General features: G+C 32.5%; 3 protein-coding genes and 3 long non-coding RNA genes across 9 annotated transcripts; 1 reads left to right on the top strand and 5 right to left on the bottom strand.

The window, feature by feature from the left end:
- Positions 1–539: 539 nt before the first annotated feature.
- On the bottom strand, positions 540–89,203 carry LOC126890040 (zinc finger protein 235-like). Of its 4 annotated transcripts, none has more exons than XM_050658868.1 (2): positions 86,916–89,203; positions 540–1,563 (listed from the first exon to the last, which is right to left on the bottom strand). In XM_050658868.1, the coding sequence occupies exons 1-2, from the start codon at positions 87,232–87,234 to the stop codon at positions 695–697; spliced, it is 1,188 nt and encodes a 395-aa protein (XP_050514825.1). In that variant the 5' UTR covers positions 87,235–89,203; the 3' UTR covers positions 540–694. The 4 variants fall into 4 exon arrangements, with proteins under 4 accessions (XP_050514825.1, XP_050514824.1, XP_050514828.1 ...); XM_050658867.1 differs by lacking the exon at positions 540–1,563 and adding an exon at positions 27,406–28,812; XM_050658871.1 differs by lacking the exon at positions 540–1,563 and adding an exon at positions 56,631–57,081.
- LOC126890045 (uncharacterized) lies at positions 9,245–10,292 on the bottom strand. Its single transcript, XM_050658876.1, has 2 exons — positions 9,959–10,292; positions 9,245–9,906 (listed from the first exon to the last, which is right to left on the bottom strand). The coding sequence occupies exons 1-2, from the start codon at positions 10,086–10,088 to the stop codon at positions 9,377–9,379; spliced, it is 660 nt and encodes a 219-aa protein (XP_050514833.1). The 5' UTR covers positions 10,089–10,292; the 3' UTR covers positions 9,245–9,376.
- Positions 72,463–81,673, bottom strand: LOC126890048 (uncharacterized). Its single transcript, XR_007700262.1, has 3 exons — positions 73,995–81,673; positions 73,740–73,886; positions 72,463–72,749 (listed from the first exon to the last, which is right to left on the bottom strand). It is a non-coding gene; the product is annotated as an uncharacterized LOC126890048 (long non-coding RNA).
- A 19,169-nt stretch (positions 89,204–108,372) lies between the features above and the next one.
- LOC126890046 (uncharacterized) lies at positions 108,373–110,583 on the top strand. The gene is made up of 3 exons (XR_007700260.1): positions 108,373–108,988; positions 109,051–109,145; positions 110,322–110,583. It is a non-coding gene; the product is annotated as an uncharacterized LOC126890046 (long non-coding RNA).
- A 1,883-nt stretch (positions 110,584–112,466) lies between these two features.
- LOC126890047 (uncharacterized) lies at positions 112,467–112,778 on the bottom strand. The gene is made up of 2 exons (XR_007700261.1): positions 112,679–112,778; positions 112,467–112,602 (listed from the first exon to the last, which is right to left on the bottom strand). It is a non-coding gene; the product is annotated as an uncharacterized LOC126890047 (long non-coding RNA).
- Positions 112,779–120,301: 7,523 nt separating this feature from the next.
- On the bottom strand, positions 120,302–121,830 carry LOC126890042 (uncharacterized). The gene is made up of 2 exons (XM_050658873.1): positions 121,782–121,830; positions 120,302–121,728 (listed from the first exon to the last, which is right to left on the bottom strand). The coding sequence occupies exon 2, from the start codon at positions 121,663–121,665 to the stop codon at positions 120,616–120,618; it is 1,050 nt and encodes a 349-aa protein (XP_050514830.1). The 5' UTR covers positions 121,666–121,728; positions 121,782–121,830; the 3' UTR covers positions 120,302–120,615.
- Positions 121,831–121,896: the final 66 nt, after the last annotated feature.

The following is a 121,896-nucleotide window of genomic DNA, read 5'->3' as shown; positions in this document are numbered from 1 at the left end:
GGCTCACAGCGAATAAGTACTTCTTATCTACGGTTTCTGCGTCGTCCAAGTGGAAAACTTACCGCTAAAATTTACCGGCTTTACTAAACCAAATAGACTATCGTGTGCGCGCGCGTGTGTTTTTAAATAGTTCCCGCACATTTTCTTTCGTGCGCCTAGTAGCACCTTCACAGATGAATTCTGGATATCTGGCTAGATGAAAGAACAAAGAAGCAGAACAAAATACAGAACAGGGTAAAATTGTTTTTCTATCAGTATTTATCATTCAACGTGTACAAACTTTAACCGGGAGAAAAAGACCGCTTATTGCATAGTGCGCGCTTATACAAACTTTCCTTTTTTTGAACTAGTTGAGCCTAGGAAATACTTTTCCGAGACTAATTTCATTATTTTCTCTAATTAACTGTGTGGTATTTCAACAGGAGCGAAAATTAGAATATTATTTTTATTTTGTTATTTTGATTTTATTTTGGACTGGGATAAAAGAATATATTTTTAAATTAAATAAACTTATATTTTATTAAGTCTGTTGTCCGAAATAACTATTCATTGCAATCTCATCCTTTCCCCTACAAAGGTGTTTCCCTAGTGTGTACTCTCACATGCCTTTTCAAATGACCTCGTTCTTTAAACTGCTTAAAACAAATTTCACACTTATAAGGTTTTTCTCCAGTGTGCACTCTCAAATGTCTTTTCAAATGACATGTTTGACTGAATTGCTTAAAACAAATTTCACACTTATAAGGCTGTTCTCCAGTGTGTGCATTCTCAAATGTGTTTTCAAATTACCTATTTGACTAAACTGTTTAAAACAAATTTCACACTTTGTAAGTTTTTCTCCAGTATGCGTTCTCAAATGATTTTTCAAAGGACTTGAAGTATTAAACTTCTTTAAACAAATTTCACATGTATAAGGTTTTTCTCCGGTATGCACTCTCAAATGACTTTTCAAAGAACCTTTGAAAGCAAACTGCTTTAAACAAGTTTCACACTTGTATGGTTTTTCTCCAGTGTGTAATCTCAAATGTATTTTTAAACTACCTGCTTCACTAAACTGTTTAAAACAAATTTCACACTTATGAGGTTTTTCTCCAGTGTGCATCATCAAATGCCTTTTCAAATTACCTCGTTCTTTAAACTGCTTAAAACAAATTTCACACTTGTACGGTTTTTCTCCAGTGTGTAATCTCAAATGTATTTTTAAATTACCTGCGTCACTAAACTGTTTAAAACAAATTTCACACTTATTAGGTTTTTCTCCAGTGTGCATCATCAAATGCCTTTTCAAATGACCTCGTGCTTTAAACTGCTTAAAACAAATTTCACATTTGTAGGGTCTTTCACCAGTGTGCACTCTCAAATGTAGTTTCAAATTAGATGCTTGAGTAAACTTTTTAAAACAAATTTCACATTTATAAGATCTTCGCCCAGTTACTACTTCCGTATTTTTATTCAATGGTTTTCCTTCAGCATGACTCAGACTACTTGTATAGCTTCCTGTATGAGATGAATGTGCAGTTAATGTTTCCATACTTTTCATTTTGTTCTCCTCCTGGGAACAACCTAAAATATTTAAAAATTTAAACTAAAAGGGAAGTCCGAGAACTAAGCAATAAATCTGCACCACTTTCTGGTAACATCCTTAATCTCTGCCTTTTACAATTTATAAGACAAAACGACGAATAAAGAAGACGAAAGGGACTCTACAATATGCAGTCACATTCCGCCTATTCGTCTAGGAAAAATTCCAACGAAAGTTGATTGCGTGTATTTAAAATACGAGTAAAATGAAAAATTCAAAAAACAGCTTATGTTTCATTTCGGTTCAGAGATGATTCACCATCCCCATACTTACGTCTCTGTCTCTTCAGACGTCTTCAGTGGGGTTACATGAACACCTCTCATGTAGTCCCACTAAAGATGCCTGGAGAGACAGAAACGTACGTGGTGCATCATCTCTCAACCGAAATGAAACATCGGGTACTGACATCTGGGTATTTCACTTAGTTTAGGTACCTGTTTGGTTATAGCGTATTGTTTTATTCTGTAATACTAAAAATAACGAAAGTAATGAGAATTGCTAATACCGAGGAATCGGTACTTTGGGTATTGGACAAATACTTACTCTGTAACGAGTAGATACTAAATTCTTTGGGTATTGGACAAATACTCGCTACTTTGTAACGAGTAGGTACTAAATTTACATCACTAATAGAAACTTACTGGTCACCGGCCGGGTTCCAATCAATTTAGTTGCAACCAACCGCAGTTTTACGACTCACCGGTTTAAGCTAGCGAACTGTGCTAGTGGAAGACCAATGGAGCTGATGACGAACTAAGTCGAAGCCAGCCGCGAATTATATATTTGACGTTCGAGAAGGTGTTTTTAAAAAAGTATTTTATTATTTAAACATAAATTATAACTATTTTCAAAATGTGAAACAACAGAAGTGTTAAACAAAACTGAACAAAGTTACCAAAGTTAAATACAAGTAGCAAAAGTTAAGCAAAAGTTAGAATGATCTGAAAGTCCCTCTATTTATAAGGTATTATTGCGTAGTTTCTAGTATCCTAGAATCTGCAGAATCCAGTGGCGTAACTCCTCCCTCACTGAGTCCGAAAAATAATGGAGTTATTTTTGGGATGCTGGTTGCTGGATCTTCTTCTTCAAAGCCGGAATCTTCTTGTAATTCTATTTCATTCTCGTTCCGTTGCTTTGGTCTTCTTTGTTTAGTAATATATAGAATTATCAGGATTAGGATAACTGCTATGACTGAGGTTGTCACTAATGGAGTTGTATGAAATGTAGTACTTGTTTCTCTTATTGGTACTAATTGTTTTGCCATATTATTAATTGCGTAAAGATTTTCAAAATGAATTTTGGTAATATTATGGTTTTGGAATTTTCGTAGATTTTCTGTAGAAAAATATTTTATTTTTGGTAAAATTAGAGCTTTCCCTCTGTGTATTTTGATATCATTATTGAATTTCAATTGATTGATTGTCACTTCACAATTTTCTGGTATACTGATGACGAGATGGACTGTGGACTTCGAAAATTTGGTCTCTCTTGCACTTTGATTGGACTCGTTCAGATGTGGATGGCATTATCAATACTTCATTATTGGTTACTTGTTCGATAATGGATTCTTGAAGAGTGACTTCTGTGGTAAAACAATGGGTTGAACTTTAACCATTGAGGAAACGTAAGGTACAATTGTCTTGTAGTATGGTGTCTTTTTACAATAATATATTTCTTCTAAAATTGGGCATTCGTCTTTTTGTAGGTGCATTTCGTCGGAGGTTCGTGTTAAATAAGGGTATGTGGGAGTGTACATTTTGTTCTTTTGGATTATTGGGTATATATGATAAAATCAAGGACTTTTGGTTTTAGGATAGGAATGTGAGTAGCAAAGATCCGTTTTGAACTTGAAAAAGTTACTTGTGTCCCTAATAGCATGTAATAAGTTAAAATATTTGTAAATTTTGGGATTTGAGAAGGTTGATAAATACTGTGCAAATATTCAATCATGTCTTGAATTTCCTTACTTGAAATAATTGAACTATGCAATGAGTTTAATTTGGAGAACATAATTCCGTTTGCGATATTCTCAATAAAATCTATCATATTTTGGCAATCTAAATTTATCTGACTTATGGTACCTTGAAAAGTAATATAGTTTCCTAAACTATTTATAGTGTTTTGGCTTTCTAATTGGAATTTCTGTAAGTTACGTTGCAGTTTTTCTTGGTTTTGCCAAAGTGTGGCTAAAGATTTGTTGTAATGATCGATTAGTTTTTTATACAAAGATATTTGTAAGTTCGTCTCATGGTTAATATGTTTCTGATTATTTTTCAGGACTTCTATCGCTTTATCATATCTATCTCCGTCATCTGAAGAGATTCTACTTGCCTAACTATTTCGTTTAAGTTAATATAATGGATAAATGTATGTTTACTATAGATTAATCTACATGTGCCTAATTTAATTGGGAGTAAAAGGTTTTCAAGGGGCGTTATATTGATATCGATGCCATCTCCTTTAACCTGGTGAGACGTCCGGTATATCACTTGTATCAGAGTCAACACGATTATCGTCTTCATTTTGTTGAACCTGCAAAAAGTTTTTTTCTATTAGATCTTGGTTTGCGAGCTGTGCTTTTGTGATAAACCCCTTTATCAGTCTGTAATGTCAGCTTATCGTCTTTAAGAATAGTTGTTTGTTTAAACTTAGGAAGTGCCTTACTGCGGTTTCCTGTCTTAATATAGGCTTTGTCTTCATTTGTGTATTCATCAGGTTCTGACCTCGATAAATTGCGTTTATCTATCTGCTGAGTTTTCACGTTGGCATTCCTTTCGTGTATTTTCCCGTATATCTTGCATTGAATGGATCTGGGTTATTTATATGCCCTTTTATAATTTCGAACGGCGTAAATTTAGTTACAGAATGAATGGAATTATTATATGATAATATACAATGTTTCATTAATTGTTCAACTGACATGTCTTTATTTGTTTCTTTAAGGCATCTAAAATGTTCTATTAAGGAAGAATGAAAACGTTCTACCGGAGAATTCGAATTACTACTCTTAGGAGTGGTAAAATGTAATTCTATTTTATGTAATTTGCAAAAATCTTCTAAGTCATAGTTTTTGAATTCAGTGCCGGAGTCAGTTGTTATTTTATAGGGTGATCCATGATGTGTGATGTAGTTTAATAAACCATCGACTATTGAAATTCCACTAATGCTGGGAATTTGATATGCTTGTCCGTATCGAGAAAATGTGTCGATTATTGTAAGAAATTGTGTATTGGATATTCTAAATACATCCATGTGAATATGATCAAATGGCTTAGAAGCCGTTGGCGTAAGATTAAATTTAATGACTGGTGGGTTTCTATCATATTTATTTTTTAAACAAACATCACAATTATTGACATATTGGGCCAGTAGTATCGTGAACTTAATGCCATTTTTAGCTCATTCATGCCACGATGTCCATTTATAAACATGATAATAATTAAGTTTTTCTTTTTGTTCGTCGGTAGTCTCAATATAATATAATAATAATAATATAATAATAATAATAGAGTTTATTTGTAGCAACCTAGTACATAATAAATAAACCCAGTTTCTCACTGAAGTTGTTAGTCACATGGACTACAACTTGTGCGTGAGGGTTAAATTTAGATTATAAAACAACATGAATTTATCTTAAAGTTTACAAAAAGGAATCGAATATAATCTTGTTCATTCTTGTTCTCTCATATGTCTTTAAATTTGGGCTCCTCTTCTAACTAATTCAGTTAACGTTAAATTTTGTTTATCGGATCTACAAAAATTTCTAATAAAATTCAACACAAGATTGCAAAAACTTCCGACGGGATTCTTCTGGCGGGACTTCGTTTTCTATAAGAATTTTAATGATATTTTGAAGGTGTTTTATCCATTTTCACCATAATTTTTACAATTTAAATATTTAGAAGTGACATACGAAATAAATCATTTTTGACATTTTTATATCATATATATATCATCTAATATTTTTGTACAGTGTACAAATTTAAATGCAGAATTTTTAAAATAATTTTGTAATGAAACTACAAATGTTTCAGGTGATAGCGGTGCTCTAAAATACAAGGCGTATAATTTTCTTGGGTCTATATAATCTTTTACAAAATTTATTATTCCTTTTTGCAGATCTCTTTGAGGTAAAATAACAAATAGTCTTGTATTGTCGAATATCTTTTCTCTTTTAGTTTTTATTTCGTTAATTTCTCCATAAGTTAGTAAAATTTGGTTCTTGTATAAGTTCAAGGCTCGATCTGTTATTGGTATGCTAAGAATTGGATTTTCGGCTGAAGTATGTACTGTATTTCCTTCGCTATCTTCGTTTCCACTTTGATTAATATCTGGAGGTCTAATTTGTACATCAGATATTACGTTTATCCTTTTTTCTTGTTCATATTTGTCTTTTAATGTTTTAGAAATGTCTTCATTACTTAGCTCAGGTAAATAAAGTTCTACTTTCTTGATTTGGAATTGATAAGTTTTCTAAACTCTGGATGCCATTTTCAGATAACTTTATTTGCAACTCAGGACTGCAAAACCAATTGTCATAAAATAGCAAAAAGTTTTGGTTTTTTGGTATGCGTTCAGCTAAGCGAATAACAACATTACTGCTGGCACTTCCCAAGTAGCAATTTGTCGACGCGACAACGTTGTCTACTGCGTGGCAACGTTTTCTTACAACGTTGTTATTGCCTAAAAGACGACCCTATTCTGCACTGATTTGGTGGACGATTTTTGAGTTGTCTTGACGTTGCCTAGGCAACCTCCTGTTTAAGCAACATCGTTTCGTAACCGTTGCATAAGACAACTGAAGCGACTATAAAAATCACCTACGCGTGCAATGGTTGCTCAAGGAGTCAGACTAGTTAGGTTTTTTTACCTATATTTTTAACACCTGTATGGTGAATGCGAAAACCAAAAAGTAAACTGTTTTGACATCGTATTGGATATTTAAATTTATATGATATAAATACATAAAGGACTTATTACCTGATGTGAAATTTATAAACGCATCTCAGATTACCGTCAAATATGGATATTTCACCTTTAAAAAACAAAAGCGCTGCTTTTTTTATGACATTTTTGACAAAAAATATGCAAATTTAAAAAATCAAATTTTAATATAAAAGTCAAAATTTATGTTAAAGATGTTCTGTATAAATTTAATGTATTGATGGTGCTTTTAAAGTTATCAGAAAATGCCTGCCTGCATTTTTTATATTCTGTGTTTTCATTTTCTTTACATCCCAAAAATCTCAAGTAAAACCAAAATGGCGCATTAAACAATATTACCAATATTACTAAACAATACCTAATTACCAACCTTAGACGGATAAGACAACTTAGAAGTCCAATCGCCAACCAAACCCGGCCGCGCCGACTATGAAAACCATTTTAGAACGCACCCTCTTATTGGGTGACAGAGGTCATGTGACCAGTGTCAAAAGTGTATCATTCTCATTAACAGCGTTGCCACATTTAGTAGATTTCTACTTTTTTGGTAGATTTTTGATATTTTTTAAAAAATTCTAGTAGGCAATATTTTTTAGTAGATTTTTGGTATATTTCAACAGAATTTGATCCATTTTTTTTCGAATCATGAGGAAACTATAATAAGTCTTTTTGAAAAATTTAAACGCAGAATGAAAGACTGCATTATTTAGAAAAACCAAAACGTTTCTTTTGAACGAGATATTTGGAATTAAAAGTCACTAATTTTTTTCTTTTTTTCACCCCTGTAACGTATTAAAATAAACATTATAGAAGTTTTCAGGGACTTTCGGTCCTCGGTAATAACGTAATCTTTCTTTGTGCGTTTAAATTTTTCAAAAATACTTATTAGTTTTCTAAGGATTCGCAAAAAACGAAAACATTTAAAATACATTAAACATTTTAACAGACGACATTTTGCGCCTATCCCGTTAAGTTAGCTGTTGTTTTTATTATAAAAAATCCCAAATATATCCCAAAAATACTTAAGTATATTTTAGTTTTTGATTTAGTAGATTTTAGCTAAAAAATGATAATTACCAGTTGCCCAGGCAACCAAGTGACGTCATATAACGTTGAGGAAACGTCAGTTTTTGGTTGAATATAACACGTGTTTGAACACTACGTCATATAGACGTCTTTTGTAGGTGATTTTAAATACGTAAGATTATAGACGTTAAAATTACGTTTAAAAAACGTTTTAATTTCAGAAAGCCTAAGTCTGACGTCACAAAATTGGGAGGAGCTTGCTTGTTTGTATTGACTCCAAACAATTTCGTTTAGATATAGATAACGCTAAATGTTCATGATAAATTTCTCATTTATTGTTTACGTGGTTTGTGCCTTGTGTGATAAAATAAGACTTTTCATTTCGATATTTATAGTTGAAGAAACGTGTAAATTAAGCGATTTTTATGTGTTTTGCTCAGTGAGTTAGTTTAATGCAGTAATTCTTCTTGACAACTATTTGAGGTTATGTTTATTTGTTTTTAATTAAGCGTTAAATGAAGATATTAAGACAGCGTTAAATTAAGATATTAGTATGCTGGATAACTTGTTAATAAATTATTTATTAGTTTCATATATATGTTGTTTCAGTTTTGACACAGTAAGTAGGTATATATAACTAGTGAAAATTCTAAAATGTGAGGGCTGGTACAATCATGCAAAATCAATGATGCTTCTAGCCTAGCGCACAAGCGATCTTAAACAAGTGGTAGTACTTATATCTTCGACACATGGTACGTAGGCCTATAGGTTTCATGTTATGTACCTATTTTTATACTATTTTGAAACATCTGAAAGAGGTCACTTTTTGAAAGTATTAAAGACGTGATTTTACCGACGTGAAAAAAACGTAGATACGATTACGTTTTAAAATCGTCACAATTATGACGTCAAATCGATGAGACAAATACACGTGATTTTCAACGTCAGTTCTACGTCATAGAAACACGTTAATTGGTCATTTTTATGACGTGTTATCTACGTTATAAAAACCTCGTTTGGTTGCCTGGGTGGTGGTTTGGAATAATTAGGTTTCCAATTTTGTGGAATTGCTCTTGGGACATTTAGGACGGATATGCATATCACTGTATTACTGTATATTTACATGGCCTAAAAGGAATCTACTGATTTTGTGAAAACAAAACTACTGAAAGAGTTAAAACTGACCTGGCAACCCTGTCTACCAAAGTAGATACAAAGATGGTTATCAAATCTACTGATAAAACAATGGAATGGAAACCAGCTATTAAAAAAACAAATAAACAGGTTGTTAAATAAATCGAAAATTTCCATCAAAATAAAATATATAATAATTAGTTTAGCATTATAACATTTTTAAGTCGTTGCGATTGTTGAAAAAACTGAAGTGTGATATGTAGTTGTCAAAATGGTAATAAATTAGTTGCCCGTATAACTACAGGTTGTAACATCGTAATGTCAGTCGGGGTAGGGGACGTTGGCCGAAACAACTGAAAATGTTCTCGGGCAACGTTGTACACAGTGCATTTGTTTGTACTGACAACCAATGCGTCGAAAAATTGCTACTTGGGTTATATCTGGTAAATCGTCTGGTTGCTTATGAGCTCCACAATAAACCTCAAAATCATATACTATGCCGCTCGCACCTGCAAGACAAAATAATTTGTAACCCCATTTCTTTGGCTTTTTGGGATTATATTGCTTTAGCCCGCTTATAGGGAATAATTTGCTCGTCAACAGATAAATGTTGCTCTATTGGTATGGACTTCATATTGTGCCTTATGGTTTCAATCACATTTCTTATTTTGAACAAACGATCTGGCGGATTCAATGGTAGTTGGTGATTATCAGCAAAATGTAAATTTTTTTTATTTGCTCAAATCTTCGTAACGGCATTACATCAGCGACTTGAGAAATTCTACACGCATTACTCCAATACCTACTAGTACCTGGTACCGATATCAGTGACATATAGAAACATGCTCCTAAAAACTGTTCCAGATCTTTTGAATCCATAGAAAAGTTTCCAGATATATCTGTTTGTGTAGCATACAAATTTGATTGCTCCATTATATAATCTAACAAAGCTTTATCAACTAATTTATAAAAATATTGGACGGGAGTTTTCACTTCAGTTTCATCCTGTAGATGGGCACCCCAAAGAGGCGTTTGAGCTGCCTCATTCTTTGAATTTGTCCATTTCAAATCTATTTTCTTTTTTCCATAATTTGAACAAATGGGAATTTGATTATTTGTTAGGTCTGATAGAGGTGGCGGTAGGTCTTCATCATCAGAAGAATCCGCTTGCTGACCCAATTGGTCACCTTCGACTATTTGATCATCACTACTAGATGAATCTAGAAACAGGAATTTACTAAAAAAAGTTGCAATATGTAGGAAAAAACTTACCTTGCAACATATCTGGTAGATAAGTTTCATCTGTTATGCTATCATCGCTGCTATAATCAAGATCACTGTCAATATCTGGTAAAAGTATATGTGTTTCCTTTTGTTTGCCATAAAAACGTGTTGGATCCATAATCAAAATAAAAATACCGAAAGTACAGAAAAATTCAGTCACTACTGCACAGTGTATATTTGAATATACAGTTGTAAAATATGCACTACTACTTCTCACGAGTCAAAGATTGAAACACAAAACACACCTTGCTATTCAAAAGACTTTACAAGACTAAATACTAAATTTCATTTCTATTTTTACCTGCGTAAAACCCCACAAATAATTCACTTTAGACAACCCCCTCGATGTTGCCATTTTTTTTATCGCTGTTATTTGGAATTTCTATAGAGAACCTACATAATACAGTTGCTTAGACATGTATTTTAGAATATACAATGACCAATTTTGTTTTAAGATCGATATAAACCAATATAGACCAGAGATAATATTTGTATATTTAAATATACGTGGTACCATAGAGGGTTATTATTTAAACATAAATTATAACTATTTTCAAAATGTGAAACAACAGAAGTGTTAAACAAAACTGAACAAAGTTACCAAAGTTAAATACAAGTAGCAAAAGTTAGAATGATCTGAAAGTCCCTCTATTTATAAGGTATTATTGCGTAGTTTCTAGTATCCTAGAATCTGCAGAATCCAGTGGCGTAACTCGCGGAACGATTCAGAATTGATGAATCGATCGCGACGTTTGTAATCGCGTACTTCCAACTCCAGTCGACGTATGTGTGTGTAGATATTAATAACTTGATTCAGAATTGAGAAATCGCGTGCAGTCATGTACTGAATGATTGCTTCTTGTATTATAGTAACATTGTTACCGTATTTTGATATTAGTAAATACAATTTTGTTTTTCTTTTACAGATAAGTGTCAAGGGGGCTTCCTTCGAAACGGAGCTGTTAAAATACATATTTTAACCGTCGCGTCGTCCAAAATAATAATTTCGGACGCTCTCTCATAAAACAACCCAAAGTACTTAAGCTAGAGACCCTACCGGCGTGAATAAGAACTATTTTTTGCGGGAAGCGGTCCTTCCTTCCGATAAGAGCGGCTTTCTTTCACTTCCGCGTACAACCTTGACGAGTCAACAACTATTGGCTGTCAGTTTCGACGGTAGCGCGGTTTGAAACTTGTACTTTCTTGATAAAATTGGTGTATGTGAAATATACAAAACGAGAAAAATAGATATTTATCTATAAAAGCACACATTATGAATTGAAATATTATTGTATCCTGATTACTGAACGAATACACAGCATTAATAGTAAAAGCAATAATTATTATGTTTTTTTTATTTTATTCATTATAATTTTAATATTTAATATATAAATTCGTGCGACTGGATAACTGCTTATGCAAGAGGCCATTGAGAAAAAGAAGTTTATGTGAAATTGAGAGGTTAGCTCTGTTTTTATTGGCTGTGAGTTTCGTCGGTAGCGCTCTATCGAGGTTTTAAACTTGTACTTAATCTGATAAAATTGTTCAAATTCAATGCACAAAACTGCCACTAACATCTCCGGCGAAAAGTGTCAAATCCCCTTTACTCATCGGCTCACAGCGAATAAGTACTTCTCATCTACGGTTTCTGTGTCTTCCACGTGGAAAATTTACCGTTAAAATTTACCGGCTTTACTAAACCAAATAGACTAGCGTGTGCGCGCAGGTGTGTGTTTTTAAATAGTTCCCGCACAGCGCATATTTTCTGTCATGCGCCTAGTAGCACCTTCACAAGGATATCTGGCCAGATGGAAGAACAAAATACAGAACAGGGTGAAATTGTTTTTCTATCAGTATTTATCATTCAACGTGTACAAACTTTAACCGGGAGAAAAAGACCGCTTATTGCATAGTACGCGCGTATACAAACTTTACTTTTTTGAACTAGTTAAGCCTAGGAAATACTTTTTCGAGACTAATTTCATTATTTTCTCTAATTAATTGTGTGGTATTTCAACAGGAGCGAAAATTAGAATATTATTTTTATTTTGTTATTTTGATTTTATTTTAGACTGGGATAAAAGAATATATCTTTACAATTAAATAAACTTACATTTTATTAAGTCTGTTGTCCGAAATAACTATTCATTGCAATCTCATCCTTTCCCCTACAAAGGTGTTTCCCTAGTGTGCACTCTCAAATGTCTTTTTAAAGTACGTGCGTCACTAAACTGTTTAAAACAAATTTCACACTTATAAGGTTTTTCTCCAGTGTGCACTCTCAAATGTCTTTTCAAATGACATGTTTGACTGCATTGCTTAAAACAAATTTCACACTTATAAGGCTGTTCTCCAGTGTGCATTCTCAAATGTGTTTTCAAATTACCTATATCACTAAACTCTTTAAAACAAATTTCAAATTTTCTCCAGTATGCGTTCTCAAATGTCTTTTCAAAGGACTCGAAGTAGTAAACTTCTTTAAACAAATTTAACACTTAAAAGGTTTTTCTCCAGTGTGCATTCTCAAATGTGTTTTCAAATTACCTATTTGACTAAACTCTTTAAAACAAATTTCACACTTATAAGGGTGTTCTCCAGTGTGCACTCTCAAATGTGTTTTCAAATTACCTATATCACTAAACTGTTTAAAACAAATTTCACACTTTGTAAGTTTTTCTCCAGTGTGCACTCTCAAATGTTTTTTTGAAGAACTTAAATCAGCAAACTGTTTAAAACAAACTTCACACTTATAAGGCTGTTCTCCGGTGTGTATTCTCCAATGACTTTTCAAATGACTAACAAAGTAGTAAACTTTTTTAAACAAATTTCACACTTATAAGGTGTTTCTCCGGTATGCACTCTCAAATGTTTTTTTAAAGAACCTGCTTCACTAAAATGTTTAAAACAAACTTCACACTTGTATGGCTTTATCCCAGTATGTACTCTCAAATGTATTTTCAAATAAGATGCAAGAGTAAACTTTTTAAAACAAATTTCACATTTGCCAGGTCTTCGTGCAGTTACTGCTTTCATATTTTTATTCAATGGTTTTCCTTCAGCGTGACGACCTGTATACAGTGGCGGCTCGTACCGCTTTAAGAAGGTAGTGCCACAACTCGGGCAGCCGCCAAAATTTTTAGTGACGGATTCACGATATTGTCAAAAAAAAGGTATACTGCCAACAAAAACTAAAAAAAAAATATGCGCGGATACTTTTATCTTATGTACATATCTTAAGTTTATTGATCTGAGGTGCCAAGCAATTGTCCAACATTGATCAAAACAGTTCCGTAAATTAATTAATAATAAAAACCTCTTAACCTACCACCAGCATTTACTGCTGATAGTACTTGAAAATTGTTATTACGATTTAGTCTCTATTTACCAATTTATAAAAATAATACTATTTCATTACTCACACACATGCACAAATTTTTGTAATGTCACTTTTAAAGTTTACGATATATGAAGTTCATTCTTCTATTTTTTGGTTGCAAAGTTTTCAATGACTTTATAATTAAAATTATCAATACAATTTACAAAATGCTTTTCTGCAGATAGCATACCTAAAGCACTAGGTTTCGATGTAAACATCGAAAAACAGCGTTCTGCTTCAGATGTTGATATAGGAATGGTAACTAAAATACTTAAAAGTTTAATAGTTTCTTCAAATGTGCTTTCTGAACCTTCCCTCTACAATAAAACCGATAGCGAAACAGCCCCAGAGGTAGTACTTAATTCGTCTCGCTAATACAGTAGGTACCTACTTCTAATTCAGTTTTAAACCGAGTTTTGCTTAAAAATTAAAATTGTCTCCATGGTTCATTAAGAAATGATTCGGAGAACTGATGCTTATAAGCAGAAAACTTCTCTGACATAAATAAATTAGAAGCAACTAAATGTCCGGAGAAGGTAGACCTTTGAAAGATCTGGTACTTTGAATAATATGAACCTTTAAGTCGTTGTCTAATTCGGCGCTAAAATTGACCAGCTCCTTAAATATGCCTCTATTTTCTGAATTTTCTTTTTCGTCGTGACCTCTTAAAGCTAACTCGAAAGCTCCACGTTTATAGTGTCCACTTATAACATTTGTAGTTTTTTTTTCTGGCGAAAAACCACCAAAAAAATTTTTAAAATACTAATCTTTATTGTCAATTAATAAATTAAACTTAAGAAATAATCAAAATATTATCAAAATACCCACGATCATGATGCACCAAAAGTTTAATTATAAATACAAAAACTTTTTAACAGAAAATATACATAATAAAAGCGACAAACCAGCACGTAAAGAAACTCAAAATAAATAGACCTGGCTTCATACCCTCGTGCCTGGCACAGAGATTCTAATGTTAAGGTATACTAATAGTCCAATATAGCTCTTTCTCTGTCACTTACATATAATGCTCGTAAAATCTTTCTCTCTTTACTCGTGCCAGTACTGACTTCGGCGCGAAGGAGATTCTCCTGTCGAATACTCTCCGCTGTCGGCAGGGATTGTATTGCGCCCATAGTTGCAATATTTTATGAAGATCAAAAGAAATACACACAAAAAAATTATTAGGAATTAAAAAGTTTTGAAGATAAAAAATATGTTTATGTATAGTTAGCAAGGTAGTGCCATGGCTCTATGGCACTACCTCACGGGCCGCCACTGCCTGTATAGCTTCCTGTATGAGTATGAGATGAATGTGCAGTTATTGTTTCCATACTTTTCATTTTGTTCTGCTCCTGGGAACAACCTAAAATATTTAAAAGTTTATGTTTGTTTAAAATAACATTTTGAATAACGGGTTTAGTCTGTTAATAAGATAGTAAAAAATTCCGGCAGCGATATTCCAAAAATAAGGATACTATTCCGTTTTAAGAATATTTTATATGAACATTTCGATATTGCATTAACGTTTAAAAAAGGTGATTTGCTAGTATTATTAATTTATTATTATTTAGAGAAATGACAAGTCCCAGAGCTAAACCATAAATCTGAAAATTCTCTTGGAGCCACTTTTTGGCAACATCCTTAATCTCTGCCTTTTACAATTTTTAAGGCAAGGAGACGACGAATAAAGAAGACGAAAGCATTGATTAAAAAAACCCATAGATAGCTCACCTCTTGGTAACCGAAAGACGTATCAACAACTAGATGGCGCTACTCGAAAACCGTATCGAGATTTCTCATTCTCTCTCTGACATGCGAGGAGGTAGGAGTAGTGTCAGGGCCGAACTTACCCTATAGGTGTATTATCTGTGACAGGCAGGTGTTGTGACAAATTAGAGCGGAATTTTATAAAAAAAGGACTCATATTTTAGACAAAATGGCCTCTGTAACTCATAAGTGTGTTTACGCGGGATGTTTTGAAAGAAACGATGGAACAAATAATAATATATCTTTCAAAACTGTGAGGAATAAACTGTGTTTCAGTTTATCAAAAAAACTGCGGGAACATTGATATTTTATTGATGGATATCACTGACATTATACAGAGGGTAATTTGCCAGCATCATTTTGCAGTGGAACATATTTACCAAAGTGGCCAAAGAAAGTTATTAAGGAAAAATGCTGTTCCTCTAAAATTTACACAGTTAACAACTGATTTAGGTGAGTACTCAATTTTATAAATATTTTTATGTTTGCCTAATGCGCTTTGTCAATGAGAATACTACTATTAAAATATATTTTATATAAAATCAGTGGATATTGAATGATTTAAATATTTTTATACAATTAAATCAAAAGAGATTTTTTTTAAATATGAATGCGTTGTTACTATCACTCCAGAAATAATGATGATGCTTGTTTTGCTTTAATTAAAATTACACATACATTTCAATGATTACACCTATTTTAGGTGATATCCCACCAGTATGCTCTACATACGTTTATTGCGGTACGAAACGTAAAAGATCTACAAGTGACGATTGTATGGTTAGGTCAACTCCATCGCCTAAGAGATCAAGTAGTAGTCTCAGTGATATTTCCAGTTTTGAAATTAATTTGCCCACAAAACTTGAAACTGAATTGACGGAGAAGGTAAAAAAATTGGAGTATCAAGTAAATGCTTTAAAGAAGAAGTGCCGTCAGAAGAACAGTCAGCGTTGTAGAAGAACAACAAAAAACAAAAAATCTGCAACCAAATTCATGTTACAGGTACTGTTAGAAAATAAAAGCAAATACGTGCACACATTTGTTAATATGCAGTTTTCACACAAAACTCGTTCACAATGGAGTCACAATGAAAAGGATTTAGCTCTGGCCATTTATTATAAGTCTCCTAGTTGTTACAAATTTTTAATTAGATCTCTTAACTTTATATTACCTTCAGTAAAAACAATTCAAACTTGGTTGCGTGTCATAAAATTAAGAACTGGTTTAAACACTTCCTTAATTGACAAGTTGAAGAAAAAAGCAGAGACAATGGATGAGTTGGAAAAAATTTGTGTGTTAATGTTTGATGAAATTTCTTTGAAAAAAAAATTGGAGTACAATAAATTAGATGACATTATAGAAGGGTTTTAAGATTTAGGTGCTTTAGGAAGAACAAACAAACTTGCCAACACAGGTCTGGTTTTCATGATGCGCGGCTTGCTACATAACTGGAAGATTCCGATTTGCTATTTTGTTACAGGTGGTCCAATACATAGCGACAACTTAAAAAACATTGTAGTTGAAGTTGTTTCAAAATTACAAAATATTGGGTATATACCAAAAGTGTTAGTGTGTGATCAAGCATCTAATAATAGAGCTTTATTTAAGCTGTTAGGCGCATGTAAGGATCAGCCTGCAATAGAAATAGGAAATCAGAGGATTTTCACTGTTTTTGATACACCCCACTTATTTAAAAGTCTAAGAAATAATTTTCTTAACAAAAAGTTGACGTTTTTTGCAGATTCTAACCAGATATCGTGGCAAGATATTGAATACACATACAACATCGATAGAACCAATGTGAGAGCACGATGCATGGTGAAAATAACAGACGTTCACATAAACCCTAATAATTTCCAAAAAATGCGTGTAAAATTAGCAGCCCAAATTTTTTCCAACTCAGTTGCCTCAGCAATATCAACAGCAAAATCTGTAGGCCAGTTACACACCAAAACGGCTCCTCATACTGCCGAATTTTTAAAAATTATAAATAATATTTTTGATGGTCTTAACAGCAAATATTGTAGTGATAGTAACCCAAACAGAAAGCCAATGTCAACTTTAAGCAAGTCAACTGAAAACTTAAAAGCAGGTTTAGAATATTTTAAAAAAATTAAAGTTTTTGAAAATCAGAAAGAGAGAAATAATATTCACTGTCTACACGGCTTTCAGTGGACAATTTTGTCAGTTTTATGTTTGTGGGAGGAACTTCAAAAATATAATGTGCCATATCTTTTAACATCTTTTCTGAACCAAGATCCTCTAGAAAATTTTTTCTCTATTGTGCGCAATCGGGGTGGTTACAATCCAACACCTAGTGTTAGTCAGTTAAGAATTGTCATTAAGCATAACACAAATATTAAACTAAAAATTGCTTTAGACAATGGAAATTGTGAAATAGCACAAACTGATAATTTAGATTTAACCCACGAAGTAACCAGCGTCGAAATATCTGACGAGTCCATTGAAACCCAAACAGTTCATGTAGAACAATCTTTAGACATGCAAAAGGAAAATAATGACAACCAAATTTTAAGCACGGCACATTCCAGCAAATGTAGCATAACAAATTTAGAAACGTGTGCTGTTACATATCGTTCATTTGGAAGAAGAGGGTTACATCTCAAAATGTTAAAGTTTTTTTTTATTGCATCAATAGCTTCCAAATAATGTCTTCTGCTATAGAAAAAATGGTTGCATGTGTAAGTACGCTAGTTTCCGAGAGATGGCAGATGCAACTCTTTGTCGTTCCCCGAATTTAACGAGTTGACTATGAAAAATACAGTTACATTTCAGTATGTACTTGACCTAGTTTTACTGAACGGTATTTGTTTTAGAGAATATAGTTATATCTTGAAATATAATTGACAAAAGATAAGTTAATATAATTAAAAGGGTGATATTTGTGTTTGGACCCATTTTTCTTAAAGGTAATATTATTTTTATACATTTATTTTTGGTATATAGAGTTATAAGTAAAGATATACCCATTTTTTTTTAAGTATAACGTTAAAAGTGACTAGTATGTTCTGATAGAAGGTTACTTTCTTAGTTGTAACTTTCTTTTAAATAATATATCATAAAAAGTAGTAGTGCATAAAAAGTAGTTTTGCGAAATGTAACCTTATTGCTTAAAATTATTTTGTTATATTTGAATTATTTTTTTTTGCATTGGGTAAATTATTATAACTTTATCGTATTATTACATATAAAAAATAACTATATTATATATTTTTACAGTATATATTTATAGTAGTATTATTTTAGGATTAATTTAATTAGACAATAATGCTTAATAACAGCCGTACGAATCGCATTTTTGCAAATCTTGAAAATGTTGAAGATAGTCAAGGCAATTATACTAAAGATAATTCGGAAAATTCTTTTAAAGATGCACAAAACATAATGTATGATAAATGTAATACAGTAAATACTACGGAAACGACACCAACAACAAAGTGGGTGATTGAACATTTTGCCAAGGAAAATTTAGAAAATTGTCCTGTTGGTAAGTTCTTATTTAGATCGAAAAAATACGGATTTTTTGTATAAGTATTATTATTTTAGATATTATTAATAATGCAGACCCATCTGAAAAAATCTTAAGCAACCCTATTATGACAAATGATGACACATGTGGTAGTGGAAATAATAATTTTTTGGGTAATATTAAATACAAAGATACACTGCTTTAAAGTTCCTAAAAATGTGGATATTATTATAAGTGGTGTTATTTTTATTTTTAGAAACTCAATTACCTAAAAAAGCTATGGATAAAGGTACTTCATCTTCAAGCAGTGACTCATCTTCAAGCAGTAACTCATCATCAAGCAGTAAGTCATCATCTAGCAGTAACACATCTTCTGATACAGACAACAGTTCACAACATTCTAAAACCGATACCGATCCTTATGGATCAGATGACAGCATCGCAGATCCTCCTTTTAATCCACCTGTCATTAAAAGGCAAGTTAAAATAACAACAGGTAATGCAATTAAAAAAAGAAAAGTTAAAGATCCGTCAAACAATGAAAAGGTGGGTAGGAAGAAACTTCGGCAGCCTGCAACTTGGAAACAGGCAGACACAAAGAGATTGCGAAATGGCGGAGAAGCCTATTTATCTACCAGAATTGTTCAAAATGCAGACGGCACAAAAACCAAATCCAAAATATTGCGGCCAGCTAAAACCCTTTTACCACCCTGCGGGAATAAATGCAAGTTAAAGTGTTCCGAAAAATTAGACGAAGCACAGAGAAACAAAATATTTAAAGAATACTGGAATCTGAATGACCTTGACAAACAAAGAGAATATATTTCGTCTAATTTGAAAGCTGTTGCACCACGGTACAGATATTCAAATAAAAAAGCACCCAGAAAACCAAATAATGCATACTATTTTTTAATTGATGGACAGCAAGTAAGGGTGTGCAAATATTTTTTTATGGCAACGCTATCAATTAATCACAAAATTATAACAACGGTCCTGCGAAAACAAACTGTATGCGAAACCGGAAAGGTTATAGAAAAGGACAAGAGAGGGAAGCATGGAAAACATCAAAAAATAAGTGAGAGCATAAAAAATTCAATTAGAGCTCACATTAACTCTATCCCCAGGAAAGAAAGCCATTATTGTCGGTCGCATTCCTCTAAAGAGTACATTGAAGGAAGTAAAACCATAACCTTTTACACAGGGACTACCTTGAATTATGTAAGGAACAAAATGTTTCTTCGGGAAACTACCTTATGTACTTTAAGATCTTCAACGAAGAATTTAATCTAGCATTTCATGTCCCTAAAAAAGACCAATGCGAAGAGTGCTTGCGATACAGGTCTTCGTCAGAGGAAGAGAAGGCATCTTTACAAGAAAAGTTCGATAAACATTTAACAGAGAAAGACTTATCCAGAACAGAAAAAGATATTGACAAACATAGTGATGGTACAACAAAAGTCGTAGTGTATGATCTTCAAGCAGTTTTGCCTTGCCCAACTGGAGAAGCATCATCATTTTATTATGTTTCAAAACTAAATGTTTTTAATTTTACACTGTATGATATTAAGTCTCACGAAGGCACTTGCTTTTTATGGCACGAGGGTGAAGCTTTGAGGGGGTCAAACGAAATAGGATCTTGCATTCTAAAGTTTCTTCAAAATATTTGTAATGACGAAAATTTAAATATAATCTTCTATTCTGATAATTGTGCAGGGCAAAATAAAAACAAATTTATAATTGCCCTGTACTTGTACGCTATAAATAATTTGCCCATAAAATCAATAACTCATAAATTTTTTGTCCCAGGACATGGACAGAGTGAAGGGGATAGTGTCCACGCTATGATAGAAAAACAGATAAAAAAATATAAAAAATCAAGTCCAATATACGTACCTGACCAATATGGGTGCATTATTCGAACAGCGAAAAAAACTGGAAGTCCATATAAAGTACATGAAATGGGTTTTAATGACGTGTTTGATCTTAAAGCTTTGTGTGCAGACTTACACCTTACTATTCCCAAAAATTTTAAAATATCTGATGTGAGGATCTTGATGTTAGATCGCAACAATCCTACTATTCTTAATTATAAATCATCTTTTAATCAACCAGAATATGATCAAGTGGAAATTGTGCGTTCTAGGCGTGAAATTAATGTCCATAATATTGCTTTAAAGAAAGCTTTTACAAAAAAAGTGGGAATCACTGAAGCCAAGAAAAATGGACTGTTGTCTTTAATAGAAAAAAAGCGATGTGTTCCTGACTACTACTTAAGTTTTTATAAAAATTTGTGAAGAAAAACAATCGTTATTATTGTTGCTTTATATTTCATATTGTGTTGTGTAATGGATACGAACTAGTTTTTTTATGTTTTATTAATCAGTTTTATTAAATAATATTGATCTAATGGCATTTTTAATAATACTTTATCAATACAATTTCTAAAATGTAACTTTATGAGCAAAACCAATTTCTTAAAAAGATAATATTTCTTTATTGAAGAGGGTTATATCTAAGTTTTTTTTCTAAACCTGATATCTAAAAAAAAAAAAAAAAATTTGTCAGAGCGATTAAAAGATCAGAAATCTATCATACTCAATCATTAAATCCTATAATATCAATAAACACTGCACAATATAAATGAAATAAATTGATAAGAATTTTAAAACCTCTCTACTGAAAAAGTGAAAATTCTTAGTTGTAACCCTCTTCTTCCAAATGAACGATATGTCGCTGGTTATATTTACTATAAGATTATAAAGAACTTGAATTGTGGTAAATGCCAGGAAGACTTGCTAAAAGACAACAAAATTCTATTACAGAAACACGAATTAATGTTACTTTTCAGAGATTATGGCGCAAATGAAGAAATAAAGTTTCTTCAGAGACCATCAGATTTGTTTGTTACTATTACTACAATATTGTTAGAAAAGTTTCACGAGGCTTTTAATTTATTTAAAGTAGATAATGCAGTTTTCGAAAAAATTGAAACCTATGTGACTAACCATATTTTATTAACTACTAATTGGCTTAAAAGCTGCGAAGACCATAAAAGGAAAATTATAAAATTTTTGGTAAAAATCAAACTTTTTAAAACTTGTCAGTGGTATAACGTTAATGAAAGCAAACAGAAAACTAAAAGGGAAAAGATTCACAGAAAATTACTTATTTTCGATAAAAGTAAAGGTAAACAAACATCAAAATGCAAAAATTCGACAAATAAACAGCAAAAAATTCAACAGACTGACAGCCACAAAAGTAAACAAACCAGAAACGTCACAAATTGTATTTAAAATATGAAAACGTCTTTTTTTCTACCTAGATCTTTTCAATGTACTGAGTTTAGTGCGTTCATAAAAATAACATGTGTTTTTACTTAATAACAGGCGGTAGCTGGTTTGTCTTTAGTTTCATGCGTGGAAGAGAATGATGCTAGATAAAAAGTATATGTTTTATCTCGCCGGGTATGAATGACGCACGGGTAAATAACCGTGGACTTAACTGTATGTTAAACTACACTATTAGCTTTAGTCTCTATATACAGTAGATATTAACAAGTATTTTATAATATCAGGAAAACAATATCAGTATGTCTTAAAACCTTGGAATCATATAGAAAACTTTTTTATTAAGTTTAGGGAAAAATGTATTATTGATAAAAACTTGCATGTCTCAAAACTAAAAATAAAAGAATCAGATGTCAGATATTATGAGTCGTATACCAAGTTTGTTAAAAAATATTAATTCTTCTCAAGAGTCATATACCTTCATTTTTAAAGCACTTTCATATAAATATTAACGTGGTTTTTAATTGTTCTCGACTTTTAATAATAATAAAATGTTTCAATATTGTCAACAATGAAAGTACTTCTTCAGAAAAAGAAATAATAAATATATATCTTCTTTTCCCAATATTTTAATTTTACAATCTTATCACAGTATATAGAGGTTCCCTCTTTATACTGTGATCTTAGTTTGAAAAGAATTAACATTCAAATATACTTATTTACTTTGTTTTTAAATATGATCTCATTAGTGATGTTTTAAACTTTCTAATCCTGTCTGTTTAATCCAGCTTTTACCTATTGTTCCTAGGCAAATGGCCTTCAACTATTTATATGTTGGAAATTCCCTGTCACTTTATCAAGATATGTATGTACTTACATTATTCATTTTGAACGTTGGGAATTTGTGGTATTTTTTCAAAGAAAGATAATAATCTATTGTATTTGGTACTCACCACTACTTTTTTTTAAAACATCGATGTCTTAATTCTAGAAAGTCCTTAGATAATTTTTAAATGTAAAAAGTATGCGATCGAACAGTAAATCATATTGATTTTAGTTCACCTCTGTACAATTTCTTATTTTGCACAGACTTCTATATTGCCTTTTCTAGATAAATTGTCAATTTTTTGTAGTACAATGTTACTATCAGAACAACATTTATATCCTCTTCTTCTTGTCGAAGTTCCTTCTCATATTGAAGGTTGGCCATCACTACAGCTATCCGTACCTTATTGGCGCCTGCTTTGAAAATATCTATTGAGCTGCAACTATACCACTCTCTTAAGTCTCTCAGTCAGGAAATTCTTCTTCTACCTATGGATCTTTTACCCTTAATTTTACCTTGCATTATGAGCCTAATATCTCATATTTCGCTCCTCTGGTAATTTGGCCTAAATCCAGCTTTCTTGTATTGATGTTCTTTATCACCTCGCAATCCTTTTGTAACATTGTAACCTTCTTAATACTTTTGCATTTGTAACTCGTTAGATCTAGGTATTTTCAAAATCCCTCTATAGCACTACATCTCAAATGCTTTAAACTTATTTATATTGTCTACTTTTAGTGTCTAGCTTTCCATTCCATGTAACAAAGTCGAGAACATGTAGCATCCTAAGGCTCTTATCCTCAGCTACAGAGGAAGATCTCGATTAACAAACATTTTTTTCATTTTTATAAATGCTTGTCTTGCAATTTCAATGCGTGTCCTGATTTCTCTAATAGATACATTTTGGTCATCGTTTTTATTTACCCAGGTTCCTAGATATTTGCAGTTATTTTGTAAAAATTTATAGCTATATATTAGGTTTTATTTTCGGTAAATTAATAATGTAGATATTTGAATACTTCAACTACTGCGATTAATTTAGCTGTAGTTATAGTAGTATTATTGTCTAGTTTTATAACATTTTTATTTATTTATTTAATTGGAATTGGTAAATGCCATACAGCCAGTCACAACATGATACAATTTTCTAAATATAATCTTAACTATTATAAAACTATAGCTAAAACTACAGTAGAAAACTATAATAGAAACCAGTAATACCATTGAATCACGGTTTTTACTCCAAATTTTAAATAACCGCTTGGGTTGACACGAAATTTTGGAATACATATAGGAAAGAAGAAAAGTAATTCTAAGCAAGTTAATACTTTTCGAGGTATTTGCGAGTAAATATGTTCATTTTTCAACAAAAAAAAAAACACTTTTTAGGTGGGTTTTTGCAAATAACTGAAAAAGTAAATATGTATTTTACCGAAAAAAAGGTTTCCAGTAAAAATATAGCTTCTAAAAAGAGAAAAAAATGGTGTATGTATGAACTCTCTAGACCCAGTAGAAGCAAAGTTGTAACTAATGAAAAATAGTTTCATATCTGTCAAATTTCAAAGCAAATATTTCAACGTGAAATAACCAAAAAGTTTACACTTTTTGGGGAAAACTCAGTACGACTTTTTTAAAGTGTTCAAAAAAATATTCATTTTTGTTTTTTAATAAGTTTCTAGCATAAAAAGTAAGTTACGCTCAAAATAAAGTTGGTCAAAAAAACTCGGGAAAATCAGCCCCCAATTAGCATTTTAAATCAAATTAATCGTTACCGCTTCCCAAGTTACTTTACTTATGTATTATTTATACTGATCTGTAAGTTTCATTTGTTCAAAGGGCTTATTTTTTAACAATTTTTTTTTATTTTGAAAAAAATGTTTTTTTTAAAATAACTTAAAATTTATTAGTGACACCAAAAATCACAAAGAGTAAAAAAAATGTAGGTTTTGCTTTTCTGAATATTTTGGATTTTTTGTTTTTCTGTAAGGCAAAAATTGGTTAAGATGTGGCTGTTCAAAATTTGCATACACTCGTGATTTTTGACTAGTTCAAGCCCTTTCAACTAGAGCTCCTTCAAAAATTTCCACTTTGAACCGATGAAACAATACATACACGAGTAAAGCAAGTTGTGATCTTGTGAAGTTGTAACGATTAATTTCATTTAGGATGCTAATTAGGGGGTGATTTTCACGATTTTTTAACAAAAAAATAAGAACCAAATATATTTTGATCATAACTTGCTTACTTTTGACGCTAGAAACTTAACAAAAATAATATAAATAAACCTTTTTTAAACACTTTAAAAAAAGTTGTAATGAGTTTTCGTCGAAAAGTGCTTCATTTTTTTTATTATTTCACGTTGAAATATTCAACATGGAATTTGACGAAAAAGAACTTATTTTTCAATAACTCGAAATACGTATTGACGTAGTGAAAAAAACTCTATAGAACAAAAGTTGCTTAGAATTAGTGATTTTAGGCACTTCTGAACTTATCTTGAACATATATTTTTTCACTCCCGAGAAGGGGTGATACTGAACCATAGGGCCAAAGCACACATCGGTACATCATTTGTTTTTCTTTGACATCTTAGCTAGGCGTAAGCCAAATTTCATGTCAATCCAAGCGAATCTTTAAAATTAGGAGGTTTTTTGCAATATTTTACCGTGAGTGAATGGACTAAATCTGGAAATAAATTATGTATCTTAGCTTGAAATATTTTAGTTTGCATCAATTCTGGAAATTAATTTGTTTGAAAAGTTACAAAAAAGTAATTTACATGACATGTAATTTATCACTGCTAATTTTATTATGTATTTTATATTTTGTTATTCCTTTGTAGTGCATTGATAAATAAATAATTTTTAAAAATCCTCTACTGTTTTCATTAATCAATTTTTAGCGTTTTTTCTGAAGTAAAATCGGAATTCCATAATATAGATTACAAGCACGTTAAAATTATTTGTGAAAATGCTGAATGCCACCCTTATATTGTCGTCTATTGCACTGGACAATGGCTGGAGCAGGTAACTCAAATTTATTTTTCAATCTTGGCAAAGATTTCAATTAATGTCGCCACCATACAGTCAGGTAGTACTTAGGCTTGAGGGGTAAAGAGGTGTAAGTAGGCGGAGTTTAACACTGAATTCGTTTTTACCTTTGAGTGAGGTATCTATGTGTGTGTTTATAATCAATGACGAAAGGGATATATATCTACAATATGCAATCACATTCCGCCTATTCGTTTATAAAAAATTCAATTAAAAACAGCTTATGTTTCATTTCGGTTCAGAGATGATTCACCATCCCCTTACTTCCGTTTCTGTCTCTTCAGAGGGGCTACATGAACACTTCTCATGTAGCCCCACTGAAGATGTCTGGAGAGACAGAAACCTACGTATGGGGATGGTGCATCATCTCTGAACCAAAATGGAACATCGGGTACTGACATCTGGGTATTTCGCTTAGTTTAGGTACCTGTTTGGTTATAGCGTATTGTTTTATTCTGTAATACTAAAAATAACGAAAGAAATGTGAATTGCTAATACTGAGGAATCGGTACTTTGGGTATTGGACAAATACTCGCTACTTTGTAACGAGTAGGTACTAAATTTACACCACTAATAGGAACTCACTGGTCACGAGTCGGGTTCGAATCAATTTAGTTGGAACCAAACGGAGTTTTACGACTCACCGGTTAAAGCTAGCGAACTGAACTAGTGGAAGACCAATGTAGCTGATGACGAACTGATTCGAAGAAAGCCGCGGAACGATTCAGAATTTATGAATCGATCGCGACTTTTGTAATCGCGTACTTCCAACTCCAGTTTGGAGACAAGTCGACGTATGTGTGTGTAGATATTAATAACTTAATTCAGAATTGAGTAATCGCGTGCAGTCATGTACTGAATGATTGCTTCTTGTATTATAGTAACATTGTAACCGTATTTTGATATTAGTAAATAAAATTTTGTTTTTCTTTTACAGATAAATGTCAAGGGGGCTTCCTTCGAAACGGAGCTGTTAAAATACATATTTTAACGGTCGTCCAAAATAATCATTTCGGACGCTCTCTCATAAAACAACCCCAAGTACTTAAGCTACAGACCCTATCGACGTGTATAAGAACTATTTTTTTTTGCGGGAAGCGTTCCTTCCTTCCGATAAGAGTGGTTTTCTTTCACTTCCGTCTTCAACCTTGACGAGTCAACAACTATAAGTACTTCTCATCTACGGTTTCCGCGTCGTTCACGTGGAAAATTTACCGCTAAAATTCACCGGCTTTACTAAGCCAAATAGACTATCGTGTGTGTAAACAGTGCGCGCGTATGTGTTTTTAAATAGTTCCCGCACACCGCATATTTTCTTTCATGCGCCTAGTAGCAGCTTCACAAAGATATCTGGCAAGATAGAAGAACAAAGAACCAGAACAAAATATGAAACAGGGCGAGTTTGTTTTTCTACCAGTATTTATCATTCAACGTGTAAAAACTTTAGCCGGGAGAAAAAGACCGCTTATTGCATAGTGTGCGCGTCTACAAACTTTCCTTTTTTTTAAGCAGTAAGCTTAGGAAATATTTTCATTATTTTCTCTAATTAATTGTGTAGTATTTCAACAGGAGCGAAAATTAGAATATTATTTTTATTTTATTTTGATTTTATTTTGGACTGGGATAAAAGAATATGTTTTTAAATTAAATAAACCTAGGTTTTATTTTAAGTATGTTGTCCGAAACCACTATGCATTACAATATCATCCTTTCCCCTACAAAGGTGTTTCCTTAGTGTGTAATCTTAAATGTCTTTTTAAAGTACCTGCTTCACTAAATTGTTTAAAACAAATTTCACACTTATAAGGTTTTTCTCCAGTGTGCACTCTCAAATGTCTTTTCAAATTACATGTTTGATTAAACTGTTTAAAACAAATTTCACACTTATACGGCTGTTTTACAGTGTGCACTCTCAAATGTGTTTTTAAATGACCTATATGACTAAACTGTTTAAAACCAATTTCACACTTTGTAAGTTTTTCTCCAGTGTGCACTCTCAAATGCTTTTTTAAAGAACTTGAATCAGTAAACTCCTTTAAACAAATTTCACACTTATAAGGTTTTTCTCCAGTGTGCACTCTCAAATGTCTTTTTAAATTACATGTTTGTTTAAACTGTTTAAAACAAATTTCACACTTATACGGCTGTTCTCCAGTGTGGATTCTCAAATGTCTTTTCAAATTACCTATTTCACTAAACTCTTTAAAACAAATTTCACACTTTGTAAGTTTTTCTCCAGTATGCGTTCTCAAATGTATTTTCAAAGGACTTGAAGTAGTAAACTTCTTTAAACAAATTTCACACTTATAAGGTTTTTCTCCAGTGTGCACTCTCAAATGTTTTTTTAAATTACATGTTTCATTAAACTGTTTAAAACAAATTTCACACTTATACGGCTGTTCTCCAGTGTGCATTCTCAAATGTATTTTCAAATTACCTATTTGACTAAACTCTTTAAAACAAATTTTACATTTGTAGGGTCTTTCACCAGTGTGCACTCTCAAATGTAGTTTCAAATAACATGCTTGACTAAACTGTTTAAAACAAATTTCACACTTTGTAAGTTTTTCTCCAGTGTGCACTCTCAAATGTTTTTTTAAAGAACTTGAATCAGCAAACTGTTTAAAACAAACTTGACACTTATAAGACTGTTCTCCAGTGTGTATTCTCCAATGACTTTTCAAATGACTTGAAGTAGTAAACTTTTTTAAACAAATTTCACACTTATAAGGTTTTTCTCCGGTATGCACACTCAAATGTTTTTTTAAAGAACCTGCTTCACTAAACTGTTTAAAACAAACTTCACACTTGTATGGCTTTACTCCAGTATGTACTCTCAAATGTATTTTCAATTTATATGTTTGGCTAAACTTTTTAAAACAAATTTCACATTTATAAGATCTTCTTCCAGTTTCTACTTCCATATTTTTATTCAATGGTTTTCCTTCAGCGTGACGACCTGTATAGCTTCCTGTATGAGTATGAGATGAATGTGCAGTTATTGTTTCCATACTTTTCATTTTGTTCTGCTCCTGGGAACAACCTAAAATATTTAAAAGTTTATGTTTAAAATTACATTTTGAATAAGGGGTTTAGTCTATTAAGATAGTGAAAAATTCCCCCAGCGACATTCCAAAAATAAGGATACCATTCAGTTTTAAGAATATTTTATATGAACATTTCGATATTGCATTAACGTTAAAAAAGGTGATTTGCTAGTATTATTAATTTATTATTATTGAGAGAAATGTCCCAGAGCTAAACAATAAATCTGAAAATTCTCTTGGAGCCACTTTTTGGTAACATCCTTAATCTCTGCCTTTTACAATTTTTAAGGCAAGGAGACGACGAATAAAGAAGACGAAAGGGACTCTACAATATGCAATCACATTCCGCCTATTCGTTTATAAAAAATTCAATTAAAAACAGCTTATGTTTCATTTCATCTCTTTACTTCCGTTTCTGTCTCTTCAGAGGGGCTACATGAACACCTCTCATGTAGCCCCACTGAAGATGTCTGGAGAGACAGAAACATACGTATGAGGATGGTGCATCATCTCTGAATCGAAATGAAACATCGAGTACTGACATCTGGGTATTTCGCTTAGTTTAGGTACCTGTTTGGTTATAGCGTATTGTTTTATTCTGTAATACTAAAAATAACGAAAGTAATGAGAATTGCTAATACCGAGGAATCGGTACTTTGGGTATTGGACAAATACTCGCTGTTTTGTAACGAGTAGGTACTAAATACGAATGGAACGAAAATCTTACAATTCCGCTATTTAAAAAAGGCGACAGAAAGGACCTAAAAAATTACAGACCCATCTCACTGCTGTCGCAAACGTATAAACTATTCATGAGGATTATCAACAACAGACTAACACACAAATTGGACTCATATCAACCAGTAGAGCAGGCAGGATCCGAAAGGGATATAGCACCACTGACCATCTTCTAACAATTAGGACACTAATAGAGAAAGCTAACGAATACCATATACATCTGCACTTAGCGTTCGTTGACTATGAAAAACCATTTGAGAGTGTGGAAATGTGGGCAATAGAAAAAGCTATAAACAACTGTAGAATAGATTCCAGATACAGAATGCTAATACATTTTATATATATATATATATATATATATATATATATATATATATATATATATATATATATATATATATATATATATATACATATAAAATAAATATGCAAAATCATTGGCTAATACTCGTAAAGTGAATGTGAATTTAGTTGGAAATATATAAAATGATGAAGGGTCATCATTCCATACATTTCTGTGCAACTATATACACCGGTGTTTCGGCCTATTTGGGCTTCGTCAGTATAGTGTAGCAAGTTAAAAAAGTTGTTTGTTAACTTGTAAAAGGATTACTACAGGAGCAAGGTTACCAATTTTGGTCAGGTTGTTAGAAGACCCGCAGTCGCAAGGCTACAACTAACATTGCCAAGGAGGTAAAGCTACCTGAGGAAATGAAAAGCCATAACATTATTAAATAAAATGATGTTGGATAATCGAGTACAAATATAAAAATAAATATGCAAAATCATTGGCTAATACTCGTAAAGTGAATGTGAATTTAGTTGGAAATATATAAAATGATGAAGGGTCATCATTCCATACATTTCTGTGCAACTATATACACCGGTGTTTCGGCCTATTTGGGCTTCGTCAGTATAGTGTAGCAAGTTAAAAAAGTTGTTTGTTAACTTGTAAAAGGATTACTACAGGAGAAAGGTTACCAATTTTGGTCAGGTTGTTAGAAGACCCGCAGTCGCAAGGCTACAACTAACATTGTAATATTCTTCTAACAACCTGACCAAAATTGGTAACCTTGCTCCTGTAGTAATCCTTTTACAAGTTAACAAACAACTTTTTTAACTTGCTACACTATACTGACGAAGCCCAAATAGGCCGAAACACCGGTGTATATAGTTGCACAGAAATGTATGGAATGATGACCCTTCATCATTTTATATATTTCCAACTAAATTCACATTCACTTTACGAGTATTAGCCAATGATTTGGCATATTTATTTTTATATTTGTACTCGATTATCCAACATCATTTTATTTAATAATGTTATGGCTTTTCATTTCCTCAGGTAGCTTTACCTCCTTGGCAATGTTAGTTGTAGCCTTGCGACTGCGGGTCTTCTAACAACCTGACCAAAATTGGTAACCTTGCTCCTGTAGTAATCCTTTTACAAGTTAACAAACAACTTTTTTAACTTGCTACACTATACTGACGAAGCTTAAATAGGCCGAAACACCGGTGTATATAGTTGCACAGAAATGTATGGAATGATGACCCTTCATCATTTTATATATTTCCAACTAAATTCACATTCACTTTACGAGTATTAGCCAATGATTTTGCATATTTATTTTTATATTTGTACTCGATTATCCAACATCATTTTATTTAATAATGTTATGGCTTTTCATTTCCTCAGGTAGCTTTACCTCCTTGGCAATGTTAGTTGTAGCCTTGCGACTGCGGGTCTTCTAACAACCTGACCAAAATTGGTAACCTTGCTCCTGTAGTAATCCTTTTACAAGTTAACAAACAACTTTTTTAACTTGCTACACTATACTGACGAAGCCCAAATAGGCCGAAACACCGGTGTATATAGTTGCACAGAAATGTATGGAATGATGACCCTTCATCATTTTATATATTTCCAACTAAATTCACATTCACTTTACGAGTATTAGCCAATGATTTTGCATATTTATTTTTATATTTGTACTCGATTATCCAACATCATTTTATATATATATATATATATATATATATATATATATATATATATATATATATACCCATATGACCCAGAATCTCTCATAATCAGAATGACCCATATATATATATATATATATATATATATATATATATATATATATATATGTTTAAAAACATGAGATGTAGATCCTTGAAACACACTCAGTGATCAAAAGATCCAAGGTTAATAGTTTGACGATATAATTATATAATCTATATTTATATATATAATTATATAAATATATAATCTATATATATATATATATATGGGTCATTCTGCTACTTTTCGACCAAAGTCGTGCGGGGGGGTCCTCCGATTGTCTTCAAATTTTAGTATGTTATAGTAGGTTATAACAAAAACACTGTTGCCAAATTTTCAGATTTTTCCCCCTCTCCAAATCGGAGAACGAGCCATTTTTAGCTGAAAAAACGACCTTTTTTCATCATTTTTTTACCTATTTTTAAAAATCTCTCAAAATTCGAGTTTTCAACATTTTCTTATTCTGCAAGTTGCATTGTGTACGTTAAGTCGTCAGATTTCAAACAAAAGTTATCAAATTCATATACAGTGTGTCTATAAAAAGTTAGCCTATTGTCGAAAATGTGACCTTTTTTGCAATTTTCGTGTCCATTAAAATAATCGTGAAACCTGCTTCTCTTATCTTTGACAAATTTTAACAATGCCATTTGATTCTAATAGATACACCATTAATACTGGCCTTTTAGAAGTTTAAAAACCTTAAGGTGTGACAAAACTACAGCCCATTTAAAATTGCAAAAAATCGAAAAAACGCGTTTTTGCTCATTTTGACCCCCATTACAACTTCTGTGCAGAAAAATATTTTGCTTTCAGATTTTCAACATTTTTTGCTCAAGGCACCAATTAAAAGATTTTGACTATCTCGTTCATGGCATTTGATATTATGATATAATTTAAGGCAATGAAATTTTAATAAATCGAAAAAACGCGTTTTTGCTAATGTTGACCCCTATTACAACTTTTTTGTAGAAACATATTTTCCTTTCAAACTTTCAGTATTTTTTGCTTTGTAACGTTTAAAAAAACTCCAACATTAATTTAATATCCCAATTCCCAAAAAGAATGTCCATTTTTTTAAATTTATTTTGTGAAGTTCAATATCATTATAAGATCCCAAGCCGTCCCTGTACACAGCCATGAAGTATTGCATAACATTTCAATTTGTTACAATTTGTAAGAAGTGAGATGCGTAGATGAACTTTCTAGAAGAAATCTTGAACTGAAAGTTGAGTTCTTGTCAACTAAGCATCCCTAAGGATCAAAATCGCTCGGTACTTCCGTCGTATTTTTCCCCTGTAGTAGCTTCAGAGCGAAGCGCAAATTAGTCCAGCTTTATGTCCCGAGGTGAGAGCGTCTTCTCCTCGGCTGGTACTCGCTTGAATTAGGGCGTAGTCCCTTTTGTTCCTCGCCGGTAATAAGCATAGAATGGTCGTATGAAGATCTAGTGTGAGTGCACGACGATTTTTCTACCCCATAAGGGATTTGTATGGTAGAATTTTGTGCTCTCATACTCTGGTTGAGTTGTGACGCAGTTCTATAAGCCGGCATTGTGTAGAAGTCTTTGTTTGTTCCTGTCCCTATGCAAGTTCCAGTTGATTGCCCTGAAAAGTTCCAATTTCCCAGAAGAGCCCCCTTTGTGATTTGTGTATGGAATGTCTACCCCACACCCCACCCTCCAGTGATTGCCCTGAAATTGAAGAAAGAAGCCATGTCCTGCCCCCTGCCTCAGTTCGATGACCCTGTTTGTTGATGAACCCCTCCCCTGTAGTTTGTGACTGTGACGAAGTTTTTTTTGTTTTTAAGGTATGATACGTTTTTTTAATTTTACTAAATTTCAAGTGGATAAATTGCTGGTAAATAATTGTATAAAGAAATTTGCTTTCATAATGGTAAAAAAAAAGGCAGTGACTTATGACATTTGACAGCTACGTCAAATCTTGTGTTGAAATAAATAGGTCAAATTTTATTTGACATATACTGCCCAACAAGTTCATTTGTAATTGTTTTGTTTGTAATCATTGTAATCATTGTTTTTGTAGTAAAATTTTGAATAAACCTGGTAAGAGTTTAAAGTTTTGAATAAACGTTTTGTAAGTGTATCTACCATTTTATTTCTGTAACCTTGTTTTGGAAAAATTTTAACTAAATTCTAATGCAACTGTGTGTAAGTTTTAGTACAGAAGAAAGAATATGGCATAGAAGCCAGTAAAAGAAAAGATGTTGCCCAGTCTAACCCCAAAGAGGAATCAATGATGAATGTCCCCCCATTTGGTACCCCGTAAGTGAGAAAAAAGTCTTAGTAAGTACCCATATATGAACCAGAGGATTTGTTTCGAACGGCGTCCTGTTTTTTAAATAGTAGAAAGATCCTCTAGTCTGAGTAAGTACCCTTTGTATTTGGTTATGGTAGTTTAGTCATCTTAACACCCTCCCCTTCCCTAACGAATCTACGACCTAGCTCCCGCACAACAAATGAGCTGCCGTCTTGCAAAGAAGGTTTGCATGTCTGTTTCTTCTAAAGCCCAATTCTTACCCCCCAATATTTTTATAGTTAGTTCTTTCCTTGTCCCCATAATGAGCAGACATGTAAAACGCTTCAAATGCCGCCCAACGTGTGTGGCTCGACTCATTTTTGGCCTCCTTCCGGCTCCAGTTGTTCGCAAAACGCTTCAAATGCCGCCCAACGTGTGTGGCTCGACTCATTTTTAGCCTCCTTCCGGCTCCAGTTGTACGCAAAACGCTTCAACTGGCACCCAACGTGGGGCCGATTCATTTTTCTGCCTCCTTCAGTATCCAGTTGTTGTCTTGTCCAGTTGAATGCTTCAAATGGCCCCGACAACGTGGGGCATGTCTTTTTTGGCCTCCCTCAGACCCCATTAGCATGTGCCCACTACCATGTCCTTTTAGCCTCCTTTCGGTCTCATTTGTACTACAACTGTTAGGCAGTGCCCGTCCCCTTGGGCAGCCGATCTCAGTTTGTGGTGCAGGTGTTTCCGATAACATGGAAGCTTGACTCGTGTCATGTTTTGTATGCCCATTGTTACAAGTCTAGCTTGTAGACATGTTCAACTAGTAGTTAGCCTATCTACTAGTCCCCAATGTCTTTAGCCACCCCCCGCTTAGTGTTACATTTGTAACGTACACCCTGAAGTTTGACCTGAGTAAATATCGCCCCAGTCTTCCCATGTAGTTTAGCCCAGATTCCTCTTGTCTTGCCCCCAGAAACTGTTTCATGTCTGTTAGTGCCCCCGAAACTGTTTCAGTCTGTTAGTCCCCATGAAAGAGCCCATTTTTGTAGTTTTTGTTGCAGAAGTTAATAATTTTTCCAAAGAGGTGTAAGTATGTACACATTTTGTTGTGATGTTGATTTGGTCATGCTGTTGATTGTATAGGCATGTACCATTTCATACATCATAGTGTATTTAACTTGTAACCCCATATGTATACTGGTATTGTATTGTATTGTATGTATCGTAGAACAGAATTGTATGTTATTGTAGCGTACTAACTGTATTGTATTGATATTGTACCCATGATGAAAGCATTGATTTGAATTTTTTTGAAAATATTGATGAAATATATAGACAAACAGTTGAATAAAAAAGTAACGTAAAATTTTTTTGAAAATTTTGGTAAAAAGTAACGTTAAATATTTTGAATATTGAATCCACTTATGAAGTATAACAGTATGTTGTATTTTTTGCATGTATTCCTATAGATCAACAGTTTTTTACAGAATAATCGTTTTTTGTGATTTATTGATTTGGTCATTTGAGTAGATGTGTAATGTTGTTGGTATGGTCCGTGTATGAGCTTAGTCCCGTATTGTCTGTGAAAGTTTTGTCATCCCATTGAGAAGTCATCCCATTGAGAAGTGGCCCCGTGAAGAAGTGAAGAGGGAAACCGTGGAGAGGCCCCCCACTTATTCAGGAAGTCACCCCTTGAGAAGTGGCCCCATGAAGAAGTGAAGAGGGAAACCGTGGAGAGGCCCCCCACTTATTCATGAAGAAGTGAAGAGGGAAACCGTCGAGAGGCCCCCCACTTATTCAAGAAAAAGCCCCCCCCTTGTCTGTGTTGCCCCTTGTTTTTTTTGACTAATCTATCTTTGTAGGTGTCAAAAGGATGCCAGAGGTTGGTTGAAAAGAGCCCGTGAAGTGAAGTAGTAGAAGTCCCCCCGTGAATGAAGTATGTCTTTTTGTATCTGACATGTCACAAGTGTAATACTCGTGATGAAGGAAGTGTTGTTCAGCTATCTGTGAACACTTCCATTAGTAGTCGGAGCAAGAAATGTCTTATCCCGTGTGAGCTCATATAGGAACCAAATTTCAATATTGTTTGTGTTTGTAAGCCCCTGAGTATCTAGAAGTCATTGAGTATGTTGTTGCCTGTTTGTTTGTCTATCCCTGTTTTGTCTGGAAGTTTTAGAGCCCATTGTCTGTTGTCCCGTGTTGTCTATTAGCCCGTGTTGTCTATTAGCCCGTGTTGTCTATTAGCCCGTGTTGTTTGTTAGCCCGTGTCCGTGCTGGAGTTTGATTTTTTTGGCGAATAGTTAGTTGACCTCTCTTCTGTTTGTTGAATGAAAGTAGGCCAAGAGCAGAAGCTGTGACAAGGCTGGTGAGGTTAGGATCTGGCCGCGTTGAGTACAGGTGAAGCTTGCTTTCGGTCGATAAATGGAAGTGGTTGTTCGTCAGAACTGTCATACTTTCCAATGTCCCTTTGGTCTTCCCCTTGCGTGTTGCTTTCATCCCCTGTTTTGAAAAAGTAACCCCCCATATTGAAAAATAAAGTCCACCCCCAGTCTTGAGAAATGAAGTCTATCCCCTGTTTCGAAAAGTGAAGTGTAGCCCTGTTTTGAAAATGAAGTCTTTCCCCAGCTTGTGATTTGAAAATGAGAGAGTTGTCTTGTGAACTTTCATGAAAGGTTCTTATGTCCTAGATTGGACTGTTGAGTTAAAACGTAATGATGTAGTGTTCTAGTGATGTCTGTTTCTTCTAAAGCCCAATTCTTACCCCCAATATTTTTATAGTTAGTTCTTTCCTTGTCCCCATAATGAGCAGACATGTAAAACGCTTCAGCTTTAAGTACCAATTTAAAGATTTTGCATATCCCGTTAATAGTATTTGATAATGAGATAGAAATTTAATGCATTAAATTTAAAAAAAATCGAAAAATTTCGTTTTTGCTAATATTGATCCCTATTACAACTTTTTTGTGGAAAAATATTTTGCGTTCAAACTTTCAGTATTTTCCGCTTAACCTTCCGATGACCAACCTTTTTTTGTTACACCGATAACCAACGGGGGTAAAAAATGACCCCAAGTAAAAAATGACAATTGACAAAAAAATGAAGTTGTTTTAAGAAATGTAATAATGTATTCGTAATTTTATATTACTATTCTATCAATAAATTACAAATAAACATTAGTAAAGCATACTTTTAATTACAACTGAACAAAAACAGGAATCATCATTCTGAACTTAGAACTAAAGAAATTTTAAAATATACACTAATTACTGTTGTTCTGAAGCTATTTCCTTGTGGCATTTTTATGATTAACTATTTATATGGGAAATAAGCCACAATTAAATTGAAAACATAATTTTATTAACGTTTCGACGCCCAAATCGGGTGTCGTTGTCAAAATACAAAATACTACTAAAATAAACAAAAATGTTGTTGCTAAGTAAAAAATTCTTTTAATAATTTATTTAATCTGACTCATGTATATTGGCAATTCAGACATATATTATACATTTTAAAGTAGAAGACTTTAAAATGATATTGCCAATATTTATGACTTGCGTTCCTGGGACGACTTTACAAAAGATAGTTCATTCGATTACATAAAATCAACCCCAACGACAGAATATCCGTCACAAAAAAAATCATAGCATGTGATCTGTCTTTAAAAAGACAACCAAATACAACGATGACAGTAAAATTCTCGCGTTAGAGATTCCATAGTAAATCACAAGGGAAAACCAAGAAAAAAATATATACGAGTTAGTACATATTTTATATTTTAGTATTACTTATATATCTATGTATTATTAATATTATTTAAAATTTAAACATGTTAAAGTCAGAATTTGGTATTCATTTTTTTGAGAGTAAATTAAATGTAAGACCAAATACTTACGATGTCGGGATAGGATCACGAGGTTTTTTCTTGGTTTTCCCTTGTGATTTACTATGGAATCTCTAACGCGAGAATTTTACTGTCATCGTTGCATTTGGTTGTCTTTTTAAAGACAGATCACATGCTATGTTTCTTAAGCTGGGGTTGATTTCATGTAATCGAATGAACTATCTTTTAGTAAAGTCGTCCCAGGAACGCAACTCATAAATATTGGCAATATCATTTTAAAGTCTTCTAATTTAAAATGTATAATATATGTCTGAATTGCCAATATAAATGAGTCAGATTAAATAAATTATTAGAAGAATTTTTTACTAAGCTACAACATTTTTGTTTATGTTAGTAGTATTTTGTATTTTGACAACGACACCCGATTTGGGCGTCGAAACGTTAATAAAATTATGTTTTCAATTTAATTGTGGCTTATTTCCCATATAAATAGTTAATCATAAAAATGCCACAAGGAAATAGCTTCAGAACAACAGTAATTAGTTAGTGTATATTTTAAAATTTCTTTAGTTCTAAGTTCAGAATGATGATTCCTGTTTTTGTTCAGTTGTAAGTAGTGTTGCCAGGTGCGATTTGTTTTTAATCGGTACATAAACAAAAACAAATCGGGATTTAGGGTTGTAGATCGGGACAAATAAATCCGAATTGCATGAAAATCTGGTTTTAGGTTCTACTTACTGTCTACTTCAAAGTTGAACTTGTACCGTTAGTTGCTTTTACTTGGGAGATGACTGTTACAGTTAACCCTTCTCGGGGGTAAAAAAACGCGCGTTTAAAATAAGTACCAAAATGAAAATGGATCAACTGACTAACTCTAAAAAACTTTTTTACTGTATAATTTTTAAACTAAGTCAATACTTTTCGAGTAATTTTATCAAAAAAAATATTCTTAGCAGAAATGTAGCTTTTAAAAAAGCAAAAAAAATTGTATGTTCAGAAAGTCTATAAAACCAGTAAAAGCAAAGTTGTAGCTAATCAAAAATACGTTCTTATTCGTCAAATTCCAAATCGAATGTTTTAACTTGACATAACCAAAAAATTAAACAATTTTCGAGCAAAATTTTTTTTAAATTTTTTAAAGTGCCTAAAAAAATCTTTATTTTTGTTTTATATAAAAGTCTCTAGCATTAAAACTAAGTGCTACCGCTTTACCATTTGCTTTATATGTGTATTGTTTATACGATCTGTAAGGTTTACCGGTTGGAAGTGCTTAGTTTTGAAAAAAATTGGTTTTATAGTAAAAAAATTTTTCCTAAAATATTGGAAAATGCCCTTTTTTCAAAATAACTTAAAAAGTATTAGGGATACTAAAAATCTCACGGAGTAAAAAGTAGGTAGGTTTTGCTTTTATAAATATGATAGATTCATTTTGTTTTTCTGTTAGACAAAAATTGGTTCAAATATGGCTGTTCATATTTTGCATACTCGTGATTAGTGACTCGTTCAGGCCCTTTCAATCATGTAAAAAATACATAAGTAAATTGTTTGTAAAGCGGTAACGATTAATTTCATTTTGGGTGCTAAGTAGGGGGAGATTTTCACGATTTTTTTACCAAAAAAAAAGGAGTCAACTTGATTTTGAGAATAACTCTCTTAGTTTTGATGCTAGAAAGTTTTTAAAAACAAAAATGAAGCTTTATTAAAAAAAATTTAAATGGTTTTTCCCGAAAAGTCCTTCATTTCTTGGTTATTTCACGTTGAAATATTTGATTTGGAATTTGACGAATAAGAACGTATTTTTCATGAGCTACACCTTTGCTTTTGCTGGGTCTATAGACTTGACGAGTTCACAATTTTTTTATATTATGCTACATTGTTGCTAAGAATATTTTTTTCGATCAAATACTTACTTTTTGAGTTATTTCTGAAAATCGCCTAAAAACGTGAATCTTTTGTCGAAAAATAAACATTTTCAATCGTAAATAACTCGAAAAGTATTAAATAAGTTAAAATTCTATAGAAATAAAATTGCTTAGAATTAGTCAATTTATCCATCTCCGGACTTATTTTAAACGCGCGGTTTTTCACCCCAAAGTAGGGGTGACTGTCACCCCCCGATTTAAAGCAACCAACGGCACAAGCCGTCCAAATTTTTATGCAATTCGGAGTTGATCCTGAAAATTACACGGTATCGCCGTATTTACAGTTCATGTACTGGACTACAAGGTGTTTCTATAATCTGTATTTAATCTTACATAATAATAATAATCAGACAAAATTGCAAAAAAAAAATCGTAGATTAAATAAATTATTTCGTGGGTGAAAATCGGGACATTTAGTGTCCCGATCAGGTACAAATCGGTACGCGTCCCCAGACCCCTGAAAATCGGGACGTCCCGCGCAAATCGGGACACCTGGTAACGCTAGTTGTAAGTAAAAGTATGCTTTACTAATGTTTATTTGTAATTTATTGATAAAATAGTAATATAAAATTACGAATACATTATTACATTTCTTAAAACAACTTCATTTTTTTGTCAATTGTCATTTTTTACTTGGGGTCATTTTTTACTCCCGTTGGTCATCTGTGTAACAAAAAAAGGTTGGTCATCGGAAGGTTAAGCGGAAAATACTGAAAGTTTGAACGCAAAATATTTTTCCACAGAAAAGTTGTAATAGGGATCAATATAAGCAAAAACGAAATTTTTCGATTTTTTAAAATTTTAATGCCTTAAATTTCTATCTCATTATCAAATACCATTAACGCGATATGCAAAATCTTTAAATTGGTACTTAAAGCAAAAAATACTGAAAGTTTGAAAGGAAAATATGTTTCTACAAAAAAGTTGTAATAGGGGTCTACATTAGCAAAAACGCGTTTTTTCGATTTTTTAAAATTTCATTGCCTTAAATTTCAATCATAATATCAAATGCCATGAACGAGATAGTCAAAATCTTTAAATTGATGCCTTGAGCAAAAAATGTTGAAAATCTGAAACCAAAATATTTTTCTGCACAGAAGTTGTAATGGGGGTCAAAATGAGCAAAAACGCGTTTTTTCGATTTTTTGCAATTTTAAATGGGCTGTAGTTTTGTCAGACCTTAAGGTTTTTAAACTTCTAAAAGGCCAATATTAATGGTGTTTCTATTAAAATCAAATGGCATTGTTAAAACTTGTCAAAAATAAGAGAAGCAGGTTTCACGATTATTTTAATGGACACGAAAATTGCAAAAAAGGTCACATTTTCGACAATAGGCTAACTTTTTATAGACACACTGTATATGAATTTGATAAATCTTGTTTGAAATCTGACGACTTAACGTACACAATGCAACTTGCAGAATAAGAAAATGTTGAAAACTCGAATTTTGAGAGATTTTTAAAAATATGTAAAAAAACGATGAAAAAAGGTCGTTTTTTCAGCTAAAAATGGCTCGTTCTCCGATTTGGAGAGGGGGAAAAATCTGAAAATTTGGCAACAGTGTTTTTGTTATAACCTACTATAACATACTAAAATTTGAAGACAATCGGAGGACCCCCCCGCACGACTTTGGTCGAAAAGTAGCAGAATGACCCATATATATATACAAGTAGTATTTTGATTGACTTGATTGGAAATACGAATTTCACAAATTTTTTGGGTATTGAAGTCAAATAGGGGCTTTAAAGTATACTATTGTCTAATATTCGAGCTTTCGGAAATGTTTATTTCCTTTTTCAAGAATGTCTAAAATGCAATAAGATAAAAAAAATATTAGAATATTTATCAAAGAACAAATAGTAATGAGTAACCTACCAGAATTTAGATTATAAAAAAATGTTGGTTACTATACATAAGATTAAAAATATCAATGGTAAACGGCTGTTGTACATTTTGAATAACATAAAAAACAATAAAAATTCTTAGCAAAAACACTTAACAAAGGATAAAAATTGGTTAAATTTTGAAGTAATGATCTAAATTTGATTGACTTTTAAAAAGTTTAGTTTATCATAAATACATGGCTGACAAAAACTAAATGTAACTATGGTAATAGTATATAGGTGTTTATAAGAAATCGAATAAAAATCTATGATAAGAAAATAAGGAAATTTATGTTTTCAAAAAGCAGAAAAGTTAATATTAAATATTAGTGATATTAATTAATTATATATATATATATATATATATATATATATATATATATATATATATATATATATATATATATATATATATATATATATATATAAACAAATGAAATAGAGAATGCGGAAAAATCCCCTTACGAACAATTCACACATCCACTACTTCGGGCTGGGAAAATTTTTTTGAATAGAATCGAAGATCCAAACACCAGCTCTTAGAAATGTGTTTCGCCCTCTTCAACCTCTATGGGCTCATCGGTGAAGATGAGAGGTTGAATATCTTCAGACACATTCCAATCAAAAAACAACATTCGAGACCTAGACATAGTAGGAACGTAAATCTACGCCCAACCTGACAATGCCATTCTCAAGTTTTAATTCCCTAATTACTTTAGAGTAAGTAAGATAATGTTTATGAAAAAACAAAAGATGTAGATCTTTGAAACACACTCAGTGATCAAAAGATCCACAGGTACTGGTTTGGACGACCACTCGTACGAAAACAAACAAATGAAATAGAGAATGCGGAAAAATCCCCTTACGAAAGGCGAAACACATTTCTAAGAGCTGGTGTTTGGATCTTCGATTCTATTCAAAAAATTTTTCCCAGCCCGAAGTAGTGGATGTGTGAATTGTTCGTAAGGGGATTTTTCCGCATTCTCTATTTCATTTGTTTGTTTTCGTACGAGTGGTCGTCCAAACCAGTACCTGTGGATCTTTTGATCACTGAGTGTGTTTCAAAGATCTACATCTTTTGTTTTTTCATAAACATTATCTTACTTACTCTAAAGTAATAAGGGAATTAAAACTTGAGAATGGCATTGTCAGGTTGGGCGTAGATTTACGTTCCTGCTATGTCTAGGTCTCGAATGTTGTTTTTTGATTGGAATGTGTCTGAAGATATTCAACCTCTCATCTTCACCGATGAGCCCATAGAGGTTGAAGAGGGCGAAACACATTTCTAAGAGCTGGTGTTTGGATCTTCGATTCTATTCAAAAAATTTTTCCCAGCCCGAAGTAGTGGATGTGTGAATTGTTCGTAAGGGGATTTTTCCGCATTCTCTATTTCATTTGTTTGTTTTCGTACGAGTGGTCGTCCAAACCAGTACCTGTGGATCTTTTGATCACTGAGTGTGTTTCAAAGATCTACATCTTTTGTTTTTTCATATATATATATATATATATATATATATATATATATATATATATATATATATATATATATATATATTGATAAGGGGTACCTTGTCGCCTCAGAATATATATATATATATATATATTGATAAGGGGTACCTTGTCGCCTCAGAAACGGTGAATCGGTAGACTTTGTCGCCTCATATATGACGTTGTCGCCTCACTTTGGTGAGGCGACAACGTTTTGGGCTGAAAATTTCAGGACAGCTTCCCAACCACCTTATGAGTCGATGTGCAAAAAATAGTTTTGAGGTGACAACGTACCCCTTTTCACTATTTCTTGGTTCGTTAGTTCGGCAGTATATCACTGGCGCTAATATCGGCATTGCAGCAGTGACTGGCTGTATGTTGTCGCCTCAGCATATAAATTCTACTTTTTGTTTAACAACCGGTACCTTGTTGCCTCAGATTTTGGCAACGTCGCTTTCAGTTTGCATTGGGTATTAGGTCGTGAAATATAGAAATATGCGCCGTCGGTACCGTAACAAGGCAGCTAAAAACTTTATGATATAAGTTGCAGCTTACAATTTAAAATTGTTGTCCAGAAACTCTACCGACAAACGAAAAAAGGAGATTCCTCAGATAATTGTAAGATAATTTAACCCAATTCACTTAGTCCGAAAATGCTTCCTAAGGGAGCTAGAGCTCTTTGAAGATGGTGTCTTGTAATAATTAGTTTTTCTTAAATAGCGCCAGAACGCTTCTATTTAGAAAAACGAAAATTATTACGCATATGTATCATCCAGATATAAATCCATTCCATAATTGTGGATTTCCAGTACCGGTCATAGGCGCCCGTTTTGGGTACGGCAACGGTTATTTTATCCCATACCTTTTTTATTTAATTTTTAAGCATTTTTGACTATGGATTATTAAATTGTGAATTATTCTAGTACTAATAGGTACTCTTGCTTTAAGTCCATAGAATATACCATTTTCTAGAAAAATCGATTTGAAAATTTTTCGTTTCTTGAATTAAAAAGAAAATAAAAAAACACTATTTAGAAAACGAAAACTGGTACGTTTGTTTATATCCCAGAGATGAATCGGTTTCATTAATTGCAAATTTTTAGTACCGGTCATATGTGTCCGTTTTGGGTAGGTCAACGGTTATTTTATCGCATAACTTTTTGTCTTTCATTTTTAAGCATTTTTGACACTAGATTATTAAATTATGAGGTATTCTGGTACTAGAAGTTACTCTTGCTTCAAGTTGGTAAAATTCAAAAAACCAAAAATTTTCAAATAAATTTTTTGCTAGAAATCGATGTGTCCTACCGACTTAAAGCAAGAGTACCTTTTAATTCTAGAATACCTCACAATTTAAAAATCCAGAGTCAAAAATACTTAAACGCTAAAAACAAAAAAGTTATGCTATAAAATAACCGTTGCCCTACCCAAAATGGACGCCTATGACCGGTACTAAAAATTCACAATGGATGGAATCGATTTATCCCTGGAAGATGACTAGGCTTACCAAATTTCGTTTTTCTAAATAGAAGCGTTTTGGAGGTATTTAAGAAAAACTAGTTACTAGATGCCATCTTCCAAGAGCTCTAGCTCCCTTAGGAAACATTTTCGGACTAGGTGAATTGGGCTAAATTGTCTTAGGAAAATATCTGAGGAATCGCCTGTCTTCGTTTTTAGGTAGAGTTTCTGGACACCCTGTATAAACAAGTTCTATAAGAGAGAGAGCATGCCGGAATAAAAATATATTAGCTGGTCGCATAGGAATTAATAAAAATTACAAACGGAATATTAGTAATCATGGAGCGTATGTAATACTTAAGCAAGTAGTTATTATAATATGGAACTGAACAAGTCTATGCCCCAAAAGATCATGAAGACGAAAGGATAGGAAAATTCTAACCAGTCATTAATTTAATCCTAAAAAATAAAAAATTCAATATATTATGTGACTTTATTACAAAAGTAAGAACATAAATGATTTTTTCTGTAACAGCAGTAGGAAAAAAAATAACAGTTATGACAAAGGATAAACACTGATATACCTACTATCCAAATTACAGAAAGTTGAAAAACACTAAAATGAACCTGAATGGCTTAACTCAAATAAAAAAACTATGTAAAACCAAAATAAATATCTTTATGTGGGTGACATGCAAACGGGAGTCAATCTAAGTAAATTTCGTATAGGAATTTATCATTGAGCAGTAATAGCAACAGTTTCAAAAATCTCAAAAATGAAACAACAAAACACTATCCAACATCAGAAGTTTACTACTTCTGCTCTGAAAGAAAAACCCGTATTCTGACATTAAAATGTTTGAATAGAAATGACAACAGTAATATTTCAAGCAAAAAAATATAGGACGATAAAATGAGAAACTAACAAAAATAAATTGAGAAGACATGAAACGAACAAAATAACTGAAAATAAGATCTTGATAGATGGCGATATAAAGAAAACACGGGAAATACATATCATGGAAGTACCCTTATTTTATTATTTATTTTATTTACCATTGATATTGCTCACCAGATTAATATCCTTATAGGTAATTTGCATGTTTGTGCTTATTTGTTTACGATTTTTTCTAGCCCTTCAACTGATGCGTTATCTTTCCTGATCCTCATATATTTAGTCCAGAAAGCCACTGCGCATCCGCTAGGAAAAATATTCTAATTCGGATTTTTTGCACAATCTTACTCAAAAAGGACTCCTTTTAACAAATTTGCATGTTGCCACAACCAAAAGGTGGTCAAAAATTTTTTAAACGTTTTTTTTTTTCGTTTTTTTCCTAAAATTATTTTTTTTGCACGGAAAAAAGTTTTTTTAGGTTTTTTGGATCATTCCAAATAGAAAAGGTCTTTAGTGACTTTTCTCTAAAAATGATAGTTTTTGACAAATAAGCGATTAAAAATTGAAAAATTGCGAAATCGGCTATTTTTAACCCTCAAAAACTATGTGAAACACTGAAAATTTGAATGTTGCCAAGGCAGGTTGATATTCTTTAAACATTGATTGATGAAATCCCGAAGAGTTTTTTGCAATACAATATTCAAAACTCCTTTGTTTTTTAATTGCTAATCAAGCGTGCGCGACACTATTTTCCACGCGACAGTATGGTGCAAATGAAAGGAATAAATTCGTTATTTCATAAACCGGCGACTTTAAGGATAAATCTCGAAACAGGTCGATTTTTATTTTTAAGTTATGATATTGTGGCATATATGGTATAATAGTGACGTCATCCGTCAAGGCGTGATGACGTAATCGATGATTTTTTTAAATGAGAATAGGGGTCGTGTGGTAGCTCATTTGAAAGGTTCTTCAATTCTCTATTCAGTAATGTAAACATTTACATAATTATTTATACAGGGTGTCCTTCTACTTCTTTTTTTGTCAAATAATTTAATTTAATAAAAAATTTTTGGACACCCTGTATAAATAATTATGTAAATGTTTATATTACTGAATAGATAATTAAAGAACCTTTCAAATGAGCTGGCACACGACCCCTAGTCTTATTTAAAAAAATCATAGATTACGTCATCACGTCCAGATGGATGACGTCACTAGTATACCATATATGCCACAATATCATAACTTAAAAATAAAAATCGACCTATTTCGGGATTTTTCCTTAAAGTTGCCGGTTTACGAAATAACGAATTTATTCCTTTCATTTGCACCATACTGTCGGTGGAAAATAGTGTCGCGCACTCTTGATTAGCAATTAAAAAACAAAGGAGTTTTGAATGTTATATTGCAAAAAACCCTTCGGGATTTCATCAATCAATGTTAAAAGAATATCCACCTACCTTGGTAACATTCAAATTTTCAGTTTTTTACATAGTTTTTGAGGGTAAAAGATGGCTGATTTCGCAATTTTTCAATTTTTAATCGCTTATTTGTCAAAAACTATCATTTTTAGAGAAAAGTCACTAAAGACCTTTTCTATTTGGAATGATCCAAAAAACCTAAAAAACTTTTTTCCATGCAAAAAAAATAATTTTAGGAAAAAAACAAAAAAAAAAACGTTTAAAACATTTTTGACCACATTTTGGTCCTGGCAACATGCAAATTTGTTAAAAGCAGTCCCTTTTGAGTAAGATTTTGCAAAAAATCCGAATTAGAATATTTTTCCTAGCGGATGCGCAGTGGCTTTCTGGACTAATTTAGGTTTCTTAATATTAGGATTCAGTCCATAACGCTGACTCACTTCTGTAACTTTATTGATTATGTCTTGTAAGCCTTCTAGCTAGACTATTAGCAAATGACGGTATCATTATAAACGACATAACAGAATTTGCAAGCAAAAAACCGTGGTGGTTCCAGTAATAATTACGTTTCTGAATCGCAAACCCTTACAGCATGTGTAATGGATCCAAAAAACGTTGTCCCCAAATTAAATGTTAAGAAACAAGAGTCTTCTACAAAACGAAAGATGTATAGCATTTACATTTACGTTAATTTTGGTAATTCTTACTTAAAAAACCATAAGAGAGAGGGTATAAACTATGCATGTAGTGGAAGAATGCGAACCCTCTCTATATTTATTATTAAGTATAGAACGATGGTAAATAATAATACGATTGCTTTAAAGCATATTTTAAGACCCAAAAATTTTGACGATCTCAAGTGCTCCAAGAGTTTTATATGTCAAAAATGAATAACCATTTTCAATTTCGTTGCAACGCGAAACTACAGGCGCATCATATTCTAGTCCAATCAGAGAGCGCTGCAAGCGCCTCTACAGGTTTCGAAACTTATTAGTCTCTCATCAGGAGGCACAAATGCTGCTCTCTCTGACCCAACTAGGACAAACCCCGGCGTGCAGTCACGAATTGCAACGAACGAAATGGTAGGGATGCCCTAGCGGCAACTGCTAGCAAAAGACTAAGTTTTCAAACTAATAGCAAATAAAACAACACCAAAAATGTTGCTCGACATCCTACCAGATTTAAAACAATGGGAACCTTCTCTGGTTATACCTTTGAGGCTTCTAAAATTTGCAAGCCATAACGGATGCTGAAACTAAGGAAGATGAGGGAATTTTTACAATTTATAATTCACGTCTCATCTTCTCAGCGAGGTAAAGTTCCAACGAGAATGTTCCCTTCGTTCTCCAATCAGAGTAAACATGTAAATCAAAAATTAATAAGCATTTTCAATTTCGTTGCAACACGAAACTACTTAGTCTTTAGTTTTATATGTATACAATGGTTTCAAAAAGACCTTCAGTTCTCCTACTCGTATTATCGCGTTGCACTTGGGTACGTACCTAAAACTATGTTGCTATGAACACCTCCATTTAATACTAAAAGAATCAGCTGATTTTACGTGTACAACAGAAAGACAAATACAGGAATTGGCCAAGGGCTATAAATACATAATTTGAAAACGTTGCTGACAAATCGTTGGAGTTTGGAAATTGCTTCTCTCGCTAACAAATATATTCAAGAACAAACATTGCCAAAGCTAGTACCACTAAGTGATATTAAAATATTTTGAGAAGAAAGTATTAAAATTGGTGTGAAGTGTCAGAAGACGTTTGAGAGCAATATTGATAATGTTGAAACATAAAAATTTAGTTAAATATGCTCTAGCATTAGCCATTATTTTTAACAGAAGACGAATAGGTGATGTTCAGTATTTAAAAATTCAGCAATCTAGTAACGAAAGATAAACGGATTTCAGTGATTTTGAAAATGTTTTAACTGAAGGAGAGAAGGCAATTACGAGAGGACAAAAAATTCCAGTGTGTTCTGGTAAAGGTTCTTGAGCTGTTGTTATTTTACTTCCAAAAAGGTTGCAAGGTTTCATAGAAACTTTAATAAAACATAGACATAAATACATGTCTGACGTCGTCCGACGTTAATAACTATATGTTTGCAGTTCCAGGCAGTAAGCTAAAATGGGACAAAGGGGATGTTTCAATCCGTAAATTGACAAGCAAAATGATTTTAACAAACTCTGAAGCTATATCAAGCAACAAATTACGCAAAAATATTGCAACAGTAGCACAAATTTTAAGTATGTCCAAAAATTAAACCTAAAGAATTTGTCAAGTTTATGGGGCATGACGAAAAAATGCATGATGAATGTTATGAATTACCTGCTGACATTTATCAAACGGTAAAATTGTCAAAACTTTTAATAGCAATGGAAAGGGATTCTCTTCCTTTAGAATATAAAGGAAAATCGCTTGAAGAACTAGATTTTCACCACGATTTAGAAATGCGGAAAAAAATAAAAAAATCAATCTTTAAAATACGAATATTAATTTTCCAAGTATTGCAGGTATGCAAAAAGTTAAAAAAAGTAAAGCGTTGGTTGCAAAAGATAACGTTCTGGCTCAAACAAGTAAAGAATTTAAAACGGACAGTGACAATAAGTACTATCCAAATAAAAAAACTACTCAAAGCATCAAAAAACCAAGCAAGGGAACATTCCGAATGCCATTCATATGTGCCTCCACAAAGAAGAAATATTAAAAACAAACCTTTTAAGAGAACACTTTTCAAATTATATTCAAGATGGCGTATATCCATCTAGATAAAAAGGTGAATTCCAATATTATAAAATCAAGAATTCAACATCTTATAAAAATAAAATATGTATGGCATATATAAGTTTTTATATGATGCTAAGTGAAAATATCGGAATATTTTTTTTTACTTTTTGTTACTATTTTTATAATTTTTTTTTATTCTTAGATATAATAAACATCTAACCAACGCCTCAATTAAAGGGTTTGACATTTAAACAAAACATAATGAAATCATTTTTGTAGACGAAAAATTTAAATAGGTACCTAAAAACCTAGTTTTGAGTTTTTCTCAAAATTTTTTGAGATCAGGATAAAAAGACCACTACACAAATTGTAGATTTTTTTATGCCCACATCTTTTGCGTTGAATTTTTTTAAACGATGCAATGTTTAGCCAGAAATTTCAGAAAACCATTTTCGCTCTTAAAACCACCCCACCTTCACCACCTTATGGATTATTTTCGTACACTTTGCTGTAAGAATACGTTTTGTTGGAACATTTTTACAGCTATGTATACTAGTTCACTGGTTTTTAATTAAAATTTTTAAATAAACCGTTGACACTTTTTTCTGTGAGATAGGTAATATGCTTACTGCAAATAATAAATTATATAGTTAAGAGCCTTTATAATTTTACTGTATAAGAGCAATAATTCACACAAAATAACTTGTCTTAGCTTAATTTATTGCAAAATACTAGCTTTGGAATATCTACTAATAAAAATTTTTTAAACATATAATCCAAACAAACCATGTTCATATCTTAAGCTTATTTAAAATATCAAAAATAACCATCCTTTATTTTTAATGTAAACAACAATAGAACACACAAATTCCCACTATTTCTTTACCTATATCCGTAATAAATACCTATACTACCTCTCGCTGTGCAGCAAAGTTCGACCCACTCAATCCTTTATTCATTTTCGAATATTTGGCAACGCCGTCTGAGGCAACAACGTACCGGTTTTCATTCTTAGTCATATATAGTTGTGAGGCGACAGCGCATTGGATTTAATCGTAAATTTATATATAAAATAAACATTTAAAATCGTTTCCCCTCTTTAGAGATTCTTAATTAGAAAGTTCCCCTCATTGTATATATGCATATATTTTTTGAAAAAAAGAACTACAAAAGGGTGAGGCGAGGTCGTCATAGTTTTCACCGCGAGGCGACAACGTACCTTTTATCGATATATATATATATATATATATATATATATATATATATATATATATATATATATATATATATATATATATATATATTAGAAAGCAACAATGACAGTACAATTGGAAGAAACCACAAAACCCATACCAATTAACAGATGAGTGCGACAGGGAGATTATTTCTCCTAAACTATTTACATTAGCACTGGAAGATGTTTTCAGAACAATGGAATGGACAAACATGGGAATAAACATAAATGGAAAGAAACTAAACCATCTAAGATATGCAGACGATGTAGTAGTAATAGCATCAAGTTTTGAAGGACTACAAACCATGCTAACTGAACTAGCAAATGAATCCGAACAAATAGGTCTAAAAATGAATTTTGCCAAAACAAAAACAATGACAAACACACAAGATAAGAGAAACGAAATACTAAACGACACCACAATAGAAGCGGTTAATGATTATATATATTTGGGACAGATAATAAAAATAAATAAGGAAAACCAAACAGCGGAGGTAAAAAGAAGGGTCAGATTAGCCTGGGCAGGATTTGGGAAATTAAAATGGGTCCTAAAGAATAAAAAAATACAACAATACTTAAAAACAAGAGTGTTCGACCAGTGCATACTCCCAATTCTCACATACGCATGCCAAACATGGACCTTGACCAAGGCAAACATGGATAAAATAATGAAGACACAAACAGCCATGGAGAGAGCAATGTTAGGAGTAAAATTAACAGACAAAAAGCAACATAACTGGGTAAGAAATAAAACAAAAGTCAAAGACGCAGGACAACATATAGCCAGGCTAAAATGGAGCTTCGCAGGTCATAACGCTAGGCAAACGGACAATAGGTGGAATACCACGATACATCAATGGAGACCATGGACAGGAAAGAGAGCAAGAGGACGACCCCGGATGAGGTGGGGAGACGACATTAAAAAGATAGGAGGAACGCACTGGAAACAGAAAGCGCAAAACATAAGCGAATGGAGGAAACTGGGGGAAGCCTATGTTCAAAATTGGACGAATTAAAGGGCAAAAGAAGAAGAAGAAGGTACTAAATTTACATGACTAATATGAACTCACTGGTCACGAGCCGGGTTCCAATCAATTTAGTTGGAACCATTGATTAATCGATCGCGACGTTTGTAATCGCGTACTAAGAGGTTACTTCCAACCAGTGGCGGCTCGTATAACTTTAGGAAGGTAGTGCCAGAATCCGGGCAGCTGCCTAAATTTTTTGTGGCGGTTTTACGATATGGTCAAAAAGGATATAAAATATAAATAGAGTATCACGATAAGCTGAATTTAATTGGGTTTTTATATTTAACTTACCAAGCATTGAAAAGCTAAAAACGTTATTCATGTGCACTTTAGATTTTTCATGGGATTTCAATTTCTCCCATATATGTACAAGATCATCGGTGCCTTTGTTTGACCAAGTCTCGTCACCTCCAAACAAAACGCATACAAAACAGAAGAGTTTATTAGTTTGTTCGCAACCACACAACCAGCTATTTTTATCATAAATAATTTTATTAAACTTACGACAGCGAAGTTTTTTTCCATTTCCACTTTGTTTTTCAATTTTTAAATCGGGTAAAGGCCGACCGAGTTCTTTAATTTGTAGTTTTTTTTTCTAACGAAAAACCACCAAAAGAGATTTTTAATATACTAATTTGATTCATTGTCAATAAATAAATTAAACGTAGAAAATAATCAAAATATTATTTTTATACCTACGACACCCACGATCACAACGCACTAACTAATAATTACAAATTAAAAAATATAGTAGAGTATAAACACAAATATACAATACAGTAGTAGACAATAAACACAATAGCGTCAAGCGAACGCGTAAAGAAACTAGAAATATGTAGATCTAAAACATTGTATCTTAAGATCCACTAACTTCCTTTTCGAGATTTCGAGCCTGGCACGGAGACTCCAATTTAAACGTATGTTAAAAGTGCAATACCGCTCTATCTCTGTCACTTACACAGGATGCTCATACAATCTTTCTCTTTTCTCACGAGCCACTATGCCGTTCGGCACTGGGATTTTTATGATTTTCATCCTTTATCCGGTCAGCTGTGGGTGGCCAGAGTCGGTAGATTTGCATTGCGCTACACAGTTGCCAGATTTGATATAATTTATAAAAATAAAGAAAAATATTCACAAAAAAAATAAACAGGCATTAAAATGTTTTTAAGATAAAAAATATGTTTCTGCATAGTTAGCAAGGTAGTGCCATGGCTCTATGGCACTACCTCACGGGCCGCCACTGCTTCCAACTCCAGTTTGGAGACCAGTCGACGTATGTGTGTGTAGATATTAATAACTTGATTCAGAATAATATTTATAATAATAATTCAGAATTGAGAAATCGCGTGCAGTCATGTACTGAATGATTGCTTCTTGTATTATAGTAACATTGTTGCCGTATTTTGATATTAGATACAATTTTGTTTTTCTTTTACAGATAAATGTCAAGGGGGCTTCCTTCGAAACGGAGCTGTTAAAATACATATTTTAACCGTCGTCCAAAATAATAATTTCGGACGCTCTCTCACAAAACAACCCCAAGTAATTAAGCTACAGACCCTATCGGCGTGTATAAGAACTATTTTTTTGCGGGAATCGTTCTTTCCTTCCGATAAGAGTGGTTTTCTTTAACTTCCGTCTTCAACCTTGACGAGTCAACAACTATAAGTACTTCTCATCTACGGTTTCCACGTCGTCCACGTGGAAAATTTACCGCTAAAATTCACCGGCTTTACTAAGCCAAGTAGACTATCGTGTGTGTAAACAGTGCGCGCTCGTGTGTTTTTAAAAAGTTCCCACACACCGCATATTTTCTTTCATGCGCCTAGTAGCACCTTTACAAAGATATCTGGTCAGATAGAAGAACAAAGAACCAGAACAAAATACAGAACAGGGCGAGTTTGTTTTTCTACCAGTATTTATCAATCAACGTGTACAAACTTTAGCCGGGAGAAGACCGCTTATTGCATAGTGTGCGCGTCTACAAACTTTCCTTTTTTTGAACCAGTTAAGCCTAGGAAATACTTTTCCGAGACTAAATTTCATTATTCTCTCTAATTAATTGTGTGGTATTTCAACTGGAGCGAACATTAGAATATTATTTTTATTTTGATTTTATTTTAGACTGGGATAACAGAATATATTTTTATTTTAAATAAACCTACGTTTTACTGAGTCTGTTCAGTGCTGCGCCAGCACGTGTTAGCGCATGTGTGCAAAGCATTTAATGGCGCCCAAAAATAAGCATTTTTTAAAAATCGTCTCGTTAAAATAATTTGAAAATGAACAATTATTTATTGTAATCAAACAAAAATACCTAAAAATTCTCATATATGCAACAGGAAAATAAACTAAGTTAAAATAATTAAGAAAAAATAAATCTTTGGCGTAACAACTTAAATAACTAAAGATACAGGTAGACTTAAAAATAAATATCTATTTCAGAAAAAAGTCACTTTTCGCGCCTTCCAGCATTTACCGGAATCAGACTGTAAATCTCAGACTTGAAGGTGAACACACCGAATAAGTGAACATCATGCGTGGAGTGAGGAAGGCTGTATTTTGTACAATCTAATTTTCAATCTCTACTCTGAAAGAATATTTATCGAAGCTTTGAACGAAACTGAAAAAGAAATTCCACTAAACGGGTACCTGTTAAATAACGTCAGGTATGCAGATGACACCATAAAATTTTCGGACAACCTAGAAGATCTACAAGAAGTCCTTATGAACACAATCACATATTACAGTCGATAATATGAACTCAATATAAAGGTAATGAACACACAGCTTATGATCATTAGCAAGAAAAAGGTAACACAAGGGCAACTCTAAATCAACAAAACCCTTCTAGAAAGAGTGACGCACACAATTACCTCGGCACTATAATAAATGAAGAATGGACTAACAACCAAAAAATAAGAGCGCGGCATTGGAAAAGCTAAATCCACCTTCAACCGTATGGCGGCCTTCAAGAGTCACAACCTCACTTTTTGTATAAAAGTAAGAATGCTGCGATGCTAGGTCTTCTCTGTCATTTTTTAAGGTGTTGAATCGTGAACGTTGAACAAAGATATGTGCACAAAATTGGATGTGTGATGTGGCTATACCGTAAAATTCTTAAAATCCCGTGGACTGACCAGGTCACAAATCAGAAGGTTTGCAGAGAAATGAAGAAGAACCGAGAGGTACTGACCAGTGACCACCATCAAAATGTCGAAGTTAGAATACTTTGTACACATTATGCCAAATTAATCCAGATATGTCCCACTACAAGCCATCGTGCAAGGAAAAATATTTGGAAAGCGGGGTCCACAAGCAAAAAACATTCTGGTTAAAATATCGCAGAACCTGGTTGAACACAACATCTGTGCAGTTTTTTCGCTCTGCATAGCGCGGATATAGCTAAGATAAATATTGCTATGATGATCGCCAACATTCGTCACTGATAGGCACATCAATAAGAAGAAATAGTTAATTTCTTTAAAAATATATATTTTAGAATTTTACAACCATCATTATTTAATTCTTTTAACAAAGGCTGAAGCTGTATAATTATTCATATACATAATTCTTTAAACAAATCATCTCCCTCTATAATATAGATGATCATTAAATCTGTTTTTTTTTCCAAATTTCTACACAACAGTTTTAATTGTGAGTTTTCTTTAGAGATTGTTGTTTTCTGAGAATTAACGTGACTTTCCAATCTGAAAATCTTTTATTTACTGAAATTAATGCTTGCTCGAGAACACAATGAAAGAAATTAACTTTGCATGACATCTTAGGATCCAAAATCGGTTCGTCTTTATGTTCGTAATGGCTAACTAACTGTGTGGCTGGTTGATAACTGGACTTTACATCCAGTTTCTCTGCAATTTCATTTGCTGTAGCAATAAGATCATTAAATTTGATATCTGTCCGAAACTCTAGCAACAACTGTTTTATCTCTTGTAAAGTTTTTAAGGCCAGCTGTATATTCATTGTTTTAAAGTTTTGCTAACGAAGTTAACTTTCATCAGAACTTGAGCATATGCATGTAAATGTTGATATTTTATCTCCTAAACATCTAGTTTGATAATTTCAATCACGATCTTTATCCTAATGCGTTATATCACATGAAGCATAATAAATTTCTGACAAATTTTTGTATAATGGCTTTAAACTTTAAAGCATCAATTCTGCTGGACCAGCGTGTATTAGATTAATGCATTAAAGCCAGACTTGCAAAGTGTTGTTTTATAATATCCCAACGTTTGGTAGAAGCTGAAAAAAATGTGTAGGTGTTATTTTGATTTGCCTAAAATTTTTGAGAAAACTCTAGTGGCGCCCCTTAATTGCTGCCGCCTGTGTGCGCCGCACACATTGCACACGTGGACGGCGCGGCCCTGAGTCTGTTGCCCGAAATAAGAAATAACTACCTATTACAATCTCATCCTTTCCCCTACAAAGGTGTTTCCCTATTGTGTAATCTCAAATGTCTTTTTAAAGTACCATAAGGTTTTTCTCGAGTGTGCACTCTCAAATGTCTTTTTAAAGAAGTTGCTTCACTAAACTGTTTAAAACAAATTTCACATTTGTATGGCTTTTCTCCACTATGTATTCTCAAATGGCCTTTCAAACAACATTTGAAAGTAAACTGCTTTAAACAAGTTTCACACTTGTATGGTTTTTCTCCAGTGTGTATTCTCGAATGTTTTTTAAACTCCCTGCTGTGTTTAAAACAAATTTCACACTTATGAGGTTTTTCTCCGGTGTGCATCGTCAAATGCCTTTTCAAATGACCTCGTTAAGCAAATGACCTCGTTTCAAATGACCCTTAAAACAAATTTCACATTTGTGGGGTCTTTCACCAGTGTGCACTCTCAAATGTAGTTTCAAATTACATTAAAACAGGTTTCACACGTGTACGGTTTTTCTCCGGCATGCACTCTCAAATGTCTTTTTAAACTATCTGCTTCACTAAACTGTTTAAAATAAATTTCACACTTATGAGGTTTTTCTTCGGTGTGCATCATCCAATGCCTTTTCAAATGACCTCGTTCTTTAAACTGCTTAAAACAAATTTCACATGTGTAGGGTCTGTCACCAATGTGCACTCTCAAATGTAGTTTCAAATTACATGCTTGACTAAACCTTTTAAAACAAATTTCACATTTGCCAGGTCTTCGTGCAGTTACTGCTTTCATATTTTTATTCAATGGTTTTCCTTCAGCGTGACGACCTGTATAGCTTCCTGTATGAGATGAATGTGCAGTTAATGTTTCCATACTTTTCATTTTGTTCTCCTCGTAGGAACAACCTAAAATATTTAAAAATTTACATTTTGAATAAGGGGTCTAGCCGGTTAAGTAGTGAAAAATGCCCCCAGCGATATTCCAAAAATAAAAATACCATCTTTTCTATGTAAAAATTATTCGACCAAAAATGTTTTAAGGCCCCTAGCCCCACCCATAACCTAAAAAAAATTCAAAAGGGGGTTTTCGGCAATATCTTCGGTTTGAATCGTCGCACAAACTGCTTTTTTCTTTCATTTTGTAGGGTTTTTTACTGCCTGCAGCATAGTACTTTTCAAAAATACCGAGTTTTCTCATGAATCGAAAAAAAAAAATGCATTTAAAAAGAATTGGACCGAAATTTTGGGCCTTCCCTCTTAATATGGAAGAAATCAACAGTTTTTTATGCCAATTGTTCGCAAATGACGGCCAGGTATATTATAATGTTGCCCGATATATACCTATTGTTCTACATCGCAGTTATTTAGTTTTAAGAATATAGAAAGTGAGTTCCATCTAGCGAATTGAGCTAATAGGAACTCACTGGTCACTAGCCAGTGGCCAACCGGGTTCCAACTAGTTGACTTGACACCAACCGGAGTTTTACGAGCTAGTGGTTTAAGCTAGCGAACTAAGCTAGTGGAAAGTCAATGGGGCTGATGACGAACTGAGTCGAAGCAGTGCCGTAACTACGATGTTAGGGGCCCCGAGGCAAATGTGATCTGGGGGCTCCCTGTCGGGGGGTCTGGGGGTTTACCCCTCAGCAGAAGGCGGGGTCCGGAAAAATCTTTTGATATTTAACCCCTTTTTTCTGATATTTAACCCCTTTACTTGATTTAAAACGCATTTTAATGCATTCTATGACTGAAGTTTCTGGTACATACCTACATATTGCTATTTTAGTTGACTAACACAAAAAAATGTTGAAATCACCTTATCTTTTATTCGTTTTAAAAAATTTAAAAGAAAAACAACAAAATAAACAGATAGTAAAACAAATGAAATGCGGTAAAATTTGATAAGGAAAAAATGGAAGAAAAATTGAAGGAGATCGGAAAATGTTAAAAAGGAGGAGACCGTCGGGAAGTAATTGAATACAGCTCCAATGAGAGCAGAATCCTATTTGACGAGGATATTAGAAAACGATATCCGGTACCTTCAGCAGTGACACTGCTGCGGCCACTGCTGCTGCTGCTGCCACTGAGCGGCCGTGGAGTAACGGCATAATCGCTGGCCTCATACGCCAGTGCACGTGGGTTCGAGCCCTGCCAAAGACAAACCATTTTCATTTCCAATAATGACACGAGCAATCTCACCGTGCCTCGGAGAGCACGTAAAGCCGTCGGTCCCTCTGGGCTAGTGTACATCGGCACTAGTTACTTGAAACAGGGTTAAAGATGTAAATGGCGCCGGAACAATCCGAAAGGATCTCCCCGGCAAAAATGCCATACGATATTATTATTATTAGCAGTGACACTCTTGAAGGAGAGTACCGTCACCACTGCTGTTAGATTTATTATGCTGTGGTACTGGTGGGGCTTATTCCAATTTGCTCATTCCATCTTACCCTTACTTTTCTTTTCATTATGTGGTACTGTTGTGTTTTTTGTATTCCATAGGGTACTTGATTGGATGATGATTATAGATTTGGTTTTTGTATGTTTATTTATTTACACACATGGATACATGATTTTAATGAATTTTTAGGTTATATCTGTCATGTCAAATTTCTTCTTCGCTTTCATGTCAAAATTCAGTTCTACCAACTACTGAGTATAAAACAAAACTAGTTACTAAAACATTAAAAAATAAAAATCCTAACATGGCCCCCCTTTGAAGGGAAACTTCAAAATACACAATGTAAAGTTCACAACATACAGTCACAGTTGTCTTTACTAATTTTCACTTGAAGAGGCTTCATCTTGAAGAGGTAGTGGATGTAGATGTCTCACAGATCGTTTTAAGACACCTTTTGTAGTGGACACAAGGGATACTCGGTGAATACCATCTGGACCAGGAATCAGCTGCAAAATTCGTCCTAGTTGCCATTTTTGTGGTGGTAAGTGGTCATTACGGATTAATCCCAGACCCCCAACTGAAAGTTTTGACTGTGGAGATTTCCATTTATATAATTGGTGGAGCTGGCTGATGTATTCTTTTGAAAATCGATTCCAAAATTGTTGTTGCAAACGTTGAACAGCTTGGAGTCTTGTGATTCTGTTTTCTGCTACTTCCAGTAAGTCTAAGGAAGGAAGAGAAGTAATAGGATGGCCCAAAAGGAAGTGGGACGGAGTCAGAGGCTCGTAATCATTTGGGTCATCTGAAATTGCATAGAGCGGTCTTGAATTTAAAATCCCTTCAATTTGAGTTATGAGAGTTAAAAACTCTTCATAGGTTAAAATAGAATTAAATAGAGTTCGTTTAAGATGATGTTTCATTGATTTAACTGACCGAAGTTAGGACTGTAAGGAGGAGAGAAATGCCAACTTATATTATTGCTAGTTGCATAATCTATTAATATATTATGATTATTTTGAATAAATGTGTACGATTCATTGAGTTCATTATATGCACCTTGAAATGTTTTACCATTATCAGAATAAATGTGGTTGGGTATTCCCCGACGTGAGACAAATCTTCGCAGACATGCTATAAAACATTCTGTTGTCATATCTGAGATGAGTTCAGGGTGAAGAGCTTTAGTTACAAAACATACAAACACACAAATGTAACCTTTTGTAGTTTTTGCACCTCTTCCCTTTCTGTCTTTTACGTTATATGGACATGCATAATCTATCCCAGTGACTTGAAATGGAAAAGATGGTGAAATTCTATTATTACGTAAGCTACCAATAGGGGCAATGGATGCAACTGGCTTGTGTCTAAAACACTGAATACAATTCTTGACAATTTTCTTGGCAAGAATTTTCCCCCAATAGGCCAATATTTTTGTCTGACTGTTGCCAAAAGTAATTGTGGCCCTGGATGTAATAAATAGTTATGTTTATGAATAAAAATTAGTTTAGTAAATGGATGATTTGAAGATATAAGGATAGGATGTTTAATATCTCTTTGTAAGTTAGTACATTTTAATCGTCCCCCTACACGAAGGATACCTTGCTCATCCAAAAATGGACACAAAGAAGATAATTTATGGTTATGGGGTAATGATTTATGAGATAAAAGAGTAAGTGTGTCATTAAATGAATCCTTTTGAGCTAGTTTGATTAATGTTAGCAGTGCTTGATCAACTTTCATTGCTTGTAATGGACCTAAGTGTCGATCATCCTTATTTTTTGAATTATAAATAAATCTTTTACAATATGCAATTTTTCTGACTAACTTTAAATAACTAGAAAACTTTGTAAATATTTCTAATGAATTGACAGAAATGTTTGAAAGAATTGTTGTAGAAATTCTTTTTAATTCTGGTAAGTTTGATTTGGATATGTTAAATGAATATTCAGGCCATTGACTGTTTGGTTCACATAAAAACTCTGGCCCTGTCCACCATATATGGTGGTATTTTAATTTGTTTGGTAGTATGCCTCTGGAGGCAACATCGGCAGGATTTGATTTTGTATTAATATAACTCCAATTTGAGATAGAGGTTAAATTTTGAATTTTTGCAACTCTATTGCCCACAAAAATTTCTAGAGAGTTTGGATCTTTTTTGAACCAACAGAGACCTGTGAATCAGACCAATAGTAAAATGGTATATCATTAGGAAGGTTGAATAGTGATGTTTTTACTTGGATAGATAATTGTGCCAGTAATAAGGCTGCAGATAATTCCAATCTTGGAATTGTTAATAACTTACGTGGTGCTACCTTGGTTTTTGAGCATAATAATTGTACATGAAATTCTCCTTGCGAATTTGAAATGCGTGCAAAAATGCATGCAGCATATGCATCACAAAAACCATGGATCTCTATCAATTTATACTCATTTTTTATAACATATCTAGGAATGGATAATTGATTTAATTCTGACAATTCAGTTCTAAACTGTTGCCATTGTAGAGATAGATCTTCTGGAATGGGTTTATCCCATTCCATGTTTAGTGACCATAATTTTTGGATCATTATTTTTCCTAGAATTATATAAGGGCTGATTAAACCTAATGGATCATAAATTTGTACTATATCTGAGAGTACTTGTCTTTTTGTAAGTGAACTTGTTAATGGATTAATATTATTATTAATTGAATACTTTAAAACATCTAATTGACTGTACCAGTAAATACCTAATGTTTTTGAAGCATCATTTTGTCCTAATTTTAATATGGCTAAGGAATCATCGTTACTGGAAATAGTTTGAAGAATATTTGGATTGTTAGCAGTCCATTTTCTAAGAGGAAATCCAGCAGAGTTTAGGATGAATGAAACTTCTTGACATGTTTGAATTAATTCAGACATACTATTAGAATCAGTGAGTAGATCATCTACATAAAAGTCTTTTAGAATTGTTTGTGATGCTAATAGAAATGAATTTATATGTTCTTGAGCTAATGTTTGTAAACATTTTATTGCTAAATATGGAGCTGAAGTTGTTCCATAAGTCACTGTATTTAGCTCATAAATGTAAAGGTCTTGTTCTGGATTATCTCTCCAAACAATTCTTTGCAATGACTTATGATCATTGTGAATTAAAATTTGTTTATACATTTTTGTAATGTCTGCAGAAACTACATATCTAAACATTCTAAATCTTAATAAAATACTGGTGATGTCATTTTGGTCTTTTAGACCAATGTATTGTAAAATCGTTTAATGAATAGCCTGTAGAAGAAGCACAGCTACCATCAAAAACTACACGTAGTTTTGTTGTGATACTTTCTTCTTTGAGAACACCATGATGTGGTAAATAATAGTATGTTTTATTGGGATCGTCTTGTGACATATCTATCTTAGTCATATGATCTAATGAAATATATTCTTTAATAAATTGTGAATATTAAATTTGAAAATTGTTGTTTTGATTAAATATTTTCTCTAGATTTATAAACCTGGTACATGCTGCATTGAATGAATCCCCTAATAGACCAGGAGATAGTTTTAACGATAACTTTACTATGAAACGACCTTCTTCATTTCTAGTAGTATTTCTGTGAAAATGATTTTCACAATCGGATTCATCTTTTGGCAAGACCGAATTTACAGGTACTTCTTCTAGTTCCCAAAATCTTTTTAATTGAGCATCTTCTAAATAAATTGTGTTTGCAAAATTGCATCTGGATAACGAAGTTGATACAGGACTTTTTCTTGAAACAACCCAGCCTAGTTTAGTATTTTGTAAAATAGGTAATCCGTTACCAAGATATATTTTTCCTTCTGTTAGAAGGTCCCAAAAAAGGTCTGCACCTATAAGCATATCAATATCTCCAGGTTCAAAAAATTGTTCATCTGATAATTGAATATTTTTAGGGATAATTAAGGATGGGTGGATTAGTTTTTCTGCAGGCATTTCACTGCATATGTTGGAAATTACGTAACATGAAATTGTTGTTTAATAATTATCAACTCTAGAAACAATAGTTAAATTGCATTTTTTTGATAGATGTGAAGTTACTTGATTAATTCCAACTATAGATAGTTTTGAATCTATTAAAGGTATGCCAATTTTGTTGCAAAACCCTTGTGATTAAATTATTTTGCGAACCACTGTCTAATAGAGTTCGACAGTAATGCTGGTTGCCTATAGTATCTTTCACATAAAAGCCTACAGTGGATAACAGAATTTGTGTATTTGAATCTTGAGGTTGTATGAATAAATTAGTAGATATTGGATTAATGGATTGTTCATGAATCAATGAATTATGTTTTCCATTGCATTTTTTACAAGGCCCTAAATAGCATGATTCAACCTTATGTCCTGTCCTCAGACAGTTTTCACACAACTGTAGTTGTGAAATTGATTCTTTTTTTTGAGTGACGTTTAGTTTTAAGAAGCCAGAGCAACTGTATATTGTATGGTTATTCTTTTTACAAAAGTTACATTTTTTGTAATTATTATTTGAATTGCTGGAAACTGCTAAATTAAAATGTGAATGATTTTTTGTTTTGTTTGGTTTTATATTAGAACTAGAATTAATGTTTACATTTGTAGTGTTGTGTATGATTTCTAATAAGTCTGCTTTTGCTTTAAGAAAGTCTAATGCCTGATTTCACCAACGATACCTAAACAGTTGCCTTATTAAGTAATTCTTATCGATAGGAACTTCCTAAGTCAATACCTAAAAACAATAGCGTTTCATAACTAAAAGAACTGCTTATCTAGGAAATTCTTTCCTAGGTATTAATTCGGGTACGTTTGAACTATTTTTGATAAATAAAAAGAAGAATAAGATGACATTTCCTTACTTTTTCGATTATTTGTCATTATTGTTTGTTTGCCAATTTGGTTTTATTCAGTTTTGTACTGTTATAATTATTTTATTTAGTACTTGGTTATTTGTGAATTAAGTTTGTATATAATAAATATAGTCTTGTATGTTATTTGTATATGTACAGTGAAATGGAGGAAAATAAAAGAGTTGTAAATTTCACATAGGACGAAAAATTAAAGTTAGTAGAATTGTCATTAACGAAATAATTTTAAAAAAATAATATGTTGAAAATTGCTTTTTATTATTAATTTTTAATGACACACTTTTAGTGATATCATGAATGGGTTTTTGAAACACAACACTAGTTTGTTAGGTAGTATGTAGACTATATAATTTTGTCAATAGACCTGTAAAAAACTCCCAAATGATTTTCTATATTTTCCATCACATATTATATTATTAATAAAAAAGATAATACAAAATTACAACTAATATACCTAATATTACAGAATAACAGAAAAATTAAGGTAAGAAGCAAATTATTGACAAACGTCACAAGTACATTAGTCAAAATTGTAAAAATATAACCTGACTGTCAACGATAAGTAATACCTAAAGTTTAGGGAGATCAAAAACCGTATCCTAACGTAAGGTAATGCTTAAGCGGTTTAGGCAATTCTTATCGTATGGTGAAATCCGTTTTAGAGTTAGGAAGTACCTAAACCCACTTAGGTAATTCTTAAATATTTAGTTATCGTTGGTGAAATCGGGCATAAGAATTCTTCCATGTTAGGAAGTTCACCTCTAAATTTTGTCTCTTTCCACTCTCAAAAGTATTTTTATCTAATTTGGATGAAACTAAATGTATGATCAGAAAATCCCACAACTGGTCTTTGCTAATACCTATGTTTTGCAAAGATACAAGATTTTTTGATACATTGTCTAATAGTCTACGAAAACTTGTTGAAGATTCTTTCGAACAAGGCTCTATGTTAAGAATTGAATTTAAATGACTATCTACTAAAAATACTTTTTGTCAAACCTGTCTAGTAATGTTTTCCAAGCTTCTTGATACAAATTATCAGTGAATGGAATTTGATCGATTAAACTTTTTGCGTAACCTTCTAGCGATGAAGGTTTTGAGAATCTGTCAACACTGCATTCTCATGTATTGTTGAAAGGTAATTACTTTTAACCTCCAACCACATGTCATATTCACCTTTAAACATTTGAAGTTTAGCTTTAGGTATGATAATGTTTTGTAATGGATCTTTATTATAACTATTACAACTTAACGAATTGTTACTCGTTGGATTAGCAGAAATACTTTCTATGTATGTCTTAAGAAAACTTAGAGTATCATAATAACGCTTTTTAAATTGTTCTCTCTCCTCATAGTTTTCCTCCAGCTGTTGTTCAGGGCAATTTACCTCTATTTCTAATTGAATGATTTCAAAATCTTTATCTATTAATTCTAATTCATTAATCCTAATTGTAGCATCAGTTATTGAAGGTTTGTTATTTGGTTCTGATGTTTTTATAAGGTATATAAACCTTTCTAAAAAAGTTAACCGCTTTTTAACTGAACCCCTAGTTCGAATACATTTTGCTAAATCAGACATGATTATTGATTAAAGCCTCTAAATTGTGAATAATAGGATTTAATCAGTAAGGTTTAAAATAGGAAATAGAATGAATGACTTACTGGATGACCTCCTGCGTGTATATGTAGAAGACTTCAATCTGAATTTCTTGTGGATATTTTTTGAAAATAGCTGTTTCAGAATTTATCACGCTCGAAGGGTCAACAAATGTTGTGTTTTTTGTATTCCATAGGGTACTTGATAGGATGACTATTATAGATTTGGTTTTTGTATGTTTATTTATTTACAGACACGGATACATGATTTTAATGAATTTTTAGGTTATATCTGTCATGTCAAATTTCTTCTTCGCTTTCATGTCAAAATTCAGTTCTACCAACTACTGAGTACAAAACAAAACTAGTTACTAAAACATTAAAAAATAAAAATCCTAACAGGTACCATGTGGCTCCGTTCACGTGCCAAGATGTGGTCTGGGGTAAATTGGTTAAGACAAAGTAGCTGGGACCGAGGGCCCCTATTCTGGTTGCATTTTAGTTTTTATTTCGTCAAAATAACTAATTTCCTCAGTAACAATTTATATCTTTACGAAAGGTCTCGGGGGCCCCAGCTTAGTTCCGGCTCAGGGGCCCCTTCTGAGGGTTCTGTTCCAATTGCATTTTAGTCGAAAATACTAATTTCGTCTTGTAATACTAATTACATAAAACATTATGTTGAGGTCTAGCTTGCCCCTGTAAGGTCTTTTTAAAATTGTGTCATTTGCAAATATTTTGTTGGGTCGGCTTTTAAAATACATATTTTTATTTTCCTCCTTAAAATCTATGCACGGTCAAAAAAGGGTCACCTGCAGGGCCCCCTTGGCTGGGGGCCCCGGGGCACTGCCCCGGTTGCCATAATGGTAGTTACGGCCCTGAGTCGAAGCCAGCCGCGGAATGATTCAGAATTGATGAATCGATCGCGACGTTTGTAATCGTGTACTAAGAGATTACTTCTCCAGTTTGGAGACAAGTCGATGTATATGTGGGTAGATATTAATAACTTGATTCCGAATTGAGGAATCGCGCGAAATCATATACGGAATGGTTGCTTCTTGTAAATACATTTAATAAACACATTTTTATATACATTACAAATACATATGTATACATTTTTTTCTTTTATAGATAACCGGCAAGAGGGCTTCCTTCGAAACGGAGCGAAGATTAGAATATTATTTTTATTTTATTTTGAACTGGGATAAAAGATTATATTTTTATGTTAAACAAACCTACATTTTATTGAGTCTGTTGTCTGAAAGAACTACCCATTACAATTTCATCCTTTCCCCTACAAAGGTGTTTCCCTAGTGTGTAATCTCAAATGTTTTTTTAAACTACCTACTTCACTAAACTGTTTAAAACAACATTCACACTTGTGAGGTTTTTCTCCAGTGTGCACTCTCAAATGCCTTTTTAAAGAAGCTGCTTCACTAAACTGCTTAACACAAATTTCACACTTATAAGGTTTTTCTCCGGTGTGCACTCTCAAATGACTTTTCAAATGACTTGAAGTAGTAAACATCTTTAAACAAATTTCACACTTATAAGGTTTTTCTCGAGTGTGCATTCTCAAATGTTTTTTTTTAAATTACATGTTTGATTAAACTGTTTAAAACAAATTTCACACTTGTATGGCTTTTCTCCAGTATGTATTCTCAAATGTTTTTTTAAAGAAGTTGCTTCACTAAACTGCTTTAAACAAATTTCACTTATGAGGTTTTTCTCCAGTGTGCACTCTCAAATGTTTTTTTAAATAACTTACTTCACTAAACAGTTTAAAACAAATTTCACACTTTGTAAGATTTTCTCCAGTATGCATTCTCAAATGGCTTTTCAAATGACCTCTTTGACTAAACTGTTTAAAACAAGTTTCACACTTGTACGGTTTTTCTCCGGCATGCACTCTCAAATGTCTTTTTAAACTATCTACTTCAATAAACTGTTTAAAACAAATTTCACACTTATGAGGTTTTTCTCCAGTGTGCATCATCAAATGCCTTTTCAAATGACCTCGTTCTTTAAACGGTTTAAAACAAATTTCACATTTATAAGATCTTCGTCCAGTTACTACTTCCATATTTTTATTCAATGGTTTTCCTTCAGCATGACTCAGACTACTTGTATTGGGACCGTGCCAGTTCGGCAAAGCGACCTCTATTTCTACGCTCTGTACTTTTATTCGCACTTTTAATTATATTGGCCAATTATATTAGTCCTGGTTGCTGGATAATTGTCAAGACCATAGTCCAAAAAAATAATAAGAAGAAAAAATAAGATGCAGGTTATGTTTAGCAAACGTAAACAATTGTATGTAGTAAATAAAATCAGTTATTAAAATGCAGTACTGCAAGCAAAATACAATTGATTAAATTTACCTTTATATAATAATTGCATATCATATCAATCTTGTGGAGCAATATATAATTTTTCTGCGCCAATGACAGAAGGTATGAAATATACGTCAATTTGACAATTTCAATTGACAATATGAATTATTTAAGATAGTTGCAATATTTCTACGCAACTCGCGCACGGTCGTTTCTCGTTTCCCTTTCCAAGTACTTGCACACCGCGAATAGTTTCCTGTATGGGATGAATGTGCAGTTAATGTTTCCACACTTTTCATTTTGTTCTGCTCCTGGGAACAACCTAAAATATTTACAAGTTTATGTTTCCTTAAAATTAACATTATGAATAAATAGTCTAGCCGGTTAACCCTTTCGTTCACGGTGTACAATATACTGTACATCACTTCGAATTGAATACTGATTTCGAAATGACGTGACCCGATGTTTCTATCCGCTTTATTCACAATGTACATTGCAGTGTACACATATTAGTTTTAATTTCAAACCGTTGCTTCCATCTAGCGTTGATTAGTTTTAAACCTCTTTAACCCAATGTATCTCACAAGATACATGACTTTATAATTGATTTTTTATATATTGCGGGCTTTTTCAATAGTTCAAACCTGGGCTGTCACATTCAGATGCACTTTCTCTATACAGTTGTAAAGCTCTGTTTGATTTAAAAGGTGTCAAAGTATTAGGTTTTGTTGATTTATTTTCTTGTTCTGTAAGTACGCGCCAGGCACGTAGCCACGAAATGTGCTTGAGGGGGGTCCAAACACAACTCAAATTTTGGAGCTCTCTGAACTAACTAAAATATGGCTACTCTTCTATTCTTTTATTCCGAGTATTGGGAACTAATCTTTGTTGGAATTTTGCCGTGCTGGACAGGCGGGTAGTGAGATGTAACTTGATAGATCTCCCTCTTTACTCCGGCGATTCGTTGGCTTGCAAATTTTAGAAGCCACGAATGGTGTAATCAGGAGATTAGCTCTGATAAAGTTTTATTTTTAATACTGTTAATATTAAAAGTAAAAATTTCGTTCGTCTTTAGCAGATGCCACCACGGCATCCATATTATCATAATCTTTCCTTTGTGGGTAGAGGCCGACAGCCAGAATTTTAGTGGTTCAGAGAGAATCAAATATGTATGTGCTCTCTGAAGAGACTCTAACAAGGGTCGAAACTAGTTAGAGCACTTTTGGCGCTCTCTGAACTAACTAAAATAAGATTGCTCTTGTTTCGATTTACAACGAAATGATTATTTATTACAACTCAAATTTTTTGTTAGATTAGACGGTAAAATTTTTCAAATTTCTCTATTGTATCTTTAATATATATCATTTTAGCGTCTCTGATGATGTTAGTCATCACATATAACAGGGTTAAAGTGGAGATTTGCGGGTCACAATGCGAGACCGGAAGATAAAAGATGGAATGCTACAATACAAAACTGGAGGCCGTGATAGGAAGAAGAGGAAGAGGAAGACCTCAGATACGATGAAAGGACGATATTGTATAAGCTACAGGAACTCACTGGAAAAGCGCAGCCAAGGACAGATTATATGGAAAGATTTTGGGAAGACCTATGTCCAAAGCTGGAAAGAAATGGGCAAAAGAAAAGAAGAAGATGATGATGATGATGTTAGAGTCTACTATAACAAAATATAGGATTCCATAGAAAAGAGTACATCTGGTCTTCTATTCAGTTGTCGACCCAGTAATTTTTGGTTATTTGATAAAAAATATACTTGGCTTTAACTCAACATTTCAATGAACGGACAAAAGAGCCAATAAAATGAGTCTTTTCGTTTCCCATCTTGTTTCCGGGTGAAGTTTTTACTCGATTCAGGCCCGGTCTTTTCACCTCCGAATAAATAGTTAACGGGAAGTTTGTTTGACAGATAAAAAAAGTAGCGTCTTTTCACTCTGGAATAAAGTTATCCGGCAGATAAATTGATGTTAAATATCAAATATTTAACTGCCGAATAAAGTACCGAATAAGAAGTTATCTGGAAGATAAACTTTGCTTTTTGTATATTTCATGGTTTCTGGTTACCGCGAAACTAAAAATATAACCTAAAATCTTATAGGTCTGATTGAATTTATTGCAAAAGTAAAATTTTGTTCTTTCTAAAATTTCTCAATCACAAATTTTATGTTATTTTGTTTTTATACATACCTACTGTAATTTTTTGAGCAGAGTTATTAGATATTAAATTATTAAAGATGGGTTATAATTTGAGAAAATTATAATAGGTATGTATTATTGTATACCTACCCAACTTTATTCATTTACAAAGGAAAACAAGTTGTAAAAAATAAAAATAGAATAGTTTTTTTATCCCATCTTGAATAAGTATCTATCTTAAAGTTACCCACCAGAATAATCTGTGAAACATGAAATTGGTAAAAGTTTTACCTCTATTTTTGTTAAAAAATTGTTTAGTTTTCTCATTTTTAAAATATCTAATGATTTCTTTGAATTGCCAAATATTTTACGATTCCAAAATGAAAAGTATTGATATAGTAACTAGAATTAAGTATGCACATAAGTATGCTCCAAAACAGTAGATACCTACCTTGAAAAAAAAAAGCTGCAGAGTTAAGTATCCAAAACATACTGGGTGTATCATGAAATTCTCAAAATTTTCAATAAATCTATAGAATATAGGAAGACTGATTTTATATTCTGACAATTTCGTAATACTCCCTGGATATGTTTTAAATAGGTACCTTCTTACTAATCGCTACTTACATTCTAATGCCACGTATGAGGATTTTTAGGTGAAACGAGTTAGAGGTTGATTCTGAGTGTATTGCGCAGGCTCTACTGAATGATTCTAATCCCAAGTACGAGAAAACATTATTTCTCGTACTTGTGATTAGAATCATTCAGTAGTGTGCGCAGTATACTAAGAATCAACCTCTAACTCGTTTCGCCTAAAAATCCTCATACGTGGTATTGAATGTAGGTAGCGTAATATTTTTTGTGATAAATATAAATAATTCTGTATTATTGCTGTTTAAATACATATCATAGCAATGGGTTGTTGCTTGGAGATTCTGATTGTCCACTGAAGCCATTTTTAATGAGTCCAGAAATACATCCCTTTTTGTATATGGCAGAAAACAAAACAATTAAATTGATTCAATTGTCCTATCTTACACTGAAGCAATATATTTATAACATAAGAGAGAGAGAGAGAGATGAAAATGAAGACAATTTTGAAAACGAATTGCTAAGTACAGACCAGGAATAAGCTAAATTATTGAATTTACTGAAGATGTTTGATAACCTTATAAAAATTTTTGTGTTAAGCTTGTCATGCACGGGGAGCTATACTAAAATATATCTCATATCACTCACTATAGTAATGAGTGAGGCTGCATACATGGAACTACACACACCGGCAAAATTAGCCGAACACCTAAAAAATGGGACATGTTTGATATCTCGAATCTCCTAATCCTGTTGTCCGATTTGAGTGATTCTTTTAGTATGTTATAGCCTTATTAGTTAAGATTATAGGTGTAATAATATTGTTGCTAGACAGGTAAATGTCATTTTATACCGGGTGTTACAATCATACTGTGTTTTTTTCCTAAAGTTGGGAACACCCTGTGGAATATTCTAGCATATATAAAATATTAAAATTAAAACTCGATTGTAGACTTGGCGTTATTAACATTTTCTTTTTTGATTCATTTGCTTATGTTGGAAAATAAAAAAGTTATGTGCTTTAACAACTAGCCATGCTTTTTATCAATAAATCCTCATAGTAGGGGAGGAAAGTATGCTAAATTTGCAGTTACTCGAGCGTTATGGGGATCTATTGGATTGTGAAGAGTGGGTGCTAAAACCGAAAAAAGTTGAGTTAAGTTTTCCATAAAGTGTAAGACTCTCCATTTTTTAATTTAATTTTCCATTTCCACCAATCGTTTTTTCCAATTATAGGAAATATAGGCTATATCTATCCATAATTGGAAAAAATGTTGCGAATAAAAGTTGCTTATTTTTACGTCAAGGATCCAAATATGCAATAAAAATTGGGGGATCCTATTTAAGATTTTAAAGTAACCCCCCACTCCACCTCCGTGGGGAGTCGTGTTTGGTGCCATTCGGTAGATTGTTGAAAAATATTGAATAGGTGTATTTTGCAGTTTTACGATCTGATGTTCATTTCGCGAAATATCGCAGGGTTCGTATTTAAAATTTTTAATTTACCCCCCACCCCTCTCCGTGGGGTGTCACAAGTCCCCACAGAGGTGGGGTGGGGGATTTATTTAAAATCTTAAATAGGAATCCCAATTTTTATTTCAGATTTGGATTCTTTATGTAAAAATAAGCAACTTTTATTCCACAAATTTTTTCGAATTATGGATAGATAGCGCTATAATCGGAGAAAAATGATTGTTTCAAATGGAAAATTAAATTAAAAAATGAAAAGTCCCCCACTTTATGGAAAACTTAACTTTCTTCTGATTTTAGCACATACTCTTCACAATACAATAGGTCCCCATAACGCTTGAGTTACTGCAAATTTAGTATACTTTCCTCCCATACTATGAGGATTTATTGATGAAAAACATGGATAGTTGTTAACGCACATAACTTTTTTATTATCTTACATACGTAAATGAATCAAAAAGGAAAATGTTAAGAAAGCCTAAGTCTACAATCGAGTATTAATTTTAATATTTTACATATGCTAGAATATTCGACAGGGTGTTCCAAACTTTAAGAAAAAATCACAGTATGCTTGGTACACCCGGTATAAAATGATATTTACCTGTCTAGCAACAATATTATTACAACGATATTCTTAAATAATAAGGCTATAACATACTAAAAGAATCACTCAAATCGGACCAGTGGTTTAGAAAATTCAAGACATCAAACATGTCCCATTTTTAAGGTGTTCGGCTAATTTTGCCGGTGTGTGTATAATGTATATTATGGTTCCCTTTATGCAGGCTCACTCATTATTATAGTGAGCAATATGAGATGTAATATACCTATTATAGTATACCTACTGGTCAGTAACAAGCTTTATGGGGAAATAGAGGGATCATTAATATACATGTATCATTTTTTATTCTTTATTTAATTGTCCTTTGTATAATTTAATTTTTAAATTTAATAAATCAATGAATTTTTGTGTCTCTCTTCTACCCTTTCATTTTCTCTAGCACGCTTGTGTTGTACCCTTTCCTCCTCTTTTTCTATCTGAAGAAATTGAGCTATGTTGAGTATTAGCGTTGTTCTTTATTGTAATACATTCTCTAGTTTATTATTGGTAGCTTACTTCTTGAACTAGCTTTTTTCTTTAGGAACGCAGGACTCTATCTTCTAGATGTTTGTCATATCTGTAACTAATTTTTTTATTGAGAAAAGTGAAAGGTATCTACTAACAAATATTAAAACTAGGTTTTATTCTTGTTATTGGGATTCTTCAAGTTACTATGTAAATTATCCAATCTTTAAAAATATTGTGTTTTGATATACTTAGTTGGTTATTTCCCTAGTTTACTATTCAATATACCAGTTGGATGGATTATAAATCTAGCGTTTTGACAATGATTGATATGTCCATCTAGCCTAATTTTTCAGGAGAGCATTTTAAAAGTTTGAATCATGTTTTGCCAACCCAAAAACGAAAAGTAATCAACATAAGAAATCAAGTAATATATCAAGTTCTGACCTACCTAATACAGTAGAACCTCGATTATCCTTGCTCCTCAGGACCGAAGGTGGCACTGATAATTGAAAAGCACGCATAATCCGAACATGTATTTCATATGTATAATACGTAAGTATACACATACATAATATGTATGTGTATACATATATATTATTATGTACCTACTATAAAGAGATAACAGAAAAATAAATCTTTCATTATGAGTCTCTCTTTCGTCATATAGAGTCAAGTGATTTACGATGCCGCTATTTTGATAAAACCTCAAAAATGCAACTTCGAGTAATAGAAAGCCCACCCAGATAATCGGGGTTCTACTGTAAGTTAAAAGGGGACATATCTTTTATATAAATATATAGGTACATATATTTTATATAAAAGACATATCTTTTATATAAAAGATATGTAGAACAAAGGGGGTTTTACCTTCATCATACACATACCAAACTCTACCACCTTGAAGAAATGTTACTAAATAGCATATTAAGCAAATAATCTCATATTCTGGCTAAAATCAGACATAATATCACGTTTTGCCTTACCACTACAGAAATATAGTATTGAATTTAAATAAAGGTTTCCCCACATTAACAAATTTTTACATCATTAAACAGTTAATAGATATTAATAATATAATATGTTATAATTATGTAAACAAAATTACCACTGTATCTGTTTCATTAGCTAGCTTGTCTTTATTTAAACTTGTCTTCTTTACATACAAATCAACAGTTTTCCACTAATTTAAAATTGATTTACCTCTTGTTCAAGTTATCCAGTAAACTTTTTCACCATAATCAATGTTTTCTTTCTAAAACAATATTGTTGTCTGATTAAAATATGGAAATGTATTTCTAAACCTTATGACTATGACTTTATATACTTATTTTTTTAAGTTGTAATTTTTTGATTTACTTACATTTCCTTCTTCCAAAATGGATATAAAATCGATAAAATCATCTGATCTTGATTATGTGAATCTAATTATGTTAGGTTAAGTTAAAGCTGAAATTATAAATATAAACGCAAAAATCAGGTGTGTTCCGAATCCAAACTTACTTTTAAGCTTATCTACCGGATAACTCACTGGAACATAAATTGACGTGAAAAGACGGGTACATTTTATCTGGCGAAAAAATATTTATCCTCCAGATAGCTAACTGCCAGATAAGGGAATATTTATTCGGAGGTGAAAAGACCGGGCCTCATTGTTGAGAACGAACGTTTTACATTGGCCGTTGTGACAGGGATAGTTGCCAAAATTGTAAGGCATTTTAGGTCTGGATACCGCGTATGAAAAAAAGTTGATTATTAGCAAGCTGAAAATTTGTTAATAGCTTAAGGGTGTCTAGTCGGATAAACTTTGATATATGGGAACACTGGAACAGGGGCAGTTTTAATTGTGGAACAGGTTAAAAATTTGGAACGGTCAGTCCACGAAAACGGCACATTTATTTTGTCCGACAGAACAGACTTAAACTCTCCGAACAGAGATTAAACTCTCATGCAAAAATCAGACTGCTATTTATCACCTGTCATAATTCCTGTCATTTGACATATTCTACATGTTCGACTCATTAAAACGCCCATTTGGTGATAAATAGCAGTCTGATTTTTGCATGAGAGTTTAATCTCTGTTCGGAGAGTTTAAGTCTGTTCTGTCGGACAAAATACATGTGCCGTTTTCATGGTCTGAAAGTTCCAAATTTTTAACCTGTTCCACAATTAAAACCTGTTCCAGTGTTCCCATATATCAAAGTTTGTCCGACTAGGCACCCTTATGTTATTAACAAATTTTCAGCTTGCTATTAATCAACTTTTTTTCATACGCGGGATCCAGACCTATTTGTAAATTTTTGGAAAAAAAATAAATCACAATGTTCATTACGCGGAGAATTTCGGTATTTGATTCCAAAGATGATATTGTATTACAGTTATACCATAACATATTCAGCTTTTATTGCTGTAAGAGAAGGATCATGGGAGTAATAGGTAGACAAATTTTCTAGCAATTTTCCTTTTTTCTTTAGAGGCAAATTTAGGTATGAGAAGGTAAAGAGTAAACCAGGTAAAAGAATTTAAAATGTTCATAGAATACTTTTCATTGTGGTAAATCTGATTTTTAAACTGAATATGTTGAAACGTACACAAAAACAAATAATCCTAGTAAAAAATAATATTAATTTAGTTTACTTTTTCAAAAATAATAATAATAACTTGGGGATAAACTTGTTGTTTTGGTACCAAAGCCGAGACAGTTTTGGGAGGGGTCGGGACCCCATGGACCCCCCTTTGGCTACGTGCCTGGTGCGCGCCATTATTATATCGGACTCCCTGTCTGTTTTAAATTCCTTGGTTTTGACTAAGTACCCAAGTTATTCCTCCAATTATATCATATATGCAATCAAAAAACGCTTTTTGGAACTACATAAAGTTCATAAAAAGATTAATTTTGTTTGGGTTAAAGCACATATCGGTCTTGAACATAATGAGCATGTTGATGTGCTGGCGAAAAAGTGTAAAAAATGGTTTGCCTAATAAACATCCTGTAAATTTTTGTGATGCTGCCTCTTACATTAAAATGAAATACCTCACAATTTGGAATGCATGTTGGTCACATCATACTTATACCAACCTTCTAGGTACTGTAGTATACAAAAGAAAATACCGAATAGAACGTGGTTTCAGCCATATATTAATAATTCAAGAAAATACATCACAACTATAACACGACTTCGTTTTGGTCACGCCTGTTGCATAAAATTCGTGTTATCGAAAATGATCGATGTCCAAATTGTGATAAAAAAGGTGATTTAGATCATATTTTTTTTAATGCCAAAAATATAAGAATGAAACAGATCGATTTATTCAGCAGCTACATAGACTTAAGATACCAGCTCCGTTTAATATCCTTAGTATTTTAGCCAATGGACAAGAGAGTATGTATGTATGTATAATGTATTGGTGATGTTTCTGTCAAATACCAAAATAGTTTTGTAGTGTCAAGTATTAAAAGTATATGTGTGTATTTTTTTACATAAATATGTGTATGTATGTATATAGAGAAAATGTGGTGAGCAACTTGGACAGTCCATAGCAAGGCAGTTTTCGAATTGAGTAGGGAGTCGCGGAAGATAAAAACAAAGAAAAAACTTGCTATGGAACTTTGAGGACCTCGCCGTCTTGTTTGTTATTATTCTTATATTATTGTTATTGTTATCAAATTATTGTAGATCGTTTATGAACACGCCTACGATGTTGAAAGGAGGCTATAATTAGCTTACCTTAGCTTAGTACCATCTTTTTATTTCAGTAGGTACTTAAATTACGTCTCAACCGCTACTGAACTAATTTTTCTTCGTTACTGATATTTTATGGACTTACGGTCTTTAAATATTTATTCTTCCTAACAGTAGTCATGTTGTGACTGGCTGATTGACATGAAGTCCATGCCATTAAAAAAAAGTACGCGCCATTTTTAAGCCATCAAAACCAGTAAGTAAGTAAGTATGCTTTATTGTCAAAATGTTTTCCAATTTGTGGACAAAGCTTATACAAAATAAAAAAATACAATAAATAACAAAAAATAATAAAAACTACAAACAAAACAAAAACAGAAACAGACACCAAATAAATGGCGTGAGTTATACTACTTAAAACAATTTTATAGTTATTAAGTACACATTAAAAAATTTAAAAATTTTGCAAACAATATGTATACAACGTCAGAGCAAAAAGAAGGCGAACGAGGAAAAGCGAAAGGGAAAGTAAATCAAAAGATCTATGCCGCTGCAAATATGTACAAAAGTACTCGAAAGTAATAATCCTGCAAGTCAATTTGCTGAATTCAAATCGTTTATAAAAAAGTCATTCACTGTATAAAAGCTCTCTCAAGCAAATAAGCTTTCAAGGCCTTGCGAAAAGCGGGAAATGCTGCAATAGATTTGATGTTAGATGGCAGGTGATTGTGCATTTTTCTCGAATTGTATAGTATAGAGCACTTAACCAGCTCAGACCGTGTGGTTGGCAGATAAAGATTATGCTCCACGTTTCTAAGGGGATAGTTGTGAGTGGGTCTCTCTGGACCTTCTGATGCATGTTTGCGGATTAAACAAACATATTCAAAAACAAACAAAGAAGGAAGAGTTAATATTTTAAATTTTTTAAAGAATTCTTGGCAATGAATTCTGCTATTGAGTCTCAGGGAGTAACGAAGAGCTCTCTTTTGTAGTTTAAAAATACGCTCAAATTGAGTCGCACAACACGAACCCCAGAATGGAAGGGCGTACCGAAGATGAGACTCAAAAAGGGCATAATAAACGGTCATAGATGTTGACAAATTCATTTCCGTAGCAACTGATCTTAGCGCAAAACAAGCAGAACTTAATTTTTTGTGTAAGGCATCAATGTGCAAGTTCCATTTTAGAGACTTATCCACAATAAGCCCTAAGAACTTCACGGGTTCAACTACCTCTAGACTGTTGTTATTAAGTACTAAAGGTTGCATCATACTGTAGGTAATAATAAGATAAGGTAGGACTTTGGTTTTAGAAACGTTAAATAACAGGAGATTCGAATCGCACCACGATTTAATGGTGACTAGGTCTGTAGCTATGGTATTGCGAAGATCCATAATATCCGTGTTACTCTAAGTAATACTAGTATCATCTGCAAAGAGACATATTTTACCTTTAATGTTCAGACTAGAGATGTCATTTATGTATATCAGAAACAATAAAGGGCCTAGAACTGAACCCTGAGGTACCCCACATTCTAATGGCATGCAAGAAGATGTCTTCGTGTCAACCCTTACAAACTGACTTCTTTTATTAAGATATGATTTAAGCCATTTAAGATCCTTTCCCCTAAATCCATAGTGCTGTAATTTGTCAGTCAAGATGTTATGGTTTACACAATCGAATGCTTTAGAGAAATCACAGAAAATTGTTGCTATAGAAAGATGGTTGTTTAGACTGGAGTAAACATGATCGAAAAGGAAGAACATAGCATCATTCGTGCATTTGTCACTCAGGAATCCAAATTGATGTGGAGTAAGCAATTTGTATTTTAACAGAAAAGATAAGATTCTTTTTTTTACCAGACTTTCAATTATCTTCGACAACGTGGGCAGGAGTGCAATAGGGCGATAATTCGAAGCAAAATCTTTATCGCCTCCTTTGTGTATAGGAATAATTATCGCTGTCTTAAGGCAGCTTGGAAAAACTCCAGTTTCGAATGGTAATGGCAATCAAGAGGTAAGTTCCAGAATGGAAATCAAGAGGAAAGTTCCGTTTACTGTTACTATTCTATTATATGTTCTTTATGAAAACTAATTCAAGTCGCTTATTATTTTGTTATTAAGTTTGATTATTCACAAATTTTAGGCACTAATACTGTATGGTTCATTTGCGATATACTTTTATAAAATTTATCTTACAGTTTACACTGGGCAGCATGAAGCATGATCCTATTTGTGACATTGTAAATTCGTATATTTGGTTTCATGCAAAGAGTAGAATATTATTTTTTATAATTGGCATATTTTTAAACTGACCTATATTATTTTGGCTGTTTATTTTTGAAGTTTGTTTCCGTTTTGAAATTGTAATTTTTTGTTCAGATTTTTACTCTTGGCTCTCATTTATATTCAAAAATAAATTTAATTGGTGGAATATAACGGCTAAGTTCAATTTAAAATACACTCACCGGCACGAAAAACGGGCACCAAAAAATGGGTCATTTTTGATGTCTTGTATCTCCTAAACCTGTTGTCCGATTTAAGTAATTTTTGAAGCATTAATATTATTTGATAATCAATATATCAGTTTGGAAACTAATATTTATTATAACTTTCACAAGGCGGATTATGGTGCCTTGAATAATTATTTGCTTCAGATCAATTGGATTGAGTTGTACTGTTTAGAGGATGTAAATGACATTTTAGATGCTTTTTATTCCATTATTTGGAACGCAATTGAACTTTTTGTACCAAAGATATCTGTAAAAAGATCGAATTTTCCTTTTTGGTTCTCATCTGAACTTAAGAGTAAAGTCATTGCCAAAAAGATTGCGCATAAAAAATATAAAACTACAAATAAGTATCACCACTATATTGAATTTAAAAATTTGAGAGATGAATGCTCATCACTCACTGAGCAGTCTTACAATGCTTACGTTTCAAAGATGGAAGTGAGAATAAATGAGAACGCTGGTGAATTTTGGAAGTTCATCAAAAATAAAACCAACGGACATGGTGCTCTCCCTGGCTCTAAGTTTCTAGGTGAGGAAAGTGAGAATGACAAACAAAAAATAACAGAGTTGTTTGCGAAACATTTTGGTACTGTATACAGCACTTTTAATGGTAAATCTCTGGATAACCTGGAGAGTAATGAAATTTTCTCACAACAGCTGGAGGTGGAAATTAGTAAACTCGAAGTCACTTTTGACAATTTACTGAATGTGTTGTTGTCATTAAATGTCAATAAAGGGGCTGGCCCTGATTTGATACCGAATTTGTTCCTAAGAGAAAGTGCAGTGTCCTTGTGTGAACCATTAGTATATGTTCTTAATAAATCTCTCCAGACGGAAATTTTCCCGAACAGATGGAAACATTCCTTTGTGTGTCCTATTTTCAAGGCAGGAGATCATAGTGATATCAAAAATTATCGGCCAGTTTGTATTCAGTCAGCCTTATCTAAAGTATTTGAAAAAATGGTTTTGCCAAGTTTGGATAATTGTTTTAGGAACATTATTACGGACAACCAACATGGATTTGTAGGCGGACGTTCTACTCTCACTAACCTCTTTTTGTATATCGATAGTATAGGTACAGCAATGGATGAGGGTTACGAGGTGCACTCTATATACACCGATTTCAGTAAGGCCTTTGACCTACTAGATCATAATGTCTTAATTACAAAGCTGAGAAACTTTGGTATCACTGGTTCTTTATTAGCTTGGTTTACTTCGTATTTGCAAGGAAGAACATTGCAAGTAAGATCAGCAGGATGTGTTTCTAATGGATTTGAAGCCGTGTCAGGGGTTCCGCAGGGTTCCCATTTGGGTCCTAAGCTTTTTCTGTTGTTGGTAAATGATATTGGTAGGAACTTTAAATCTGAATATCTGATATTTGCAGACGACTTGAAGATATTTAAATGCATTAGGTCAGAATCTGATTGTGAGGGTTTGCAGAGAGACTTGGATTCTTTAGTACATTGGTGCCAGGAAAATAATCTTAGATTGAATGCTTCGAAATGCTCATATATTATTTTTTCACGGTAGACCACCAGTGATTTTAAATACAAGATAGGAGATGTGGATTTATCTAGGGTTCAGGTAATTAAGGATTTAGGTGTGTTGCTGGATAGTAAGCTAAGTTTCGTGGACCATTATGATGCCATTATTGCGCGTGCTAATCGGACATTAGGGTTAGTCATCAGAATGTCATATGATTTTAATAATTTGTTTGTAATTGTGAGATTGTTTTTGAGTTATGTTCGTTCATTACTAGAGTATTGTTCAGTGATTTGGAGTCCAAGTTATGAGAATCACAAATATCGAATTGAATCGATTCAAAATAAATTCGTTAGATATCTGCGGTATAGATTAGGTACTACAGGAATGCAATTGAATTCCAGTCAGGTCATGCAGATGTTTCATTTGCACCGTCTAGAGGATCGCAGGCGATACTTTGACCTTAATTTCGTATTTAAGGTGTTAAATTGTATTATTGTTGCACCTAGCATTCTGGGTCGAATAGATTTTTATGTTCCAGCTAGGAATTTGAGAAGATGTCCCTTGCTATCCGCTAGATCGTGCAATACACGTCATGCAGAAAATATGCCTTTAAATAGAATTGTTTCTAGTGTAAATGAGTTTCCAAATATAGACTTTATGGGAGTCACACTAAATGCTTTTAAAAGGACTATTTCAAGTAAATTATTTTAATTTGATTTTAATTTTTTGATGTCGTTAGTTTAATTGTAAGTAATGTAAGTTAACTTGTGTTCAATGTTTAATTTTGACTTTTAATTTTAATTGTAAAATGGAGTTTTCCGTCAATAAATATTAATTTAATTTTAATTTAATTTTTTAATATGTTGTAGCCTTATACTTTAACAATATCGCTGTAATAATATTGTTGCTACATAGGTCAATTTTCATTGTATACCGGGTGTACCAATCAAACTGGGATTTTTTCTCAATTTTCACAACACCCTGTGGAATATTCTAGCCTGTATAAAATATTGAAATTAAAACTCAACTATAGCTCCAGGTTTTCTTAACATTCTGTTTTTATATTTCTTTGCTTATGTTGGATGATAAAAAAGTTAGGGACTTTAACAACCAGCCATGTTCTTTATCAATACAGGGTGTTTCTAAATTAGTGCGACACACTTTAAGGGGTAATTCTGCAAGAAAAAATAATGACCGTTTGCTTGATAAACCTATGTCCGCCAATGCTTCATATTGTACAAATAATCTACATATTGTTGAGTTTAAAAATAGCTTTATGATGAATTCTTTAATTTGCAAAGGGTTTAAAGAATATAATGAACTACCTCTCGATTTAAGAACTTGTAGAAACATTAATACATTCAAGTACAGTTTAAAAAAATATATTATAGAGAATAAGATGTGTTGAATGTATTTGTGTTGCCTTATATGTATACTTATTGTGCTTACATTAATCGCATTAATATTTTATTCAAATGTTTGTGGCTTTCGATATTGACATTTTAATTAGTTTGAGTTTTTTACTTTTTAAATTTTAAATTATCAAATGTTTGTGGCTTTAGGTATTGACATTTTAAATTAGTTTTAGTTTTTTACTTTTTAAATTATGTTATGGACTATATCAATACTTGTATTGTTTTGACTATATACAGTGTGTCAATTTTAAAACTTACAATGGCTATATCTCACGAACAAAAGCTGAAAACGAAAAATTCTTGAAACCGTTTCTAGGATAGTAAGGGGGAACTAAAATGACATGAAAGAGAACTCACCCCCATCAACCCCCTAGGCCCCACCCACCACAAGCAAAAAAGTTTAAATTGCAAACCCCTACTTGTGATACATCATTGAAAAGGCTATAAAAAATGCTATCCAATGGTATAAATAATAATTATACAGGGTGAAGCAATAATTGTGAAACTTTGGCTTAAATGAAAAATTTAATGAGGTTTTGTTGAACTACAAATTTGATAAAAATGTCAATTAAGTAAATATTCAAAGTGGGTTCCGTTGTTTTGTAAACAATAATACAGTCTATTTTCAAATTCTGCACGAAATTTGACAAATGTTTTTCTAGTAATAGGGCGACATGCTTGAGTAATTATTTCTCGCAATTTCCCAAGTGACGCAAGTTAAGTTTTATAAACAACTGACTTAAGGCAAAAATGGCAAATTAAGTTTGAATTAACAAAAAAAAGTACGAGCGGACAGTTACCATTTAAAATAATAGTCCGGGAGATAGCATTACAAATACAAAAGTCATAGTAAGCCAGCTGATATTAACATCCTGTATAATTATTATTTATACCATTGGATAGCACTTTTTATAGTAGGATGGTATATTATTTTTTTCTATGGGGTTACCCTAAATCAGTTTTTTATAAAACTCCACTTGCTTCACTTGGGGAATTGCGAGAAAGAATTACTCAAGCATGTCGCCCTATTACTAGAACATTTGCTAAATTTCGTGCAGAATTTGAAAATAGGCTGTATTATTGTTTACCAAACAACGGAATTCACATTAAGTATTTACTTAATTGACATTTTTAATAAATTTGTAATTCAACAAAACCTTATTAAATTTTTCATTTAAGCCAAAGTTTCACAATTATTGCTTCACCCTGTATAATTATGAATAGCATTTTTTATAGCCTTTTCAATGATGTATCACAAGTAGGGGTTTGCAATTTAAACTTTTTTGGTTGTGATGGGTGGGGCCTAGAGGGTTGATGAGGGTGAGTTCTCTTTCATGTCATTTTAGTTCCCACTTACTATCCTAGAAACGATTTAAGCATTTTTTGATATCAGCTTTTGTTCGTGAGATATAGCCATTGTAAGTTTTAAAATTGACACACTGTATGTACTTTAGCATGTTTATATTAGGTTATCCTATTTCAAATAAAGTATTATTATTATATTATTATAAACACAGGATAAATTACCAAACATAGAAGCACTCGAAATGAATCAAGAGGAATATCAAAGTGAACTAAAAAAGAAACTAGAATCTTTACCAGTATTCAACACGAAAGATATACATAAATGAAATAACACAAAAATTAACGAATGACATAACATCAACTACAAAAAATATCTGTGGTAAATATAAAAATCCGAGAAAAACGGAACTTAAACAAACATTGGATTTAATGGAAGAAAGAAGAAGAACATCTAAAGAATTACCAGAATATAAGGCTATCAACAATAAAGTAAAAAAGAGCATAAGGTAAGGTCAGACTTGGGGGCTTATAAAACAAAACAAATATTGCAAACCATCGAAAACAATAGAAACATGAGAGTATTGAAATCAAATTTAACTAAAGGAAAATCGAAGATAACTAAAATCAAAAACCAAAAGGGGAATATGGTGACTGAAAAAACTCAAATAATCAAGGAAATACAAACGTTCTACAAGAATCTTTATACATCCACTATTAGACCAGGGCGCATCTGTAAAAATATTAGTACATTTGGACGTTGAGAGGTGACTCAAATTTTTTTGCAGAAATTGCTTGAAAATAACTCAAATAATAATATTTGAGTTATCTTCCCTCTCAAAAAGGTCCGGAACATTGTTTAAATAATCAAAATGTCAAAAAATTAAGGAAAAATTCGATTTTTTTCTTAGTTTTTTGATTATAACTTTAAAAGTATTCATTTCCGAGAAAATTTGTACTAACATAAAAGTTGCGTAATTAAATTTCCTACAATATAGAATTGGTTAAAGATTTAAAAAATAGTCACCCTTGTTGCAAAATAGCAATAATTGTGAAAAAAACATACAAAAACAATTATTCGCATTTTACGTTTTTCAACCATTTATGCTACACTTAGGACCTTCATGTTTCACCCTGAAAAACTGTATGATACAGTAAAATAATATTGTAAATTTCGTTAAGATCGGTTCAATAGATTTTGCAAAACAAATTTTGCAATCCAGCTTTCGTAAAAAAAATTCATTTTTTCAAAATGTTACAGGACTGAAAATAAAGCAGATAGCAAGATGAAATTCTTTTTGCTTATAGAAGTGTACTGTACCTTTCATTTGCAATTTTGCAAAATTAAAATCGATTAACACCACGACGTCAGGGAATTTTTTTAAATAAACATTAATTATTGGTGCTACGCGCAGGACAGCGGATAGTTTGCTCTGATTGGGCATTCCAATGACCTTTGATAATGACTGATACATTTTAATTTTTATTACATTTCGATATAAATAAATAAATTTGTTTATTGCAAAATAAAATCAATGTGTTTGTTGTTTTGAATGTTGTTGATATGTTGAATTTATTTCCTATTGTTTTAAGTTTCTCGGATAGTCCTTTTACATATGGTATTGATATTTTCCTCGTATTATTTATGGGAATGTTGTAGGATCCCGTTCTAAGTCGAAACGTTAATAAAATCATTTTTAGGTAAAATTGTGGCTTATTTCCCATTTGAATGTACTTGATAACAAAATATAGAGTTAGAAAATAATATATTAGATAAAGATTGAAAGAAATTTTGGTGGAAATCAACTTGTGTGAATCGAACACCGCTGTCCTACGCGTAGCACCAAAAATTATTGTTTATTTCAAAAATTTTCTGACGCCGTGGTAATTAATCGATTTTAATTTTAAAAATTGCAAATGAAAGGTACAGTACACCTCTATAAGCAAAAAAAATTCAACTTGCTATCTGCTTTATTTTCAGTCCTGTAACATTTTGAAAAAATGAATTTTTTTTGCGAAAGCTGGACATACATACCTATCTTGAAAGATTAGCAAAGAACTATTACTGTCTGTGTGCGCATGCGCGCAGATTTATGAAATTTTACTCTCAATCGCGCCTAAAGAAGAATAACTTCAAAAAAAAGCAACTAAATTAAGGGCACCCAAAGTCCAAAAATTGAATTTTTTTAAGTTTTTTGGGTTATGATTGAAAATTATTCTCTGAAATCTTCTCTTTCCAACGCTATATATATAACACATTATAGTATAAATTTTCCATGGTTACAAAACTATTTGTTTTCTGAACGTCTGCACTCAACTTACTGTGTACCGGTAGCTTTATAGCCTATTAGAGTGTTTTACGTCTTTGCAATATCCCGAATACTATGTTTTTAACTTTTGATGTCAGATATCTCTGGTTCCTTAGATGATCGAAGGTCCAAATTTTTACAGTAGTTGTAGATAGATAATATCTAGTCCCGCGTAAAGTTTTATTGAAAAATGTACAAAAACAAGTAAAATAAAAAATAAAATCTTAACTATTTTGGGTTTCTTTTGTAAGAGTATTTTAAAAAATTTTAAAATAAATGTTTCTTTCACTCTAACTTTACAAAAATCTACGCGGGACTAAACAATACATGTAGTTTCAAAATAAAACAAAAATTAGGTCACTAAGTGCTTCGGTTACAGAGCATAATGTTAACATTGTCGTTAAACAGGACTTTGGGTGCCCTTAAGGAAAATGAATATGTTTTGAATGTTTTCTAAAGAAATCTATTTTCTTTTGTGTTTTCCTTCGACAACGATGTTTTGCAGCTATATCCCTCCAATCTAATGTAATTTGATAAAAGAAGAATACAAAAAACAATGTTATTTTTAACCGAAATTCTTGTTATCCAAAACAGTCTCTCCCCCCCCCCCAATTATTTTAGTTAATGGAGGTTTTACTTTATGTACATGTAGAAATGAGTGGAAGAAAATTGTAACGAAAGCCAAGTCATACACCAAACTTTGACAATACACAAGTGGGATACGGAGTGATTCACCACAATAAGTAAATCAGAGAGCTCTAAAGGCCCATTTTCACGGTACACTTTAGATGATCATCCCGGATGAATCATCCAAAGTGATTACGAATTACGACGATGAAAGTAATTATCGTTGACATGGATCACCAAGACTGAAGTAGTCTGTTCACTTACAAATGGCGCCGACTGAAGTTGTACATGCTGGAATTGGCATAATAAGTGAATATCTTTTAAATGAACTTAGACATGTACTTGAAAAACAAAAGATTAGAAAAAAAAACGACGTTGGTGGGTAACGCCATAGATAATTCGACACTACAAAATGGGGGCATCAACGTGTTTGTTAAAGAAGTGGTCTACAGAAGATCAAGCCATGTTAAAAAACCATCTAAAAACAAAACACAACATACAAACACAACAACTACGCACTTTAAACGCGACAATACACAACCACGTGGACCTGTTGCCGCCGTTCACTAGTCACTGCCGATGAATCACAGCAACAAATGCATGTTTACATGGTTTACTTTGGATGATTCATCCGCGATGCATCCCCTAAAGTGAACAAAAGTAGAACTCGGTTTAACTTCGTTCAATATTCATTTTGGATGATCATTTTCGATGATTAATAGTTTACACGATTCATTTATTTTTCACTTTGGATGATTCATCCGGGATGATCATCCAAAGTGTACAGTGAAAACGCGCCTAAAGCAAGGGCGCCAAACATTCCATCAGGAATGAAAAGCCCTGATGATGATGAGGATCTTGTGATGTTAATACTGAAAATTGCTAGTGATAATGTTAAATATGCCTATGAAAATAAAAAAACGAATTATGAAATTGATGTTATTTACTTACTTTCATTTGCTGTTTGCTTTGTTTCAGATGGGGTAAATTTACATTCATCTTGTTCTTGTTCTACTTCAGTTTTTAGGGGGAATTCATTGCAGTCTAAATAGCCAAACGTGTCGTATGCCGGTTCTGTCTTGGGTTCTTCTTTGATTTCAACTTTGAAGGCATCCAAGGGACCATCAAAGGTCTCATTATCTGTTTCCATTTTACAAGATATCTCACTAGCTTCCTGTTTGACTTCCATATTATTAAACTTACGTACAAATTTCAGTTTTATGTTTACATCCAAAAAGTAATATAACTTATACTGTACTACGACGACCATAGAGAAATAACAACATAGAGAAATAACAACAAGAGAGAAATAACAACATAGAGAAATAACAACAAGTTGTTGTTATTTCTCTATGACGACGACTACTACGACCATAGAAAAAAGTGTTGTGTGATTTGGTAGAATGCGATCTTACCCTTCAAAAAATATGTCACGTATTTCAGCGCCATCTCAGCACCTGGTTAAATGGAAGGATACTACAAATCTGGCCTCCACATAAGTGGTCTGTAGCTTCGACATGATAGGTGTGAAATTTTAAACATTCTTGCTGTTGATTGGACAGGAAGAGTGGCATAATCTAGCCTCCATCACAGTACAAAGCAGGATAGTATTGAAAGTTAGATAGGAAAAACGGTTATGAGATGTTAGCACCTCATTGATCGAATTTCGTAAAAATAATTATACCATTCTTTTGCTCACGGTTTGTACAGCAATGATCACTAGGTTTCAGATTTTGATCACCTGTAGTTTATTTTTTATTAAGGGTTGAAAATTCAAGGACGAAAAAAAAGATGTTGGCACCTCATTGATCGAAATCTTTAAAACGAATGACTGTATTCGATAGGAAATAAAGCGCTGACCAATGATCACCTATATTGAACATTGATCAGGCTTTTTTTTGCACTGAAAATAATTATTAAAGTTGCAATAACCTTAGCACGCACGCGCAGTCCATTAAAAATTTTATATCTAACAGGAGCTCTGTTCTTTATTTGAAAAATTTTCAAGGACAGTCACTCTTCGGTCCGAGTAAGATTATTCTGTCTAAATCTTGACCCGAGGGGTAGCGGCGTGTAATTTGGGTTGCCTATATAAACATCGACGAAATTTGAGTTATTTAAAACGCTGAAAAGACTAGTTAGTGATAATAAAAACCGATATTTACTGCGGTTACATGATATTTAATATTAAAATATTATTGGATGTGGTAGAATGTAGACTCTTTGTATAATTACCAATTGAACAGTGAAGCTGTTAGATCAATTTTCCGATTCAATCATTTCTACTGTTTACAGTTGTGTGTTTGTGTTTGCTTTTGAGTATGTATTTCATTTTCTTGACATCGAAAATGTTAGGTGTGGAAAGAATTAATAAGTGCGTGAAATGCGAAAAAGTGTATAAACATAAACATGATTTAAAAAGACATGTAAAAAGTTCGCATCCCGACAAATTGGATGCAATTGCCCCTTTAAAAGTGCTTAAAGACAACGTCTATAAGTGCACACATTGTGATAAACAATTTAGATATAAGTCAAGTTTAAACTTTCATGTCAAAAAAGTGCACACAAATGTATCAGTTTCTGCAGAAACTAAAACATTTCATCATAAATGTTCTCTGTGTAATTATCATGCAACTTTTAAAGAGGACTTTATTAAACATTATGAAACTTCTCATAGCATTCCTATGCAATACGATACAATAGAGTTTTCCAACCATGATGACTTTATTTCTTGGAAGAATAAAATAGAGCTTGAAACAAATGCTAGTGTCGTTTTATTGCTGAAAAAGTGAACTACATAATTGCCACCGATAATAAACAGGCCATTTCGCGATTCAAGTTTATCAACACAAATTACACGCCGCTAATATTCGGGTCAGGATCTAGAATCGAGTATCAAAATTGTTGCAAGCTTTTTACTCTTCGGACAAACCGTTTTCTTACAGTGTTGCGCGATTTTGAATAAGTAATAAATTATAAGTTCTGATCCAGAAAACTCAGAATTGATTTTTACATTATAATCAAACGAAGCGGTTATAGTTAAATTTGTTGCTATCTAGAGAATGTAAAGATTATTCGTGATAATAAGAATTGTAATAGATTTCTTTGTTGTGGATATTAGGACTATTTTATTCCAAGGAGATTAAGTCAGATCACACTATTGGCAACTGAGAATCTTAAAACATATGTCTTATTATATGCATTGTTGTCAGGTCTAAAAGTTACTTTTTCTCTTAAAGTTTTTTATACCTACCTAATAATATTAGTATAATTATTATATTATATTATATTATATTATATTATATTATATTATATTAGATTATATTATATTATATAATTATATTATATTATAATAATTATACTATCATTTTTTAAAAAGGAATTTCTTTTTTAAGGAATGATAATATTATATAAAACTGGTGATTTTTTCCTTCGCCATGCGACGGGGGATACAATCAATTGCCATGTACAGTCGCTGTACTCAATTTTTTCTGGCATCCTCTAATTTTATTTGACAACCTCCAACGTTTTCTGACTCGTACTTTTTTTATTTTATAACTATAAGAAAGACTGGATTGATTTCGCTAATTTTGATTTTGAAATATTTTTAGATTTCGTGTTCTCACCATAGGTATAATAACACAATAGATTAGGCCAGGTCCGAAAAATAGCGTAACGCGGAGCAGTTCGGGTCGGTGGTCTATCTATCTCTCTTTACCGGCGCTTAGCTTTCTCTCTCTAGCATATGATGGCTGCCGCCTCTGTGTCACTCAAGGTTCATAGATAGTATGCAATAATCTACCTTGTGTGTCACTGTCGTTCCATTACTCCCACCTCTTGGTAGATACGCTCACACTGGCACGACAGACAAAGATAGCTAGACCACTGTACTTAACCCGCGAGTAGTCACGCCGTTAGATAGAATCTCACATTTTATCCTTTTTCGCGATAACTTGATGAAAAATTTTGAAATTTTGAAAAAATTTCGTAAGTGCCTCGAGGAAGGGTGTAGTAATACGTAGGATTTTTTTATTTATTTATTTCTTCTTCTTCTTCTTTTTGTGGAATTTATGGCTATGGGGACAGCCAATTAGCTTTAATAATTGTTAGAAATAATATAAAATAAAAATTTGTTGTAAATCCGTATTTAAATTCCAATTTTGAGATAGAATCTAACACGCGACTATTCACGTTACAGAAGTGAGCGCGACTACTTCCGGGTTAATATTGGCGTTACACCCAGAGATATGTCAAGAATAGATCTGGCTAGGGATATGCTAAATAATGCATCGGGGTGTAACGTCAATATCAAGTACGGTGGTCTAGCTATCTTTGTCTGTCGTGCGAGTGTGAGCGTATCTACCAAGAGGTGGGAGTAATGGAACGACAGTTAAGGCCGCGTCCCACCATCAAATAATTTGATCAAACTGGTTTGAGCAAACTGAAAGTGACAATTAGTGACGTCACATCCTGAGTGTTCATTGTGGATAATAATGAAAAATTTTAATTTTAAATAAAGTACAAACAAGTTAGACAACTCAATACACAAAATTTGATCAAACTAGACTGATAGTGAGAGCACAGATTTTTAGAATTTCAAAAAAACTGCAATTGTGATGTCACTTTGACGTACTTCCGGAGTTTGCTCAAACTGTTTGATCAAATTATTTGATGGTGAGACGCGGCCTTTACACAGAGGCGGCAGCCATCATATGCTAGAGAGAGAAAGCTAAGCGCCAGTAGATAGAGATAGATAGACCACCGACCCGAACTGCTCCGCGTTACGCTATTTTTCGGAGTTGACCAAATCTATGTGTATAATATCTTTGGTTACCCCTCGATGCCACAGTATAGGAGGCCGATGCATTGAGTAGCATATCCCTAGCCAGATCTATTGTTGACATATCTCTGGTTCTCACTATCAAATAATGAACCGTGATAGTGCGACGTCAAAAGGTCCAAAAAGTTTCCAAACAAAGCAAAGGTTTGACATCTGTGAATTGTTTATACACGTGATTTGTGTAATCCATTTTAATTTTATTTTATTTTAACAATAATCTGCACATTTTTTCTTAAAGGCCCCGTCTCACCATCAAATAATTGACAGTTATTTGATCAAACTTGACAGTCAAACTTGACTAGTGACACAAACTATACATACTAACTGTCACTTTGTGTCACTAACTGTCAAATTTGATCAAATAACTGTCAATTATTTGATGGTTAGACGGGGCCTTAAGACACAATCCTTGTTAGTCATATCAATCATATTGCTTTTAATTTTATAAATGTCCTTACACAAAATCAAGGATTTACACACTACATAGTACTTACTGCTCTTCAGGTTCTTAACCAGTCCTATATGGAAATATGGTGGGAAATATACTATGAGCATTGATTACAATCACGGGTACCCAACACCCAACACATTACCATTTTGTAAAAATTAAACATCTTACAATAAGCAATATATTCCAATTATAAAAACCAAAACAAACACCACGTGTGAATTTTTGCTTTGTTTGGAAACTTTTCAGAGTAGCCAACATTGATTTGACGTCACGACTATCAAGGCCGCGTCTCACCATCAAATAATTTGATCAAACAGTTTGAGCACACTTGACGTACTTGAGGAAGTACGTCAAAGTGACGTCACAATTGCAGTTTTTTTGAAATTCTAAAAATCTGTGCTCTCACTATCAGTCTAGTTTGATCAAATTTTTTGTATTGAGTTGTCTAGGCCCCCTCACCATCAAATAATTGACAGTTATTTGATCAAACTTGACAGTTAGTGACACAAACTATACATACTAACTGTCACTTTGTGTCACTAACTGTCAAGTTTGATCAAATAACTGTCAATTATTTGATGGTGAGACGGAGCCTTAACTTGTTTGTACTTTATTTAAAATTAAAATTTTTCATTATTATCCACAATGAACACGCAGGATGTGACGTCACTAACTGTCACTTTCAGTTTGCTCAAACCAGTTTGATCAAATTATTTGATGGTGGGACGCGGTCTTTACGGTCCACTTGATCAAACTGGTTTGAGCAAACTGAAAGTTAGTGACGTCACATTCTGAGTTTTCATTGTGGATAATAAGGATAATAATGAAAAATTTTAATTTTAAGTAAGGTACAAACAAGTTAGACAACTCAATAAAAAAAATTTGATCAAACTAGACTGAAGGCCCCGTCTCACCATCAAATAATTGACAGTTATTTGATCAAACTTGACAGTCAAACTTGACTAGTGACACAAACTATACATACTAACTGTCACTTTGTGTCACTAACTGTCAAGTTTGATCAAATAACTGTCAATTATTTGATGGTGAGACGGGGCCTTGATAGTGAGAACACAGATTTTAAAATTTTAACAAACTGCAATTGTGACGCCACTTTGACGTACTTCCGGAGTTTGCTCAAACTGTTTAATCAAATTATTTAATAGTGAGAACATGACTTAACGCTCGGTTTCATAATCAGATAAAGTGAACTTTAAATTTTAAGTTGGTACCTTTATCAATAGCTAAGGCCATGATACTATAAATAAAGGCTAAGGCTAATAAATAAATGGCTAAGGCTACGTCGGGGCCGGCGTAGCTAAGCGGTAGTGTGCTTGGCTCGCGTGCCGGTGGTCCGGAGTTCAAATCCTACCGCCGGCAAGAACAACTAGACATTTTTAAAATTTTTATAGGCCCCAGGTCGACTCAGCCTGAATAAAATGAGTACCTTGGGTAAAACCAGGGGTAATAATAGGCGGTTGAAGCGTGGCACGCTGTTGAAGGTGGTTGAAGGTGTTACCTTCCTTGTATACCGTAGGCCCTAGATATTCGCTCTGAGCGTTAACAAAGTGTCAAAACAAAATCGACCGACCTGCTCATGGTGGCGGTTTTTTGAAATTTTATCAGGACGCTTTGTGTATGTTTAAATGAGACATTTAAAAAAAATGTCGTGTCACGCTAGTGATATTATGTATTAATATAAACAGAAAATAAAAACGCACTTAATCTGATATAAATTCTTCTATTTCCAATATTGATTATCAGTTTGATTTTGTATACATAACCTCACTATCGCAGTTTATGTCAATAAATATTTATTAACGAAAAAGAAAATATTTTTGTTGCACTATAAATTACAGTATAAATTAATAACTAATGAATTCTAACAATTGTATTCGGTTATTATCACTACAAAATAAAATATTCAAGTTTAACAAAATAATCCCATAAGACTCAATGTTAAAACGTCCTGACAAAATCTGACAGCGTGTCACGTGACTGTAGAGACTGTAGAGACGCACGGAGCCAATAGCAGACTACCCTGCTATACTCCCAAAGCCACGTGAGCGGTATGAAACGGGAGACTATTCATATTACCTTTATCAATGCAATAATTCATATGGGTAAATGTCAACGTTAAAGTGAACTTTAGTTGATGTTTAACACTTTAAAATTGACATTTACCCATAGGGCTTTTCATCGATTGGCATTTGTTTCGAGCTTCTGTCAGATGTTGTATAATCTGTGTACAATATTAATATACACGGATTATACAACATAAGACAGAAGCTCCAAACAAATGACTGTGAATGAAAATCCCCATATGATAAGGTTACCAACTTAAAATTTAAAGTCCACTTTAACTGATTATGAAACCGCACGTAAGGAAGAAGATCTCTATAGCTACTCTATACATCGAATCTCATCAGATATAAAATGCGTTATTAGTTGTATAGAAAGTGTCTAAATAATGTGCTCCTTGTTCAAGAATATCTCTATTTTTGACAATATCGAAAATTAATATACGGAAAATATGTTTATAAATAAAAATAAGTTTAAAATATTGTTTATTTATTAGGTATAATAAAAAGTGTTTTTCAACATTTACTCTGCGATAAAGTTTAAAATTCAAAACCCTCCAATGATTGACAGACGCCTATAAAAGACTTTGGCCAGAAGCAGAAGACCAAGCTGCTAGGTCAATTCCAGAGAGTCGTCAATGGACGACACCTGCCACAAGCCAAGAATTTATAAAATATTCAGTGATGAGCGAGCTAATAACGGGCAAAATAACGTAAAAGAGAGAAAAGATAACACGTTGTGAAATAAAAAGAGATGACACTAGTAGAGATGTAAAATTATCAATAGGAAGCTATACTTAAATTTATATTACATAGTTTCTCACCTTTAGACGTCTGTGACAGGAGAATTTTATAAAATTGTGTAACAGTGGCACTTGTCATCATAGATATAACAGAATAGATTAGGCCAGTTCGAAAAATAGCGTAACGCGGAACAGTTCGGGTCGGTGGTCTATCTATCTCTCTCTACCGGCGCTTAGCTTTCTCTTTCTAGCATATGATGGCCGCCGCCTGTGTGTCACTGTCGTTCCGTTATTCCCACCTCTTAGTAGATACGCTCACACTCGCACGACAGACAAAGATATCTAGACCACCGTACCTGATATCGGCGTTACATCCCGATGCATTGAGTGGCATATGACTAGCCTGATCTATTTTCTTTACATATCTCTGCTTGTCATACTCCTTTCATACTAAAATTGTCTAAAGATGGTGAAGTATGTAATGTAATGTAAATTTATAGGTTCCTATCGATAGTTTAACACCTCTGCTAGTTTCAACTCTTTTTATTACACAACGTGTTATGTTTTCAATCTTTTGCGTTATCATGCGTAAGCAAGGTTTGATAATTTAATTGAGTTGAAGCTAGTTTCTATAATAAGAACATTCTTGCTGAATAGGTATACAGTATGATGAGTGCACTAAGAACAGGCAAAATAACGCAAAAGACGGAAAACATAATACGTTGAGAGGTAAAAAGAAATGAAACTAGTAGAGGTGGGAAATTATCAATAGACATCTATAAATTTACATTATATTCATAGTTTCTCACCTTAAGACGTATCGGATGAGTTTGGCGACGTATAGGAGTCAAACTGTGGCAGGAAAATTTTATAAATTCTGTCATAATTTGACTCCGATACGTGGCCAAACTATCAATATAAGGTAAATTTCTAGGTTTTTATATATAATTTCCCACCTCTACTGGTTTCATATCTATTTATATACACAACGTAATATGTTTTCCGTTATTTTGCCAGTTATTAATGTACTCATCACCGTATATTTTTACCACCAAACTCTGAACAATGTTATCTCGTTCAAATATTTTAATCTGTTTGTCCTTTGTCCAGTGTATGTTATTTGTATCGTTAATTTTAAGTAAATGTCTTCATTCTGGGAAGGTATACTTAGATCGAAAGTATGCTTGGGCAAGATAATATTAATAAATAACTATGCTCAATATTTGCATTTTATTTTTAAAAATAAAAAAATATACCTATATAGGTGCATATTTGCCTTTAATCGGTTTAATAAATACATATATTATATATTCGATAGTTAATTTGTAAGTAAGAGGCTTATTGTTAAAATGTTAATAAATGGTGAACTTATATCTAATATGGACAAAACATTAATCGAAGCCATCGAGATACATAGGCGTAACCAGGGGGGGGTTTTGGGGGTTATAACCCCCCCCATTGGGATCTACTTTGAGCTCTATACGCTTAACACCATACCCGTCAGAGACCTTCCAGTAGTTGTAACCCCCCCCCTTTCAAGTAGTTGTAACCCCCCCCCCCTTAGGATCATCCTGGTTACGCTTATGTCGAGATAAACTTGTAAATATTTACATTTATATGTAATATTTCAACCAAGTTCGTTGATTTAAATAAATATTGAAACTCAGGCAACATTGCTGATGGTAACAACAATTTGCATTAGAAGTAATTTTTTTCTCTCTCTGTTAATAGTTCTATCCCTTCTACTGGATTATTATGAATGTACAAGTTGGCTAACTTGATAGACAGCTGATTATACAGTGTTGCCTTGTTGCCTAAGTTTCAGTATATATCGTTAAACCAATTATAATTTACTATTTTATTTATCTATCAGCCACAATTTAAGTGTGAAATTAAATTTATTTGGCGTTTTATCCTAAGTTGCCATAAGAAAATAGCTTCAGAACAATACAGTATAAAATTGTTTGAAGTAAGTTACGTTTTTAAGTAAATATTTATAAATAATATGTAATAATTCATCTCGATGGCTTCCATTAACGTTTTATTCACTTAGTAGGTATAACTTTCAGCATTTATTAACATTGTAATAATAAGCAGCTTACTTTGAAATTAACTATTGAACTTGTTATTTGAAAATTATCAATACAATTCTGATTGAAGACAAACATATTCTGTAACAAGTTGCTTATTTTGGAAGCTAGCTTATTTTCTGGGTTGCAAATTGCAATGCAATTATCAAACCTCGCTACCGTATCAGCGATTTAAAGGACGAATCCTGCTTTGTTTTATTTCTTATATTCAATCTTTTATATTTTGAAACAAGGTGGATAACAGAAAACAAACGTAATTTTTAAAATGTGGTTGCATTAAAAAACAACGTGTACTACTTATAGGTAGGTATTTATGGACAAACTAGGGATTCCAAAAAGGTAATGTGCATGATAATAATGACGATTGGGTACGTAGATCTTATCAAACAAGAAAATACAGAACGATATTAAATATATAGATAGAGTGAGATCGACAGACAGAATAAGTCTTCTTAACAGACCTTAAGCTGCGACAGAAACATCCTGTTATGGCTGTTACTAATCTCATACTAATGGCACCAGTGGCGCACCCAGGGGGTGGTTTGGGTGTTAAAACCCCTCCCACCGGCCACCAGGACATACAAAGAATAGTAGGAAAATGTAACTTGTCTTTAACAAACATACAAAAAAATTGCTGTGTAATATGTAAAAAAGTAGAAAGAGGCTTTTCATCGATTGTCATTTGTTTCGAGCTTCTGTCATGTGTCACATAATATTAATATATCTACGTCATACGTCTTTGGTTTGTATCATTGGCAATACCAATAACGTATGACGTAGATATATTAATAATAGGGAGTTTTTGTGCACACAAATACGTAAACGTAACGCATCTTTTTGACATATACGCTTGCGCATTAATGGTTGAACTCCCGTATCTCGATGCGTATTACCTAAAGTAACGTTCTGCTACGTACGTGAGAACGCATCCCTATCAAGACGAAAGTCACCGAATGCACACGAGGATCTTGCCCGATTACCTACCAAAATGAACATTTCATCAGCGTACTACCCGTTTATAAACATTTTAAGGTTATATTGGTTTAGTCTATTTGAGTAAAATTATTCTGTGTTTGTAATTGGAAATTTGAACTTCATAATAGATTTCAAATTTTATTGTTTTTAAGTTGTCTATTAATAAATCAAAACAAACAAATCTTGTATTAATTTAATTAAGAAATACAGTGATCACCACAATTAATAACTAGATAAACAAATGACCTAATTTCAGTAAAATTTTCAAATAAATATGACCAAACTATTTACATACTGGAATTCTGATGTAGGTACAATAATTTACAACTAAAAAGTAGGTATAAACAAAAATAAAAAAATTTTAACCTAAGGAAAAATAATATTTTTATATTTAAATAGAAGCAATTAATTTTGGAGAAGGAAGCTTGCCGAGTACTTATTAATTAGGTATATTTACTGGGAGACATAATTCATATGCAACGCTTCGTGACGACCATTTTATTAGACTACTTCAACTGTCAATATTGCCAACCTGATTTACATATACTTGGGGATCAGGATAGCTAACATTTCAATACCCCCTCTCAATTTATACAACATTTACATAAATAGTAAATTTGGATGAATTGTCGACTAAACAACAATCTTGACTCTAACCAAGTCTTGACAAAAATTGAACTAAATGAAATCATAAAAACATACTTATACATCCTACATTACTCAGGTTACAACTCATACCTATATAGAAAAATATTCAAAAAATAACTTTCATTAACTCAAAAAATATTAACATGAGAATATGATAAAAAATAAAAAAAAGCAAATAGATAATTCACATGAGTTGTGCCTAAAGTATAAAAGTACTAATCTATAAAAACTTTCAACATTCTTGAATTTTGATCAAAGTTCTGAGACGTGAGAATATTTCATTTGAAGGAGCTTTAGTGAAAATATCAGCACAGTTTGATTTTGTATTTATGTACTGTAAAGTAATTACATTGTTTTCAATTAAATTTCGAATGAAATGATATTTTGTGTCTATATGCTTAGACCTTTTACCTTTAAATGAATTTGTTGCAATACATATAGCTCCCTGGTTATCTATATATAATATACTACCAGTTATTTTCTCGTTCAATAATTCTTCTGCTAAGTTTTTTGTGAACAATAACTCACAACATGTAACAGTTGATGAAATATATTCGGCCTCAGTACTGCTCAATGAAACAGTGCTCTGTTTCCTTGAATACCATGAAACTGGATTGTCTAGAAAATATACTATACCTCCTGACATGCTTTTTCTATCATTTACATTTGCTGCCCAATCTGAGTCTGAATATGCAAATATTAAAGGTTTTCTTTTTATATTTTTACTGTATATAAGACAGAAATTAATTGTATTTTTTAAATATCTAATAATACGTTTAGCAGCTTTCCATAATATATCATCAGGACAATCGAGAAATTGACTCAAATAAGAGATTTTATGTCAGGGCGACTACCCAATGCAATATACATTAAGCTTCCAATTAATTGCCTATAAGGCACATTGACAGAGATTTGATTATTAGCATTAGTTTTGTCAACCTGAAAACCTGTTTCCATTGGTGTTTTGCTAACATTGCAATTCGTCATATTAAATTTCTCAATTATCTTATTGATTAAGGGTTTTTGAGAAATATACATTTTTACATCATTTTTATTTACAGAATATTCAAAATCAATACCCAAAAAGTTGTTTACACAACCAAGATTTTTTGCGTTAAACTCACTTTTTAAACTTTCAATAATTTTTTGAATCGAATCGCTATCTTCACCGCACAATAGGATATCATCGACCCATATACACATACACACATTTTTCTTTGTATAAACGCAACAGTCACTTTCCGCACTTTTAAAACCAATTTTGATTGCCCATTTGTTGAATCGTTGGTTCCAGCATTTGGGTGATTCTTTTAGTCCATATAAAGCCTTTTGTAGTTTGAGAACTTTGCTTTGTCGTTTATAACCCTTAGGACAATGAATATAAACATCATGTTGTAGCACTCCGTTGATGAACGCTGAAGGAATGTCTAATTGGTATACCTTCCAGTTGTTATTGAGAGCCAGTGATAATAAAATTCTTACACTTGCCATCTTAGCTACCGGTGAATATATATCTAAAAACACTTCTTCTTCATAACCCTTGGCGACTAAGCGAGCTTTTTTCGTGCCATCACTTTTTGTTTTAAATACCCATTTTGTATTTATGATTTGTTGATCATGAGGTATTTTTGTGGCTTCACTCCACGTGTTCATTTTTTCAAGACATTCTAGTTCTGTTTCTATTGCCTGCTTCCATTCATCCTCCTCTACTGCTTCTTCATAAGTTACTGGTGTTGATGTAACTAAGCAATATGCATAATAAAGTTCATAGTCTTTGAACTTCGAAGGTTGTTTTATTTCTCTATTGGAGGAAGTAATTTTGGTATTTTGTAAATTTACTGGTTCTTCATCTTGTGAATTAATTTCAGTAGTGTTTCTTAATGTTTGGACTGTACTTTCTTCATAATTTGTTTCAAATGTTTCCAATTCATTTTGGCTTGGTAAAATTTCCTCAACATTTTGATTATTCGACGATATTTCTGGAGAATATTTATACTGTGTTTCATCGAAAACAACATCTCTTGAAATTTTGGTTTGCTTGGTCAGTGGATTCCAAATTCTATAACCAGCACCACTGTATCCAACCATTACACCTTTACTTGCTCTTGGTTCTAATTTACTTTGCTTTGGTAGGTTGTAGTACCATACTTTTGAACCAAAAATTCTAAGTTTAGACAAGTCAAGTCTGCCTAAGTATATTTCTGCTGGTACTTGTAATTCAATTGCTCGTGATGGAGTTCGATTAAGCTGATAAACAGCTGTTCTAACTGCTTCTCCCCACAAACTCTTTGGAAGATTTGTTTCTACAAACATTGCTCTTACTTTGTCTAAAATAGTACGATTAAGTCGTTCGGCTATACTATTCTGCTGAGGTGTGTACCCTGCAGTAAATTCTTGTACTATACCATGTTGTATACAATAGTTTTTAAAATATTTAGAAGACATCTCTCCACCTTTATCCATTCTTATTCTAGATACTCTCCTGCCTTCTGCAGCTAATTTTTGAATATGATTAATAAGATGTGATTCGCTTTCGCTTTTTCTTGTCATTAAATATACAACACTAAAATGTGAGAAATCATCAATAATTGATAAGTAATACTTTTCACCAGAAAATGTGGGATCTTTGGATGGTCCCCAAGTATCAACATGTAAAAGTTCCCCAACTCTAGAGGATTTTTTGTATATAACTTCTTTAAAAGGTTGCCTTGTGGCTTTTCCTTGTTGACACGAGTCACATAGTTTATCTGAATAGGGAAGTCCCAACAATTGTAGTCCCCTTCTATTTACGTGTCCTAAACGTAAATGCCATAAGTCTTTATCGCTATGCTTTGCTACTAAACTAGATTGAAAATTATTTAATTGAAAATTTGCGGCAAATAAGTTACTCTTATGTTTATAGCAAATAAGTTTAAAGTTCTTTTTTCTTATTTCAGCCTTATTTTCTTTAAATACTACTGTGAAACCTAAACTGTTTAGTTTACTGACTGATAATAAATTATATTCTAGTTCATTTAAAATGAGAACATCAATGTTAATAGGAGTTTCATTGTAATAAACTTTTAATTTACCTTTTGTACGAGCCGTCATCACTCTTCCATCTGCTATTTTAATGCCAACAGGCTCAATTTCAATAATATTACTTATAAATTGTTTATATTTATTGCTGCACATATTCTGTGATGCTCCAGAATCTATTATAAACGAAATTTGGCTGTCATCATTCTTGAGATTTTCAGCTGGTAGGGCTGTGATAAAACTTACTTCGTCTTCGGCTACATGGATATTCTGTTTACCTTGTGTATCATTATTGGCTCTTCTGCCACGGGAATAGTTATTTCCTCGAAAAAATCTCCCTCGATTATTGTTACCTCTATAATTATTATTGTTTTTTCTGAAACAATTGGACACTAGATGGCCTTCAAGTCCACAAAATGAGCATCGGGGTTTTTTATTGTATTGCTTCGTATAAAAAGAGGATTCTTCACTTTCTTGTACATTATTTTTCAGCTTCAATTCTGCATCTAATAATTTTGCTTTAACGAAATCAACAGATAGTTTATCATTTGAAGTTTCTAGGACAGTAATAACGGTGTCAAACGTATCTGTCATTGTCAACAAAAGGTGACATACCTTGTCATCTTCTTCGATTGTAGTTCCAGTCGATTCAAGCTCTCGGATTAAAGAATCGAATTCAACGAAAAATTTTTGTAAATCGATACCTTGTTTATATTTCAACGTTAACAACTTTTTCCGCACATATAAACGAGAAAGAATACTTTTTCTTTCAAACACTTTTTCTAAACTTTTTATCATTTCGAATGCTGAGTCACAGTCACGAATATATTCTAAATGTTCATCTGTAATGCATGTGACAATGATCGATCTTGCTGTTGCATCATGCTTTTTATGTTGATTTTGCTCGTCTCTTGATAATTGTGTGAATTGCGTTGCAGTTACTTCAGTGGTAATAAAATCTTTAACACCTTTGGCATCTAGAAGATTGCCTAATCTAAATTTCCATGACGAAAAGTTCGTAGATGTTAATTGCGGATACAAACTCACGGTTGAATTCGCGCCATTTAAACCTTGGACTGCCATTTTTTTGCGGTCACTCACAACACTGCCGGTCGGTATAAACAGCAACACTAAAAAACTTTACTTCTTATTGAATGTACTCTTGGCATGTAAAACTGGAGTCCATAACCTTTTGGAGAAGGAAGCTTGCCGAGTACTTATTAATTAGGTATATTTACTGGGAGACATAATTCATATGCAACGCTACGTGACGACCATTTTATTAGACTACTTCAACTGTCAATATTGCCAACCTGATTTACATATACTTGGGGATCAGGATAGCTAACATTTCAATAATTAAAACCATACCATTTCATCATTCATTTATCTTTTTTTTTATATTTGTATATTAATTGTATATTGTGTGAACATTGTTTTATTTTTTTAATGTCAACGGAATTTAAAAATGACTTTACGATTTGCTTTACGTTACGTTAAGGCAGCTACAAAAACTACCTATTTTAACGTTCTTCCTCTACGACACGTTAGTTGCTTTACGTATACGGAGATGCGTACGTTACGTAGCAACAAAAACATAGAGTTATATATTAGCATAGAGAGAGTGTCATTCAGAGCGAAGTGACGACACCATCTTTTTTATTTGGATTAGTGCTGTTTCACTCTTACGCATAGTAAAGCTGCTACAGTTGTCCTCCTCTTCCGTGCCTATATTCACACTGAATGTCATCATAGATTTTCGATACAATGTGTTAGAAAGAGATGCAGCAAACCAGTCCATGAGATCTTGTCGTCAGGAAGCGCGGAAGGTAGGCTCCCTCTATGTTAATATTTACCTCTATGAACAAAAACTCCCTAATATTATGTGACACATGACAGAAGCTCGAAACAAATGACTGAATGAAAAGCCCCATGAACGATCACATCAATCACTTATTTTGTATTTGCTGTCTTTTTCTATAAATAACAAACTTTTGTTATAGAAAAAGACAGCAAATACAAAATAAGTATTTAAGGTCAAATGTCTTCTTCTTTTTTTTCTCAAAATGTCATTTTATGCGATTATACATGATTTGGTGTTTATTTAAACAAATTTGCATTTTACATCGTAAAGTATCAATGAAAAAAATATATTTTAGTACAAGGGACTCAAAAATATCATTATATGGCATTATAACAAGTTATTTTGATGGAAAATCAGTTTTTGATCAAATTTTATAGTGTATAAAACGTTTAAATATCGTTTTTCTACAACCGTGTTAAAAATGCAATTTTTAGCACTCCATACGATCATTATGCCACTTTAAGGCACTAGTGCTTTAAAATTTGTATGGCACTGCAGTTCGTATTGACCGTATAGGCAATTTTGATGTAATGTCAAAAAAATATAAAAATGGAATGTCAGTCAAGTTCAATTAAAAGTTTTTGTGGATATTGCCCTGTAATTACGTTTGTAGAAAAAATATTGTATGATATGCGTGTTAAAAAGTACATTTTTAAGGCACTCATGTGAATTGCAGAACTCGCTTCGCTCATTCTAAAAATTTTCACATGCGTGCCTTAAACGTGTACTTTTAACATTAATATCATAAATAACTCCGGATACAAAACGAACTAACGGAAACAATAGATGTGAAAAAGGGACTACGCCAGGGAGACGCTCTATCATGCATCTTGTTCAACATTGTACTCGAGAAAATAATGAGGGACACAACAGTCAATACTCGAGGAACAATAATTAATAAAAGCGTGCAAATACTAGCATTTGCAGATGATGTTGACATAATCGCAAGATCAAGAAGAGAAATGATAGAGGCATTCAATCAAATAGAACGAGCTGCACAAAATAGTGGCCTGAAAATCAACCAGAACAAAATAAAATATATGCAGGTAAGTAAAAACACAGAAATAAGGCAGCCACAAAATATAACAATAGGATAATACAACATTGAGGGGGTAAAAAACTTTACATACTTGGGATCCCTAGTCACATCTGATAATAACGTAGCAGAGGAAGTGAAGAGGCGAATATTTATTGCCAATAAAAGTTACCATGGCTTAATTCGGCAACTAAGATCAGACAACGTCGCAAGGAAAACAAAATGTACAAAACCCTAATAAGACCGGTACTCACATACGGCTCAGAAATCTGGACACTCACTAAAAGAGAGGAAACATTGCTAGCCACCTTTGAAAGAAAAATCTTGCGACAAATATATAAGGGCACAAAAGAAAATGGAATTTGGCGAAGAAGGTACAACTTTGAACTATACGAAATATACCAGGATCCAGATATCATAACATTCATTAAAATAGGACGGCTGCGTTGGATGGGACATGTAGAAAGAATGGAAGAAGGCGAAATACCAAACAAAACATTCAAACAGATGCCAGTAGGAAAAAGAACAAGAGGAAGACCGAAGCTGAGATATTTAGAACAAATAGAAAATGATATAAAAACCTTAAAAATAAAAAACTGGAGAAAAAAAGCACGAAACAGATCAGAGTGGAGAAGAATCCTGGAACAGGCCAAGACCCAGAAAGGGCTGTCGAGCCAATGATGATGATGATCATAAATAACTATTTTTACATTTTCCTCCATTCCCAAAATACATTATAATCGATTTGGCTGAAAATATGCCCACAGATAGCCAAAGCATAGGACTTTAAGTGGTTAGAATGATTTGAATTAGAAAAGAAAATAATCGTTTTCGTTTTGATTCAATTCGAGTCTCTTGCCATCCTCTGACACCGTGTTTCGGGGTCTCTACCCCTTATCAAAGAGGCTATGCAAGTAGACTGAATTGAATCAACTCGAAACGAAGAAGAACTGCATATATTAAAATATCTGCAGCAGAGTGTGGTTATACTATCCTCTAACGGGGAATGACAAAATGAATAAAAATAAATTTCGACCAAGAATCAGGATTCTGTTAACCGAGATACGATAGTACACTTCGCGTCAAAAAAAACTGGTACAACTCTTATAACCGAAAATCGTGTTTTTCAAGTTGTGTAAGTTGATCTTGTCACAAGTGTCATTTAAATTTCTAGGGCAAAGTTGCCAGTTCAACGAAAATATTATATCAAACTAGGTAAAAACGGGGCTGTGCGACAGACCGCATTTTTTAATACACTAAAAACTAAAACAATTGTAATTTTCCGTCATCTAAATTAAGTATCCATACATTGATTCGGTTTTTATTATAATTTATAAAAATATTTCAATTAAAAAATAATGATAGATAATAAATCTTGGCATGACTTTAAATTATTATGTTTAATGTCAAATCGAGAGGTGTGATTGGTTTCTCGTAAATTGTAGGACAAAACTGCATTAAGTTGTGTAGAATACATAAAACACACTGGAAAAATTAAAAATTTAATTTGAAATTAATACAAAATGAATAACTTTTACAGTGAACAAGTGTGTAATTTAAATATATGTATTACAATTATTCGAAATATACATTTTAAACGTTATTTTTTTGCGTTATCTTTGCGTTTTGTATTTGCGTTATCTGTGATGGCAACAACGAAGTGATTCACGAACAATAATTGTCAGTCTGAACACAGGTTTACATTGGGAAAAAAAGTGTACCAGTTTTATATGACGCGAAGTGTACCAAGCGGCGCCGCTAGGAGGAGCATTGAATTACATTACAATACAAACTCAAAATACTCAAAAGTATAATTAGTCCAGTCGGGATAGCATTTGACCTTGCATGCCGAGCTGCTCAAAATTTTATTTTTCTTATCTTTAGGGGGGTCAAAAGTAGTCTAAATTTAAAATCGCGAATGAATTCCTCCGTTACGTTAGCCACCATCTTGATTTTAAAGGAGAACCGTTTTTGCACATATCTATGGTAGAAACTGAAATTGTTAAAAATAAATCGTATTTACAATTATTACAATTTCTTTTTAAAAATTTTTGTCGTGAGGTCGATATTTTCTGAGTTAATTGTACTTACAGTAACCGCCTATATTTTTGACCATGATATTGCATGTAACTTTTTTATTATTGTAATATAATTCAAATCCTTCTAACCACTTAAAGTCCTATGTTTTGGCTATCTGTGGGCAAATTTTCAGCCAAATCGATTATGATGTATTTTGGAAATGAAGGAAAATGACGGTATTTTAACGTTTTCTACACTAAAGAATTTGATCAAAAACCTGTTTTGAATCCAAATAACTTGTTACCTATACCTATAATGCCATATAAATGACATTTTTGAGTCCCTTGTATTAAAATAGTATGTTTTCCATTGATACTTTACGATAGAAAATGCAAATTTGTTTAAATAAATACAAAATCACGATAAAATCGCTTAAAATAACAATTTGAGAAAAGAAGAAGAAGACAATTCGACCTTAAATGTTTTATTTCTACATCTCCCAGATGCTATATATATACAAATTTTCAGACAAATCGGAGATCCAAAAGTTTTTTTGATCCAAAATTGAGTGATTTGAAATGGAATCACCCGTAATTATATGGTATAAGTTCTTGGCTTGTGGCAGGTGTCGTCCATTGGCGATTGACGACTCTCTGGAATTGACCTAGCAGCTTCGTCTTCTGGCCAAAGTCTTTTTAGGCTTAGGAGTCTGTCAATCACTGGAGGGTTTTGAATTTTAAACTTTATCGCAGAGTAAATGTTGAAAAATACTTTTTATTGTACCTATTATATTATATAAACAATGAAATATTATTCTGGTCCAGATAATAAAAATATTATTTATAACAATTATTAAAGCTAATTTACTGTCCCCATAGCCATAATTTCCACAAAAAGAAGAAGAAGAAAAAAATAAAAAAAGGTCCTACGTATTACTACACCCTTCCTCGAGGCACTTACGAAATTTTTTCAAAATTGCAAAATTTTTCATCAAGTTATCGCGAAAAAGGATATAATGTGAGATTCTATCTAACGGCGCGACTACTCGCGGGTTAAGTACAGTAGTCTAGCTATATTTGTCTGTCGTGCGAGTGTGAGCGTATCTACCAAGAGGTGGGTTTAATGGAACGACAGTGACACAGAAGCGGCAGCCATCATATGCTAGAGAGAGAAAGCTAAGCGCCGGTAAAGAGAGATAAATAGACCACCGACCAGAACTTCTCCGCGTTAGGCTATTTTTCGGACCTGGCCTAATCTATTGTGTTATTATATCTATGGTGAGAACACGACTTTTAAAAATATTTCAAAATCAAAATTAGCCAAATCAATCCAGTCTTTCTCATAGTTATAAAATAAAAAAAAAAGTACGAGTCAGAAAACGTTGGTTGTCAAATAAAATTAGAGGATGCCAGAAAAAAATTGAGTGCAGCGACTGTACAGGGCAATTGATTGTATCCGCCGTCGCATGGCGAAGGAAAAAATCACCAGTTTTATATAATAGTATCATTGCTTAAAAAAAGAAATTCCTTTTTAAAAAATGATAGTATAATTATTATAATATAATATAATATAATATAACATAATATAATATAATATAATATAATATAGTATAATAATTATAATATTATTAGGTAGGTATAAAAAACTCTAAGAGAAAAAGTAACTTTTAGACCTGACAACAATGCATATAATAAGACATATGTTTTAAGATGCTCAGTTGCCAATAGTGTGATCTGACTTAGTCTCCTTGGATTATATTAGTCCTAATATCCACAACAAAGAAATATATTACAATTCTTATTATCACGAATAATCTTTACATTCTCTAGATAGCAACAAATTTAACTATAACCGCTTTGTGTGATTATAATGTAAAAAATCAATTCTGAGTTTTCTAGGTCAGAACTTATAATTTATTACTTATTCAAAATCGCGCAACACTGTAAGAAAAAGATTCGTTCGAAGAGTAAAAAGCTTGCAAGAATTTTGATGAGATCGAAGAGTGACTGTCCTTGAAAATTTTTCAAATAATTAATACAAAATTATCTGCTAATGACTAAACCCTGGAAATGTGTGTCCTTTCGTGAGCACTTTGTTAACTTTCAGATGGTATAAATATATTTCAGAAATACTAGCCGTAACATAGTAATTTAGCAAAACTCGGGAAGGCACTGATTTCACAGTAGGTTTAAAATTTTTACCGCGCTAAAGAACTGGGCTCCTGTTAGATATAAAATTTTTAATGGACTGCGCGTGCGTGGTAATGTTATTGCAACTTTAATAATTATTTTCAGTGCAAAAAAAGCCTGATCAATGTTCAAAATAGGTGATCATTGCTCAGAGCTTTATTTCCTATCGAATACAGTCATTTGTTTTAAAGATTTCGATCAATGAGGTGCCAACATCTTTTTTTTCGTCCTTGAATTTTGAACCCTTAATAAAAAATAAACTACAGGTGATCAAAATCTGAAACCTAGTGATCATTGCTGTACAAACCGTGAGCAAAAGGATGGTATAATTATTTTTACGAAATTCGATCGATGAGGTGCTAACATCTCATAACCAGGAAAAACGGAGACACTGTTATTGGGCACTGGAGGGGGGGAGCTTCTTTGGACCTTTCGCAGTGGCGCTAGTACTCACTGACATGACACACGACACTGACACATTTGCTCTCGCGGGATTTGATGATTTTAATCACATGACAAAATCCACAATTTCAATTGGACCATGATAGTCGTGACGTCAAAACGTCAAAAAAAGTTTTCCAAACACGTTATGTCTAGGTACACGCTAAAATGTACGCAAATAAAAAAGTTAAACTTCATCAAGCCAGTGACTATTTAGCGTGGGCAGTGACTGTATATTTTGATACACGCTATTTTGATATGTTTAGTGTTTGTTTGATAGAAAAATATTTGTTATGACGTTTAATTCTACCTAACATTTTTATTTGCGTACACGTTAGCGTATACCTAGACACAACGTGTTTGAAAAAATTTGACGTCACACTATCACGGTCCATTGTACGACGCAATTGCATTTTGTTTGATTTTGTCTTTGTTGTTTTTTTAAAAATTGAGCTAAGACCAGCTAAGGCTGTGTTTTACCATTATTGAAATGGAAGAACATAAAATAATACGTAAATGTGTTCCTGGTTGTACCGACTGGACAAGCAATCGATTACGTTTTCCAAATCCCCAACATGAAATGAACATGTTCTTGGAATGGATGAAACTTATCAAGAGGAATCAATTAAGTAAGTGTACAGTTCATGTTTACACAACTTCATGTTTACAACAGTTTTCGTGTTTGTTCTAGGCATTTTAAAGAAGAAGACATTTTACCAAACGTGAAATCTGGAAGGAGAGGAATTATCAGAAGCGCAATCCCGAGCTTATTTTTACCGCCACTAGGTAAGAACTGTTTGTACCTCATAGCACATAATATTTTGTATTAACGTTATTATATGAATCTTAGGATAATATGTATATCTACATTTTAAAATCCTCAAAATGGTTACCTAAGTTTTAGTAATTTTGTATTCCTAAAATTGCCTTATTTTTAATACAAGTATTATGAAGATAATTATAATGGTATTTGGGTTCAGTCCTGATTAAAATTTATACAAATATATTAAATTTATATTAAATACACAATAGAACCCCGCAAATCCCAACTAAATGCTGGAGGGGGGCCTGTTCCGATTATCTGAAAATTAGCCTAACTAATCATTCAAAGCTTTCATTGCCATTGATTTTGAGTCACAAAACGTTCTCACCAGGTTTTGGAATCAAGTTGACTACAATAGAATCGAAGTAAGTTTATGTTTAATCTATATACAATATTATTATAAGCACTACATATAAAGTATGTATTCATTTTCAAGAAATTTTATAAAATGTCAAAGAACTATTAATCCTACATTGTTAAATTTTCTGGTTTTTTACTCTCTATAATAAACATGTTTTTAAGTTTTTGTCTTGAATTTTTTAATTTTTTTCACTTTCCGTTGGTTCGGATTTGCGGGGTTCTACTGTATATCCAATCCTGTTACTCCTTGAAGGAGCATAGGGCATCCTGGCCAAATAATTGTCAATGTTTAATATTGTCTGTGATATGTTATCATTTTGTGATTTAGTGTTAAGTGGCCAAATAATTGTCAATGTTTAATATTGTCTGTGATATGTTATCATTTTGTGATTTAATTAAGTGTATTTACATATTTTTATAATTTATACACACACACCACAGACATCATACGTCATCTAAGACGTAGCAGATTAAAGCGCCTCATGCGGTTTGGCATTATTCAGTAAATATTTCATATGAGGGTTCTTTATCCCGGGACTCTCATATGGCAATCATTTTGATGAAAGTAGCCTTCCATAGCGCATCAGCGTGCTATGGGAGGGGTGGAGGAAAGCCTGGGGAGCATTGTGGCTCGAAGGAGTGGTTCCTGATTTACTCAGACTAATCCTTCTCACCCCAATGAATTGTATGCCTGAATGGTCATAAGGGCATGCAAGTCTCTGCAGGTGGGTTTACTTTTTTTGCTTGTTTGCTTGTGAGTAATTCAATTTATCATTTAGCAGGTCAGGGTGAATAGATGCCTAAGCTCAGAATGGGACTCATTTCCATGGAGTATAACGTGGATCCCTGCACAAGGATATAGGCGAAGACCAGAATAGCAGCAATCACTTACAAATTATATCTGTGATATTATACTTCTGTAATAGGGCTTTTAGCTTTAGTAAACAAATGACTGTGAATGAAAAGCCCTATTCCATGCAAATTTTGATTGCTCAAATAAGTTTATAAAGTAAATTACATAAATAAATACATTTTTAAGAATATCTGTTTAATTTTTTTGTTTTCAAAAGGACAAAAGTTATAATGTATTTAATGGAAAACAGATATAGTCGTAAAATAACAAATAAAAACTTATTCTATGCCAAAAAATATATTCTCTCGGAACAAAAATATACACTGGGGTGCAAAATTAATCGGACACCTTAAAAATAGTTCATTTTTGATGTCTCGAATTTACTAAGCCTGTTGTCCGATTTAAATGCTTTTTTAATGTTATAGCCTTATTCTTTAAAAATATCACTGTAATAATATTTTTGGTAAAAGTTAAATTTTCATTATTTACAGGGTGTACCAATGAAACTGTATTTTTTCTTAAATTTTGCATCGCCCTGTGGAATATTCTAGCATTTATAATATACCCAAATTAAAACCCAACTATAGCCTCATGTTTTCTTAACGTTCTGTTTTTTTATTCATTCGCTTATGTTGGACCATAAAAAAGTGGTACTTAAACAATTGGCCATGTTTTTCATCAATACATGGTGTTTTTAAATAAGTATGGCAAACTTCAAACTACATGAAAAAATAATGAAAGTTTTATTTATAAACCTATGTCCTCAAATGCTTCGTTTCTGAGATAGAGGGTGTTGAAATTTTTCTTACAAACTGATGATTTATTTATTGCTTTAAAACCGGTTGAGATATGCAAATGAAATTTGGTGGGTTTTAAGAAGTAGTTATTGTACAGATTTTAACATACAAGTAAAAATTTAATATTTACCATTGGCGCGCATACAGGTAATATGAGCAGTGATATTACCCGTATGCGCGCCAATGGTGAATATTAAATTCTTAATTGTATGTCAACAAATGTGCAATAACTACGTCTTAAAACCCACCAAATTTCATTTGCATATCTCAACCGGTTTTAAAGCAATAAATAAATCATCAGTTTGTAAGAAAAATTTCAACACCCCTTATCTCGGATATGAAGTATTTGCGGACATACTGTTTATAAAGCAAACTGTCATTATTTTTCATGCAGATTGGCCCCTTCAAGTTTGTCATACTTATTTAAAAACACCCTGTATTGATGAAAATCATGGCTAGTTGTTAAAGTACCTAACTTATGGTGTAATGTAAGCGAATGAATCAAAAAACAAAATGTTGAGAAAACATGAGGTTATAGTTGGATCTTAATTTCAGTATTTTATAAATGCTAGAATATTCCACAGGTTGGTGCGAAGTTTGAGAAAAAAACAGTCTCATTGGTACACCGGGTATACAATGATTTACCTGTTTAGCAACAATATTATTACAGCGATATTGTTAAATAATAAGGCTATAACATATTAAAAAGATCACCTAACTCGGACAACAGGTTTAGGAAATTCAAGCGATCAAAAATGACCCATTTTTAAGGTGTCCGGTTAATTTTGCACCCGTGTATATTTTTTGTTCCGAGAGAATATATTTTTTGGCATAGAATAAGTTTTTATTTGTTATTTTACGACTATATTTTATTTTCCATTCACATTCAAAACATACTTTTTGAATTTGGCGCCAATACTGGCCCACTCAGCTGGCTATATTATACCCCATTCACCAGATGGCGCTCTAAACTAAAATTCAGAACAATTTTTGAATTTGCCGCCGAAAATTCAGATTTTACTTTTTTGAAACGTTAATAACCAACTTTCTCAACGGACACGGCACTTGAAAAAGAAGAAGATATTTTTTAAATCTCCCGCCGGCTTGGACCATTGCCCAGGTGGCGCTGAAACTCTCTCCCAGATTTTTATTATACAGTTACAATACTATTCCGTTATGTATTGTGGCCTCCATGCTAGGTACATCATAGCCTCCATAGGGTACTTCCAATATTTAATTATTCAAGTGGACAATAAAGGTAAAACACAAATAACTTTTGTTTCTTACTTATTTATTTATACAATAATGTGACATTTTACATAGAAATATTGAGTAATTTGGATTAAATAAATGTTTACTTGTCGAATTTTTTCACCGTCTGCACACAACAGCTGAACGGAGCCATTAGACCTAACAACAAAACGCGAAATAAAATGTGTATTTTAAAACTGTTGGATAAACAGTAACTACAATCAGAAAAACTTACCTTTAAAAAGGTACTCGATTATGAAATAACAAAAATATCAAAAAACACGACTGAATATCAGCTTTTTATGGTGACACAAACACATCACATAACCGACTGGCCATATAAAATAAGTGAACGACAACGAACGAACGAACACGAACACAGATTCACAGATAGCGCAGGATTTGTCAAAAGTCACGTTCCACCAATCACAATGCCGACATCAGCGCCTCTGACTAAATGGAAGGAAAATAAATACGATTACATGTTTTTTATTAGAGTGAGCGGGGCATGACTACGACTTTACATACAAACATGCCCCGCTAACTCTAATAAAAAACATGTAATCGTATTTATTTTCCTTCCGTTTAGTCAGAGGCGCTGATGTCGGCATTGTGATTGGTGGAACATGACTTTTGACAAATCCTGCGCTATCTGTGAATCTGTAATCTGTGTTCGTTCGTTCGTTGTCGTTCACTTATTTTATATGGTCGGTTATGTGATGTGTTTGTTTGGTGTTTGTGTTTAGTTTGTGTCACCATAAAAAGCTGATATTCAGTCGTGTTTTTTGATATTTTTGTTATTTCATAATCGAGTACCTTTTTAAAGGTAAGTTTTTCTGATTGTAGGTACTGTTTATCCAACAGTTTTAAAATACACATTTTATTTCGCGCTTTGTTGTTGAGTCTAATGGCCGATCAGCTGTTGTGTGCAGCCGATAAATTCAACAAGTAAACATATATTTAATCGAAATTAAATACTCGTATTTCTATGTAAAATGTCACATTATTGTATAAATAAATAATTAAGAAACAAAAGTTGTTTGTGTTTTACCTTTATTGGCCACTTGAATAAAATAATATTAAATATTGGAAGTGCCGTATGGAGGCTATGGTGTACCTAGCGTGGAGGCTAGATAACGCTACCCTTCCTATCCAATCAACAGCAAGAACGTTTAAAATTTCACACCTATCATGTCGAAGCTACAGACCACTTATGTGGAGGCCAGATTTGTAGTATCCTTCCAATTTTCCAGGTGCTGAAATACGTGACATATTTTTTGAAGGGTAAGATCGCATTCTACCAAATCACACAACACTTTTTTCTATGTTTACAAACTTTACTGATGCTCAGTCAGTCTCAGCTCAACTGATGCTTACACCAAAGAATACTCCAGGGTTGCCAACGACCTAACGTCGTTTTCTACTAGATTTAGGTATAAAATCTACTAAATTCTACTAGATGGAGGATAAAATCTACCAAATTATTTTCTCACAAAATGACACTTGACAGCCAAAAAAGAAGAAGAAATGACAGATAACAGCCCAAAAAAGAAGAAGAAATGACAGATGACAGCTAAAAAAGAAGAAGAAATGACAGATGACAGGTTATTATATGTTAAAAACAACAAAAACCATGTTTATTTAAAATATAATAATTTTTATATTTACATAAACCACACATAAACAACATAATTGAAACTTCTAAAAAATAATTAAAAAAATGTTAAACACTTATTCTATAGAAAAGTATATCCTCTCTAGGAGAAAGTGGTGAAAACAAGAGAAACAAGTTGATTTAACTAATACCATTGATTAAGAACTACTCTTTTTTTTAAATTCTAATACATTTTGTACATTTAATTTTTTTAACGTCACTTTCTTGTGCTTAACACAGTTTACTATCAAAAATTTTACTTCAAAATTAAGTTAGTTTAACGTTTTGAATTGTAAACTGATTTTAATAGAAAATTATAGCTTATTTCCAGTAAAAATAGTGCATTAGAGTTCATTTCTAACTCTCAATAAACCCCTACTGATAAAATGTTGCACGTCTGCAAGACTTGGCAATTTCATCTGATTGCACATATCACAAAAATATCCTCTCTAAGAAGAAATATGTAGGTAAAAATAAGTTGTATTTAACTGAAAGGATAAGTAGTTATTAAAATGAAATAAAGTGTCTCTATTTATTATAATATGGGTAACATATTCATATAAATACAAACAAGGAAATAATAATATTATATTATAAGTGTTGTATCCCATAAGTCATTTTTAGGGAGAATGTGACTTACACCGTTTGACTTCTGAGGCATCCATATGTAAACATGTAAAAGACAACTATAAGTTCTAGGCAAAAAAATATCAAATCGTATATTTTGTACAAAATTCATTTACTTAAACAACATTTACTCAACTACTTAAAATATTTTCAATTTCCTCTAATTCTAAACCTACAATGGTATGTTTGCTGTCTTTTGTAATGTCTTTAAAGGTAGGTATATCGGAATTAAAATAACATTTGTATATATTTTTTTCTCCTTATGAACTTTTATTTACAATCAATTTCTTAAAAGTTTTAAGTAAGTTTGAATGAAATTTTAAGCAAGGAAGGAGGAGCATCCAATGATGCTTCGTCTTATAGGTTTATTTCACTGTTTTATTAAATCTTGTAGCCACGTTCGCTTGAGTCTTCTGTGTATTCGTCCATTGGTAGATATGTTTGATCAGTTCGTTGTCTTGGTTTCTTGTTCGACTTTCATGGTTGGTCACTTTACGCTGTATTTCATGTATTACGAAGGGAATATTCAGATTATTGTGAGATTACTGACATACCAGGGTGCGCCAGTAATTGGTCTAAGGACTTTTTATTGAAATCTCTGTATGGTTGTGATGTGTGTTAATTTAGCACAATCCCAGAGATAGATACCATACATCCTAATTGATTTCAACATGGCTTTGTATAGTAGTAATTTGATATTTAATGACAATTCGGATATCCTACCAAGGAGCCAGTACGTTTGTCTGAACTTGAGATCCAGCTGCCTGCATTTCATTTAGAGGTGTTTGTTCCATGTTATCCTTTGGTTGATATGCAATCTAAGGTATTTAAGATGCAATGTAAACTAATTTGAATGCACAAATATCATTCTTGAGACGAGACATTGTGGAAAAGTTTAGAATTTGTTAAAATGCTGGATTCAAAAGTAGGAGTTTAATACAACAGATATATAAATAACATAAATGGTATTAACAATATAAACAGGTTAATACAATAAAACAAAGGTTTAAGTATTTATTTTTTAAATTTTAATACTTTATGCATTGGAATCTATAAAGTTTTGAACTAAGACCAAAAGTATGACACTTTCATTTGCATGCCATCAGCATTTGTTTATTTAAATGTGCTATAAAAAAACACCATAAATCCAATTCCTTTACTTATTATTTTTTTGTCCTTTAAAACAATTTGTTTATTCATACATTTTTGCTAGCTGTGGAAGTTCTTTTAACGGAATATGATATAACATATACTTTAAATGATACTTCAAATCAAACACCAATATCATGTACCTATGTATTTATAAATTTATTAAAAACTGCAGTCCAAGAAAAATAATATATTATCAACATTAGCCATTTACAGTAAAACCTCCGTTAACCAAAATAATTGGGGGTAGGCTGTTTTGGATAACAAGAATTTCAGTTAAAAATGACATTGTTTTTGTACTCTTCTTTTATCAAATTACATAGTATTGGAGAGATATAGCTACAAAACATCATTGTCAAAGGGAAACACAAAAGAAAATAGAAGAATTCTTTAAAAAACACTCTAAACATGTTCATTTTCCTTGATTTTATTGCTTTTTGATTAATTTCCTTTATATTGACAAAATTATTGAAACTGTCAGCCATTTCGGTTAAACGATGTTTTGGTTAAAAAGGTTTCGGTTAACGGAGGTTTTACTGTATTTGCCTTAAATGGCAACATTTTAAAACAAACAAACACACATTACACAAAAAGTTGCACTAGACTTTCTCCTGGTTAAAAATGTATAAAGGTACTGCCACAGAATAACTAACCATACAGAAGCGAAACTGACTGTCGTTTCCATTGATTGTGTGGGAACCGAAATATTTGACCTTGAGCCCTAGTTACAGAATGGAACTTGATGTTCTAAGGAATAGACCAATTCAAATGATGTGATATTTTTGACAAGTAGTTATTAATTAATTTTGAAATATAAAATTTAACTATAAAATATAAATAAACTATAAAATAAAACATATATAAATATAAAATTTAACTAAAAACAACTGTCACTGTCAGTCTAAAAGTGAGGTTATACCAGTTACGTTGACACATGAGCATGAAAATGATGTTACCATTTTGGGCCTGAGTTTCGCTTCTGTATGGTTAGTTATTCTGTGGTACTGCCACAGTTTGTTCGAATTAATAACCGCAGGCTCAGTTGCCAATATTTCAATGTTTTCTCTAAACAACTGCAATATTTGTAAAGCTGCTATTATTGGAACAAAAGGTATGTTGCATTGCATCTCATTTCACATATTAATACGAAAAATCTCTTTAAAATACCAAACCTTCTTTCAATAACAATGGGGAACTTGCACATTTTTTTTTATTACATAATAATGTTCAGTTTTGTATAAAAATGAGATTTCCAAAATTTCCCGATTCAAAAACTCATAACAACTTAGAAATACAAATTTAAAGTCTTCTTTATTTTAAAGTAGTTCAGACGGGCCGTGACGTCACATAGTTTTACATTAGTTTTTTATATGGTTATATCAGTGATGTGGGAGGATTATATGTAAGTATATTCTTCTTCTTCTTCTTTAGTTTATTGGCCTCCACCTACTTGGGTATTTGGCCACAGCATTGTCGCGAAATATGGGAAAATATTTATATTGTAATGACATTTTTGGATCATTATTGGGACCGTGCAAGTTCGGCAAAGCGACCTCTATTTCTACGCTCTGTACTTTTATTCGCACTTTTAATTATATTGGCCAATTATATTAGTCCTGGTTGCTGGATAATTGTCAAGACCATAGTCCAAAAAAATAATAAGAAGAAAAAATAAGATGCAGGTTATGTTTAGCAAACGTAAACAATTGTATGTAGTAAATAAAATCAGTTATTAAAATGCACTACTGCAAGCAAAATACAATTAATTAAATTTACCTTTATATAATAATTGCATATCATATCAATATTGTGGAGCAATATATAATTTTTCTGCGTCAATGACAGAAGGTATGAAATATACGTCAATTTGACAATTTCAATTGACAATATGAATTATTTAAGATAGTTGCAATATTTCTCCGCGACTCGCGCACGGTCGTTTCTCGTTTCCCTTTCCAAGTACTTGCACACCGCGAATACTTAATAGGAAGTGTGTACCTACTAAGTTTTATCGTTAAATACTTATGAAAATAATAATCAGAATAAAATCACAGTATAAAATTAGTAGGTATAATGGGAGTATAATATAAATAATATATGTACTTACTTATCTGCTTTAACTCCCCGAACTTCTCCGACGGAAAAATTTTCACTCTTTTAAAAATATGTAGCCACCATACACATATCAATTATAGGTAAGTTATCAGACTGCCCTTTACAAAAACCCTCTTCGGTCATTTTAAAAAATATATCTTAAAAACACTCAAATACATCAGAAATAGAAATTATCAAATATATGTATAAAACTTAGTGTCAGTGTCAAAACGAATGCCAAACCTATGAGGGAACTTACACATTTTTTTATTACGTAATATTATTCAGTTTCCTTTAAAAATAATATTTCCAAACTTTCACGCGGTAAAACCTCATAATAACTTAGAAGATAATTTAAAATCTATATATTTTTTTCTGCTTTCTGGCCTTGGTTTAGAAGAACCCTTAGCCAATGTAAAATAGTTCAAACGATCAAAAACGCTTGTGACGTTACATAACTGTATTTTCTACTGACGTTTATAGTGTCTAATTTAAAATTATATACAATTTTGTTTACTTTGTTGGTGCAGAATGTACATGCACAACTATATGACGTCACTATGCGTTTTGGACCATCTGTTTTAATTTGAATTTTTAATCGTCTTTAGGGGCCAAACGAAAGACAAACAAAACTTTTTTTATCTTTGATACATGTTTTAAATTATGTTCTGTTGTGATTTATAACATTTTTTTCGAATTTAAAAATTTATGCAAGTTCCCTATTGAAGCAATTTATGATTGATTAAAAAGCACTTCAACTGCTGTCGAAGATTCTGCTATGGTGTCATTAATAGGTAGTTGAGAACTGGATATTCCCTAACAATACATTGTCCATAAATTCCCCATTTTATGTGCCCATAATCCATAATATGCAAAAGTATTTGACAACTCCTAAAATAGAGTATTTTTTCTAAATGCATTTCCATAATATTGTAGGATGAGTATTATGGGTTATATTGCTCTTTAAATGACAAAATACTAATTAAATTCAACGTTTTACTCTTTTTCATGATCTTTTTACTTTTTATATATATTACAGGTAACAAAAATAGAATTTTAGCACATTTTAGAGGTTATTTTTATAATTTTTTACAAAAATAAAAATATTTAATGTCATTGTCATTTGTCAAAATAAAAGATTCCTTTCTTACAACCAAAACCTACTAAAATCTACTATATTTTCTACCAGATTCTAAAATCTACTAGATTTAAAATTTTCCCACTAAAGCCGCAGTCTCTCTTATGCGATTGTCGCATGCGTTCGACGCAAGCAGCAGTCGCAAGCGATGTTCTGTGCACTCCTCAAATGTAAACTTTATACGAGCGGTCTGTCTTGTGCGTCCGACGCGAGGAATCGCATGCGCCTGCTGCATCGACTGGTGATGATAGCAGTGCTTTGCAGTGACTGCATGCGTCCATTTCATAAAACAACAAAAAATTTGACATACAACTTAAAAGTTTGTTGTTTATTGTTTATCAACTTATGATAACGAGGTTCGAGGTTAAGAAGCTTTGTTAATTAATATTTTAATAATATGTAATTTCCAGATATAAATAAGCAATGCTGTTGTTTTCATAATTGCACAGAGAATAAACATTTTGTACTAACCTTAATGTGACACCAAGTTTTTCTTCTGGTGTTATCACTCTCTTTACCATTCTTGTAGGAGATTTCGTTATGTCTTCCTTAATAGCACATAACAAGGAATTAATGGAACTGGTTCTTCGTTACACGAAAGAAACTATGAAACTTGGTCTCATTATCAACCATATATTTACTTATTAAATTGGTTTGGTATCCTTCTTCAACCCTATTCACATACATTTCATCAGTTTTACTCTTTTTTTGGTTTACCGTCATCTGAGAGCATCACTTTTAAAATGTTCTCCAATTCTTGCTCTTTTAATATGTGAAGATAAACCTGTCTCTGTAGATGCCCCATTATTATTATCACTAAATTAATTACTACTTACTATTACCGTTGATTGATAAATATAGAGGGGTATATTCATCCAGTATATTCATCAATCAACGCTATTACTATTACTACTACCTACTAATTATAAATTACTAAATATTACTATTATTATAAATTACTAAATATTCCTATTATTATTAATTACTAAATATTACTATAATTATAAATTACTATGAAGCAATTTTACTGTTATCGGTGCTATCCTTTATCAGATAATATATAACATAACCTTTAACCTATTATTTTTTAAATTCCCGCTTTTCATCAGCTGTTCTATCTGATGCGTCTAAACGTACAAGAGAGACCACCCCAACCACACTCGCGTCTAGAAATTATAAAATATTTTTGCTCCTTGGCTTTCTCAAGGTCATTCGATTGAAATGTCAAATAAAAATGCAAATAATATTATAAGGTTATGTTTTATTTTTATTTGAATTTGAAATTATTATATTATGTATTAATAAATATTATTGGTGCTGATGAAATTACGAATTAATGTTACAAGACAGACATAATATCATAAATTGCTTTCAGAGTAGGTACGTTAGTAAATGTTTTTAAAGTATTAATGCCTACCTACAATATTTTCAATATGAATTAAAAAAAAATGAATTAGAATAGGTGAAAAAATCAAACAAATTAATAATGTATACAAATAAAGATTTTATTCTAATTAAAGAGCACATTATTTACTTGTAGCATTAATTGATTTGCTATCAAATTTGTTTCTTCAGCATCAGGTTTTGATAACAGCTTTTTTTTGACTTTGTAGTTTTTTTCTTGGTGGAAAATAAACGTTTTTGAGCAACTACTTTTTTTATTGTGTGGAATGTTTTGTGTGCCATGAGATAGTACCACAATATTAAGTTCATTTCCAGAATGTTCTGCTAATGTCCTTAATGTAGGCACCAAGGGTGCTGTAATACTTTTAAATGCCTCAAGTTGTTCAAAAGTTGTTATATTTTGAATTATTTGGGTTTGTATTTCTATCAATTTCTGTTTTTCAACTTCCAGTTGTTTGGACCTTTTTTCTTGATTGATATTACAAGACTTACTCACAAATTCCACAAATTTATCTTGCTCTGTAGCTTGTTTAATTTTTACCTCATCTGTATTTATTATATGTTCTTCATCTGCATTAGTATCTTGAATTTGATGGCATTTCATAAACTGACACACAAGATGTATGTGTTTGCACATATTCCATCTTATACTGTTATCCAAGCATGTACAGGAATATGAATGTAGACAGGATTGGCACAAATCACAGACTAATTGGCAGTCACAACTGGGTTTGTTTTTCTGAACTAAATAGATATCACTGGTTGAACTTGATGGTATCTCCCAGCCCATTTCAGACATGACAATGGTGTCCATATCTAAATTAAGACTTGTTTTGTGCCTTTTCCGTAACTCTCCTAATTTGCTGGATATTTTACCTTTATTCAACGTAATAAGCCATTCAAACAATTTGTCTTTAATTAATTTAATCAAGATATTGATAGTTTTATCCAGCCTTCGTACTTGTCTTCCATTTAAATACAAATATTTAATCGTTTGATGCATTCGTTCTATGCTCATATTTGTATTTATTCCTGCATGCAAGCGATAACAGTACGCCCTGGATTCCATATTGTGCAGATAACATTTTTGAAAATATTGACCAAATTCTTGGGTATTACCAGAAGATAGAAGAGAAATTTGAAAATTTTGTATCATATCCCTAAATGAAGTAACATCGGTCTCTTGTAATAAGGTACGTAGCTGTTTGTATACGATAACCTAAAAGACGAATGATATGATGAGTGGGCAAAAAAATTAAATATTTAAGTTACCTTTTGCTCTTGACCATCAATTTTATTTAGATTTTTCCGCCACGCTTTATCTATGTGCCAGGAACAAAATAGCCTAAAATTTAATATCCATAATATAGATTTAATAAAAAAATTT

The sequence above is a fragment of the Diabrotica virgifera genome, chromosome 8, assembly GCF_917563875.1.
Source record: "Diabrotica virgifera virgifera chromosome 8, PGI_DIABVI_V3a".
Taxonomy (NCBI): Eukaryota; Metazoa; Arthropoda; class Insecta; order Coleoptera; family Chrysomelidae; genus Diabrotica; species Diabrotica virgifera.
Note: the sequence above shows the minus strand (reverse complement) of the source record. Positions and strands in the feature narration are given on the sequence as shown.

Bases quoted from the DNA above. Each gene is read 5' to 3' on its own strand.
- LOC126890045 (XM_050658876.1), bottom strand. From the start codon at position 10,088: ATGGATCCAACACGTTTTTATGGCAAACAAAAGGAAACACATATACTT. The intron at 9,907-9,958 runs GTAAGTTTTTTC...TCCTGTTTCTAG, and splicing joins TCTACCAGATATGTTGCAAG to ATTCATCTAGTAGTGATGAT.
- LOC126890040 (XM_050658867.1), bottom strand. From the start codon at position 87,234: ATGGTCGTCGTAGTACAGTATAAGTTATATTACTTTTTGGATGTAAAC. The intron at 28,813-86,915 runs GTAAGTAAATAA...TAAATATTTTAG, and splicing joins AAAGCAAACAGCAAATGAAA to GTTGTTCCCAGGAGCAGAAC.
- LOC126890042 (XM_050658873.1), bottom strand. From the start codon at position 121,665: ATGATACAAAATTTTCAAATTTCTCTTCTATCTTCTGGTAATACCCAA.